The following is a 144,179-nucleotide window of genomic DNA, read 5'->3' on the forward strand; positions in this document are numbered from 1 at the left end:
AAACTCCTCTCCCATCCAGGCTGCCACATTACTTTGAGCAAATTCCCTGTGCTGTAGAGTTGGACCTTGTTGCTTATCCATTTTAAATATCACAGTGTGTACATATACAGCCCAAACTCCCTACCTAAAATTTTCAATGTATGATTATTCTCAAAATATTAGCTTTGATTTTAAAAGGGACTTGACTCAGTCACAGTAAGTAACCTTTTGAAAAAAGCGAAGCCATTAGTTGCTCAGTCATGTCTGACTCTTTGTGACTCTATGGAATGTAGTCTGCCAGGCTCCTCTGACCACGGAATTCTTCGGGCAAGAGTACTGGAGTGGATAGCCATTCCCTTCTCCAGGGGATCTTCTCAAGCCAGGGATCGAATTCAGGTCTCCCATATTGTGGCAGGTTCCTTATCGTCTGAGCCACCAGGGAAGCCCAAGTGACCCTTCAGCATGATCGAGAAAGCCTCTCCTCTTACAATACAGTTCAGATTGCCCCCAGGCTCCTGGCCCCACCCACTTCCGCACTGTCCACTTCTCCTGGACTTGACCTTCCCATTTGTTCTGCAGTTTAGATTGTCAACTCCAGCCCAGAGTGGCTTTGTCTCTGCAGAAGATCCTGTGAATACACTTTCCAGCTCTCCCATGGGGAGGCCTATAGTTATTTTTTTTCCTCCCAGAGCCCTGACTGAGAGGAGAATTTTCTCTGCTTTTGGGTAGGTTTTTCTATCCCTCCTCCTTACTAGGAAGGTGACACTTCGAGAGTCAGGTGAAGACAAGGCGGAATCAGTCTAATTTCCTACTCTGAGTTTCACTCAAAGCCCTTTTCTGTGTGAGTGGACACCTCTCCCAGCATTCTACTTTGCATCTTTTGTCAAGAAGGGTCGTGCAACACCCCATGGGTATTTTGGGTCCTGGAAAAGACTCCTCTATTAATTAAATAAAGAGAAGGCAACGTTTTGTCGTAAAATTTGAAATTATGTGTGAGATATTAAAGGAAATCGACTACAATTTCTGCAATTGACATGTTCACTGAAAACTATGGACATTTTGAAATTACCTGACAATATTATTGTGCTAGCAGCAACTGAGAATGGATCTTCCTCTGTTCTGATTGAACATCTAGGTATCAAAAGTTGTCATTGTTGTTTGGACTTCCTTGGTGGTCCAGGGGTTAAGATTCAGCCTTCCAATGCAGGGGATGTAGGTTCAAACCCCAGTCAGAGAGCTAAGATCCCACATGCCTCACAGCCAAAAATTCAAAACATTAAACAGAAGCTATGTTGCATGAGATCGGTGCAACAGTAATCACGGTTTTGCCTTGTTGAGCTTTGCCATTTGATATTGGAATACTTTCTTAAATAAGCGCAGTTATACTTCATTTGAATGCACACATCTCACTTTGTCTTTTTTTCTTTTTTGCCAATGACCTATTACTTGTTGCTTATTTTATATTTATTTTAGACTATAAAAATGATGTTAGACAAAAAGCAAAGTCAAGCAATTTTCTTATTCAAGTTCAAAATGGGTCATAAAGCAGCAGAGACAACTCGCATCATCAGCAACACATTTGGCCCAGAACTGCAAAGGAACGGACAGTGCAGTGGTGGCTCAAGGAGTTTTGCAAAAGAGATGAGAGCCTTGAAGATGAGGATCGTAGCGACTGGCCATCGGAAGTTGATAGTGACCAACGGAGAGGATCATCGAAGCTGATCCTCTTACAACCATATGAGAAGTTGCCCAAGAACTCAGCATTGACCATTCTACGGTCATTCAGCATTTGGAGCAAATAGGAAAGGTGCAAAAGCTCGTTAAGTGGGTGTCTCAAGAGCTGACCACAAATCAGAAAAATTGTCATTTTGAAGTGTCATCTTCTCTTATTCTACACAACAGTGAACCATTTCTTGATCGGATGTGAGACCAAAAGTGGGATTTATATGAGATCATGGTCATTCTTTGGTGGTCTGCTCCCAGTCTGATCCACCAGTTTTCCGAATCCTGGGAAAACCATTACAGCTAAGGAGGATGCTCACCAAACACATGAAATGCACTGAAAACTGCCACGCCTGCAGCCAGCATTGGTCAACAGAAAGGGCCCAATTCTCCCCAACAACGCCCAACTGCACGTCACACAACCAATGCTTCAGAAGTTGAACGAATTGGACTAAGATGCTTTGCCTCTTTCACCATATACACCTGACCTCTCGCAGACCACCAGTTCTTCAAACATCTCAAAAACTTTTTGCAGGGAAAATGGCTTCCACAACCAGCAGGAGGCAGAAAATGCTTTCCAAGAGGCTGTTGAATCCCAAAGCATGGATTTTTATGCTACAGGAATAAACAAACTTCTCATTGGCAAAAATGTGTTGATTGTAATAGTTCCTATTTTGATTGATAAAGATGCATTTGAACTTAGTTATAATGATTTAAAATTCATGGTCTGAAACCATGATTACATCTGTACCAACCTAATAACAAATTCAGTGAAGACTTTAAAAATGGTCCACATCAAAAGAAAAAAAGAAATCTTAAAGAAAAAGAAGTTGTCATTACTACAAAATGCAGTTGCCATATGATCCAGCAATCCCACTCCTGGACATATATCCAGACAAAACTATAATTCAAAAGGTACATTCACTCCTATGTTTACAGAAGCACTATGTACAATGTCCAAGACCTAAAAGTAACCTAAATCCATCAACAGAGGGATGAATAAAAATGATGCGGTACATATATACAATGGAATATTACTTAGCCACAATGAAGAATGAAATAATGCCATTTGCAGCAACATGAATAGACCTAGAGACGATCACACTAAGTAAGTCAGAAAGAGAAAGACAAATACCATGTGTTATCACTTACACGTGGAATCTAAAATATGACACAGTGAACTTATCTATGAAATAGAAACAGACATAGGGAACAGATCTGTGGTTGCTGGGGATTGAGGGAAAGGAGGATGAATTTGTCCCAAGCAGATAATTGAATCATTAGAAACAAATAAGGGGAAAGACCTAAAACTAGAACCACAGGGACAAAGAACAAAGAAAAATCTTGTTTTAAGTTAGAAGAAAAATGCCATAAATAAGTCAATATTCCTTGGAAGGAGAGGGACGCTGATCTCCCTACAGATATTTTATTCATTCTTTGGAAGCGAACACAGCACCCCTTGAAAGTGTTCTTAATTCACAGAAATGAGCTAAAGTTGACAAAACTATGTTCTCAGCTTCTTTAACTTGTTTTTCTGGATTCCACCCTTGGACTCTCCTTGGAGTCCAGTAGCCCACACCTCAGGCCACTTTGGAAGCAGCAGCTGTGCTTGAAACTCACTGTTGACACAACAGTGTGAGCTCTGAGGTGGTTTCTCTAAGTACAAACAGAGCCATCCCTCCCCAGAGTCGCCGAAGCCACCTGACCTAGAGCCGCTGCCATGACCAGCCAGTCACAGGGGATCCACCAGCTCCTCCAGACAGAGAAGAGGGCCAAGGACAAACTCGAGGAAGCCAAGAAGAGTAAGTCTCTTCTATCCCTTCTGATGTCTGGGGCAAAAGACACAGGTTCGATCCCTGGGTCGGGAAGATCCCTGGGAGTAAGATACAGCAACCTACTCCAGTATTCTCGGCTGGAGAATCCATGGACAGAGGAGCCTGGTGGGCTACAATCCACGGGGTCGCAGAGAGTCAGACACGACTGAGCACGTGCCTTCTCTGTCACAAAATGGGTTGAGGGGAGTGCAGCAGGGTGCACACAGATCTCGGGGGTGGGGGGAGATGCCGATGAAATCCTGGTCCCACCACGCTCCCTGGGAGAGGCTGGCCAGTTCCCAGAAACTCTCCACTGGTCTGTGTCCCATCACTGTAGTAGGGGTGGGGTTCTTGGCTCAGATCTTTAGGACCAGTCACGAGCTAAGGGAGATGGTTAAGGGCACTGAAGTCATGGAGGCTTAAGCTTTGCCTCTGAACTTCCTCCACGGCGCTACAACTCAGAGTCTCAACACTGTGCCATGGTTCCGAGATGGACAACCGGGAACTCCCTGGCTGTCCCGGGGCTCAGCCCTTGGTTGGGGAACTAAGATCTCATGAGTTCTGGGGCATGGCCAAGAAGGAAAAAGGAAACAAGAATGAGTTCCAGACTGAATCTACTTAATAGGGATCTACTTTCCGCAAGTGACTTATCCTCTGTAAGCTTCGGTTTCTGTTCCTGTAAAATTGTGATCGTAACAGCTCATGGCTCATTCTCCTCCCTCTCTGGATGGCTTTTCACTTCCAATGTTCAAAAATTTTTGTTTGTTGTTTAGTCGCTTCAGTCATATCTGACTCTTTGTGACCGCATGGACCGTAACCCGCCAGGCTCCTCTGTCCATGGGATTCTCCAGGCCAGATCACGGCAGTGGGTTGCCATTTCTTTCTCCAGGGGATCTTCCTGACCCAGGGATCAAACCTGCACTGGGTCTCTGGGTCTTTTGCACCTCCTGCATTGTCAGGTGGAGTCTTTACCAGTGAGGCATCTTTCAAAATATTTCCATTTAATTCTCATTGGCTAATGTTCTTGCTATTTAGTCTTGCATCTACTTAATTACACGTAGGATATCCTCATTAAACCTCTATCTCCTTCCTCTTCTCTTTGCGACTCACAACAACCATATGAATTAGGTGTTACTATTATTTCCATTTCATGTATGTGGAAACTGAGAGCCCATAGTTTGCCATAATATTTTTTAAAAATAGAAAAATTCATCCAGGTACCGTGATCAAAGCATGTCTTGTTTACTCCTCACACCAACCTGTTTTGCAAAAAGAGGCACATGACCCTTAGAGAAATCTCTCTGGTTGCCCAAGGTCGCACAGAGGATAAATCGTAGAGACAGACTTGGATGGGGTCTGAGTCCCCAGCCACAATCTGCCCTGTACAAATGTACTTGATTTTTATAATGAATGAACTAACATTGAAGATCTCTGGCCCAACTCAGGTTTCCTGAGCCAAGATCTCTTTTTCGCACTCCTCCATTTCCTATCACATCACCACTTAATCCGTCACAGAGAGGGTCATTACCTTCCTCCTAATTACATGCGCTGTCCCTGCGGCAATTAGAGTCTAAGCCCTGCAGATTAGGATAGTGTCTTAAAACCACTGCTCATACGTGAAGTGATAGGAAGAGGGTGGGTCCTGCTTCAATATGCTGAATGAAAGGCAGGCACAGGACACCGCAATCCGGAGAGAGACAGAGCGACAGAGAGGGAGGGAGGCGGAGATGGAGGGACAGAGGGACGGAGGGACAGAGGGACAGAGGGACGAGACGGAGAGGGAGGGAGGGGGGGCGGAGGGACGGAGGGACGGAGACAGAGAGGGAGGGACAGAGGGACGGAGGGACAGAGGGACAGAGGGACGAGACGGAGAGGGAGGGAGGGGGGCGAGGGAGGCAGGGTCAGGCACCTCTCAGTCCCCGGGGGTTTCCACCACAGGTAAAATCATTTTCCTTCCTTAAGATAAATTGACTCCCTGAGCCCTCAGCCGTGTGGGCACCAACAGCAAACAGAGACAGAGCCCCCGGGGAGGCGCTGGAGGAGGAAAGGCGGGTCAGAGCGAGGAGGTCGGCCGACCCACCTCTCCACTGGGTTTCTGCAGGAGACGAGCCAGGACTGGCCTGCTGGTGTGTGACTAGGATGCCGCACTTCCAATGCAGGGGCTGTGGGTTCCATCCTTGGTCAGGGAACTAAAAATAAAATTCTTTAAAACAAATTTTGATTAAAAATAAAGTTTTAAAAAACATGGCCAAGGAGAGCAAAATGGTATAAATGCAGAGCAACTGTATAGAAAATAAAGTCGCCCAGGACCTGCTGGCTGAAACAGTGTAGAAAATCTGCTTACCTTTTATTTAAATTTCTTTACCACATTTAAACTTTCCAGAGCAGAAGACCAGTTTATTTAAGCCTTGATAATTGTTACCTTTGCTTTCCCTTATAGAAGAAACAAAACAATAATAAAATACACAAACAATATTATCAATAAACAATAAGGTCCTACAGTGGAGCACAGAAAATTATATTCAGTATCCTATAATAAACTACAATGGAAAAGAATATTTTTAAAAAGAATGTATGTGTGTGTATAACTGAATCACTTTCCTGTACAGCAGAAATTAATACAACATTGTAAATAAACTATACTTCATTTAAAAAAAATAAATGACAAATCAAAAAAACTTAAAAAAAAGAATATCATCATAGGATCCAAATGTTTTTTACCAATTATTTCTCATTTTTCAATGTCATTAGAGAAGCTTAATGCGTCATGCACGTCGTTTGGAGGTGGGAGCCACTCTAACGGCTCTAACCTCAGACTCCATAGTAAAGATAAAAGCCAGACCTCTTTTACTTTCCCCTAGTGAACACGCTGCCTTTGGGCAGTCATCCTTCAAAGGCAGCACTGGAAAACCCACACCCTATTTTTCTTATGCAAAACGTTGATTTTGTTTACCAGTCACTTAAAGTATCTGTGTACTTTTTTTCTTAGTCTTTGTTCAGAAGTAGTCAAGCAACTATCAGTCAGTAAATACTCCGACCTTAAAAACCATTTTGGAAAATATGTTTGTGGATGTTATTTCAACCAATAACCTCTGCACTCTGCACACACACAATTTTTTTTAATTTACTTATTTTTTAATTGAAGGATAACTGCTCTACAGAATTTTGCTGTTTTCTGTCAAACCTCAGCACAAATCAGCCACAGGTGTCCATGTGTCCCTCCCTTTGAACCTCCCTCCCGTCTCCCTCCCCACCCCACCCCCTAGGCTGATACAGAGGCCCTGTTTGTGCACTCAGTTTTTTGAGCAAATATTTGTTTGTTTGTTTGGCTGCAGCAGGGGTTGGCCGTGGCACGTGGGACTGCCCACGTTCATGGCAGCATGCCAGCTCTAGCGCCCTGACCAGGGATCGAAGCTGGGCCCCTGCATTGACAGCACAGAATCTTAGCCCCTGGACCACCAGGGAAGTCCCTGCTCTCAACTTTATAGAGGGTGTCTGTCTTCTTTCTCAGAGAGCATGGGCCCTGAGGACCGTTTTCACTGGATAAGCCCGGTTTTCTTCCTCCGCTATAACTGAGCACCGTACTCCCTTCACAAGCACCCAAGGTACCCTGAGTACTTCTCTTATATTTCACTGTTCTTTTATTTCATTAGTTTGTTTATTCAATTCAGTTGCATCTTTGATCAGAATTAAAATAAAAAATTCACGGTACTATTATCAACAGGAAGAATAAGGACTTGTGTCTTTGGAAATAAGATTTTTTACTTTAACCTTGACATTTTATAAGAGCACTATTTATCTCACTTACACGCGTTGCAGACTCGCAGATGGAGATGCCTATAAGGATGGTAACCAGACAGTGCGGGCCAAGCCTTGGGCTGGCGGGATGGTGGTGGGCAGCTCCGTGTTCCACGAAGTCCCACTGAATTACACTTCCCGAGTATGTGATTGCCCAGTCATGTCTAACTCTTAGAGACCCCATAAACTGTAGCCTGCCAGGCTCTTCCGTCCCTGGGATTCTCCAGACAAGAATACTGGAGTGGGTTGTGATGCCCTCCTCCAGGGGAATGATACTTTTGCAAAATAAATAATTTAAATATTTCTACTTCTTACTTAGATAACACATCAGTGAGTACAATAATATAGACTTGTTCTGATGGCTTGCCATAAGTTTTTTGTAATTGTATACTGGCTTTCCCAGTATACAGATATGCCAAATTTATTTCAACAGGCATCTTGACTTAATCATTTTTTTCATGATGCAAGTGATTCAGGGAGACATGAATTCTGCTTAACTAATAAAACAAAAAAATGTTGCAGTAGAAATTCATGGCCCTGTTTTGCATGTTTTGTAAGCTTGTAAATGCTTCCTTTTACTTTATAGCCCACAGACTAATGGGGTATTTGTAGGTATATTGGACTTGGATATCTTCGAGTAGGTCGTGTTAAAATAATAACCATACAACATTTTCGTTTATTAAAAACATTTGGTTATATTCAATCTAGGATCTACATGAAACTACATATAATATAAATGTATATATATGCATATATTTTAACAAGGAAAGAGCGAGTAAAAGGAAAAGTAAAGGAATTACAAGCAGGCAGCAGAATAAAAGGAGACGTGAGGACGGACAGGGAAGCAGCTCTCTAGCAGTCTCGGGCCCCAGTAGAGAAACGCTGCTTTGTTTTCCGGGTTACTTACTACTGTTTGTGGTAGGTGAGCAGAATGAGGTCGTTCTTTGAACCAGCATGCTTGTATCATAATATTAACAACCCTCTCAAAGCCAGAAGAGCTTTTTTTTTCCCCTCTCCTATGTGGTAGAGCTTCCCAGGTGGCACAGTGGTAAAGAATCTGCCAGCCAGTGCAGGTTTGATCCCTGAGAGAAGGAAATGGAAACCCAGCCCAGTATTCTTGCCTGGAAAAGCCCATGGACAGAGGAACCTGGTGGGCTACAGTCCGTGGGGTCACAAATAATTGTCTCTCTCTCACATACACACACACCCATGGTAGAACAGAATAAAAATATTATTAGTAACAGATAGAAATCTCCAAACAATCCCAAAATGCCCTTTCTGTTTATACCAAATCAAGGTGACCCTTGCTCTGTTTATGCCTATTTTTTTTTTCATTTGGATACTTACTCTTTCTACCACATTCAACTACCTGACTCTGCTTCCACTGCTCAGCAAACATTGTTTCTCTGAGCCTTAGCTTCCAAGGACTCCTGTAACCAGTCACCCCACACAGGGTGGCTGACAGCAATAGAAATGTGTTAACCTCCAGGTTTGGCGGCCAGAGTCCAGACGCAAGCTCCTGGGGGTGGGGGCGATCATTTCTCAGTGGTCTCGGGGAGGACCTGTGCCCTGCCTGTCTCCCAGCTTCTGCTGATGGTCAGCAACCCTTGCCTCCCCTTGGCTGGGAGCCGCATCCTTCTAATATGCCTCTGCAATCAGGCAGCCATCGCTGTGTGTCTGCTCTGTGGCCCTACGCCTCTGCGTTCAAACTCCCTCTCCATTTTTGTTTTCAAGGTTTTGTTTTTGATGTGATCCCTTTTAAAGTCATTACTAAGTTTGTTACAATATGATTTCTGTTGTTTTTTGGGGGGGATGGGTGCGGCATGAGGCAAGTGGGATCTGAGCTCCCCAACTAAGGATTGAATCTGCACGCCCTGCATTGGAAGGCACAGTCCTAACCACTGGACCACCAGGGAAGTCTCTCCCTCTCCTTGTAAGGGTGCCAGTCCTCAGATAGAGGGCCCATCTTAATCCAGCAGGACCTCATCTCAACGTGATTACATCGACAAAACCCTTCTTTCCAAGAGAGGGCACATTCGCAGGTACCAAACGCAAACAGACTTTCGGGGTGTGTAAACACAGTCCAACATCCGTGGTGTCACTTCCACTTGACAGTCCTGAATCCTTATCTTCTCTGTCTGTTTCTGTATGCCTTGAGTCTACATTTTAAAAATCCCTTTTGCTCCGGAAACTCTAATCAGAAATTTGTCCCTCCAGCTCCGTCAAAGTCCTCTCTTGTCAAGACCAGCAAAGTTGCTAAACCCAACTAACGAACAATCTCAGTCACAACTGAATTCCTTTTTCATCTCTGAACCCCTCCCTTTACTGGCCTTTGCAACCCTGCTCTCAGGCTTGAATCTCTGTCACATTGCCAGTCTCTAGAGTGCGGGCCCCACCTGGGACTTGTCCTCTTCCATATCCACAGATGCTTCCTAAGAGACTGCATCCAATTCTGTGACTTTAAATCTTGGCTCCGTGTTGATAATGCTCAAACTTTATGTCTCCAGTCTGACCTGCTCCCCTGATCCCCAGATTTATAGAAACATCAGCCTTCTCCCGATCTCTGCTAGATGTTTAATGGGCGTCACAATTAAACTGCCCTCTTGACTTTGCCCTAGAATAAAATGTTGGAGCCAGCATGGGTTCACGTGTCCCTCCCATTTATCCCTCAACTCTGTTCAAAGGATATGTAACTCCTTGCTAATTAATTCCATGGCTGCTTTGCTATTTCCGCTCATCATAAACATTTGTCTGAACTATTGCAGGAAGTTTCAGACCCATCTTCCTGCTTCTGCCTTGCCCCTACAATCTGTTTTCGTCATACCAGCTAAAGAAATTCATGTAAACCAGAAGTAGTAGAACGCCATATCTTGGCTAAAACCCCTTCACGGCCTTAGCATCTCAAGGACCCAAATCTTTAGCATCCTTGTGAGCTCTCTGTGCCCTGGCTTTGCGGCTACCTCTCTGATGTCATCTAACACTCAACCATTCTGCTCTCTCTGACCTGGGCCCCACCATGAGGATGCCTTTACTGTTCCTTCAACAGGTCAAGTAGCATTCCTGCTCAAGGCCTTGTGTCTACTGTTCCCTCTGCCTGGAATGCTCTTCCCGTTCAGGTATTTGCATGGCCAACTGTCTTATTTCTTGAGGCCTCTGCTCATGTCTCTCGTCCGCCGAGAGGCTGGCCCTGTCTGGGTTAGCACCCACCCCTCTCTCTGATCCTTAGGTGCCTTTGTTCTCCTGCACAGCCCTCCTCATCTTTGCCGTATTATAGCCTCTGTCTCTTTTCTATTTCTGCCTCCCCCATTACATTACACAGATCTGCTTGTGGGTTTTGCTGCTGTATCAACAAGATCCAGAAGAGTGGGCGACATAGTATACAGACAGCAGTCCTGGTGGGCTAGATGTCTCTTATTTCCACTCCAGGGAACGTGTGTTGGCCACCTTGTTGGGTTTTTTTTTATTATTTTATATTGGAGTATAGTTGATTAACAATGCTGTGCTAACTTCAGGTATAAACAGCAAAGCGATTCGATTATACCTATACAAGCATCCATTCTTTTCAAATTCTTTTCCAAATTCTTTTCCCATTTAGATTATTACAGAATACTTGGTTTTTAGCTTTTTAATTCCCTTCAGTTCAGCCAACTCTTTGCGACCCCATGAATCACAGCACACCAGGCCTCCCTGTCCATCACCAACTCCCAGAGTTTACCCAAATCCATGTCCATTGAGTCGGTGATGCCATCCAGCCATCTCATCCTCTGTCGTCCCCTTCTCCTCCTGCCCCCAATCCCTCCCAACATCAGGGTCTCTTCCAATGAGTCAACTGTTCGCATGAGGTGGCCAAAGTATTGGGGTTTAGCAAATTAACAACGCGATAGTTTCAAGTGAACAGGGAAGAGACTCAGCCATCCATATACATGTATCCATGCTCCCCCAAACTCCCCTCCCATGCAGGCTGCCACGTAACATCGGCCAGAGCTCCCTGTGCTGGACAGTGGGTCCTTGTTGAGTATCACTTCAAGTGTAGCAGTGTGGACATGTCCACCCCACTTTCCCAATCTATTCCTCCAGCCCTTTGCTCCAGGTATAATCCTAACTTAGTTCTCTAAGTCTATGAGTGTTCCTGTTTTGTAAATAAGTTCACTAGTATATTTTTAGATTCTGCATTTAAGTGATATCTTCGGCTATTTGTCTTTCTGAAGGTGGTGTAGTTTTAAAATTGGGACACCTCCTGCACAGAGACCCCAGCAAGAGGTTAACAGGAGCAGATCTGAGGCACTCATTTTGCTTCGCCTCCGATGAGACAGCCGGCCTGAGGCGCCCCGCTTCTTGCCCTGGATGCAATCAGGCGGAACATATGCCGGCTCTCACGGGCAGCAACTGCCCAGCCCTTCCAGAAAACTGCTGTGCAAGCAGCCATCTCCCCGCGGCTCTGCTCTTTAATTGAATGAGAACCAGCAGGTGACCGGTGCCACGCGGGGGAATCAGACACACTCTGGGCTTGTCGCTGTGGGATGGAGCCAGTGTGCGGCCTCTTAGTGGAGTCCTGGATGCTTCTGGGGGCAGGCCGCTTGGAGAGCTTCTTACTAGGACTATTTCTATGTGCTAGAGTCATGACTCTGAGGCCAGGATTTTTACCTAAGATGCAATCAACATGGAGAGTCATGACGTTTCATATGCTCGACTGGGTAAAACCGGATCCTGCAACCCATCATTATGTAGCCTACAATCCATTCTAAGAAAATGTTGCTGCATCTTAAATGCATTTTTCTCCTAATGTCAGTCATGAGCAGTGACGAGAAAGTGGGCTGGGGCTCCCAGAAGAGCATACCTTGCCTGCATATCATCTATTTGTTCTGTGGATGATCCATGTCCAGTTGCCACCAAACGGCTAGAACCATAGAGAATTGAAAAAGTCTGTAGATGCAAAATGGGGAGGAGTGTTAATTAAGTAGGAAAAAGGTGAGCATTGCTGTGAATGTTCCACTAAGTCTCAAGCCTTAGAAGAGCAGTCATGTTCACGAGACCTTGGCTTTTACAGAGAATTTAGAGGAAAGTAGCTGTTCTGAAGGAGGTCTGCTTCAATCTGACACATTTCAATTTATATCTCAGAGACTCTTTATTCCATCTGTATACAGTGACTACCAAAGCAGCTTCTATATCATGGGAAGAGAAATTTACCAACCATTTACACTCAAGTACAGCAAAGGTACATAAAGCCAAGTAAAGCATGTACCTGAGAGATAAGAGTTTACATTAAGATTTTCTTTTAACAAAACGTTTGAAAAACAAAATAAATAACATACAAATTATTTTATGCCACTTAATGAGAACATGCTTATTAACTAACTTCTGTTGAAGTATCATTGACTTACAATGTTGTGTTAGTTTCAGTATATACATATATGTGCATACATATATATATACAGACAGACACACACATATATGGGCTTCCCTTGTACACATGGTCTTCCCCTGTGGCTCAGCTGGTAAAGAATCCTCCTGCAAAGCGGGAGACCTGGGTTCGATCCCTGGGTTGGGAAAGGCTACCCACTCCAGGATTCTGGCCTGGAGAATTCCAGGGACTGTATAGTCCATGGGGTTGAAAAGAATCAGACATGACTGAGCGACTTTGACAAACAATCAAAATATATACACAAACATATATATCTGTGTAAACACAGATCTATATTCATATGTAATTTCTTTTTCAGATGATTTTAGAAAATATTGAATATAGTTTCTTATGCTATACAGCACTTGTTGTTTATATTAATATATTTAAATATGTTGTATATTTATATTTGTTGTTGTTTAGTTTCTAACTTGGGTCTGACTCTGTGACCCCGTGGACTGTAGCTGCCAGGCTCTGCTGTCCATAGGATTTCCAGGCAAGAACACTGGAGTGGGTTGCCATTTCCTTCTCCAGGGGATCTTCCCCACCCAGCGATCACACCCGTGTCTCCTGCACTGCAGGTGGATTCTTTACCACTGAGCCACCTGGGAAGCCCATATTTACATTTAGTAGTGCACATACCTTAGTCCCAAACTCCTAACTTATCCCTCTCCCCCACTGTCCCCTTTGGTAACCATAAGTTTGCTTTCTATGTCTGAGAATACACTTATTTAGTTCAAAGTCTACACCGTATAGGGCTTCCCAGGTGGCATGAGTGGTAAAGAACTGGCCAATGCAGGAGGTGTAAGAGGCACGGGTTCCATCCCTGAGTGCGGAAGATCCCCTGGAGGAGGGCATGATGACCGACCCCAGTGTCCTTGCCTGGAAAAATCCATGGCCAGAGGATCCTGGCGGGCTTACAGTCCACAGGATCACAAAGAGTCAGATACGACTGAAGCGACTTCGCTGGCACGCACCACACCGTAAAACAAACCCTTGACAAAAACCATCAACGAAAGCTTAAGAGACGTTACCAGAGAAAAGGAAACATGTTGTTAGATGGGCAAAAGGATAAAGGTATGTAACTAAAATAGACAACAGATTTGGGGAAAATTAATTATAACACAGTCCAGGATTTCTTCAAAGTTTTAAAGCTCACGGAGTATGAGGATCTGAAGGCGGTGGGTGGGGAGTGACTAGCGGAGATAACAGTTTCTCTGTAATCCCCAAACTTCCTCTGGCTGTCAAATAAAGTCACGGGCTTACCTAATGATCTCCACAGCTCCGCGCTTGTCTGAAACTTTGATCTTCATTGCTGTCTGCTGGCTTAAGGCTTACACCTTTGCTCTTAATAAAAGAAAAGAGAGCTACTTAACTAAATCTCCTCACCATTAAAAACAATTGGTTTTACAATCACTTTCAAGTCCCCCTCAGAGAAAGCTGCTACAAAAAATATCTACTTTGATGTGTTGTGGGGCTTAATCAGACTTTCTAGAGTCAACAAACGGGAAGAGAAAAACCCAATAAAATACTTTAAAAAAATTGTGAGTCGGTTTGATAGAGTCTGAGTAGCATGTTTGTGCACTTGGAGATCTGCCAGTATTAAATAGAATCCAGTTGGTATAGACTGAAGGATTCCTGGCAGCAAATCAGGACAGAAAATCTGACCAAATAATGTCTGCTCGAGTCAGTGACAACTAAAATCTGTTCCCTGGCTGGTACTGCTGTGAGTAAATGGGCAGGTATTTTATTGAAACATGGATGTGTGAAAGAACGTTGTCATGTCCATGTTCTAAAGAAACCAATTGAAAAAAATCAGGGATTTTTCAATATCTGTCATTTTTTTAACAAAGGGTGTCATCCTAGAAAGAAGAAAGAAAAAAAAAAGCTTAAAGAAAATGTAAGACCACATCCACACTTTTAAAAGTCAAGTTGAAAATTCCAGATGTGTTGAAAAGAAGTATCACTCCTTCTGTGTCCCTGTTAATTTTTAGGAAAAGTCAAGCGATTGCGCCAAGCCAAGGAGGAAGCGATGGCAGAAACTAATCAGTACAGAATACAGCGAGATGAGGAATTTCGACAGAAACAGGCTAAGGTGAGTAAGACAGTCAGCACCGTCTTTTTTGCAGCGTAGACTCTAAGGCATGAATATATTCATTAATCATAAGATGTTGATTCTCCTAAGTGTCACCCACAACGTTGTTGTCATTTAGTTTAGTTGCTAAGCCATGTCTCACTCTTTTGCCACCCTATGGACTGTAGCCCTCCAGGCTCCTCTCTCCATGGGATTTCCCAGGCAAGAATACTGGAGTGGCAGGTCATTTCGTCCTCCAGGGGATCCTCCCCACCCAGCGATCGAATCTGCGTCTCCTGCGTTGGCCAGTGGATTTGTCACTGCAGAGCCACCAGGGAAATCCATCATGCATGATACCAGGAGAGAAAAATACATGGGACACAGCAGAGTTCAACCAAGGCTAAATATGGGGCTTCCCTGGTAACTCAGCTGGGAAAGAATCTGCCTGCAATGCAGGAAAACCTGGTTTGATTACCAGGTCAGGAAGATCTGCTGGAGAAGGGATAGGCTACCCACTCCAGTCTTCTTGGACTTTCCTGGTGGCTCAGCTGATAAAGAATCTGCCTGCATTGCAGGAGACCTGGGTTGGAAAGATGCCCTGGAGAAGGGAAAGGCCACCCACTCCGGTATTCTGGCCTGGAGAATCCCATGGACATGGGATGAGTCGCAAAGAGTTGGACACAACTGATCAACTTTCACTTCACTTCAAGGCTGAATCAAATAAAATCACCTTTTTTTATTTTAGACTTTTTGATATGGATGGACCATTTTTAAAGTCTTTATTGAATTTGTTACAATATTGCTTCTGTTTTATGTTTTGGGGTTTTGGCCCTGAGGCACGTAGGGTCTTAGCTCCCCAACCCATACCCCCCGCCCCCGCACTGGATGACAGAATCCGAATCACTTGATCACCAGGAAAGTCCCTCAAACAAATGTTACAAAATTATTGATTTTACATTTTCACTTCCGAGGCCTTTTGATTTATCAGAGAAAGTATCAATCAGTAGTTATTATCTAACACAGTATAGGTTAAAAATCATGTTCTCAAATATACAAGTGAATGGAATTGGTTAAAGTATTATTCCTGCTATAGATTATCAACTAACACATTTAAGTAAGGAAAAAAATCAGAGAATATTTTTTTTTCTTGTTGCTGTCTATTAACATTTACTAGTAGAATCAATAAAAAGTGTTGCATGGTGTTATACAATGAGCTTGTTAGGCCAAATTTCCTTTGGTGAACTCAAGATTTACAAATGATCCATGTAGATGTTGTTGTATATTGCTGAAAAGTCTTCTGGTTTTTCCTTATGATTTCCTTTTCAATTGGCTGACTTCATTCAACAAATCTTTTATTAAAATATTAAGAAGTGCTTTTTCCTACACGAGTATTTTTTAAATATCTGCAGTTTACAGTAGAAAATATGTGCATGAATTTTCCTGAGCCAACTGCAGCACAGACTAAAAGAAACGATTAAGTTCCATGTGCCATAACTAAAGCTTGTATGTTTTCTTTTTGCCTCAGCAAAATTACAAGTAAAGCTCTGTGTAGAAGCTGGACATTGCAAGATGAAATATAAGCAGTTTGTAAATCTCTCTGTTTACAACTTTGATTTTAGTGGCAATTGGTATAAAACTCATGTAGGATTAGGTACATTAGATCCTACGGTAGGAAAAACTTTTCCAAGGGGCTATTTCTTAAAATAAAATGTCCTTTCTAGAATAAAGTGGGCAACTTAGCAAAAGCAACTCCTTATCAACATTTGGAAAAAGAACTCATAAGATTCCAAGAACACACATGCATACATGCCCTCCATGCCTGGCCCCTGGGAATCTTCCCAAACTGTCAGCTCTGAAAATGGCATGCACTTACCTTTTACTCTGAACTGCAGATATTCGTCAAATGCTAGGGTAGGAAACAGCATTGCTTTATATTTTCATGAAGGATTTATGGAGTGAAGCCTACTAGTTGAAAAGGAAATCATAAGGAAATACCAGAAGGCTTAGGAATAGACATCAATATCTACTTTGGCCATTTGTAACTTTTTTTGTCTCTACTTACCCTGTTCTAGCCATATGTCTCCTCATTTTTCCCCAGAAGAACTAAGTAGGCAGCTGCCACTGGGCCTTTGCACATGCTGTGTCTGCTCCGTGGATCTTCTTTAACATACACTCACCGCTCCTTGATCTCTGTTTAGGTGTTAGCTCTTCATACTGATCACTGTGTCTAAAATAATGTCTCTGGTAATGATGGTTCTTTGCTTTGTTCTCTGTTGCTTTCCTTGATATTGGAATAGTGTCTGCTCCTCCGTAAGTATCCAATAAGTATTCATTGTACAAATGAATAACTAAGGATCTCTTCCATGACTTTTTCTTTTTGAGTTTTGTCATGTGTCTGTATATTCGCAATCATATCTGACTCTCTGAGCCTTCATGAACTGTAGCCCACCAGGCTCCTCTGTCAATGGAACGTTCTCAGCAAGAATAATGCTGTGGGTTGCCATTTCCTTCTCCAAGGGATCTTCCTGACCCAGAGATCAAATCTGCACCTCCTGCATTGGCAGGCAGATTCTTTACCTCTGTGCCACCTGGGAAGCCCATGACATATTCAGTTCAGTTCAGTTCAGTTCAGTTCAGTCACTTAGTCGTGTCTAACTCTTTGCGACCCCATGAACCACAGCACACCAGGCCTCCCTGTCCATCATCAACTCCCGGAGTTCACTCAAACTCATGTCCATCGAGTCGGTGATACCATCCAGCCATCTCATTCTCTGTCATCCCCGTTTCCTCCTACCCACCATCCCTCCTAGCATCAGACTCTTTTCCACCTCGTCGCATGAGGTGGCCAAAGTATTGGAGTTTCAGCTTTAGCATCAGTCCTTCCAATGAACACCCAGGATTGATCTCCTTTAGAATGGACTGGTTGGATTTCCTTGCAGTCCAAGGGACTCTCAAGAGTCTTCTCCAGCACCACAGTTCAAAAGCATCAATTCGTCAGCGATCAGCTTTCTTCACAGTCCAACTCTCACATCCATACATGACCACTGGAAAAACCATAGCCTTGACTAGACGGACCTTTGTTGGCAAAGTAATGTCTCTGCTTTTTAATATGCTATTTAGGCTGGTCATAACTTTCCTTCCAAGGAGTAAGCGTCTTTTAATTTCATGGCTGCAATCAGCATCCGCAGTGATTTTGGAGCCCAAAAAATAAAGTCTGACACTGTTCCCACTGTTTCCCCATCTATTTCCCATGAAGTGATGGGACCAGATGCCATGACTTCGTTTTCTGAATGTTGAGCTTCAAGCCAACGTTTTCACTCTCCTCTTTCACTTTCAAGAGGCTTTTGAGTTCCTCTTCACTTTCTGCCATAAGCGTGGTGTCATCTGCATATGTGAGGTTATTGATATTTCTCCCGGCAATCTTGATTCCAGCTTGTGCTTCTTCCAGCCCAGCGTTCCTCATGATGTACTCTGCATATAAGTTAAATAAGCAAGGTGACAATATACAGCCTTGACGCACTCCTTTTCCTATTTGGAACCAGTCTGTTGTTCCACGTACAGTTCTGACTGTTGCTTCCTGACCTGCATACAGGTTTCTCAAGAGGCAGGTCAGGTGGTCTGGGATTCCCATCTCTTTCAGAATGTTCCACAGTTTATTGTGATCCACACAGTCAAAGGCTTTGGCATAGTCAATGAAGCAGAAAGAGATGTTTTTCTGGAACTCTCTTGCTTTCTCCATGATCCAGCGGATGTTGGCAATTTGATCTCTAGTTCCTCTGCCTTTTCTAAAACCTGCTTGAACATCTGGAAGTTCACGGTTCACATATTGCTGAAGGCTGGCTTGGAGAATTTTGAGCATGACTTTACTAGCGTGTGAGATGAGTGCAATTGTGTGGTAGTTTGAGCATTCTTTGGCATTCCCTTTCTTTGGGATTGGAATGAAAACTGACCTTTTCCAGTCCTGTGGCCACTGCTGAGTTTTCCAAATTTGCTGGCATATTGAGTGCAGCACTTTCACAGCATCATCTTTCAGGATTTGAAATAGCTCAACTGGAATTCCATCACCTCTACTAGCTTTGTTCGTCGTTGCTCTCTAAGGCCCACTTGACTTCACATTCCAAGATGTCTGGTTCCAGGTGAGTGATCACACCATCATGATTATCTTTGTCATGAAGATCTTTTTTGTACAGTTCTTCTGTGTATTCTTGCCACCTCTTCTTAATATCTTCTGCTTCTGTTAGGTCCATATCATTTCTGTCCTTTATCGAGCCCATCTTTGCATGAAATGTTCCCTTGGAATCTCTAATTTTCTTGAAGAGATCTCTTGTTTTTCCTATTCTGTTGTTTTCCTCTATTTCTTTGCATTGATCACTGAGGAAGGCTTTCTTATCTCTCCTTGCTATTCTTTGGAACTCTGCATTCAGATGCTTATATCTTTCCTTTCCTCCTTTGCTTTTCACTTTTCTTCTTTTCACAGCTATTTGTAAGGCCTCCTCAGACAGCCATTTTGCTTTTTTGCATTTCTTTTCCATGGGGATGGTCTTGGTCCCTGTCTCCTGTACAATGTCACGAACCTCCATTAAGAGTTCATCAGGCACTCTATCTATCAGATCTAGTCCCTTAAATCTATTTCTCACTTCCACTGTATAATCATAAGGGATTTGATTTAGGTCATATCTGAATGGTCTAATGGTTTTCCCTACTTTCTTCAATTTAAGTCTGAATTTGGCAATAAGGAGTTCATGATCTGAGCCACAGTCAGCTCCTGGTCTTGTTTTTGCTAACTGTATACAGCTTCTCCATCTTTGGCTGCAAAGAATATAATCAATCTGATTTTGGTGTTGACCACCTGGTGATGTCCATGTGTAGAGTCTTCTCTTGTGTTGTTGGAAGAGGGTGTTTGCTATGACCAGTGCATTCTCTTGGCAAAACTCTATTAGCCTTTGCCTATTAGGACCCCCCCATAAAAAAAAAAAACATTCTTGATGCCAATCAGCTTTTCTGATCCTGTATGGGACATATCTAACATACGCATTAGTATTTTTTTAAGTAATTACACAACTGACCACCATTTTAGAAAGTAGCTAGGTTTACTCCCTTGAAACATTATTTCTCCAGAAGAATCTCCTACAGTGTAAATCTGGCTCGGGATATTTATTCTCTGCATCAGAGAGTCATTAAAACTCCTCATGCCTCTCATAATTAGAGCTCTAAGCCAGTTTTACAGCTAGTTGATCAAAAGCTCACATAGAAAGGTCAGCATGTTTAGACCTCTGTTACCTCAAGTTTATTGCCAACCACAAGCACGGATCTTCTCTCCTGGCATGACCCCCATATGTCAGACAGAGAGCTAGTCCACTAAAACTCATCATCATTAAGCCGGGGCACGTAGGAGATCTGGGAGGAGACCCAAGAAACCAGCTCTCTGCATGCCGCTGGGGTTGCACCTTGCTGCTCCTTTTTGGGGTTGCTTTTTAGCTCTTGTTAATGTATCTTCCAATTCCCCGACTCATCAAGAGGAACAAGTACCCCAGTGTGGGCTGTGAATCAACGAATATCTTTATAACAAAGATTTACTGGTCCCTTGCTATTTTCTTATTCCTTATTTGACTATATCGCTTGCTAAAATTTCATACCACTCAGCAAGGAAAAAGACCAAACTAGTAAAACATGCAACAGCTTGGATGATTCTAGAAAGATGCTTCGTTGAGTGAGAGAAGTGAAAGTGAAAGCCTCTCAGTCGTGTCCGTCTCTTTGTGTCGTGTGGACTGTGGCCCACCACGCTCCTCTCCTCTCCAGGCCAGAATGTTGGAGTGAGCAGCCATTCCTGTCTCCAGGGGATCTTACCAATCCAGGGACTGAACCCAGGTCTCCTGCATTGCAGGTGGATTCTTTACCATCTGAGCCACCAGGGAAGCCCTCTGAGCTACAAAGGAGTGAGAGAAGGCCATCATTTATACTTTATGATTCCATTTATATGGACACAAAGTATATACACATTCCATTTACACAATATACACAAAAGACAAATCTCTGGAGATACAGTTACCTCAACCATCCTCCAGGACCTTGGAAAAGTTCTACAAAATAGCATGTTCTAATGAGGAAAACAGTACATTGCTACCATGGAAATATTAAATATTGTTAATGCCAATAAAAGGTGGACTGACCATGCATCTAAACAAAAGACCTAAAAATGATTGCCCTGGTCATATTGAAGATGTTTATATCTTTAATATTCCTAAATGCATTTCATGAAAGTATTTTTGTTTCCCTGAAGCAGCTACAAATTGAGAATGCAAACTGTGTGCAGGGACTGAACCTCCTTACCCTGAAACTGAAACGCAACTTACAAAGAAACGTGCTTAACGTTGAAAGAGTTCACCCACACTGTTGGTCATTAAGTTGTAAAGCTACACACATCAGTCTCACCACTGAAGGTCTGCAAATTCCCACGGAGAAGTCCTTCGATGGTAGCCTTGGACCCAAAGCACCGCGACGTATCACATAGTGATCCACTTCTGTTTTATACCGTGTCCCAACTACTCAGACAGCAGGCTTTGACCAACAAGAGCAACAGGTCACAGGTAGTAGGTTTCCTGTGACACTTGGCGATCCACTCACTGCCTCTGTCCAATGTGCGTGTCGAGCATCTGTTAGGTACCTGACAGCGTTTGAGGCGCTTTAACACATCAGCGGCCGAGATAACCCTCACCCTGGTCCCTGTAGAGCTTGCATTCATTCATGTAACTCCTGTGTGGCTTAAATCAGCACTGTCTTCAGATACAAATGGAATTCTTCCCAAGGAAGACCATTTAAAACGTATATGGGAACTTCCCTGGTGGCCCAGTGGTTGAGACTTCACCTGCCAATGCAGGGGGATCAGGTACAATCTCTGGTCGGGGATCTAAGATCCCACATGTCTCACGGCAAAAAAACAAAAAATAAAAAACATAAAACAGGAGCAATACTGTAACAAGTCAATAAAGACTTTTAAAATTGTCCACATTAAATTCATGTTGATGTATGGCAGAAACCATCACGATACTGTAATTATCCTTCAATTAATAATAAAATTTTTTAAACTATAAAAAATATTTTAAAAAATAAAATAAAGTGGTCTGTAGTGAGTCAAGGTATCATATTGTCCAGGAAATACTGCAGAAACTCAAATTATTGTGGATCAAATAAACTCAGAAATAATATGCTTATTTATACAGGATGAAATACAGCAGTTTGGGTTATTAAAAGGGTATTCCAACATTTCTGAAAGTTTAAGATGGATTATACAAATTTTAAAGTGCAAGCAACACAGTGATAAATCATAATAATTATTACTAACGTTTACTGTCCATCCTAAAGGAAGTCAGTCCTGGGTGTTCATTGGAAGGACTGATGTTGAAGCTGAAACCCCAATACTTTGGCCACCTCATGTGAAGAGCTGAGTCATTTGAAAAGACCCTGATGCTGGGAAAGATTGAAGGCAGGAGGAGAAGGGGACGACAGAGGATGAGATGGTTAGATGGCATCACCAACTCAATGTACATGGGTTTCAGTGGACTCCGGGAGTTGGTGATGGACAGGAAGGCCTGGTGTGCTGCGATTCATGGGGTCGCAAAGAGCTGGACACAACTGAGCAACTGAACTGACTGACTGATTACTTGCTCAGTGCTAAGCTTTTGTGCTAAACACCACCTTCATAATAAACCTCTTCAGAAAATTATCACGTTGTCTTAACAAAGCACATTAAGAACACACCTAATGCTGGTAGCTGTCATCTGTCGTCCTGTACCTGCGGCTAAGTCACTTCAGTCGTGTCCGACTCTGTGTGACCCCATAGACGGCGCCCATCGGGCTGCCCCATCCCTGGGGCTCTCCAGGCAAGAACACTGGAGTGGGTGGCCATACCTACACTGTCAAAAACGATGGTCATTCTCATGCAGCTACCAAGCACTTCAGTGCAACTAGTCCGAATGAAGATACTCTGTAAGTAAAATACAGGCCAGGTTACGGGAACTTGTTCTGCAGGCATTCAGTCGTGTCCAGCTCTCTGCGACCTCATGGACTGCAGCGCCTCAGGCTTCCCTGCCCTTCACGATCTCCCAGAGTTTGCTGAAATCCGTGTCCATGGAGTCAGTGATGCCATCTCTCTCATCCTCTCTCGTCCCCTTCTCCTCCTGCCTTCAATCTTTCCCAGCAGCAGGGTCTTTTCCAATGAGTTGGCTTTTCGCTTCAGGTGGCCAAAGGATTGGAGCTGCAGCTTCAGCATCAGTCCTTCTAATGAATATTCAGGACTGATTCCTCTAGGATTAACTGGTTGGATCTCCCTGCTGTCCAACAAACTCTCAAGAGTCTTCTCCAGCCCCACAATTCGAAAGCACGGATTCTTTGGCACTCGGCCTTCTTTATGGTCCAACTCTCACATCCATGCATGACTACTGGAAAAACCATAGATTTGACTAGATGGACCTTTTTCGGCAAAGCGATGGCTTTGCTTTTTAATATATTGCCTAGGTTTGTCATGACAAACAATAATGCAATAATTTTACATTTTACATTAAAATAATAGCATGGTTATATTGGGATAAATACAAATATTGTTCAAGCTAATTTTTTCAATTTGTTAAATACAAGTCTAGAAAATTTTAAATTACATTTATGGCTCACTTTGAGGCTATTACAATTTTGCATGCTTTGCACTGGTAAATCTGGTTGACTTTTTACAACAAACCCATCAAATAGGTGATGTTACCCTCATTTAAAAAATAAAGATCCTAAGGCTGAGATGAAAATTTCCAAAGTCCACTGGGACAGCTGCAGTAATCCAGTTATTATTAAATAACCATTTTTAATACTTCTCCAAAGAAAAGTAGGTAATATTATAGTTTCTTAACAGTGTGTCTTTTAAATTTTTTGTTTCTTAAGACATTGAATTTAGTATGGTAATTTTGAGTTTGGTATAAAGTCCAATATTGGATGTAGAGGAAATTTTTAATTTTGGTAGAACTACTTTGGTAAGTAGTTTTCTATTATTTTTCAACATCTTTGTAGCAAGGAAAACTTCATCCACGTCTGTGCTTCTTGTGTACTCGCTTATCAAAATGTTATTTTATAAAAGCTGTTTGATGTCTTAGAAGCTGTATCACTTCAAAATGATTTTGTTTGAACTAGAAAGACCCAGTTGCCTGAACCATAAACAGAAAAGAACTTGAACCTGAGGCCTCAGTGACATTTGATTTCAAGTTTGGGACCAGAAAGATCATTCGGATTCTAGAATTTAGAACAGTCTAACAACCTTGAAGTAAAAGTCAATCATTAGTGGAGTCTCCTGGACTAAATTAAATGCATGCTTTCCCCAAACACTCAGGAAAGAGAAAAACAAACAAACAAAAACCAGCTGTATTGCCCTCACAATTCCCTGTTCAAGAAAGGCTGAGTTTACAGAGGAGACCAATTAGGAGTTGATTGTTTGCTTTAGCAAAGGATAGCCTTACAAAAGGTTTCACCACAGAATCTCTTTAAATTGGCAACTCCTCTGTTAAAATTATATTTTTGCTTTTTACATACTGTTCATAGAAATTATATTTCAATCATATCATTACTTGACAGAGAAGCTAAGAGAGAGAGGAGATGATAGGAAATACTGGTGATCACTGTTAATGAAAAAACAGTCAGAAAGATAAGTGACACAGTCTAAACCTGTAATGGGACTGAATCAATAAGTACAGGTCTTCTTCAGCTTACACTCGGGTTGATTTCTGGTAAACCCGTGGCAGGCTGAAACCATCGAAGTAAAAAATGCATTGAATATACCTAACCTACCCATGGGCTTCCCAGGTGGCTCACTGTTAAAAAAAATCTGATGTCAATGCAGGAGACATGGGTTCAGTCTCTGCATCGGGAAGATCTCCTGGAGGAGGAAAAGGCAACCAACTCCAGTATCCTTGTTGGGAGAATCCCATGGACTGAGGAATCTCATAGGCTATGATCCATAGCGTCGCAGAGAGTTGGACACAACTGAGTATCTGAACACATACAATAAATGATATATCTGGGCTTGTGAAGGTATCTTACGGGGCATATTGTGGCTGTATATTCCTAAAAAGACAGATTTAAAGAGTTCAGATAATTTATTTTAAAAATTCACAAACCAGTTATTTGCTCTTTAAAGACCAGCAATAATGGGTTTAATGATGTCTTTCAACTTTATTTGCCAGACTTTTAATTCAGAAAATAAGACACAGGAACTCAGTGGAAACTATCGTAAATTCATGAAAAAAACTTCTGAGCATGGTATTAATATAATGATTGTGAACTTGCCCTCAATTTGTACTGTGTGAAGGTCAACTTAGAAGCCACCTGCTGTGGCCAGCTTCCTTTTTTTTTTAATAGTTGATTTACAATATAGCTTCAGTTGTGCAGCATAGTGATTCAGCTTTGCCTTTTTTTGTGGATTATATTTTTTTTAGAAAAGTTTATCCATCCCACTCACAGCATTAATGACCTTCTCTATTCTCTAAAACAAAACCTGGAAAAATAATGCATAATGCAAATGATAATCCAAACTGAATTTAACTTACAAAACAAGTAAATTTTAATATGATGTACAGAGTGGTGAGTTCTGTTTTATTTTGTTAGATAATGGGCTCTCAGAGTAATGTCTTAGAAGAAATAGAACTGCAAACCCTAGGGAAGATAAAAGAACTGAACGCAAGCTACAGCCAGTCCATGGAAAGCGTCATCAATGAGCTCTTGAGCATCGTCTGTGACGTGAAGCCAGAAATCCATGTGAACTACAGAATCACCAGCTAAACGTGCATCTGATTGTTCAATAAACAGTGTCTTCATGTTTATGGTTGTTTATGGCTTCACGTTTGTATTAAGAGATTTGAAATGGACATCTTAAATTTACTACACATGTACAGATTTTCAAGTGACGTAGTTCATACATGAACATGAATACTGAATTTAAAAGCAAACCAACAAAAAAGTTGTCATAGCTTTCCTGGCAAGAGGTGTGACCTTCTCTTCTAATTTGGAGTAAGCCAAGAATGCAGAGTTAACATATTTTTGACACATGAGCAAAAACATGGATTTGGCCATTTTTAGTGGGTGTGGGTTTGTTTGTCTTTTTCCTAATTTCTTCTCCTGTTTATCAGTTTAGAAAATGTGTTCTTAGTTGTGGTTGTTAAAAGGTCATTTTTAAGGGAGATAGAATCATGACTCTGATATTGGTATAAAATTATTATATGTTAAGGATTTTATTTAACTCATTAATCAGTGAGGAAACCAGTAAGATGTTATCACTAGTTCAAAGATAAGACCTTCCTAGATAGAAAGAGAGATGACAGATAGACAGACACACACACATACATGTATGCATACATAAAGACAAACGGGCTATATAACTATCCCCTCTGCCTCATCTCAACTAGGCAAATATTCTCTTTCAAGCAGAAAATTTTAAAAAAAATAAAATGACAGATGAGTTGCTAGCACACAAGTTTAGGCTGAAAAAACAAAAAAATCAAACACCAGAACAACAGCAACAATAAAACCTTAAAGGAGAAATAGATTAGGCTGAATGATGACTGAACGTTTGTATTCCCCACCCCCAAATCCATATGCAGAAATCTCATCCCCATTGTCATGGTGTTTGGAGGTAGAACCTTGGGAGATGATCAAGTCATGAGGGTGGCACTCTTGTGAAAGGAATTAGTGGCCTTATTAAAAGAGAGCAGGATTTCCTTGGTGGTTCAGTGGGTGAGAATCCTCCGGCCAATTCAGGGAACAAGGTTCGGTTCCTGGTCCGGGAAGATTCCAAATGCAGCAGACCAACTAAGCCTGTTAGCTGTAACTCCTGACCCTGTGAACCCAAACACCTGTGCTCCACAAGAGAAGCCGCCACGATGAGAAGCACTTGCACCACAGCTAGAGAAAGCCCGCACAGCAACAAAGACGCAGCTCAGCCAAAACCAATGAAATCGAGGAGGCCAGGAGGCTGTCACCCACTGTCTGCAGCCTGGAAGAGGACCCTCGCTGGACCTGCTCATGCTGCCCGCTTCCTCTGAGACTTCCAGTCTCCAGGACTGTGGAAAGTAAGTTTCTGTTGTCCATAAGCCACCCGGACTCTGGCACTTTGTTATAGGAGCCCCCACTCCCACCCTCAAGGGACTGAGTGTGCCATTTAGCCCAGTTCCCCAGAGAGTCATAGATAACTTAAGTTGTTGATGTTGTTCAGTCACTAAGTCATGTCCGACTCTTTGCAGCCCCGTGAATTGCAGCATGTCAGGCTCCCCTGTCCTCCACTATCTCCCAGCCGCTGCTGCTGCTAATTCACTTCAGTCGTGTCCGACTCTGTGTGACCCCATAGACGGCAGCCCACCAGGCTCCCCCGTCCCTGGGATTCTCCAGGCAAGAACACTGGAGTGGGTTGCCATTTCCTTCTCCAATGCATGAAGGTGAACAGTGGAAGTGAAGTCGCTCAGTCGTGTCTGACCCTCAGCAACCGCACGGACTGCAGTCTACCAGGCTCCTCCGTCCGTGGGATTTTCCAGGAAAGAGTACTGGAGTGGGGTGCCATTGCCTTCTCCGACTATCTCCTGGAGTTAGCTCAAATTCATGTCATCGAGTCACTGATGCCATCCAACCCTCTCATCCTCTGTCACCCTCTTCTCCTGCCCTCAATCTTTCCCAGCATCAGCGTCTTTCTACTGAGCTTTCTCTTCACATCAGGTGGCCAAAATATTGGAGTTTCAGCATCAGTCCTGCCAATGAATATTCAAGGTTGGTTTCCTTTAGAATTGACTGGTTTGATCTCCTAGTTAAGGGACTCCCTAAGTCTAAAGGATTCTCAAGAGCCTTAAGAACCAGGTACTTTAAGTGCCATGTATAAATTATCTTGATTCTGCTGTGGTGTGTATTATTGCCATCCCCCCTGAACATGATAGGAAATAAGATTAAGAAATTTGCCTAGAGTTGCTTGACAACTATGGACAATTCAAGGCTTCAGTCTAGAAATATGACTCCAATGTCTTCATGCTTCCGTACTTACTCTGCTGGCTCCCTGAAAAGTTTCTCTATTCATACCAGTAAGGTCCGAGGCATTCTGATTCTCCAATAATTTATGTTGTTGTTGTGGTTTAGTCGCAAAGTCACGTCCAAATCTTTGAAACCCCATGGACTATGGCACGCCACACCTCCCTGTCCCTCACCATCTCCTGGAGTTTGCCTAAGTTCAGGTCCATTGGATTGGTGATGCCATTTATATAAGGACAAATTTTAATTCCAATTCAAACAAAATTTAATCAGAAAATTTTCATTTTTACCAAACTATGCATATACTCAATTCCAAACACAAACTGAAATGATTCTAACTGATCATTGTTTTTAGACTCCCTCATAGAATGCTGGTAAAGAATCTGCCTGCAATGCAGGAGACCCTGATTCGATTCCTGGGTTAGGAAGATCCCCTGAAGAAAGGATATGCTACCCACTCCCGTATTCTTGGACTTCCCTGGTGGCTCAGCTGGTAAAGAATCTGCCTGCAATGTGGGAGACCTGGGTTCAGTCCTTGCATTGAGAATATCCCTTGGAGAAGGGAAGAGCTACCCACTCCAGTATTCCAGCCTGGAGAATTCCATGGAAAGTATAGTCCATGGGGTCACAAAGAGTCAGACACGACTGAGGGACTTTCAGTTAGATTACCAGCACCGCTGTCTCCTTTTAGCAGACAAAGTTAAAATTTGACCACAGTTTTAGATCTCAGAAATACAATTTTACATTCACATTAGGTAAACAGAAGAAACTTTCAATTCCATTTGTTTCTCTATTTTCCCAACTTTGGAAGCAATGAAAACAAAACAGATTTGTTTGCTGGTTTTATGTTGTAGATTTCTCCATTTACCAGAAAGACAACTGATTCCCCAATTAATGATCGGAAAGGTATCAAGTTTCCTAGGACACTGTCCCTCATTTTTTCAGAGGGAGGACAGGGTTGTAGGAGAAGCTGAAGACATCAAACAAAGGCATCTCCAAACGAGGGCAGGATTTCCATCTCAACACAGATTTGGAGAATTCATTACTCTCTCCTACAGCTCAAGACATGTCAAACAATGTGGAAAACAGCACACATGAAAAGTCATCGTGTGAGAAGATCACTTGGAAAAACACAGCCTTGTGATTTGCCTTGAGGATCTCATCTCATGAAAAATATCTTAAATAACTTATCCCATGAAAAACATCAAGCTGTCAATTTTCTGGATGTAAAAAGCTCAGATAGAGTGTCCAGAACACCCAACCTGGTAAATTTCTGAGCTTGCAGAAGAGATAGGATAATTATGTTCAGCCTTAAGCACTGTGGAAGCACACTAAAATCAGCACAGGGCTTTTTCTCGGCAGGAACCCGCTCCCACGTCCAGAAGGCAGCCGTGGAGACTGTCTGGTCCCAGCATTCAAGCTCTCTGTGTCCTGCTGGCAACTCAGTCTCTCTGGGCCTCAGATTCTTTTTTTAATTATTATTTTGTATTGAAGCCAGTTAACAATGTTGTGGTAGTTTCAGGCGGACAGAAAGAGCACTCAGCCATACATATGCATGCATCCATTCACCTCCCCAAACTCCCCTCCCATGCAGGCTGCCATATAACACTGAGCAGAGTTTCCTGTGCTGTTCAGTAGGTCCTTGTTGGTTATCCGTTTTATACCAAGCAGTGTGTACATGTCCATCCCAAACTCCCTCACTATCCCTTCCCCCCATCCTTCCGCCTGGCAAGCATAAGTGCATCCTCAAGTTGAATTCTTTCTTTAATGGCTTAATAGACAAAATGGTGTTGAACTAAAAGATCCTTACAGGTCTTCACTCCTTCACGGGTCACAGCCTTGATGTGGCAGAGAGGCTTGCATGACTCAATGAGCCTATGAGCTTTGCCCTGCAGGGCCACCCAAGACAGACGAGTCACAGTGCAGAGACCTGACAAAACATGGTCCACTGGAGGAGGGGATGGCAGACCACTCTGGCATTCTCGCTGTGATGCCCCGTGAACGGTATGAAGAGGCAAAAAGATGTGACACCAGAAGATGAGACTCCCAGGTCAGAAGGTGTCCAGTATGCTAGTGGGGAAGAGCAGAGGGCGGCTACTAACAGCTCCAGAAAGAATGAAGCCGCTGGACCACAGTGGAAAGGATGCTCAGATGTGGATGTGTCTGGGGATGAACATAAAGTGTGAAGATGATAAAGCTCCAATACTTTAGCCACCTGATGCAAAGAGCTGACTCACTGGAAAAGATTCTGATGCTGGGAAAGATTGAAGGCAAAAGGAGAAAGGGGTGGCAGAGGATGTAATGGTTAGATAGCATCACTGAACCAATGGACATGAATTGAGCAAACTCCTGGAGATAGTGAAGGACAGGGAAGCATGGTGTGTTGCAGTCCATGGGGTGGCAAAGAGTCAGATTCAACTTAGCTACTGAACAACAACAACAGCAGGTCTTCCACATTTAGTCCCACCAACTAAATCAAGTCAATTTCCAAGAGTGGTTCCCACTATGAGCCATTTTGTCATCCACTTATGCAGTGTCTCTTAATTTTTCCATGACCCCACAACTACCCTAAACACTGTGTAAGCAGGAGTATGTGCTAGCACCCAGCATTCTAGATTCTCTGTAACTCACATAGCTTTGCTATTCAAATTTGGTTTCATGTCTTTGCTTAACTGAATGACTCATTTTCCAAGAACTCTTACACTCTCACAGACGGCAGAGTCACCAGAGTCTACCCTATTTACATACGAGGAGGTTTGACATGTTTCAGAGATAACTCACTTATTTCTGCCAGCTTCCCCAGTCACAAAAAAAGGTGACCTTTCCACACATGTCCTCATCCTGCAGGCTTCATCTGTCCCCACAGGTCTTCACACAGAAGGGTGCTTAGAATCCTCTATTTTTATTTTCATTCTTTCTAACATGAACAATGACTCTATTAAGTTCTTAACCATTTCCCCAATCTGTCTGAAAACAAAACCATGCCATTGGCAGAAATGGAGAGGGAGAAAAAGAGTTCAGACTTCTTTGCCTCTATCGGTCAGTTCAGTCACTCAGTCGTGTCCGACTCTTTGCGACCCCATGAATCACAGCACGCCAGGCCTCCCTGTCCATCACCAGCTCCCGGAGTGTGCATACACACACACAAACACACTCAGTAACTGTCACCAGAAAATCAACCCTATTAACCTTCCAAATAGACTGACCTGGAATAGAGCTGGCCAGAGTGTGCCAAAACACCAAAGTTGAAGTATTGCAGCTAAAGCTATTCTAGAACCAAGGTTGTCACAGCGTGTAAGAACCCAGCCTAGATCAGCAGAACCACATTACTTGCAGGTGTCCATCACACTTGAGTGAGAAAAGAAGAGGCCATATAAACCACCCACCCCTCATGGATCACAGCCGTGTCCTGGTGAAGGGGCTTGCAGAACTCAGTGAAGCTATGAGCCACGGCATTGAGAGCCACCAAAGATGGACGTGGTCCACTGGAGGAGGGAATGGCAAACGACTTCAATATCCTTGTCCCGAGAACCCCATGAACAGTATGAAAAGGCAAAAAGATGTGACACCGGGAGATGAGCCCCCAGGTCAGAAGGTGTCTGATATGCTACTAGGGAAGAGCAGAAGGCAATTACTGAGAGTTCCATAAAGGACGAAGCAACGGGGCCAAAGTGGAAATGACGCTCAGTTGTAGATGTGTCTGGTGGGGAAAGTAAAGTCTGATGCTGAAAAGAACAGTGTTGCATGGGAACCTGGAATGTTAGGTCCACGAATCAAGGGAATTTAGATGTGGTCAAACAGAAGATGGCAAGAGTGAACATGGACATCTTAGGAATCAGTGAACTAAAATGGACAGGAATAGGTGAATTTAATTCAGATGACCACTGTACCTACCACTGTGGACAAGAATCCCATGGAAGAAATGGAGGAGCCTTGATGGTCAACGAAAGAGTACAGGATGCAGTGCTTGGGTGCAATGTCAAAACGACAGAATGACCTGAGTTCGTTTCCACAGCAAACAATTCAGCATCAGAGTGATCCAAGTCTATGCACCAAGCACTGAGGCCAAAGAAGATGGAGTCGACCAGTTCTATGAAGACCTACAAGATCTTCTAGAATTAACACCAATAAAAGATGTCTTTTACATAACAGGGGATTGGAATGCAAAAGTAGGAGGTCAAGAGATACTTGGAGCAACAGGCAAGTGTGGCCTTGGAGTACAAAATGAAGCAGGGCAGAAGGCTGACAAAAGTTTTGTCATGAGAACACAGTAGTCATAGCAAACACCCTTTTCCAACAACATAAAAGATGACTTTACACATGGACATCACCAAAAGGTCAAGAGTGAAACCAGATTGACTATAGTCTTTGCAGCTGAAGATGGAGAAGCTCTATACAGTCAGCAAAAACAAGACCCGGAGCTGACTATGGCTCAGATCATCCATTAGCTCCTTATTGTAAACTTCAGGCTTAAATTAAAGAAAGTAGCAAAAACCACTAGGCCATCCAAGTATGACCTAAATCAAATCCCTTTTGATTATACAATGGAGGGGACAAATAGATTCAAGGAATTAGATCTGGTAAACAGAATGCCTGAAGAACTATGGACAGAGGTTTCTAACACTGAACAGGAGGCAGTGATCAAAACCATTCCCAAGAAAAAGAAATGCAAGAAAGTAAAATGGTTGTCTGAAGAGGCTCTAAAAATAGCTGACAAAAGAAGAGAAGAGAAAAGCAAGGGAGAAAGGGAAAGGTACCAACTGAATGCAGAGCTCCAGAGAACATCAGGGAGAGATAAGAAAGCCTTCTTAAATGAACAGGAGTAGAGGAAAACCATAGAAAGGGAACGACTAGAGATCTCTTCAAGAAAATTGGAGACATCAAGGGAACAGTTCATACAAAGATGGGCACAATAAAGGTCAGAAATGGTAAGGACCTGACAGAAGCAGAAGAGATTAAAACGAGGTGGTAAAAATACACAGAACTATACAAAAAAGTCTTAATGACTGGGATAACCACGATGGTGTGATCACTCACCTACAGCCAGACATCGTGGAGGGTGAAGGAAATCAAGAAGGCCTCAGGAAACATCACTACAAACAAAGCTAGTGGAGGTGATGGAATTCCAGCTGAGTTATTTCAAATCCTAAAAGATGATGCTGTTAAGTATGGCACTCAATATGTGAGCAAATTTGGAAAACTCAGCAGTGGCCACAGGACTGGAAAAAGTCAGTTTTCATTCCAATGCCAAAGAATGTTCAAACTACCATACAGTTTCACTAATCTTGGATGCTAGTAAGGTTATGCTCAAAATCCTTCAATCTAGGCTTCAGCAGTATGTCAACCAAGAACTTTCAGATATATAAGCTGGGTTTAGAAAAGGCAGAGGAAGCAGAGACCAAATTGCCAACATTATTGGATCATAGAGAAATAAACATAATTCCAGAAAAACATCTACTTCTGCTTCATGAACTACACTAAAGCATTTGACTGTGTGGATCACAAGAAACTGTGGAAAATTCTTGAAGAGATGGAAATACCAGACCACCTTAACTGTCTCCTGAGAAACCTGTATGCAAGTCAAGAAGCAACAGCTAGAACCTTACATGGAACAATGGGCGGGTTCAAAACTGGGAAAAGCCTATGGCAAGGTTATTTACTGTCACCTTGTTTAATTTAACTTATATGCAGAGCACATCATGCAAAATGTTGGGCTGGATGAATCACAAGCTAAAATCAAGATTGTAGGGAGAAATATCAACAGCCTCAGATATGCAGATGGTACCATTCTAATGGCAGAAAGTGAAGAGGAACTAGAGAGCCTCTTGATAAGGGTGGAAAAGGAGAGTAAAAGAGCTGTCTTAAAACTCACATTATAAAAACCAAGATCATGGCATCCAGTCCCATCACTTCATGGCAAACAGATAGGGAAATAGTGGAAGCAGTGACAGATTGTATTTTCTTGGGCTCCACAATCATGGCTGCAGCTACAAAATTAAAAGACATTTGCTTCTTGGAAGAAAAGCTATGGCAGACCTAGACAGTGTATAAAGAAGCAGAGATATTACTTTGCCAACAAAGATCTGTATAGTCAAAGCCACACAATCAAAGCTATACAATGGTTTTTGCAGTAGTCATGTATGGATGTGAGAGTTGGACCCTAAGGGAGGTTGAAGGCTGAAAAATGGATGCTTTTGAACTGTGGTGTTGGAGAAGACTCTTGAGAGTCCCTTGGACTGCAAGGAGATCCAGCCAGTCCATCCTAAAGAACAACAACTGAGATTCCACTAAAGAAGCAAAGGTTGCCAAGCAGGGTGGAAGAAAACTGCTGCAGAAGCCACATCCCCACGGGGAAAAGAAGCACAGGATTCTCATTAAATCAGGAGTCGACCTGCGATAAAGGCAGGGCCTCTTGTATGAACTGGAAGTTAACAGTGGAATCAATGTGCAAGCGGGTAGGTAGATTTAGGGCTCAGAAGATGACCACTTTCATGTCCCATTTGCTGCTGCTGCTGTTTGAGGCTTAATGAATAGGAGGAAAATGATTAGCTGAGTGAGAAGTTTCAGGAGACTTATCAAGACAAAACAAGGGGAGAAATGGTCATTTTAGGAAGTAAGAAGGTGGCTCTGTTAGGGACGTGTAATAGGACTACCAAGCAGTGTCGAGTGTCGAACCGAGATGCACTGTCATCCTTTTAGAAGGAGATGATGCCAGTTGTGTGCTGGTGATGGTGGGATTCAGGACTGGGCAGGGGGTGGGCAGGCAGTCTGGTTCTACCTCAAGACTCATCATTCAAGACCTGAGATCTGCTCTCCTGTCCTGCTTCCTTCGGCTCAACGTGCCCTGAGATACTTCTCCTCAAAATGGCCATCATGGCCCTGAAAGGGAAAGTGAGACTCGCTCAGTCGTGTCTGGCTCTCTGAGACCCCGTGGACCGTACAGTCCATGGAACTCTCCAGGCCGGAATGCTGGACTGGGTAGGCTCTCCCTTCTCCAGGGGATCTTCCCAACCCGGGGATCGAACCCAGGTCTCCCCCATGGCAGGTGGATTCTTTACCAGCTGAGCCACAAGGAAGTCCAAGAATACTGGAGTGGGTAGCCTATCCCTTCTCCAACAGATCTTCCCAATCCAGGAATCAAACTGGGGTCTCCTGCATTGCAGGCGGATTCTTTACCAACTGAGCTATGAGGGAAGCCCTACACTTCGAGAAAACAACATTACAGGAAGAAAAGTACTAAAAATAAAGATAGAACTCTATCTATCTATCTATATTTTTTAGCCATGCCATATGACTTGCAGGATCTTAGTTCCCCAACCAGGGATTGAACCCAGGCCACTACAGTGAAAGCATCAAGTCCTAACCACTGGACCACCAGTGACGTGAAAGTCACTCAGTCATGTCCGACTGTTTGCAACCCCATAGACTATCCAGTCCATAGAATTCTCCAGGCCAGAATACTGGAGTGGAGAATACTTCCCTTCTCCAGGGGATCTTCCCAACCCAGGGATCAAACTCAGGTCTCCCACCTTGCAGGCAGATTCTTTACCAGCTGAGCCACCAGGGAAGCCCAAGAATACTGGAGTGAGTAGCCTATCCCTTCTCCAGCGGATCTTCCCAACCCAAGAATCAAATTGGGGTCTCCTGCATTGCAGGTGGATTCTTTACCAACTGAGTCTTCAGGGAAGCCCCGACTGGACCACCAGGAAATTCTCTAAAGATAGGAATCCAGAGGTCGTTGCAAACAGTATGGCTCTGTTTTATCAGTGAGAGAACGAGAGGGGACATCACAGCTTCTGTTTCTAATGGTGGTCCTGCTTCCTGCTCTCCATCCTCCCAGGTCCGTGTGCTGCTGGCCTCTCGAGGCCTCACGGGCATGGAGAGTCGCTTCACGGACCTTCCAGAGCGGCCTGAAGGAGCCGCTCGCCAGAGACATAGCCGCAGGCCTCACCTCCTGGGTAGCAGCCATCATTCATTGGTTCATTCAGGCACCATCGCTGGGTCCTGTGGGATCACACATTCGAGATGGGAAATTCAGACACAGTCACGACGGCAACTGCCACGCCCATGTCCCTGCTCCTCCTGCCCCCGGTGTAAGGGGATGTGTGGAAGGCATGGGGTTCTCTGTGCCCTGAAATCAATTAAACTCCTGTTATGACTCTGGGAAGAGAAGCAGGTGGACGATCACCCTGGCTAAAGAGTTCATGTCACACCAGCCCTGCAATTAGACAGTCTGGACTCACGGCCAGCACCGTCAGTGACTGACCGTGACTTTGAACGTGTTACTAAGCTCTCTGCGCCATAGCTCCCTCATTCCTAGAACAAGCGTGATGGTGTCACTACAAAGAGTTATGATGAATGTTAAATAACTACACTCCCAGAAAACTCTCGGGATGTTACCAGGCACAGTATGTGTGACACATGAACTTCTAAAAATAATGACAATTATTATCACTATTATAGCTAAAAAAGAACTAAGGCAAAAACACTGATTTAAGAGATGCATAAGTGTGGTAGGGGATGGTGAGGTGGGGAATGGCAGAAAACCAGTGTGATTTATATTTGCAGCCAGTTTAAACAGACCATGATGAAATTACCTCATTTTTAAAGTAAACTGTTTATGTTTGGAGAAGTAAAATTCAATAGAACAAAAGTTTAACAGGGCCTTTTTTATCATGCTAGCACTTCCACCGAAAAGCATCTACCAGTGTTAACTTGTTATCATTCTTACTAATATGCCATCAATTAATAAGAACACATGTGTTCCACAGACCAACCCCAGAGATATTTAAATAGAGCTTACAGTGAATATGACAACCTTGCCAATATTCCAAAGACCTGTTTCCTAGTGAATTCACAGTTTACAGTCACAGTTCAGACAGATTCTTTCCTACACAAAAATGTAAATATGCCCAAACACCCTGGATAAAACCACCAGCCCCAAATGTAATGTACGTATGTCTGCACAAGAGGCAAGAGGTCCCCCTGGTGACTACTGGCGTCAGCAACGTTTGAAAGGGCTGTAATGTTGCTGATGGAGCGTTGGACAGCCCACCAGTCTTGAAAGGACTTTCAAAATTGCCGTGACCACACTGAAGGGAAGGAGAAACTCTCAGGCAACAAATATCCACCAACACAATATCCGTCCCCACCCCAGCTGTGAAATGAGTAATTGACTCAAAACAACTGATGGGGCTTCCCAGGTGGCTCAGCAGTAAAGAATCCATCTGCCAATACAGCAGATGCCAGAGACACAGGTTCGATCCTCTGGGGAAGGGAATGACAACCCGCTCCAGTATTCTCACCTGGGAAATCCCATGGACAGAGGAACCTGGTGGGCTACAGTTCACGGGGTCGCAAAAGGTTGGACAGGACTGAGTATGCACACACATGGTACATAAAATAACCAATACCACTCTCTTTCACCAAAGTTACGGACTTGCTAATGGCAAGAAAGTCACAACAACAATCTTAGAAGTAGTATTAGCAAGTGAAAAATATTAAGGTCAGTTATAATAACTTGACTTTCTCTTTGCCTACAGTTTCTGTATCTGGGAAATTTTACTGGTTCTTCAAGGTAGAGATGCTGAAAGCTGGGCCTCTCCAAACTGGTGTAGAATCAAATCTCAGAGACAGACTTTTGGGTGAAGAGGAAAAGAGCAACAGTTCAAGGTCGGGCTTGCTGAGAAGATTAGGGTGTGTGCAGAGCCTGCGTGTGTGCTAAGTGGCTTCACTCATGTCCGACTCCAGCAGGCTCCTCAGTCCATGGGATTCTCCAGGCAAAAGTTATTGGAGTGGGTTGTCATGCCCTGCTCCAGTGGCTTTTCCCAACTCAGGGATCAAACCAGCATCTCTTAATGTCTTCTGCATTGGCAGGTGGGTTCTTTACAATAGCAACACCTGGGAAGCTCCTAGTTCCCTAAACAGGAATTGAACCCAGGTCCCTGGCATAGGAGCACAGAGCTTTAGCCCCTGGACCACCAGGGAAGTCCCTCAGTTAACCTTGTTGGTGCACGTCTCTGATACTTTAAATCTGGCCTCTGGTGGTCTCTTGGCTGCCCCTCTCTTGATTAGCAACTGTTTGGGCTCAGGGAAGGTCTTGGAGGCTGGGGGCCATTCCCTATAACAAGAAAAAGGGGGACAGAAAGGCCTCTGTGCCCAGGAGCCCCACAAGGTTCTGGTCTGTTCACTGGGGTTAAAGTTTATCTCATTTGTGAAGTCTTACCTGGGCTTCCCCGGTGGCTGAGATGGCAAAGAATCCACTTGCAATGCAGGAGACCTAGGTTCTATCCCTGGGTTTGGAAGATCCCTTGGAGGAGGGCAAGGCAACCCACTCTAGTATTCTTACCTGGAGAATCCCCATGGACAGAGCAGCCTGGCGGACTACAGTCCATGGGGTCGCAAAGTGTCAGATACAACTGAGGGACTAAAGCACAGCACCCAACTCCCCTAGGAAAGCAGGCCATCACCCCATGGTGATTTTAAAGCTTGATTATAGCACTTACCATGTTCAACAGTATGTGAACGTGAACTGTGAAATTCCAGATGTTCCAGCTGGATTTAGGAAAGACAGAGGAACCAGAGATCAAATTGCCAACATCCGCTGAGTCACAGAAAAAGCAAGAGGATTCCAGAAAAAAAATCTACTTCTGCTTTATTGACTATGCCAAAGCCTTTGACTGTGTGGATCACAACAAACTGTAGAAAATTCCTCAAGAGATGGGAATGCCAGACCACCTGACCTGCCTCTTGAGAAACCTGTATGCAGGTCAGGAAGCAACAGTTAGAACTGGACATGGAACAACAGACTGGTTGCAAATTGGGAAAGGAGTACATCAAGGCTGTATATTGTCACCCTGCTTACCTAACTTATTCGCAGAGTACATCATGAGAAATGCTGGGCTGGAATAAGCACAAGCTGGAATCAAGATTGCTGGGAGAAATATCAATAACCTCAGATATGCTGATGACACCACCCTTATGGCAGAAAGCAAAGAAGAACTAAAGAGCCTCTTGATGAAAGTGGAGAGTGAAAAAGTTGGCTTAAAACTCAACATTCAGAAAACTAAGATCATGGCATCCGGTCCCATCACTTCATGGCAAATAGATGGGGAAACAGTGGTTGACTTTATTTGGGGGGGCTCCAAAATCACTGCAGATGGTGACTACAGCCATTAAATTAAAAGATGCTTGCTCCTTAGAAGAAAAGCTATGACCAACCTAGACAGCATATTAAAAAGCAGAGACATTTTGCCCGACAAAGGTCCATCTAGTCAAAGCTATGGTTTTTCCAGCAGTCATGGATGTGAGAGTTAGACTGTAAAGAAAGCTTAGTGCAGAAGAATTGATGCTTTTGAACTGTGGTGCCGGAGAAGACTCTTGAGAGTTCCTTGGACTGCAAGGACATCAAACCAGTCCATCCTAAAGGAAATCAGTCCTGAACATTCATTGGAAGGACCGATGTTGAAGCTGAAACTCCAATCATTTGGCCACCTGATGCGAAGAGCTGACTCGTTGGAAAAGACCCTGATGCTGGGAAAGATTGAAGGTGGGAGGAGAAGGGGACGACAGAGGATGAGATGGTTGGATGGCATCACTGACTCAATGGACATGAGTTTGAGCAAGCTCCAGGAGTTTGTGGTGGACAGGGAAGCCCAGCGTGTCCATGGGGTCACAAAGAGTCAGACACGACTGAGCGACTGAACTGAGCTGAAATTTGCATATGGCATTGTGTATTGGCACCTCCTACCCACCCACCCCCAACCGTGATTCCTCTAGGGCAAAAGCTGTGTCTTGCAAATCTTCATCTCCTAAGGCCAAACTCAGAGAATAGCTTCCCATGAACACTGCCACAGGAATTTCACATAATTAGAATTTAGAACTTTTCTTAGAATTTCCTATTGTTCTGCCAGAAAGACGAAAGGAAGGCCAAGCACACGGTTGCTGAGGAGGTAGCCTGGTGAGGGTGGGAGACTGGGGGGTGGTGCAGCTGAGAGAGGGGCACACTCGAAGGGTGAGGCGTGGGGGTCTGCAGGACTGCGTCTTGAGGAGAGGGCCGCAGCTGCTGCTGGAGAGGCTGGCAGGGCCGCTTGCGAAGGGCCTCTTAAAGCACGGGAAGCAGGCCGCTCCCTGCCCGAAGCGGATCAGGAGCCTCTGGGGAGCCATGCGCAGTAGAGTACAGTAACGAGACTTGCACAGGCACTGACCAGCGTGCCTCCAGCGGGCCAGAGAGCGGGCCCCAACTGGGGACCCAGGCATCTGTCGGGAAGCTGTTGCTGGAATCCAAGTGGGCGATAAGCAGGTCCTCTTCTATGGCAGGCGCAGCGAGAGATGATAAAGAGGCAGAACCGACCTGCGAGCTGGATGGATATTGGAAAGAAAACATGATGGGGTGCTAAAAATAAATAAACAAATAAGGAGAAATGCAAGAGATAACAAAGGCTGTGGACTCCGGGAAGAAACGTGCTTGGGGACAGGGAAGACCAGATGCTAACAGTCTTGCCCAAGGAGGCTTAGCACACGTCCGTAAGTCTATTATTCATTTGTATGTGGGGGTATGAGTGTATTTTTTTTTCCATTTCTCTTTTTAAATGAAATGTTTAATTAGTTTTTTTGGCTGCACCAGGTCCTCATCGCTGCGCGGGCTCTCTCTAGTTGCGGGGGGTGGGCTTGTCTGTGCGGAGGCTTCTCTTGTTATGAGCGTGGGCTCTAGGACGCCCAGGCTTCATCATTGCAGCCTGGGGCTTAGCTGCCCCGAGGCATGTGGAATCTCCCTGGGTCACGGATTGAACCTGGGCCCCCTGCGTTGGCAGGCAGAGTCTTAACCACTGGACCCCCAGGGAAGTCCTGTCATTTCTTTATTCCTAAAATTCCTGGTCTTCCTCATGTCCCTCCTTTACTGATCCTTTACCTCCTTTCCTTGTGATACATTTGTCCAGTTTTTTGATCATTCTCAGTGGCTCCAGACACCTTTGCTATGGTCTCTAACAAGGCATGACCGAGGCCCAGACAGCAAAGTAGACACTCAAGTTAGACACCTCTTAATTGAAACCCAGCTGTGTCCCGCCAGGTTAGCCCACTGCAAGTTCTCCAAGACCCAGCTGGCTCAAGTTGGCTCATCTTCAGAAAAGAATATGAGACTTCCCTGGTGGTCTAGTGGCTAAGACGACATGCTTTCAGCCCAGGGGGTCCAGGTTCAATCCCTGGTCAGGGAACTAAATCCCACATACTGCAACAAAGAGTTGGACACTGTAACTAAGACCCAGCACAGTCAAATAAATAAATTAATTTAAAAAAATTTTAGAGAGGAAAATGCCTTAAAAAAAAAAGTCACATATGCCTAACTCACAAATTTGCTGTAAACAGAGATGAAAGGGAATAAACAGCCTCATGAAGAGCCTGGTTCACAGTAAAGCTCCAGGGAGAGATGACTTCCATTTGTCTCCCCTTTATTTGTGGGGGGCGGGGGGTGGTTGACCGTCCCTGCCCTACCTCGGCTCTCTGCTGGTTCTAACCAGCAGTTGGTGACGGACATCCCACGTGACATTTCTGCCTTCTCCGAGTTCTATTTCTGAAAACCTTTCAGAGCTCTTCTAAGCATTCTCACCCTCAAGCCCTTACCTGCATCTTGTTTTGACAGCATCACGTTCCTTGACGGTCCTCCGTAGCAAGCCAGGTCTTCCTTTTCCAGGTTGTCGACGTTTACCCTCCACGCTGCCATCTGCTTTGCTATGTCCTTTTCCTGGGTCGGCAAGTGCCCTTTTCTTTTCAAAAACTTCCTTTCTTCTGAGCAGGGTCAGATTATGTAGAAAATGGAATGCAAAACTTGACCCTGGGTAGTTGGGATCTGCTGTTTTCTTAGAGATGAATCCCATTCTACTGAAAAGCGATTGTCTATTAGTCACGCTCGGCATCCCTACCACGTGTGTGCCCTGTTGGGCCACGAAAATGTCCCCAAAATTACACCATATGGAACAATAGCAGAAGCCAGCTACAAAGAAATGTGCCAGGAAATTTACTTTAAAAAAAAAGAGAGAGTGCACATGTTACGTTTTCTAAGGATAAACAAAATTCTCTGTTGTTTGGTTCATCTTCTTTTCTTTTTATTTCTCCCTTTTCTTCTACTGTATTCATCTGATATTTTTCTTAAATCTTTGTTACAGAAGTAATATATTCTTCCCTTATTTTAATTTTCTAATTTCCTTTTGCACCTATTATTCTCTAATTTGAACAGTCTCACTAAAAGCTTCCATTGATAAACCCAGTAGCATCCTACTTCTATTTCTACTCATTTTGCTGGCTGTAATAATGTACTAGATAACTGTAATAAACAAGCATAACTTTAGTTTTTCATTTTTCATCATTCATGTCAGTTTTATACTTTTATTAAGTTTTTATTCCCTTTGACAGTTTTACATGTTTGTTCCTCATCTCCTGTTTTTGTGGAAGAAATGCTATCTTTAATCCAAAAAGTTATTATTCTATTTTACAGGTGAAAAAAATTGAGGCTCAGAAAGTTTAAATATCCCGCACAAGGTTACATAATTGTTCAATTTGCAGAGCAGGAACTTAAACACATGTCTATTGGTTTCATAACCCAGCGCCGCTGAGGCAGATGCTTCAGACCCGGAGCTCTGGCTGCGCTGAGCCTGGGCACAGCAAAGAGGAAGCTGATCCCAGGAGCCCTCCTAAGGAGTCTGCGGCCCGAGGAGGTGTGTCCTTCACCTTATCCTAGATGTCATCCATCTACCCAGTTCAGACCAATGGTCAGGTTACTTTTCTTTTTGTTTTCAAGCAATATATTCCTTTTTTAAAAATTGAAGTATAGTTGATGTGGGCTTTCCAGGTGGTGCTAGTGGTAAAGAACCCATCTGCCAGTACAGGAGATGCAAAGAGATGCAGGTTTGATCCCTGGGTCAGGAAGATCACCTGGAGGAGGGCATGGAAACCCACTCCAATATTCTTGCCTGCCTGGAGAATCCCATGGACAGAGGAGTCTGGCCAGCTACAGTCCATTAGGTCACAAAGATTTTGGACACGACTGAAGAGACTTAGCTCACAAGCCCATAGTTGAATTATAGCATCAGGTTAGCTTCAGATTACAGTACAGTGATTCAGATATTCTTTTCTTTTTCTTTTCGCTTGCAGGTTATTATAAAATATCAAATATAGTTCCCTGTGCTATACAGAAGGTCCTTGTTAGTTATTTATTTTATATATAAGGGTGTGCATATTTTAATCCCAAACTCCTAATTTATCCCTCCTCTTCCCCATTCCCCTTTGGTAACCTTAAGTTTGTTTTCTATGTCTGTGAATCTCTTTCTGTTTTGGAAATAGGTCCATTATCTTTTTTTTGTCTGGCTTACTTCGCAGGGTGTGGAGAAAAACGAACCCTTCTATACTGTTGGTGGGAGTATAAATTGGTACAGCCTCAATGGAGAATGGTATGGAGCATCCTTTAAAAAATAAAAACAGTTACCATATGATCCTGCAATTCCACTCCTGGGCATATATCCAGAGACAACCATAATCGAAAATATACAAGCACCCCAATGTTCATTGCATCACTATTCACAATAGCCAAGAAAGCAACCTAAACGTCCATTGACAGATGAATGGCTCTAGAGAACTTCCCCATTATCCACAATTTATCTTTCTTAATCTGTCAGCTTTAATGCCATAAACTGATCAGTCCAAATACTCCCGGGTACCTGGAGGTTGTGCCTTTACTACCCCTGCTTAGACTCTTTATCTCCGTCTGTGACCTTAACCTTGTCCTACAGGTGCTTATCCCATTTTGCTATCTCTGATGCAATTTACCCATGCTGTTGCTGCTGCTGTCGTTCAGTCGCTACCCCGTCAGACTCTGAGACCCCATGGACTGCAGCACACCAGGCTTCTCTGGCCTTCACTATCTCCCAGAGTTTACTCAAACTCATGCCCATTGAGTCAGTGATGCCATCCAACCATCTCATCCTCTGTCGTCCCCTTCTCCTCCTGCCCTCAGTCTTTCCCAGCATCAGGGTCTTTTCCAATGAGTCAGTCCTTCACATCAGGTGGCCAAAGTACTGGAGATTCAGCTTCAGCATCAGTCCTTCCAATGAATATTCAGGGTTTATTTTCTTTAGGATTGACTGGTTTGATCTTCCTGCTGTCCAAGGGACTCTCAAGAGTCTTCTCCAACACCACAATTTGGAAACAACAGTTCTTTGGCACTTGGCCTTCTTCATGGTCCAACTCTCATATCCATACATGACTACTGGAAAAACCATAGCTTTGACTATATGGGCCTTTGTCGGTATATGCATGGAATGAGTTTAAACCAGTGCCTTCTATAGTCCCTTCAGTAACTATTCATGTCTACTTGGCTCTTTAATAATTAACTTCCATCTTTTCTAGAACGCACTCTACGTTCCTATTTTACAGCATAGAATTGTGTGTGACTCCTCCCTGCTATTCTAGGAAGACGTCTCATCTCAGAATCATTCATTCCTGATCTCTTCCCCTTTTAACCGTTTCTTCATCTTGCACAGATGTCTGCCAGGATTTCAACCTTTTGAAAGGTTAATTTTAGGAGAGAAAGACTGTTCCACTATTGTGAACGATCAGTTCCATGAGCCCCTTTCTCTTTGGTAAGAAGAATCAGTTGCAGCCTTGCCTTGTAAAACTCATGGCCAGTATCTCCTCCGGATAGGTGTCGTGTGGAGTCTTCCCTTAATCCGAACATGTCACTTTAATGTTTTATTCAAAATGCTCCGAAATATTGCTTCATTGTTGCGCAATGGTTCAACCTAAACATTCCTTAAGATCTGTCTTTTGGCCGCTTAGAAATCCCTAATCGAGACCTCAGTTTCGCATAAATCTTACTGCTTGTAGCAGCCTTTTGACAGACACTCTGTTAAGATCCCCGTTTTCTGCTTTCGGAATTCCAGCGGCTGTGTCGCTGGTCGCCGTCTTCCCAAGTGTCTGCGACTCTCCTCCTTCCAGCTGTAGGCGTGAGGTCCAGATCTTGGAGGCCGCGGGGCCCCGCTTCTCAGGCAGGCCGCGCTCGGGCTCCGGGCGCCCCGCGGTCCCGCGGCTTCGCTCCGGCCTTCAGCCCGGGAGGCCGCCGCCGCGCCCGCCGCCCTGCCCCGACACACGGCCGCCCCTCGTCGGCTCTCGGAGCCGCTCTTCGCTACCCGCGGCGGGGCCGCGTCTCCCTGCCCGCCCCAGCCGGGGCTCGGCGGCGCTCCAACCCCGCACAGTCCAGCCCGCGCTGCGGCCCCGCCGCGGGTAGGCGCGCTCCGGGGCTCCGTCTCCCAGGCCCTTTCATCCCGGAGCCCCCGAGGGCGCCGCTGCTTCGCAGTCCCTTTGTGCTAAGGCGCCCCGGGAAATGCCTCCTCCTCCACCGTCCGGGTGACGGGTGGCGCCGACCCCCGGCTCTGTGGCGCCTGGCCGGCGGCGGTGTCCCTCGGTCGCGTCTGACCCTCTGCGACCCCCTGGACTGCCGCCCCCCAGGCTCCTCTGTCCCTGGGATTTTTCCAGGCGAGGGTACTGAAGTGGGTTGCCATGCCCTCCTCCAGGGGGTCTTCCCAACCCCGGGGTCAAACCCACGTGTCCCGCATTGCAGGCGGATTTTCTTTTTACCGACTGAGTTCCCAGGGAAACCCTGTGATGTCTGCGCACCACCCCCAAACGTTCAGGTCCGCACAGCAACCTGCCCCTCTCACAGTCACGGCAGAGCCTTGCTTTTTCTCCTGGAGGCTTGCATACAATCAGCTACTGGGCTCTGCAACAGTTCCTCCCCTGGGCCTTTGCGCCTTCCTCCTCTCTTTTTTCCACGGAGGCTTTTGGGATCTTAGTGTCCCCGCCGGGACTGAACTCAGCCCTCGGCAGTGGAAGCACAGAGCCGAACCACTGGACCCCTCAGGGAATTATTCCAGATCCTTCCCCTCTTTTCCAGACCTCCTTCCCCTCAATACTTTCGCTTCCGGGTCCCCATGTGTGCCAGACAGTGATCAGTTTTCTACATTCTCAGACCTGCACCCCAGCTGCCAAATGTCCATCCACATCCTTACCTTATAACTGATAATAGCTGTGTGTGAGTGGGTTTTAGGGTTTCCCCGATGGCTCAGGGGTAAAGAATCCGCCTGCAATACAGGAGACACAGGTTCAGTCCCTGAGTCAGAACGACCCCCTGGAGGAGGAAATGGCACCCCACTCCAGTATCCTTGCCTGGAGAAGCCCACGGACAGGGGAGCCTGGCGGGCTACAGTCCACGGGGTTGCAAAGAGTCGGACACGACTGATTGACTACACCACCACCACCGCCGCTGGATTGTATCAGTCTTGGGCTTTTGCAGTCTAAAAGAGGAGCTGGCTGGCCACCTGGGCTCTGCAGTCCAGAATAAGGGCTGTTGAAATGCTCCTCCATGCTTAGAGACCCTGCTTTCCTGCTTGGGCCTTGGTCTCAGCAGAGCTCTGTCTGCCCAAGAGGCTGCACCATCCACAGGCTCTTTCCTCCTTCCTATCACTCACCCCATATCCCTCAGGACTCGGCTGGCACAGAAAGGAGGAAGAACCAAGAAAATCTGAACCAAGATTCATGACTCATCAACATAGAAACTCTGGAACTGTCCTAATGAAAGAAAGAAAAACAAAAAGGAGAAAAGATAACAGTATCTCGAGGGTAAAAGATGGAAACTGAACTTTTTCCAGTTAAAAGTGGTATTTACTATTTTCAAGAGAATTTCTTTTCTAATAAGGTCATTTTAGAGTAAAAAATCCTCGGTTTTCTATCTCACCCCAAATATTTCTTGATACTGTGTCGAATTGCAAAGATGCAAATAAACATGCTCCCCCAAAACCAATATTATTCTGTGACAATTATAAGTGATAATATTGTAATTTTTGCTAAGCTAATCTTTTTAAAAGACAACATAGTGCTGCTGCTGCTGCTGCTGCTGCTGCTGCTAAGTCGCTTCAGTCGTGTCCGACTCTGTGTGACCCCATAGACGGCAGCCCACCAGGCTCTGCCGTCCCTGGGATTCTCCAGGCAATAACACTGGAGTGGGTTGCCATTTCCTTCTCCAAAAGACAACATAACAGAATACAAAAATTGTACATGAAAAACTTTCTAGTGTTTATCATTTGATAATAGTTTCTTTGAATTTGGCAACAAGCAGTAAAGCTAAAATAAAACACTGGAGCAGGAATTCAAAGATATTAAAGTTGCACAAAGTCGAAACTGTTTCTAATTTGTACCATAATTTTGACAATTATTTTATGTGTGCTTTGTGGGATTTTGTCACTTTCTATTGTTTCTAATTTGTACCATAATTTTGACAATTATTTTATGTGTGCTTTGTGGGATTTTGTCACTTTCTATTGTTATTTAGTGGAAAGATAATATGAATAAAAATAGTATTTAAGAAATATTTATCTTCAGATGTCTGAACTCTAAATACAGAGTGGAGAAATTTTTTACATTCAGGTTAATACTTGTCTTAATACTCTTAGTATGCAAAATTGTGAATCAGAACTAGGCTGGGTTTTGGGGGCAAATTGAGGAATTTTGAATAATATTGCATGGCTTTAATAGGCCATTAGTCATGATACAGATAAGTTAAAGATCATCTGAAACCAATACATTGTTGGAAATCAACTATACCTCTATTTAGGGATATTCTTGATGGGTTGGTGGTTTAACTCTCCAAGCTTCCACTGCAGAGAACACAGGTTCAATCCCTGGCCAGGGAACTCAGATCCCACAAGCCACAAAACAAACACAAAAGCTATAACTCAAAAAAAAAAAAAAAAAAATACACGGATTACCATGTGGGCATCAACAGGTATCAATGCTGAGAACATCAAGGAAATACACAAGGAAGGCTTAATATCAAACAAAGTTTTTAGCTTTGTTGGTAGTGTTGTTTAGTCGTTTAGTCATGTCTGACTCTTTTGCGATCCCATGGAGTGTATCCCGCCAGGCTCATCTCTCCATGGGATTTCCCAGGCAAGAATACTGGAGTGGGTTGCCATTCCCTTCTCCAGGGGATCTTCCCAACCCAGAGATGGTACCCGGGTTTCCCGCTTGGCAGATAGATTCTTTACCATTGAACCACCTGGGAAGCCCGCAAACAAAGTAGCACAGTTAAATAAAGCACTGCAAACAAACAAACAGAAAAAGAAGTTAAAGATGACTAAAAAGCAGCTTGAATAAGAAAATAGTGTAGTGATCAGTGAAAGGGGAATTTTAAAATAGAACTTTTGAGGAAGATAAACAGTTTTATTTTACGCATATCGAGAGTGAAATATCTCAAAATAAGTAGGTGAAAATATCCAACAAGAAATGAACGAACAAGACTCAAAATTGGAGAGTGAGATTGGAAATCACGCTAATGGATCTTATTTTTCGTTAGCTCTTAGCCTGTGCTGAGAACTGTTGAAGTACTTTCCAGAGATTACCTATACAGTAAGTCCCCTACACACAAACCTTTAAGAGGCCAGCTCTCAAAATGCCAGCTGCATTCCGTCGATGTCAGGCACGCGTGGCATCGCAGCCTGCCGTCCGTGTCCGATCGCCAGCGGCCCTTCAGCTCCCCCATCTCCCTCCTCTCCCTTAGGAGCTCTTCGCGTCCGTCCGCTCGATGCCAGCCTCTGTGCCAGCCGTTGTTCTGTGCCGCTGTGCCCTTCAAGGTCCTGTACTGTACGCTGCAAAGTGTTTTTTGATTTTCTGTGTTTGATTTTCATGCACTGTTTATGTGAAAAGTGCTATAAACCTTTCACAGTTCAGTGCCACATAGTTGATCGTGTAAGCTGGGTACCTAGGGAACTTTGTTGGACTGACGAGCACAGTGGACTTACAAACGTGCTCTTGGAGCAGAACTCGTTTGTATACAGGGGACTTACTGCACACTGCACACCGTTACAACTTCAGAAGAAAAACAGCTACAGTGCAGCCCACCGACCGGAATAGAAGACCACGAGATGGGGCGGCTCAGGCCTGACGTCAGGAAAAAACGAAACAGCCCCTTTCGGACTCCGGGATGAATGGGTATCGATCATTTTGTGCCCAGATATCAAGCATTCAAGGTTAAAAAGTCAGGAGTTCCCCCAAGGAAGGTCAAGGTTAAGAAGTTAGAGGCATGAAGGTCGGGCACGGAAACAACAGACCTCACGGCACAGGGCAACGCTCCAGCTCAGATCTGGACCAGTGAATCTGCACATCACAGGTTTCAGATGCAGGCACTCGTACTGGTCTCCTGAGGCAGCCACAAATCGCAGGTGGATTCTTGACACAAATGGCCACAAACCGACGCGAACAGAAGCATTCTGTCACAGCTCTGGACCCCAGACGGCTGAGATCCGGGTTTCAGCTGGGCTGGGGGCAGCGGGAGAAAACGCTCCTGACCGGGGACGGCCTCTGGGGTGCAGCAGCCTCCTCGACTTGTGGCCGCCTTCTGCCTCTGCCTCCTGCTTCGCATCCCTCTCCCCTCTTCTGTATCTCTCAGCACTTGTCATTGGATTTCGGGCCCCGTCCAGAAGGATCTTATCTCAGAGTCCTCAATCAAATGGCACCCATAAGGATCCATTTTCAGCTTCAGTTAACATTCATTGCTTCCGGAGACTAGGGTGTGGAATTATCTTTTAGGAGACCCTCATTCATCCCACTGCAGTAGTATAATACAAGCATCTCCATTCTGCAGAACGAAACCTCACCCGGACAGACCTAGCAACCTGTCCACAGATTCGCAGCTAAGAAGTGAGTTTGGAGGCCTGTTCAAAGCCCGGTTGCCCAGCTCCAGTGTCCCTGGTCTAAACCATGACACTGTACTGTGATCCATGGGGTGTAGGAGGTGAAATAGTCTGGAATGAGAATCCCAATCAGAGATCTAAAAGGAAGTTCTTATACTATTATTAGGGCAGAGAAAGTGTCCCTGAACCAGAGCTGTATACATTTATTTGTTGGGTACATTTGTTTGTTGTATACACTTATTTGTTGTCTAAATTAGCTGTTCGATAAACTCTATAAATTTGAGTTCACAATGTGGGACTCCTAACTAATCTTTTGGATTGTCTTTACATTAAGTCCTCCATCTAAAGATCAATGCCTGAAATTGAGAGGCTTCCCCGGTGACTCAGCAGTAAATAATCCACCTGCAGACACAGGAGATGAGGGTTTGATCCCTGAGTCGGGAAGATCGCTGGAGAAGGGCATGGCAACCCACTCCTGTTTTCTTGTTTGGAGAATCCCACGGATAGAGGAGCGTGGTGGGCTGCAGCCCACAGGGTCTCAATGAGTCAGACACAACTGAGCATGCATGCATACCCAAAATACTCGGGCCTCACCCGTTACAATTTTAGCCAAGAGTCTAGTCCACAGAGCAGGGAAACCAGGAAAGGGACGCTCCACCAGAATGGTGCTTTGACCACATGAATTCATGTCAATATGAATCCATGTCTGAGTAAATCAAGTGCTATATGCATACGTGTCCTGGAGTCATGTTGGCAATTTATTAAACTATATGCCATTAAATTGCAAGGGTGTGTGCACACATGTATGTTCAATCCTCCAATTAGATTGTAAGGTGTTTTTTTTTTTTTTCTTTTTTTGCCCACACCATATGGCTTGCAGGATCTTAGTTCCCTGGCTAGGCATTGAACCCATGCCCTCGGCAGTGAGAGCAGGGAGTCCTAACCACTGGACCACCTGGGGAGTCCCGATTCAAATTCTTACATACAATTAAAGCCCTGGGTTAATTCAGACTCAGAGTAGAAATAGTCTACACCTTGGGAAATATGGGAAAGATTTATACAAGACAGGGATCGCTACAAGTGACTCAAATTACACTATAAATTTAAGTTTTATCTCTGGGAGGGTTTTTTTCTATAAGTCAGCTCATTCACTGGAAATATCTAGGTCCTTTGAATATTTCAGAAGGTACCAATGTACATTTTAATATTTAAAGAGAGTAATTTTTAATCACATTATCATCATGTTCTATTGAAAGTTACACAGATGTAAGAGACATCATTTCATGTAACATCTTCAAATTCATACTGAGAATAATTTGTGTTTAACCAAAAGCAATTAGAGATGAGCATGTCATCTGACATGACCTCAACCTCTGCAAACCAATGAGGGTCCTTCTCCTCCTCCAACCCCCTCCCCCACCCGCCACTTCAAGCTCAGTCCCCAGTCCAGGTCACTTGTGCTTCTGAGCTGCTCACTGTGGACTGGAGAGCCCTGCCTCCCTCTCCTTGGGTTGCATTAATCTGCTATAGCAGGTCATGGCACTCAGAAAGGCAATTTCTTCACTAGATTCAGATTATTATAAAAGGATATAGCTCAGGAAGAGCTCAGTGCAGATGGTAACTGCAGCCACAAAATTAAAAGATGCTTGTTGCTTGGAAGAAAAGCTATGATAAACCTAGACAGCATATTAAAAAACAGAGACTTTACCAACAGAGGTCCATCTAGTCAAAGCTGTGGTTTTTCCAGTAGTCATGTATGGATGTGAGAGTTGGACTGTAAAGAAAGCTGAGTGCCCAAGAATTGATGCTTTTGAACTGTGGTGTTGGAGAAGACTCTTGAGAGACCCTTGGACTGAAAAGATATCCAACCAGTCAATACTAAAGCAAATCAACCCTGAGTATTCATTGGAAGGACTGATGCTGATGCTGAAGCTCTAACACTTTGGACACTGGTGCGAAGAGCTGGCTTGTAGGAAAAGACCCTAGTGCTGGGAAAGATTGAGGGCAAGAGGAGAAGGGGACAACAGAGGACGAGATGGTTGGATGGCATCACCGACTCAATGGACATGGGTTTGAGCAAGCTCTAGGAGAAGGTGAGGGACAGGAAGCCTGGTGTGCCGCCATCCATGGGGTTGGAAAGAGTCGAACTCAACTTAGCAATTGAACAGCAACAAGAAGAACTAGGAAGCAGAGATGCCCAGGGCGAGGTGTGGGGACAGGGCGTAGGGCTTCCATGCTGTCCTCACGCTTCACCCTCCCAGCACCTCCATGTGTGCAGCACCCAGGAAGCTCTCAGAATCTGTTCTCTGTGTGGGGGGTATGGGGTGTCATTACATAGGAGTGATTGATTCAATCACTGGTCATTTGATCCAATCTCCAGCCTCTTTCCCCTCCCCAGAAGTGGGGGTAAGAGGTGAAGACTGAAGTTTCCAGCCCTCTAATCACAGGGTTAGCTCCCCTGGTGATCAGACCCCATCCTTAAAGATGCAGGGCGGTTCCACAAGTTACTTCATTACCATAACAAAACAGCCTTATTATCCTTCAGTTCAGTTCAGTCACTCAGTCGTGTCCGACTATTTGTGACCCCATGAATCACAGCATGCCAGGCCTCCCTGTCCATCACCAACTCCCGGAGTTCAGTCAAATTCACCTTCCATCGAGTCGGTGATGCCATCCAGCCATCTCATTCTCTGTCGTCCCCTTCTCCTCTTGCCCCGAATCCCTCCCAGCATCAGAGTCTTTTCCAGTGAGTCAACTCTTCGCATGAGGTGGCCGAAGTATTGGAGTTTCAGCTTTAGCATCAGTCCTTCCAATGAACACCCAGGACTGATCTCCTTCAGAATGGACTGGTTGGATCTCTTTGCAATCCAAGGGACTCTCAAGAGTCTTCTCCAACACCACAGTTCAAAAGCATCAATTATTCGGCGATCAGCTTTCTTCACAGTCCAACTCTCACATCCATACATGACCACTGGAAAAACCATAGCCTTGACTAGACGGACCTTGGTTGGCAAAGTAAAGTCTCTGCTTTTTAATATGCTGTCTAGGCTGGTCATAACTTTCCTTCCAAGGAGTAACCTCTTTTAATTTCATGGCTGCCTTTATCCCTCAGGAAATTCTAAGAGTCTTAGGAGCTCTGTGCTGGAACCATGATGAAAACCATCTACATATATATTCACTAATTCTCTCCTGAATCTGCATACTTGGTTGCAATTTTTTTTATACCCAGGGTAATTCACCATTTACAAGGATTCCCTAATCCTTCCCTAGCTATCATATTCCCTAAACTCTCCTATCAGAGCTGATCTAAAGTGCTTCTTTATTTTTGTAACAGAGAATGTCCACACACAAAGTTCAGAATCCACACTCTTGCTTGTTTTTTTCTCCCTACCAGTTGTTGGATTTCAATGAATAATGAATGGTATTCATACAATTGACTAGGCTCAGAGAGTCAACAAAATATCATGCAGTGGGGTGATTTTGCAAGAAAGGAACTAGTATTGACCCGGAACTTTCTATCGGACACCAGTTCCAGACCACTACATCATACACTTCCTAATTTAATTTTGAAACCAGATTACAGGATTCCTCATTTTATGGAAGAGAAAACTGAGGACCCGTATCATGGCTTCACAATTAGCGGGGAATACGTTGTTGTCCCAACTCACATCTTTCTACCATCAAAGCTGGCGTTCCTCCTCCTTCTCTGAAAGACTGAATGTCTGTGGAAAAAATAGTAAGGTGGCTAAGAGTGGCCCTGGCATGACAGAGAGAAGAGATACTCCATAAAGTCATCACTTGTATGTGGGATGCAGAAAGTGACGTGAATACACAGCTCTGTGCGTGATGGAACAGATGCAGTCTCACAGACAGGAAGAACAGACCCGTGGTGGCTGTGAGGAAGGGGTGTAGGGAAGGGAGGGGGGTCGGGGTGAGCAGATGCAAGCTGCTGCACGAGAATGGAGAAGCAACAGGGCCCTGCTGTACAGCACAGGGAGCCACGGTCAGTATCTTGTGATAAATCATAATGGAAAACAGTGTGAAAGAAGACTGCATATATATGTGAAACCGAATCGCTGTGCTGCGCAGCAGAAATTGACGCAGCACTGTGAATCAACGATCCTTAAATAATCTTTTGTTAAAAAATATGGATGCTATGAAAGAACGGGAGAAAGGAAAGGAAGTATAAAGCGGATGCCGGGCAACACAGCTCCTCAAACTTTGAGTAATTTGCCTCGTATTGGTAATACATGAACGATGAGAAAGACCAGTCGAGGCAGGGCAAGGGTTGGAAACAGAAGATAACGACGGACAGAGAAGGCGAGTGTAGACAAGAGGGAGGCAGAAAGAAGGCAAAGACGGAAGAAATGGCAGTGGGGGCTTCGCTGGTGGTCCAGTGGTTAAGAATGGGCCTCCAATGCAGGGCCACAGGGTCAGTCCCTGGTTAGTGAATTAGGAACTCAGACCCCACGTGCGATGGAACAAGTAAGCCCAAGTACAGAAACTAGGGAGCCCACCTACTGCAATGAAGACGCAGTGAAGCCAAAATGGAAAGAAAGAAAGGCCAACGATGGGCATCAAGGCAGACACTGCGCTGCAAGGGCCGCTGTGGAACCACGGGGTGGCGCTGGTTCACTGGCTTCCCTTGTGGATTATAAGAATTTCGTCTTAAATTATCAGTTGGGTCCGACAGGGATGCGAGCCCTTTCTGAACATTATACCTAGCCTCTAAGTTTTTGTGGTCTGATAAATTTAAAAACTTTATAACGGTTTTGTCTAGAACAACTTAATTCACAGAGTAAGATGTTTGCTACATGGCAGCCTAAGTATATGTTTGCATGCCGACTAAAAAGTAATTTTTCTAAAGAACTGTTCAGATACCAGTTCTTTGTAGTGTTCATCTTAGACACCCCATCCTTCCTCAGCGAAGTGAAGCGCTTCTTGGCCAGATGTACTTAAGAAAATGTTTCGGTCTCCTGCCCACTTCCTCTGTCACCTGTGTGTGCGTGTGTGTGTGAGCACACGTGTTCCGTTCTTCCGTGTTTTGTGCTAAACACTTGCTTCCTGTCAGTGGGACACTCTGCCTTCTCTGCTTAGATGCATCCATTACACAATGCTGTCAGTCTTACAGTCGGCAGTTAGCGATGCTCTTCAACCATGGTATTTCCATAACTTGAGCTTTTCGGTTTTGCTTTTCTAGGTACTGCTGCATAGATCTGTGCATTTGTGAGAACCTGGAAATACAGCCCAGTCTTACAAACAGACATTTAGAATTATTTGTCACATTCTACTATCTAAACAGGATTTTATATACAGCCACGAATTTTGATAGGAAACCCAGCTTCTGGGTTAATGCTTTCCCCATAAATCTCTTAGTACAAAACTAGAGAGAGAAATTAGAAAGGAAGGAGGGAGGTTAAGGAAGGGGTAAAAAACCATTTCCTGTTTTATGTCATTCAATGATTCTTATACCTACAGCAGCTATAATTAAAGCAGCTTGTATTAATTCACTTGAATTTGCTGTTTAATCAATACACAACAATTTATTGATAAGCAACACAAGCTCACACACAATTTTCTTGAATATAGTTAGGTCAGAATGAATGCTAATTTTCTATTTATTTTGAAAAAAAATTTATCTATTTTAGAAATAGATTTTCATTCTATAGAAAGGAAACAATAAAAAAACTATTTTTAAAGCATAGAGAGTTGGCCATTTTGGATGGTTTACAGAAAAACTAAACCATGGCTAAGGAAGAAGAGAGAGCCTGACAGGAAATAAAACTGTGTTGGGCATTCATGTTAATTCTTCCACAAATCATAGATATACCTATGTATACTCTGACAAATCAAAAATATATCTGATCAGTATATAACATGATCCTTCACTGTCTTCACCTCCATTTAATTTCAGGTAGTCTCTTCATGATATCTCTAGGGTATTTTGTAAATTTACTCATTCAACAAAGAACTATTCAGTAGACATTGCATGTGAGAATCTGTGCTCTCCTCTAGCTGATAAGAAGAAGCATTTCCAGAATCTACCAACAGAGGCCAAAAGGACAAAAATATAATCCAGTTTATAGTTTTCAGTGCCACAGGGAACTCCAGTTGGTTCTGTGGTGACCTAAATGGGAAGGAAATCCAAAAAAGAGGGCATATATATATATACATACATATATATTTGATCGATTCACTTTGCTGTACAGCAGAAACTGATGCAACAGTGTAAAGCAACTATCAGTTCAGCTCAGTTCAATCGCTCAGTTGGGTCTGATTCTTTGTGACCCCATAGACTGCAGCACGCCAGGCCTCCCTGTCCATCACTGACTCTGGGAGCTTGCTCATGTCTATTGAGTCAGTGATGCCATCCAACCATCTATACTCCAGTAACTATACTCCAATTTAAAAAAGTAATTGAATCAAATTAATTTAAAAATTAATTGAATTAAATTTAAAAAGTTTTTAAGTGTTCAGTGCCAGTGCTGGCTTTTCATAAAGCACCAGTGAAAGCTTAGACAAGGCAGAAGGCTGATATTTTTAGGAAAGCAGGAAAATACAACTTAAAATGACTCAGCTTTTTTCTCCACCAGAGGCATACAGAAGTTATTCTTTTGTTCATTCTTTCTGAATTGCAAGTTCTAATTTTTTGTGGTTGGAACTACTCGGAATCGACTCACGTTTTCTGCCGGCACAGCCAAAGCACTGAGGCCCAGGCTAGTAAAGGTGAGTTTGCACCACAGCCAAGGTCAAGGTCATGGCCAAGGCCACGCTCTGGGCAGAAGGGCCGGGTGGACAGCCTCAGTTTGTGAAAGCAAACACAACAGCGCAGTCAAAGGATGGTTTTTGGTGAGAATGAGAAAAAGTCAACCCAGCCCCACAGCGAGTCCTCCGCACGGCCCCAGTGAATGTCTCTCCTTTCAGAGCCGATTCCCAAAGCCTTTTTCCTTTGTCCACTGTGTGTGGGATAAATCAATTGTTGATTTGTTGTTGGTTATTTTAAAAAAAAAGGTAAAACAAAAAAACCCTCTTTCCCCAGTCTTCCTCCAAATGCCTACGGGACCACCCCCCAGCCTCCCAGAGAGAATGCCCTGGAACCAGACACTTTCCTTCAGGCCAGGGAGGCGGACAGAGCTCGCAGTCGTGCCCACAGCTACCTGGATCTCGGGCCTGCAGAGAAATGTGCAGACTGGCACACTGGGTGCATTTCGCTGCTTTGCAAAAATATGTTTCCTTGTTCCCTGGCGCCGTTCTTTGCCGAGGGCGAGGAGCACTGAAGTTGCTAGTGGAGGCCGGGCCAGCTGTTAGCCTGGCTCCTGCCGCTTCCAGCCTGGGGCAGGGCGAGTCCTCACTGTGAGCGGGGATGCGCCGGTAATGCGGCGTGCCAAAGCCATCAATATTTCAGTAGGAAGCCTCTTCTCCGTCCACAGGGACAGTCCTGCAGGGGGCGTGGGTTTTCTCCTTAATGGGGAGTTTGGGGGGTGGAGACTGGGGGGGGCAACAATTGGAGCACTCCTGAAACTAAGAAAACTCCTTTTTTAAAAAGCTTTTCTTCCTTTTTTTAATTGAAGTCCAATTGCTTGGCAGTGTGCGTTAGTTTCTGCTGCACTGCAGTGAGCGTCAGCTACATGCACACGCCCATCCCCTTCCCCGTGGGCCCCCCTCCATCCACACCACCCTCTCGTCCCCCCAGAGCACCAGCTGAGCTCCTGTGCTCTGCCCCGCTGGCTGTCTCTCTTACACGCGGCGTATGTGTGGGGCCCGATCTCCCAGCTCCCCCCACCCCGGCCACGGGTCCAGTTTCTGCCTCTGTGCCTCCATTCCTGCGCTGCAAACCAGGGCTCACCGGTACCGTTCCTCCACATTGCACAAAGATGCTTTAATAGACATGTGTTTTTCTCTTTCTGAGGTGCTTCACGCTGTATGACAGACGGTAGGTCCAGGAAGCACGGCTGAAAACAAAGCTTTATCATCACGTTTCAAAAATTAACAGTTTTAAGCATTTTCAACTGCAAATTATTTGCAAAAGACAACCTTGCTGCTCTAGCAATGTTAACACTCCAAAGTGAATGATACAAAATGAATCAGAATGGATACGAACAAGCAAAAAAAAAAAAAAAAAAAAACGTTGGTTGTGTGTAAGTAGCTGGCACGGGCAGGATGACAGTCACTGTGCTGAGCAAACTCCTGAGTGAAGTTTCATCCATTCTTTACATCAGCAATTTTCATTAAGCGTGTGGTCATGAATTAAACGTCTACGTGGGAATGTGTCATCACAGTGGGAGGTGCTTACAATACTTATAACTATTTTCCCATTCTTTAAAAGGTGCAACTTGATTAAATTGGGAGATTTGGATGATCTGTGTGTGTGTGTATATGTATATATAGTTATTGTGCTCAGTCGCTAAGTTGTGTCCGGTTCTTGCAACCCTGTAGACTGTAGCCCGCCAAGCTTCTCTGTCCATGGAATTCTCCAGGCAAGAATACTGGAGTGGGCTTCCATTTCCTTCTCCAGGGGATCTTCCCAATCCAGGAATTGAACCTGGGTCTCCTGCACTGCAGGCAGACGCTTTACCCACTGAGCTATGAAGGAGGCCCCCACTGTGTAGCTCAGGAAAGTCTGCTCAGTGCTATGTGGTCACCTAAGTGGGAAGGAATCGAAAACTGAGGGGTCATGTGTCTACATACAGCTAGCTCACTTTACTGTACAGCAGAAGCTAACACAACATTGTAAGGCAGCTGCATGCTAATAAAAATTAATAAAAAACAAAAATGCATACAATAATTTTAATGTAAATTAAAGTCACTCAGTCGAGATTGACTCTTTGTGACCCCAGGGACTATACAGCCCATGGAATTCTCCAGGCCAGAATACTGGAGTGGGTAGCCATTACCTTCTCCAGGGGATCTTCCCGACCCAGGGATCGAACCCAGGTCTCCCACATTGCAGGTGGCTTCTTTACCAGCTGAGCTACCAGGGGTAACCCTATACGAAAAGTTCACTGATGTATTTTCAAATTCCACATTGCAACAAACCTTTAAGAAAGGACTATTTATTGAGTTTGGGTACTGCATCAAAGAATAGCCACAGTTATTTGAAAAGGCTCTTAAATACTCTCTTTTCCCCTGAACTACAGAAAAAGAAAAGTATAACTTCATGGGTTATAAAGCTTTGTCTACAGTACTGCTTGACCTTGCCCAGCCTGCATCTCTCGCCTGCAGTCTCCCTGGAGAAGGAAATGGTAACCCATCCAGTGTTCTTGCCTGGGAATTCCATGGGCAGAGGCGCCTGGTGGGGTACATCGTGTGGGGTCTCAGAGACAGACATGACTTAGCGACTAAACGACAGCAGGTCCAGCGCCCTTGATTCTTCCTTCCTTTTCTTAGTTTCATCCCGTTTCAGACCCCACTAAGGTGCGAGCAGCCGCAGGAGTCGGGATGCAGGGCTTTGCTCGCCAGCCCCGTGGGTCACACAGCACGGAGCTGCTCAACAGGCAGTAGCACGCCCAGGTGCCTCCAGAACCATCACGTGCAGAAAAACAAGAAATATTATGTGCAAATAGGGCACGTTTGTGCCTTGATCAGAAATGATTCAAAGTGTCTTCAAAACTCACTGCTTTCTGTAGGAAGGGAGGGAGCGCAGGCAGAAATCATTTGCTGAGTAGAGGTTTACCGGGTTCCTTGAAGCCGAGAAAAGTAATTTGCTTCTCCTCTCTAGTGAATATCTCCCTCTCTGTGTTTTAGCGCCAATCGCATTCAGAGAATATATAGTGTCAGAAGTGTATGGAATAAAATGACACCTGTCCCCAGATCCGTCTATTTTAATTCACTCTGTTGGGGGACAGGGGAGAAGGCTTAATTTAAGGTTGCAATTTTCATCATGTGTCTGGTGTGCTACTGCCGGGTTTGACTTGTGGGTTCATCTCATGCTTGTGTGTGTGTGTGTATTAGTCACTCAGTCATATCCGATTCTTTGTGACCCCATGAACTGTAGCCCATGAGGCTCCTCTGTCAATGGGATTCTCCAGGCAAGAATACTGGAGTGGGTTGCCATTCCCTTCTCCAGAGGATTTTCCCACCCGGGAATTAAACACAGGTCTCCTGCATTGCAGGTAAATTCTTTACCACCTGAGCCACGTGGGAAGCCCATCTCATGCCTTAATATTCAGGAAAGAAAAGGGACCTAGGTCTCTGGTTATGTATCAGTTCAGTTCAGTCACTCAGTCATGTCCGACTCTTTGTGACCCCATGGACTGCAGCACGCCAGGCCTCTCTATCCATCACCAACTCCCAGAGCTTACCCAAACTCATGTTCATTGAGTCGGCGAGGCCATCTAACCATCTCATCCTCTGTCTTCCCCTTCTCCTGCCCTCAATCTTTCCCAGCATAAGGGTCTTTTCAAATGAGTCAGTTCTTCTAATCAGGTGGCCAAAGGACTGGAGTTTCAGCTTCAGCATCAGTCCTTCAGGACTGATTTCCTTTAGGATTGACTGCTTGGATATGTTTGCAGTCCAAGGGACTCTCAAGAGTCTTCTCCAACACCACAGTTCAAAAGCATCAATTCTTCGGCACTCAGCCCTCTTCACAGTCCAACTCTTACATCCATACATCTACTGAAAAAACCATAGATTTGACTAGACGGACCTTGGCTGGCAAAGTAATGTCTCTGCATTTTAATGTGCTATCTAGGTTGGTCGTGACTTTCCTTCCAGGGAGCAAGCATCTTTTAATTTCATGGCTGCAGTCACCATCTGCAGATTTTGGATCACTGGTTGTGTTTGGTTATTTATGGGAGATTCTTTTCAAGCTGAACCTTAATCACTGATTACTCGCTAGAAACTGTGATAAAATGTCAATACCCAGTCAGTTGTGAATAATTATCCTAAAACTGGAGAACGGTAGTCTGAATCAGGCAAGCGGTTTTGAGGATGATGTGTTTACAGCTAAGGCAAACACCAGATTTAAATTCTCTCCACCGCTGTGCCGACATTCCGTTTTGAAGCACTAGATGGCGCTGTGAACTCACTTAACTTGGAACCAAACTCCCTCTTAATTTCAAAGAGAAAAAAAGATGAGAATTTTCCTTAACTGATTTGATAGTCTGACACATATTCTGGAGGAAATGAATTCATATGATGTAACAGTTATTTCATTAAGTTTCAGTGGGGGAAAAAAAAGCATCCTCTTTTGGCAAGGAAAATGTGACTGTTTTTTTACATAGACCAGTGAAATCCATAAAGTCTAGTCAGAGGGGGGAAAAAAGTCAGACGTGCTTTTTTGGCAATCTCGACTGCTTCCTGACTGACTTAAATATTGTCTCGACTGCCTGACAGTCACAACAGTGGAGCCGGCTTGTGTGCGTGCAGACGGGCCGGCTCTAGGCGCGCGGCGGGTCCGCGTCTGCAGGTGGCTCAGCGCGGGGCCACGGCGTCCGCCCTCGCGGGGTCCGGGCCGCTCCCGGGCCAAGCATCCGGCCCCCGGCTCTGGGCAGCCGCCTCACCGGTGCCTGAGCCTCACAGAGCATGCCGAAATCGAGCCGGTCAGAATGAAAACACCGTTACAGGCAGGGGATGCTTTCCCTAAGAGCCCAGATCTGCGGCGCCGCGTTTCTCCAGAACGGACTCGGCGCTTCCAGGATCTCCATCAGCTCGCTCCGCGGCCTTCCTTGTCTGCGTGCTCAGTCGCTCGGGCGTGTCCGTGCGCCCCCGGGGCTGCAGCCCGCCAGGCTCCTCCGTCCGTGGGATTTTCCAGGCCAGAACGCTGGAGCGAGGAGCCATTTCCTTCTCCAGGGCTCTTCCCATCCCAGGGACCAGACCCGCGTCTCCTGCGTCTCGCGCGTTGGCAGGCGGACTCTTTACCGCTGAGCCTCCGGGGAAGCCCGTTCCCTGTCTTTCAGCTGTGTTGTTAAGAACCTCCTCTCTGCCAGGCAGAGACCGGGTGCCCCAGGGTGGAGAAGAGAGGAAGAACAGCCGGTGTCACAGTGGCCTCGAAACCTCACCAGGGAGATAAACAGGCAAACAGATATCGGATGACATGACAAACACCAGCATAGGCGCAAAAAACTTCCAAGAAAGCAGAGAGCAACGCTCAATGTCCAGGCAATCGTGTGAGCTACATCTTAATACCTGAGCTGGGGGGCTTCCCTGGGGCTCCCACGGCAGGGGGCCCAGGGTTCGATTCCTGGTTAGGGAACTAAATCTCACATGCCACAATTAAGAGTTTGCGTGCTACAGCTAAAGATCGAGCTTGCAACAACTAAGATCTGGTAAGGTGCAGCCAAATAAACAATAACTATTACATAAAGAAAGTTACTTTTAAAAAGGCTGACCTGCGTTCCACTATGAAATGTGGACAGGGACCTTCAGGTGAGGAAACAGCTGTGTGAGGGGCAGAGAGGTGTGAGGACACACAGGGGTCCCTGTGACTACAGTTCTGTGGGATGGCATCGTAGGAGTTGAGCTGGTAAGATGGGGCTCGAATTACACCAGATGAATTTGCCCAAACTAAAATTCTGTGATGCCCCAAGCATTAGATAAATATCCATGAGTCCTCATTCACATGAATAAACAATTGAATAAATAGGTAAGTGGGGGAGGTTAGACAGATCTTCTGTCCGAGTGGTTTATGCAGAAACTCCCCACCTTCAGGAGGCAGAGGTAAACTGCCTACCTCACAAGGAGGTCTGAGCAAGGCCCCTTCCAACAGCACAGAGCAGAAACCAGGGAAGAAGAGGAACTTCACTTCAGAGAAGCCTGCAGACGCACCCCGGCTAGGTGACCCAGGTCAACAGTCTAAGCCACGTGGATGCCATTTTATCGCTTGGGCCTTCCTCCCCAGAACCCGTAACTCTTCTCATCATGCTATCAGACAAATCCCAAGTGAAGAGCATCATACAAAAGATCCGACCAACCAGGATGCCTCAAAATTGTCACGGTCCTCAGGAACAAGGACACTGCCCTGGCCCACAGGACCCTCAGGAGACACGGCAGCTAAGAGTGACGTGCCGTCCTAGGTGGGACACTGGAGCGCGGAAAGGACGGGAGGGTAAAGTCAAGGAATGCGAGTCGAGTGTGGGCCTCCCTGAACAGGGCAGCGTGGTTCACTGCCTGTGATCAGTGTGTCCCACTATACAGGATGTGAAGAATAGGAGGGGGCTCAGTCGCTAAAGAATCTGCCTGCAATGCAGGAGACCTGGGTTCAATCCCTGGATCAGAAAGATCCCCTGGAGGAGGGCATGGCAACCCACCCCATTGTTCTGACCTGGAGCATCCCTGTGGACAGAGGGGCCTGGTGGGCCACAGGGCATGGAGTCACAAAGAGTCAGACACAACTGAGAGTCTAAACATGGCACACAATAAGAGGAACGGGGTGTGGGATGTTTAAGAACTCTATGTACTATTTTTGCAATTTTTCTGTAAATATAGAACTACTCTAAAAAGAGAAGTTTAAAAATCGGAGTCACACATTGTCGTTTTGAATTTTTAAAATGCCTTATCTTTTCAAAAGCTATTTGTAAACATGGTAACATTCTCTCCCTCTACCTACCCTCTAAAAGGAATTTTTTAAAAAATGGACGGAAGGAAAGAAGGAAGAAGAGAAGGGAGAGAGGGAGGGACGAAATGAAGCGGGGGAAATGGACCTGGACTCTAGCTTCAAAACTCCATACGTATGTAAATCAGCTGGACTTAATTTTTTAAAGAAAATACCTACGCATTGTGAGCTATGTGCTGTGTCCACAAGGCATACTAAAGTGGAGATTAAATAACTGATGGAAAAGAGCCACTGTCCATCCACGAGCAGTGGACACAGGCAAGAACTAGATACACGTCATGTCGCTCAGAGATGTGGCCCGTGGTCCTCCTGCTTGCCTTGGCGGCGTGGTTCACGGCACACCAGTGGAATGCACAGGAGGTGTGTACGTTCTCCAAAATCTTCACAGAACATGAACAACCAAGGATACCACCCTAAGTCCTTACCACACACACAGAGCGCTCCTTTAGGGAGCTAGAGGGCAGGTAGAATTGAGCAGGTAACCAGAGGGATTCCTTCTTCTTCAGAAGCTGACATAGCCCATTACTAAGAATAGTCACCGTGAACAGGATGCCCACTCCTCTCCCAGGCGAGAAAGTGAAGCCTCAGGACCCTTGCAGGCGTGACAGAAGACAGGAGCCTCAAGTCTGTGTTGCTAGATGTATTCTCTGTACAGCACGGTCCAGGTCAGTAGCCTCCGGGAGATACCCAGCCTGGTGGACCTGCAGAAGTTGCACCAAACCCAGGTCTTCTGAGCTCTGTTCTGCGCCCTTGTTCCTCCCGAGGGACAACTGAATCGGGACTGTTCACCTAGAGGCACTGTTATTACTGCAGAAAACAATTGGTTTGCTCTAAATTCTTTTTGCTCACCCCGCAGCTTGCGTTGGCAATGAGAAGCACCACAAGCGCGCCAATCCAGGGGCAGAAATGTGACATGTGCCTGAGTCAGCAGTTGAGGAAAAGAGCATTTATTTCCAGCGATGCCTAATAGGCGATGCTCAGTACAAGTTCACTAACCCTGGGAAACGAGTTCAACTGCAGCTTTTGTACATTTGTGATGTTAGGTTTGTCTACACACGTCATAGTTACACACTTGCTTAGATACTGGGAAGTTTCATCTAAGGTGGCTTAATAGAAATGTTTGATCACATTTCCCGTCAGTGGTTTTGAATTATTTTGACCGGGGGCGATAGTGTGAAACATTCTGTATAGTGATCCACTCTCGCACACAGGCTCACCCATTCATGTAACTGAAGCAGAAATTTCCCAAAACGATATATGTGCTTCCTGTGTGCGATCACTCATCTGTTATTTCCTATGCAATTCTCATTCATTAACTAAATTCTGAGACTCGCTAATTTCACATCATGATTTATAGTTTAAAGAATATTGATTTGAATATTAATTCACAGAATACATTTATATGGAAACCGGCAACAAAATGAAAAGGCAACCTACAGAATGGGGGAAAATATTTGCAAATCATATATCTGATAAATCTCTGTGTGTTCCAGACCCAAACCAAGGAGGAGGGTGTCCATGCCCAGCTGACAGCTGTCAACAGGAGACTGGTTACACAAAAGAACTTAATTAGATGACCAAACATATTCAGAGTAAAGGGGATGATGTCGGGGAAGTTAGAAATAGGGAAAAGGAAAATAAAGGAATACAGAATGTGGTGTCAAATTGAAACTGGAAACACTCGTGTGAACTCATGGGTGTTTAGGATATGCAGCTGGATAGAAATACTCATGCAGATATGAACATGTGAAGATGCACAGATGTCTGCACGTATTCCTGCATACAGGTATCCCCTCGCTGTGTCCACCAAGATGGCAGTGGAAGCAGTGGTGTCCCTACAGCAACGAGCACGGCTGACACCCTGATCTTGGTTTACAAATGCCACTCTCCTCCCAGACTCTCCACAGAAACAGCTTATCCCCGGGTTGGGGCAAGAAAGTCACAGATGAGGATGAACCTCTGGTTTGGCCAGAAAGTAAGCAAATACTCATAGAATGATGGAGATGATGCTCTAAGAACACAGGGATCCACTCCAAGAGACTCTCACTGGGAAAAAAATCAGAGACAATCTGATCATAAGGACATGATTATTTCAGTTTAGCCACTCAGTCGTGTCCGACTCTGCAACCCCATGGACTACAGCACGCCAGGCCTCCCTGTCCATCAAAAACTCCCAGAGCTTACCCAAACCCATGTCCATTGAGTCAGTGAAGCCATCCAACCCATCTCATCCTCTATCATCCCCTTCTGCTCCTGCCCTCAATCTTTCCCAACATAAGGGTCTTTTCAAATGAGTCAGTTCTTTGCATCAGGTAGCCAAAGGATTGGAGTTTCAGCTTCAGCATCAGTCCATCCAATGAATATTCAGGACTGATTTCCTTTAGGATTGACTGGTTGGATCTCCTTGTAGTCCAAGGGACTAAGCGTCTTCATCATAGTTCAAAAGCATCAATTCTTCAGCTCTCAGCCTTTTTTTATGATCCACTCTCATATCCATACATGACCACTGGGAAAACCATAGATTTGACTAGACGGACCTTTGTTGACAAAGTAATGTCTCTGCTTTTTAATATGCTGTCTAGATTGGTCAGAGCTTTTCTTCCAAGGAGCAAGTGTCTTTTAATTTCATGGTTGCAGTCACCGTCTGCAGTGATTTTGGAGCCCAAGAGAATAAATTCTGTCACTGTTTCCGTTGTTTCCCCATCTGTTTGCCATGAAGTGATGGGACTGGATACAATGGTCTCAGTTTTTTTAATGTTGAGTTTCAAGCCAGCTTTTTTACTCTCCTCTTTCACTTTCATCAACAAGCTTTTCAGTTCCTCTTCACTTTTTGCCATAATGATGGTGTCATCTGCATATCTGAGGTTATTGAAGGACATGATGATAACAGATAATTCAACCCATTGCACAAAATAGGGATTAATGAATTCACACTGGTATTGATTAATTAATATCAATATTGAGTTGATTAATTCATATCAATATTGGAAGATTGATTGATAAGGAAAAGCTTGATTGATAAAGAAAAACATATTTATAGAGTTTCAAAGTCAAAGGTATGGTTTTTCCAGTAGTCACACATGGATGTGAGAGTTGAACTATAAAGAAAGCTGAGCTCCAAAGAGTTGATGCTTTTGAACTGTGGTGTTGGAGAAGACTCTTGAGAGTCCCTTGGACTGCAAGGAGATCCAACCAGTCCATTCTAAAGGAAATCAGTCCTGAATATTCATTGGAAGGACTGATGCTGAAGCTGAAACTCCAATACTTTGGCCACCTCATGCGAAGAACTGACTCATTAGAAAATACCCTGATGCTGGGAAAGATTGAAGGTGGGAAGAGAAGGGGACGACAGACGATGAGATGGTTGTATGGCATAACTAACTCGATGGACGTGAGTTTGAGTAAACTCTGGGAGTTTTTGATGGACAGGGAGGCCTGGCGTGCTGCAGTCCATGAGGTCGCAAAGAATCGGACACGACTGAGCGACTGAACTGAACTGAATTCAAAGTATTGCCCCATGAATGCCTTGTTAGTTACAAAGAGGAGATTAAGCTTTACTGTGAAGAAGCCTGAAAGACTCACTTTAATCAAGTGATCAAAGTTAACATCACCATTAATGAAAGGAACTAAAGCTGTGAGCTCCCAGATGGAATGCAATGAGAACTCGACATCATTTCTGTTCCATTTCTGCCAAAGATGCAACATTGAATATAATTACCAGAAAGATCCAATATATTTACCTATTTGCTCAACCCCCTCTGTGCAAAACCGATTTCCTAGCCAAACCAAGCCACCTGCTTAGTCCCAGTCTGGTCTCACAGAACCCTTGTTTCTTCCAAGCAAAGGTGGATTCTCCCTCCACTATCTCATCTTATTACTAACTTGGGGAAAAAATTTTTGGCTGCATCATGTAGCTTGCGGGATCTTAGTTCCCCGACCAGGGACTGACGTGGGCACCTAGTGGTGAAAACACTGAGTCCTAACCACTGGACCCCAGGGGACTCCCAGCTTAGGAAATTTTTGTTTTAATTTTAGTTCTGTAAAATTTAACAGACAGATAAATGTTCATTGTAGAAACTTTGCAAAATTTGAAAAGGACCATCCAGGATGAATTGCTGCATTTTAGTATGTAATAAATACTTCCTTTTTTAAATATTATTCTTGAAAGGGGGAGACATGTTATGAATGGGGCTAAATGTCCACATTTCACTTTATTAATTAATATCTTATAATCATTTCCCCTTAGTAATACTTCCTAAATTCACTAATACTAATAAATATTCTTTTGTGGTATTATTTTGATGACTGCCTATGTATTAGTCCTGATTTTAGCTGTATATAATTGTGCTTGCTTAGTCACTCAGTCATGTCCGACTCCCTGTGACCCCATGGACTGTAGCCCACCAGGCTCCCCTGTCCATGGGGTTCTCCAAGCAAGAGTACTGGAGTGGGTTGCCATGCCCTCCCCCAGGGGATCTTCCCGACCTAGGGATCGAACCCAGGTCTCTCACATTGCAGGTGGATTCTTGATCATCTGAGCCACCAGGACTACTGTCATGTCCTATTTTATCAAGTACTTAATACAAGTAATCGCTGTAAAGTAGGCTCTATCCCATGTCTACCGACACAAACATTTTTAACTGAGTCGCTTTGCACTCATAAGCCAAAGCCTTATATCTGAGGATCATTTATTCAAGATTTTTGATACTAATCCATTCATCCATTCCTTTTTTTGAAGTGTTCATAGAGCGCCTACTACACATGAGCAAGCAAGTTTTAAATTTGGAGAGTCACTTTATCATGGTTTTTAATAAATGTGTGGAATGCTTTTGAATCTGTCTTAGTTCCTTGACATTAAGAAGCCAACCAAACAGGCAAAGTAGCCCCAGTGATCCAGTGATGCAAAACCAAATAGCAGCACAGAAGTGAAATAGTCACCACGGCAATTATGAAAGCTATGTGAGCAAAGAAAGATGATTAACTGCAAGTGTGATGCATAACCAAAATATTCTAAGACTTCAAGGTGGAGTCAGAATGACAATTTCCAGAGAACAAAGCCAACGTCATCCACCAGCATTTATACAATCTTTCCCCCATCCCATAGAAGTTATCTCCTCTCCTCACTTTTCCTTTGCTGCTCCTCCCCGCTGCCTTTTCCGTATGAGAACGCTGCAGTTCAAATGCCCCTGACGTCTGCCACATGCTGGGAAACATAAATGTCTACCTCGCTCTTTTCACTCTGCAGACCACACAACCGACGCCACCATCTTGGCTGAGTCAGCAGTTTCCTGCCTATTTACTCCGGTGGTTGAACTGCTTGCACCTGTCCCTACTCTGATGGGTACTCAGATGGGACCTCTGAATTTGGAGCCCACCTACGGGCCATGACCTCAACATCTTCTCAACTCTGCTGGCCCAGGCACAGATGCTGCTCAGCGTAGGAGGCTGAGTGGAGTCCTAGGTCTGTATGGCTGGCCACCAGGGCTGATGCTTAGTCCAAACCCACTCCTTCTCAACTTGAATCCACTCTTGACATTCATAATCATAACTATAACTGAACCAATTCCATGGCTAGGTTAATTTTGTACCAAAAAAATGATAATAGCATTGTGATTTGAGAAAGGAAAAATTGTAAATAATTCTTGGAATGATTGTCACATTAAGGTAAAATTATATCAGTTTTAAAATAGCATCATTGCAATTCAGAAGTAAGATTTGTTTTTTTCTTTTGAAAATCAATATTAATTATCTGTAATACATTAGCATAATTGTATACAATTTCTAAGATGAATAATAAAAATGGAGATTTTATTTTTATTTACTTCTGTATTTTGTTGCATATAAATGTGCATGTATCATGAGCCTTCTCCAGGAAAGTAAACGTTCCAGGATGAGCTGTATCGTTTAGAGACAGATGTGTGGACTGGAGTTGGGGAAGAGGAGAGGGTGGATGGATTGGGGGGTTGGGACTTACATACACACACTACCACGCGTAGCTCAGTTGGCTAAGAATCCCCCTGCAATACTCAGTTCAATGTTGGGACGATCCCATAGAGAAGGGATAGGCTACCACTCCAGTGATCTTGGGCTTCCCTGGTGGCTCAGACAGTAAAGAATTCTCCTGCAATGTGGGACACTTGGGTTTGATCCCTAGGTCGGGAAGACCCCCTGAAGAAGGGTATGGCAAACCACTCCAGTATTCTTGCCTGGAGAATACTATGGACAGAGGAGCCTGGTGGGCTACAGTCCATGGGGTCACAGAGTTGGACATGACTCATCGACTAAGCACAGCACAGCACTTGTGTAAAATAGATAGCTAATGGGAAGCTGCTGCATCGCACAGAGAGCTCAGCTCAGTGCTCTGTGAGGACCATCCCCCCTCTGTGGTGGGGGGGTGCAGCTGGGAGGAACATCCAAGAGGGAGACGACATATGTATGCATGTAGCTGATTCACGTTGTTGTATAGCAGAAACTAGCAACATTGTAAAGCCTCTATACTCCTCTGAAGTTCCTAGATCACATTTCAAAACTGAATACTAAATAAAGTCAATAATATTGTGCTGAGTGAAATAAAAATCCTAAACAATATTTCAAAAGCAAGGGTACTAAAGAGTTGGACAGGACTGAGTGACTGAACTGAACTGAAATAGTCGAAGTTGGTGGACATCATTCAATTATTAGATACAGTTACTAGAGAAATTATGTCTCAGTGTAGTTCAGTTCAGTTCAGTTGCTCAGTCACATCCAACTCTTTGCAACCCCATGGACTGCAGCACATCAGGCCTCCCTGTCAATCAACAACTCCCAGAGTTTACTCAAACTCATGTCCACTGAGTCAGTGATGCCATCCAACCATCTCATCCTCTGTTGTCCCCTTCTCCTCCCACCTTCAATTTTTCCCAGCATCAGGGTCTTTTCCAGTGAATCAGTTCTTCACATCATGTGGCCAAAGTATTGGAGTTTCAGCTTCAGCATCAGTCCTTTCAATGAATGTAGGCAAATGTTTAAAAGACAGTTTGCTTTCCATTTTTAAACAAACAAAGTCTTTCATCTATAAAGCAATGCCTTTATCATACAGGAAAGAATCTCATTAACTAAGCAGACTTTTCTTTCTCACCCTGTAACCAAAAGTGGGATCAGGCGACTCACTGCTCAAAAGCCAATAAAGAGGCCAGGTTGGTGAAAAGGGAAGTTGGCTTTATTTTGGATGCCAGCACCAGGTCGGGGGAGGATGGACATTTGCCCAAAGGCCAACTCCCATCACTGACAATCAGGGGGCAGGAGCTTTTATAAACACAGGAGGGGGGGGCTACATGCAAAAACAGCACAGTTAGCTCTGACCGTCATCCTGAGGCTGGTCATCGGTGTCTGACCAGCATCATCTTGATTGTTTCAGGGACAGTTAATCTTCAGTTCCAGGGTCCATTTTTCTCCATTTCCTTGAAGCCAGTCCTCAGAATTGTGGCAGCATAAGTCATGGCTACAATCTGGTCATCAGGTAGTTAACTTCTTCCACCTGATGGGAGATCCAGTATCTATAAGACAGCTCACAGGATGTGGCTCAGAATATTATCTGTAGCCCTTGAGGAGGAACTGAAGGCCCTTGGCTTTTCTTAATGACTGAACTATTGCTATTTGGCCTCCTTTGACTGTCTTCCTTTGCTTCTGCATGTTCTCACTTCTCTAATTAAACTTACTCTTTTGGCTAAAGTTTTTCCACAGACAGAAGACAGGCAGAGGACACGGGGAAGGACCATAGCGCCGTGCTCTGTCTGCACGGAGATGTGTTTAGTTCCGCCACGTTCTCCATGTGATACGGTGACGGGGAAGTTTCTTACAGAAAATCCTGTAGGAAAAAACAAAACAAAACAGGCTTTTGAGTATCCATTTCTTTACCTACTTAGCTGACATAATCTCTGTGGTTCCCATTCAGCAGGACACACATGACGTTGAATTCTGACTAAACATGTTATCAACTAATAAGATAATAATAAGGCGCCTTATTTCTAAAGTCTTTAGTGGTTTTTCCCCCAGAGATTTTTGTTTTTGTGGTATTTGAGAACTCACCACAGACCACGCCCATGTTTGAAGAAGAGCTTCTATTCCCTGAAGTGTAATTGTCGGCTTCGGTGGAGAGGTGGGGAAGATGGAAAAGCTGCTTCATCTCAATACACCAGGATGACAGAGTCCCCAGAACAGGAGCAGGAAGAGAGCAAATGCAGACCCCAAGTCACTACAATAAACGTGGAATGTCCAGCTTTTTGTTGTTGTTCTGAAATTGTCAAGTATTAAATGATGCTTCAGACAAATGCATCATGGATAAATATTGAAAACTTTATATACCAATTGTTAGAAGATATATATGTAGCTCCACATCACCCAGCTTTTAGAATCTTAGTTCCCGTACCAGGGATTGAACCCGGGCCGTTGGCAGTGAAAGCACAGAGTTTTAACCATTGGACCACCAGGGACTTCCCAATGGAATATTTTTAATAATTGGATATTAATTCAGTTAACTTCATACCTATTCTCTTAATTCCCTTTACAATTTCTCTGAACAATCAACCCTAAAGTGTTTCAAACTATTATTTTTGAATGAAAAGTGTTAGAATCCAATATACAAAGCTTAGATTCCTTAGAAATGGTTGAAAGAGACAACACTGACTCATTAACGCCATTTTGACTGTATTTTACGTGGTTTGTTGTCAGTAGGAAGTTCCTCAGGGAAATTCCAAATGTCAAATCTATCTGCTTTCAGAATAATTTACATGTGCCGTAACATCCTATAAAGTGAAGGCTCCTCTTCATTTTCCCTAACTCTGCTCTGCTTCCTTTCTAAGCCTTCCAACTCACAAACACATAGTATCTCAAACACTGATTTTGCAACATTATTTCAACTTCCAGAGATAAGATCTCAATTCCAAATTATATTTCTCAAATATGGATGTAACTTCTAATCCTTTGTTGGTTCAGTTAAGGGATAAGATGAAACCAGTTGCATTTTCTTCTCTTCTGGATGCCTGCAAGCACGCCGTATTATCACAAATCTGTCCAAGGGTCCAGAGTCCTCCAGTGCTTTGCTGCTGTTGCTCACTCATTAAGTCGTGTCCTGCTCTTTACAACTTCATGGACTGCAGCACGCCAGGACTGCCCTGTCTCCCAGAGTTTGCTCAAATTCGTGTCCATTGAGTCAGTGACGTGACCTAACTATTTCATCGTCTGCTGTCCCCTCACCTTTCCCCTTCAATCTTTCCCAGCATCAGAGTCTTTTCCTATGAGCTGGCTCATCTCATCAGGCGGCCAAAGTATTGGAGTTTCAGCTTCAGCATCAGTCCTTCCAATGAATATTCAAGGTTGATTTTCTTTAGGATTGACTGGTTTGATCTCCCTGCAGTCCAAGGGACTCTCAAGACTCTCTGCCTGCGTAGAGGCGCCCTAAGACAAACGTCTGAATAGGGGAACAGTAAAGCACACTCTGATACTGATCCATGGGTTTGGGAGACCAAGTGCATTTGCCAGAATTTTCCATAACACAAGTAGAGCCTTTGAAAAAAAAAAAGATTGCTAACTGCTCATGGAAAAGACGTTTGCCATACAAGATAATGATCTTCTTTGTCATTAAACGAAGTATATCAAATTGACTCAATTTTTTTGGTATATGAAAACCTTCCTTTATTTAAAAAATTTTAAAAACCTCTTTATTTTGTATGGGAATATAGCTGATTAACAACACTGTGATAATTTCTGGTGAACAGCAAAGGGACTCAGCCATACATTTACATGTATCCATTCTCCTCCAAACCCCGCTCCCATCCAGGCTGCCAGATAACAGTGAGCAGAGATCCCTGTGCTGCACGGTAGGATCTTGTTGGTTACCCACTTTAAACATAGCCATGTGTTCATGGCCATTCCAGGCTCCTGTCTGTCCCTTCTCCCCAGCAGCCACAGGCCTGTTTTCTAAGTCTGTGTGACATTGACTCAATTTCTTATAATAAATAGAATGTGGTTATTTGTTCTGTTAATAAATAGATTGATACTTCATAGTAAGAGCATGAATTTTGGACTAAGACAAACCTGGGTTTGCATCTTTGTACTGTCAGATATTCATTAAGTGTTTTGGGACAACGTACTTAAACTCTCTAAATCTGTTTCCTTTTTAAATCAATAGTCCTAACTATTTCATAGAATTACACTGAAGATCCAGTGAGATATACTGTACAAAGTGCTCAGCACATTTTTGTACCTGGATAAGTACTCAATAAATAACAGTCATAAGACTTCAACAGTGGCCCAGTGGTTAGGACTCCATGCCTCGAATGCAGGGGTCGCAGGCTCAGTCCCTGGTTGGGAAACTAGGATCCCACTTCCCATGTGGCGTGGCCAAAAAATTTTAAAAATAATAATAGCTACATTAAGAGACTTATGCCAGTCCCCCGGAAAGCCTTCTTTCACACAAAAATTCTTCTTGGAGTTCTTTGATTAGCATAGAGTTTAGCTTGAGTTTCTGCCATTATTGTTCTTGAATGATCCTTATCCACTATGATTTTCTGGCCAATATCTGAGAATTTCAATTAGCAGCTAAAACTAGTGAGTGCATTCCCAGAGTTACCTAAGATGTTCTATTTGTAAGCTCAATGTTTACCTAGAGCCTTTCAATTTTATGTGATTAAGCCTTTAGCACTTAATGCTTTCTAAGCAGTACCTTTTAAAGGTGTGAGCTATAAAGCAAGAAATCACACAGCTTCTCCGGGTAAGCCCAGTCCTTACGATCAGCTACTATCATAGGTGTCTCTTGTTTCATTAACCGAGCTGTTTCCGGTCCAGTGTTTCCTGGCTTCATCACTAAAGGGGTTGTTAAGGAACATCTGCCATGAAGCCCTCCCCAGAGATCCCATCAGAACAAAGCATAAGACACTGGGGAGATGACCCTCAGCATTCACAAATCTGAGATATGAGGTTTTACCCCTCAAGAAACCTCCAAAATGAATCTGAGTCGGTTGAACTGAGGTAGATGAACCTAGAGGCTGTCATACGGACTGAAGTGGTCAGAGAGAGGGAAACAAATATTGTATATTAACACATATATATGGAATCTGGAAAAATGGTGCAGACGAGTCTAGTTTCAGGGCAGGAATAGAGAGACACAGAGAATGGACCGGTGGACACAGCAGGGGAGGGAGTGGGTGGTGAGTGGAGAGAGTAGCGCTGGAACACGTGCCTTACCACGTGGAAGACGCATGGCTGGTGGGACGCTGCTGCAGGGCACAGGGAGCCCAGCTCAGTGCTCGGTGATGGCCCAGAGCCTGGGGTGGGCTTGGGGCGGGGCTGGCAGGGAGGCTGGAGAGAGAGGGGATATATGTATACTCAGAGCTGATCTATGCTGATGTACGGCAGAAACCAACGCAACTTTGTAAAGCAATTATCCCTCAATTAAACATAACTTTTTTAAAAAAGAGGAAGAAACCTCCACAGTCAGTGACATGAGGCAGCGTGTGTCTCTCCACGGCGCAGACCCGCTCTCTCCGTGCTGTCTGGGAATGACGCGTGGGAACGGGGCCCTTACTAGCCTGAGCACTTCCTGGCAACTCCCAGCTTCACTGCTCTCTCTGCACCCTCGTGGACACATCTATTCTCATTCGGGGTCCAAAAAGATGCCTTAATGTTTTTGACTATTCGTGTCGCATGCTTGTGTAGAAATTATATCCTTAAATCAGGAAATTCAGGAAGATCGGGGGCATACTCCTTAGCAATATCAAATGTGTGCTCTATGTCATCTTCCAAAAGGTGAGGAACTTATGAGGCACTACAAAGTCGCTATTTCAAAAACGCCTCTGATATCCGTATTGACTAATGTGGATGTCACACAGAACAACTTTTGTTTGGTTTTAATGTATTGATTTCAATATAGTTCTAATTCTATGATGCAGGATGTAAATTCAGCTAGATTCACGGGGTCGCAAAGAGTCGGACACGACCGAGGGACTGAACTGAACTGAACTGAAGATAGGAGAAGGCAATGGCACCCCACTCCAGTCCTCTTGCCTGGAAAATCCCATGGACAGAGGAGCCTGGTAGGCTGCAGTCCTTGGGATCGCTAAGAGTCGGACACGACTGAGCAACTTCTCTTTCACTTTTCACTTTCATGCATCGGAGAAGGAAATTGCAACCCACTACAGTATTCTTGCCTGGAGAATCGCAGTGATGGCAGAGCCTGCTGGGCTGCTGTCTATGGGGTCGCACAGAGTTGGACACGACTGAAGCGACTTAGCAGCAGCAGCAGCATAGCTAAGATAACGTATTTCTCATTCATCTAAATAGAAATGTATCTCTCATGAATAAGACAGTCAATGTAGCTTAAGCTGGAACCACTCATACAAATCAATAAGACTGAGTCTAATATTTTATCATTTGGTTTGGGGCTCCAAGATCACTGCAGATGGTGACTGCAGCCATGAAATTAAAAGATGCTTGCTCCTTGGAAGAAAAGCTATGACCAACCTAGACAGCATATTAAAAAGCAGAGACATTACTTTGTTGACAAATGTTCGTCTAGTCAAAGCTATGGTTTTTCCAGTAGTCATGTATGCATATGAGAGTCAAACCATAAAGAAAGCTGAGAGCCGAAGAATTGATGCTTTTGAATTGTGGTGTTGGAGAAGACTCTTGAGAGTCCTTTGGAATGCAAGGAGATCCAACCAGTCCATCCTAAAGGAAATCAGGCCTTGAATATATGTTGGAAGGACTGAAGTTAAAGCTCCAATCCTTTGACCACCTGATGCGAAGAACTGACTCATTGGAAAAGACCCTGATGCTGGGAAAGATTGAAGGGAGGAGGAGAAGGGGATGACAGAGGATGAGATGATTGGATAGCATCACTGACTTGATGGACATGAGTTTGAGTAAACTCCGGGAGTTGGTGATGGACAGGGAGGTCAGGCATACTGCAGTCCATGGGGTGGCAAAGAGTCAGACACTACTGAGCAACTGAACTGAATTGAACTGAATATTTTATAGTTTTCTAAAACTAATTTTCAAAATTGATTTGTCTAAATTTTACACTGTTTCAATAGGATATTTTGATATATATATATATATATATTTAATTTATTTTTACTTATAGTTGCTTTACAATGCTGTGATGGTTTCTGCTATACAGCAACGTGAATCAGCTACAAGTGTACATATATTCCCTCCCTCTTGAGCCTCCCTCCCACTGATATTATAGTTATAAGCCTGTGTTAGTTGGACTGTACGTTGATTGGTGTGTAACAAAGATGCTGGGTGGATTCTTTATTCCTCATTGGAATCTGAGTGGCTTCAGGTACGGTTCTGTCCCATTAAATCATTAGATGATCAGTTACTTTCCTCTCATGATGTTCTGCTGTCCCTGGGGTGTTGGCTCCATTCACGTGGTCCAAGATGGCCCACAACCAGGTCCACATCCCTGCCAGCAGGAGGGATGAAGAAGAACACTATGCCCACTCTTACACATCATGTCGGTCTGCATCTCTTTGACCAGAGCTTAGCCACATTGTCACTGGACTCATATGGGAAGCTGGAAGTGTAATCTTTCTATTACAACACAGGATTCTGGGGACAACCAGTGTCTGCCACTCAGCTTTCCTGCCATTTTCAATGTCAAAAGATAAATGGCAGGCAAAATCAATAAATTTCCAAATATCTTATTTGGTTAATTATTTACTATTTCTTTATTTCAAACATAATAGGGATGAAATGCATGGAGATAACAAGTGGTTAGATTGAACGTCGTTGATTTCAGAATTCGGAAATTGTTGCCCCATTTCTCTCAACAGCTTTGGGTTAGTTACTTAGTGCCCTGTGTGACTCTCAGCCTTTCCATCCATAAGAGTGTCTGTTCCTTCACCGGTTACCATTTCTTTATAATAGTGAAAAATCAGAGAAGAGTTCATGGGAATATGCTAGGGAAGGGATTCGACACATTCAACATAGAAATAAATAAAAGAAATGATGGAACGTCCACTGGGCAATCTTAAAGGTAGAACAATCTGACACTCTGTCCATACTCAGCCCTGAAGAAACGACCGATCCCTGAGGATCAGCATCACCCAGCCTGAAGTCTCATCTCAACACCAGAGTCATAAGAGAAGAGAAGGCAGGCACGCTCAGGTGGCACTTACTCATCTCCACTCTACCGGAGATAGCTCTTCCCACATCTCCTCATATATGTGCCCTGATACATTTCTGGATTTGAGGAGATTTGAGGAGGCTTGAAACAAACAGCTAAAATACATGTAAAGAATACTGACAGGCCAAGTATTAGAAAGGAAAAATGAATACAGTGGAAACTATGGATTTAAGTTTTAAAGGCAAGAGGAAAGAAAGAACAATGAGTTAGCTAAGGGGAATAAGTGTGGGTGACAGCTACACAATTCTCTGCAAAATATAAGGAGAGAATACTGTCACCCTGTATTTAACTTCTATGCAGAGTACATCATGCAAAATGCTGGGTGGATGAAGCACAGGCTGGAATCGAGATGAGGAGAGAAACGTCAGTGCTAACAAAACAGTCTCAATATGTAAACTCAACAGAGGACTTTTCACCAATTCTGGAATAAACTTCAAGTGCTGGTATGTTTGGCTATTAATCAATCATCATATGTGTTATGCCTGTGTTCAATAAAGAGGTTAACAATCCTGTGTTTAATAAAAATAATGGCAGCCATGACCAGAAGGCAAGAGAAATCTTCACACACACACACACACACACACAACACCCTCTCTCCCACGTGAATTTTAAACAGGAGGCAGAAACATCAAAGAACTACTTTCAAAAATCAGAGTATTTTTAATAATGATCATCTTTCAGGGTCTTGTGCTGAGACCAGTTTCTTTTTACCAAAAGTCAAATTTTATTTCTATGTATTTTCACTCTGGAGTGGAGTCTCCCCAGGCGTTAAGGGCGTGGGGAAGGGCGAGTCTCCCCACAGCATTCCAGGCACATGAGCTACCAGGTCTGACGAGATGTGCCTCCTTACGTACCAGGTGGGAAAAGGTACGATAAGAGGTTCATTTGACATGTTTTTAATTACGGTTTTTCTTTTTCTTTTGTTTGTTTAATTTCCACACATCCCCGCCCCCCACCCCATGCCTATCCAAGTGATCCTAAGAAGGAATTTCACGGCCATTTAACTTGTCTCTTTTCAAAATATATGTTGCTTCTTGAATGGTGTAATGATATATACCTTATCATTCATTATGACTCCGGGCTGTTTTTGTTTTTTTAAACTCTTCAGTCCAGTCGCTCAGTCGTGTCCGACTCTCCGCGACCCCATGAATCACAGCACGCCAGGCCTCCCTGTCCATCACCAACTCCCGGAGTTCACTCAGACTCATGTCCATAAGTCGGTGATGCCATCCAGCCATCTCATTCTCTGTCGTCCCCGTCTCCTCCCGCCCCCAATCCCTCCCAGGATCGCCACAAAAAATAAAAAGAATAGAATAAAATAGAGCAGAATAAGATAATAGAATAAAATGAAATGAGATGAAATAAATAGTAGCCTTGTTTCACATTAGGTCATGTCATTGCTCTGACGCAGGGAGGTATCCACTGAGTGTCCATAAATCAAGCAACCTAAGTCTCCAACCACCCTTTACTCTTTATTTAAAAAAGAAAAGTGTATTGAGACTATCGTATGCAAAAAGCACCACCAGTATGTCCCTCAAATTGGCCCTACCTCATTTCCACCAGGTCAGTACCACCCACCCAGCCGCCCTCGGGCTGAACGGACTTCCGGCGTGCCCCAGCCCACACGCCCACTTCCGGTCGCCTGACGTCAGCAGGGCCCGGCGGCCTGCGGCGTGTCTTCTGAGCCAGCTGACTCCCCGCAGGCTGTGGCTCGAGCTCTGTGCAGGTGTCTGGCGGGGTCTCCTTCTTCCTCCCTACGACCTATTATTTTTTTAATTAATTTAATGTTTATTGAAGGGTGATTGCTTTACGGAATTCCCTACAGCCTATTGGCCTCTCGGTGAGCTTTGTTGTTGCTGTTAGCTTTTTAAAAACTTCCTGGGGTACAGCTGATTAACAATGTTGTGATAGGGCCAAGTGAACAGCAAAGGGGCTCAGCCCTACATACACATGTATCTCCTCTAACTCCCCTCCCGCCCAGGCTGCCACAGAAGACTGATTAGAGTCCCCTGTGCTGGACTGAGTGGTTTAAAGCATCAGCGGTATCATAGCCCATCCCTGCTTACCTCTCTGTAGCTGCTGCCCACTACCACTGGAATAAAACCTTCATGCCTCACTCTGCCTACCAGATCCTACAAGGGCTGACCGGTTCCTACCTTCCTACCTCGTCTTCTCTCCCTCCTTTCTGCCATTCAGTTCACTCCAGGTACCTGGACCCTCCGTAAAGGTGTCACACACACCAAGCTTGTTTGTTTTTCATGGGGCTCTTGAATCTGTTCCTTCTACTTTAATCCAAGCTGGCAGCCTTCTTGACCCATTTTCTTTCTTTGGGTCTCAGCAATAAGGTCACCCCCATCAGGAAGTCTTCCTTGACTACATCAACCAAAGCAGAAGGGTCAAGCGTTGAGAGACTCGCCCTTATGTATAAGTTGTTCACACGGTGATACAAATTGTTGGAATTCCATCAGAATGCTGAAGAGAACTGATTTTTAAGCATGTGGATTTTCATGTTAAAGAGACTAGGAGATTGCGGTTAGAAGATGTGATGCACAATGTTAAGGAAAGATCAAATGCTGGTGTAAAACTGGGATTAAATCCTAGTTCTTTCACTTAGTGGCTTTAAACTTTGAGGAAATTATTTAACACATCCTGAAACTCAGTTTCCTCATCAATAAAATATGTATAGAATGTCCAAAGTATGGATTTGCTGTAAAAATTGCATAAACTTATGTATGCAGAATAGAGTATTACTTAGGCTAGTTTTTGTTTTTTTTTTAATTTTCAGGTTTTTTAAAAAAACCTCATACGTTGGGCTTTCTCTGAACATTGCATAAGTATATTGCCATTGCTTCTCTGGAAGTGAAAGTCGCTCAGTTGTGTCTGACTCTTTCTGACCCTGTAGACTGTATAGTCCATGGAATTCTCCAGGCCAGAACATTGGAATGGGTAGCCTTTCCCTTCTCCAGGGGATCTTCCCAACCCCGGGATCAAACCCAGGTCTCCTGCATCGCAGGCAGATTCTTTACCAGCTGAGCCACAAAGGAAGCCCTTGCTTCTCTGAAGTAAAAAGTAGCTCCTCCATCATACAGTAAGTTAGGACAACAGAGATTCCCTGTTATTAACATGTGCCAGTCACCACACCCAATGAAACCTTTAGACTAAGATAAGCTCAACATGAGAAAGAAAGAAAGAAAAAGGAGCAGAATTAACTTCTTAGGTGGTCCAGCATTTTAAATACTTGAAAGTCAGTTGAAATATTCAAATCATACAAGAATGCATCATTTATTCATTCAACAAACACCAGGAGGTCACCAGTGCTGCAGACCCTGGTGGTAGCAAAGGGCAGGACAGGGTCCTTTGACCTGTGGGTCGTGGACTGTGCAGCACCTACCTTAGAATCAGATAACACTTTATCTATTGCTTTGTAGGCTTTATTCTAGATGAGAACCTTGGGGTCCAGGGACTGAGGCTCTATTTCCAGCTTAGCCCATCCTTCACTGTGTGGTTTTGAAGCAAGACAGCTTCTCCCAAACTTTCCAAGCTGTGCATGCTCTACCCAAGGTCCCAGCAGCTCCAAACAGTATGATTCTATGATTAAACACTACCTTCAGTATTAAAAAATCTGAGGGTAGAAAGCTGGCCATTGGGACTTTCCTGGCAGTCCAGGGGGTAAGACTCGGAACTTCCAATGCCAGGGGTGCGGGTTCAATCCCTGGTTGGGGAACTAAGATCCCACAAGCTATACAGCCAAAATAACTTTTTTAAAAAATTCAGTGCTTGGTTTAAACTGGATAATTTTACAATAAAGGATTAAAAAAAAAAAAACAGCTTGCATTTAAGAACCATGTGACTCCTTAACATGAGTTTAGGGGTCTACTACATCAGGTGTGTTTTCTTTTTCCAATATTAACACTTTGAACCAAGTTGAAGAGAAAATGAAACCCCATTGAAACACAATTAAAGCACAGTCACCTTAGTGTTTTTCTTCTGTTAAAAATGATGGTCTAAGATTTTATCCACTGAATTTCTTACTCTCCTTTAAATTGTCTGAATGTCAATGTTCTTGTTTGTCTGCATCTGGGGAGAGGGCATTGCAGTGCCAAGAACTTTCTCTTTTATTCTGGAAAGAATAACCAAGAAGCTTTCCTGTGAGGTGGCTTGTCTGGGTTCAAATACCACCTTCATCTACATAAAAGACTGTTTCCCCCAAACATGCACCTGTTCCCACCATTATGATTATCCACAGCTCGGATGTGTCAGCCATTGCAGAGATCATCGTCTAGAGGATGCTGGGGCTCATTCTCTTCTGCCGAAAGACAACTTTTTTCTTTTTTAAAAAAAATATCGACATGGTATCCAGGCTACATCTTGAAAATCACTCTACAACTGGGAGTAACAAATGGCAGATGGAATGTTGCTGTCTCCGTTCGGCCCCCAGCTTCCATTGTTCCTCTCCTTGCGGACGGACTGCCCCCTCCATTCAGATGGCCAGGCTGTGCCGAGCGAAGGCCGACACGCACCTCTGGCAGCGTCTCTCCAGTTCAATTAGGAGCTTTACTGGGGCTAATTAGCATTCCTCGGAGCGGGAGCTCTTTGAGTGACAGGTAACCATGGAGAGTCACACTCCTGTAGGTGATCAGCGAGAGCCAAGCTTTTCTTTTTAATTAAAAATTAGAAAAGCCTTAAAGAAAAAGCATAGCGTTTCCTGATGTGTGCTGTGAGCCCAAGCTTTGCTATGCTGGAAAGAATAACAGTCGTGTCAGAAGAAAAACTGATGCCATTTCAAAAGGAACAGAGGAAAATACCAGGATAGTCAGAGACAGGAGAGAGATTTATTGTCTGCCCAAGAACAGAAATCCAAAGGGAAACACAAAGAACCCAAAAGATCACCTGAGATTTCCTGGGAGTCCATTTAGATAATAAATAACACTTTCCCTTTCAAAATCTGTGAAGTAACACTGTGTTCATTAACAATAGGGCCTTTTTAAAAATCATTTAGAAAATATTAAGAGTTAGGACTTTGGAATAACATATGAAGTTAGCACTAAATAATACCTATTTGTTGATTGCTGATGACGAGATACAATAAAATAAAATAAGGTATTAACAGCCTATTTCAATTCTAAGAAATATTGGAAAAAATCCTCCAAGTACACAATAAATTGGATCTGATCTTGGGAACCGGTGTCAGCAAGCACTGGTATATCTTTCCAACAGAGTGAGTGTTCTAAGTAGGGCAGAGTGGGGAATTCAATATTGTCACCTTAGTTTGGGAGCCTGGATTCAGAGCAAGACATGAAAAGAAGCTTTACAGTCTTTTAAGGGCATATCAGGTTACATTTTCTATTCAAAAATAGGCAAGTAAATAATTCGGATGATCAGATTCGATTTTAACTCTCCCCCAAACTGAAACGGTTCTGTTTTCTTTTGGTTATTCTCATCTTATAAAATATTTAATTTTAACATGCCTCTCCCTTTCCTGTTTTTACCCCAAAACAGGATTATTGTAAAAACACTCCATGCTGTTATTTCTGGCCAGCATAAAGCCAGGAAGTTCTCTGAGTCTTACGGGAGCTCCTAATCTCCTGAGCTAGCCAGTCTCCTTTCAGCCATCTCCAGAGCAGGATGTAAACCAAGCCACAGTGAATTCTTTAACTATTACTTCAGAATGATTTCTACTATGAGAAGAATTCACTGAAAAGACAGAGTGATAAAATCAGTTGTATTTTCTATAGTCACTCTTTCCTTTGGCCCAACTTCCAAATATGAGGAATTTCCCTCTAAGGTTTAAGTTGAGTGAAGAAACACATTTTAATTCCAAGAGACTGTCCCCCTTAATATGCAAGCACCAGTCATCATCCATAAAACCACTTTTAATTCTGTATTTATTTGAACATTCTTTCTTAATAACTCCTCAACTCCAAAATTTTCCACAAGAATTTTCCAGAAAACAGATTCCCTTCTCAAGTTTCATAAATCTGACTTCAGTAAATTTAACATGCTAATTAATATTGATTTTAGTTTAACTATAGAAAAGGTTATGTCCTAAGAACCTCAAACTTCATTTTATTTTTTAATTGAAGGATAATTGGTTTACAGAATTTTATTGTTTTCTGTCAAGCCTCAACTTGAATCAGCCATTTTTCTCTGAAATGTCTCTATACCTAATAGAAATTTGCTGCAGAAGTAAGAACGTTTCTCGTTTAATAGCAAGAAGGGTTCTAGTCTAAAATGTTGCATTTTTGAAGTCTGTGATATTTAAGGCACAATGGAGGGAACTAGCTGTTGGTCCATAGTCTCTTCCTTTTACATATATTCTTCCCAGGCATAATATGAATCAAATTTCTGATATCAATACCAAATCTGTAGAAATGCTGAATTGCACAGAAAAATATTTCGCATTTTAAAATAGGCACACTAAGAATCAACGTTCCATAAAAATTGTATGTTCTGTTCAGCTGCTCAGTCGTGTCCGACTCTTTGCGACCCCATGGACTGTAGCCTACCAGGCTTCTCCATCCATGGGATTCTCCAGGCAAGAATACTGGAGTGGGTTACCATTTCCTTCTCCAGGGGATCTTCCCGACCCAGGGAAGAACCTGGGTCTCCCGCATTGGAGGCAGACGCGTTAACCTCTGAGCCACCAGGGAAGCCCTAAAAATTGTATAGGTTTGAAATACTGACTGAGTTCATGGAAATTATGAACTGTTTTCTTTTTAAAATTATGAAAGTATGATAACACATTTACAGGTAACCTGGAAAATACAGAATAAGGTTACATATAGCTCCACCAAATGTTACAATTATTTTTTAAGTAGCTAAATTAAGATTTTTAGTTGGAGTTTCAATATCAAACTCTCAAAAATTAACAGAATGAATAGACAGAAAAGTAGAAGGATACAGTAGACCTGAGAAGCACTGTGAACCAATTTAACATAATTAAGATTTTAGAATTTTCACACAACAGTAGGATAAATATTCTATTCAAGTTCCTGTAGACTATAAACCAAGAGATACTGGAACATACCCAAGGACATAAAACAAGGTGCAAAAATCTCATGGTTTAAAGGTATTAAAATGCGAACTATTTTAAAAACAAACAGATTAAATGATTTGATATTTTAAATGACTTTCACCAATTTTCCATCATGAATATTCACAGGCAGATCCTTTTCAGTGCGCATCTACCTTTTTCTGCAGAAAGTGAAAGAGAAGAGAAATTCTGCAAGCATGGACCACTTTATGTAACAGATTTAAGATGGTGAGAAGGAGACAGAACAGGCCCTGTGCTCTGAGCGGCTGGCAGAGCTGACCTCTAATTGCCTTCGATCCTCTACTTCATGACTGGGTCCCTACTACATGAGAGAGCGAAGAAATCAGCCAGAAACAATGGTGATTAACACTTTTAGGATAACGTGATAGTCCCCAGAGGCTTGCTGCTATCCCATCACAGGTGTTCTGGTTTGGTTTTCCTGCTGCACATGGCCTTTCAGATTTTCCACAGTGAGTCCCAGACCCACAAAGGGCAGAAGCATAAGAGATCCATTTGGGGGAGTTTACTCTTCTCACCTGACAGAGAGAAGCAGGCAGAGAGGTGAACTGACCCTTCGATCTTTGGCTTCAGGGCTAGAACTGGGACTGAAGCTCCAGGCACAGCATCCTGTCATCAACAAACCCCTCCAAGGCTGAAGCCCTGTGCTGGCCCTTCTCCCTGGATTCCACACACACTTGTCATGAGCTGACTCAGAGGGCTGACTCACGAGTCAACAAATAGCATGAAAAGTCAGTGCCTTGCAGGCTCTGTCACCCACACCCTCTGACCGGTCCCCAGGCCTGGCCTCTGCCTCAACACCCACCTGAGAATGTGCAGGATCCTTAACCCGGGCTGTTATGGTGAGATGATGCTTCACCTTCGTGCAGATCATAGCACCTCGTGTTACTCACACATACTGTGCATCAGACACTATTTCACAGTAGAACACTGGTCTTTTGGGGGTGGGGGACACGGGAGCAATTCTGGACCCTCTAAGATGCTACTATTTTAGATGCCTCAGTGTCACTGAAAAAGGAAAAAAAAAAATTCACTACTCAAACTAAAATAGGCAAAGTGGCCCTTAAGAAAGGTAGATTTTTCATTACAAGCCAAAATAAAAATTGTGTATTTGAAAAATAATATCTTTAAATGCATGTTTTTCTTTTTGTCCTACTATGTTAGGAGAATTATTTGCTAGATTTTTATTCTCCATTCGGTCAGGAAAATTTCGTCAGAAAACCCACCACATCAAAATCAAAATCCTATCATTTTGGACTTCTCTGGTGGTAACAGTGGTTAAGACTCCGCCTTCCACAGCAGGGGTCACAGGTTCAATCCCTGATCCGGGAGGATTCCACATACCATGGAGAAACTAAGCCCATGTGCCACAACTCCTGAAACTGCATGCCCTAGAGCCTGAGCTCCTCAACAAGAGGAGCCCCTGCAATGAGCAGCCAATACCCCGCAACACAGAGTAGCCACTGCTCGCCAGAACTAGAGAGGCTCCTTGGCAGCAAGAAAGACCCAGTGCGGCCAATAAATAAACACATAAAATTTCAAAAGAAATCCTACCATTTCCATTCCGTGTAGAAAACAATATACTGTCATTTAACGTGTTTTTCTAATAAAATTCTCTTTTGTTCCATTTTTCTCAGCTATCATCATTTCTCCCATACATCTGTTAAGATTGGATCGCTCTCTTGTCTAGTGGTAGGGGCTGTGTGCCAAAAGCTACCTAATCTGAACATCTGAATCAATGCGTAGAGATCGACTCACATGTTCATAGCTTGATCACCATCAGATAAATTTACCATTTGGTTCCACTCTGGAAAAAAGAGTGGATATGTGTGTATGTATAACTGATTCACTTTGCTTCACATCTGAAACTAACACAACATTGTAAATCAACTACATTCCAAGAAAAATTTAATTTCAAAACTTAGCTATGAATCATATTACGATATAAATTTGTCTGTGTACTCCATAACAATTAGAATAAGTTGAATTTGCTTGCTCAAAAAGACCTACAAAATGATCCCACCAATGTTTGACTGTAGTACACTACCTGAAAGCCTAAAGCGGTCAAAGTCTAAAGAATATCACAGACTTCCTCCAATAAAGAAGGAAGAAAAGAAAGAAACAGAGAAGGAAACGGAGGAAGGGAAAGCAAAACGAGAGGAAAAAAGATTTAATGTCTAAACAACTGCTTTGCTTTTCAATATTTCCGATAGAATTAATATGCAGGATGATCAGATGTCATTGATTCAGGCCAGAGTTGTAAAATCAGAAGTGAAAGATGAGTTCACTGAGAAAGGAGCTTAGCCTCAAAAGATGGAGAGAAGGCAGAGAAAGCAGAGGGGAGAGATGGTGTGTCCGGGGAAACTGCCAATGAAGGGACTAGTGTGGTCACTCAAAGATGACATAGCGCTGTGAGCATTTGTCTCCAAGACTGGTGCGGAAACACCTCTTTCCAAAAATCAGCTCAAAGTGAAATCAACTGTTTAAAAAGTAAAATGGCAAATGCTGGGCTCTCTTTCACATTGCAATCCACAGAATTTACAGTATTGTTTGGTAAGGTGAAAACAGCTAAACAGATTGGATCATGTTTTTCTTCTGATAAAGTCTTCCAAAGATTCAGAGAATATGGTTATGATTATACAAAACTGCTGAAACCACAAGTGCCTCAATTACTGCACATGGTTAAACCCGGCCCAGACTTTTAACATATGCAATGCTTTTTACCAGAAGTTGAATAACGTCAGCGTCTAGGAAACTACTGAGTTCAGCTTCCTAAGCTTTCTGCTGCTGAACGACTCACTAAATCTGTCTGTTAAATTCACACGTGCCCTGGGTGCCGGCCGCCACCTCGCACATCCCAGAATGGATTTTCCACTGGACATTACTGCCAAAGAGTCTTCTCTCCTGGCACCAGGAGAGAGAGTGAAATACACCTATAGGCTCAAAAAATAAAATATAGGATGAACTTCAGTCATCTAAGACAATGTGGGCAACGTGTCATAAAATTTGAGATGGATAGACATTGGAGTAGATTGAATTTTATGAATTCATCCAGAAACCATCACGCTAGATTCATCACAATTTTCAAAGGTTGGGAAAGAGTTCCTGAAAGTCATTAAGTCAGTTGTAGACTTTTTCCACCACATCTGGCCAAATTCTCACCCAAGTTAACTTTTAAGGGTCTACGACTTGAAAAGGGGTTTATGAAGTTCCACAGTTTTGTTCTGACCACAACTCAGCGGTAACTTGAAATTGCTTTATTAATTGATTGATTTCACATGTCACATGTCCTTCTGAAAAACGTAAAACGATTCTTTTAAGTTGATGAGCTCCCAGAAAAAAAAAATCTGTCTACAGATAGTATTTGCCTATCCACTCTCTCGATGATATAGTACCCACCCTTTTCCTTTCTGTCAACTAGAGCACCAAGTCCTCCTAGAATAAATTAATAAAATATATAAGTAGGCAAGTCCTGTTGTCTGGGATCCTAAAATTTAGTAATGAGACTCACATATGTGCCCGCATACATTTATTATGTATTATGGGCATATGTGAATATATACACATATATATAATAATCAAAATTCAAGAGAAAAGTGAGAAGTGCTATGAGAAAGACAGGAAAAAGGAAGCTTTTAAAATCCTGACTGACTGGGAATCCCCAGGCTGTCCAGTGGTTAGGACTCCATGCTTTCACTGCTGACGGCTCAGGTTTGATCCCCGTTCGGGGACCCAAGATCCCACAAGCTTTGAGGCTTAGAAATTTTTAAATAAAAATAAAAAACCATGACGGAGAAAGACACTTTCCTTGGGAGCAAGACAGAGAAGCAGTTGGCATGAGCAAAACCTTTATGGAGACAGTGGCATTTGAGTTGTCATTAAAAGGGGTTATGACTCTGACAGCTGAAAGGGGAGGAGTGAATTCTAGGCAGAGGACCCAGCATGACAGACAAACAGCCCTGCTGGGACATGGAGGCTCCAGGAGTCCTGCCTGTCTGGAAGACACGGTGGAGGCGAGAAGAATTTAATCCCTTTCAGCTAAAGGATTAGACTTCGTTCTGTGCAAAGAAGGAGGCACCAATGAAGGCGTTTAGAAAAGAGTGATGCCAAACCATCAGGTAATTCAGACATGGATAGTCAACACAGCCCCTTTGTTATTAACGTTTGTTAAGAAAAGCAAAAACAAAAAACGGGTCACAGCGTGGCGGAGTGAGTCCCGCCTGCCGCAGCTCCAGCTTCAGCGGGTCTCAGGCTTCCGCTTCCACCACCCAGCGCTGTGGCTGGGACTTCAGAGGCTCTCAGAGCGTCTCAGGCCACTCTGCGACTCAGCTCCTCGTCTCTGTGATGCTCCTTCTCCCTGACAGCCCCGGCCTTCCCTTCTCCTCCAACTCCTTGCCCAGTGGACCCACGCGCCTCCTCCCATCTTCCTCCAGTTTGTTCCTCAAGCACCTGGAACCAAACCCTCGCCCTCTTTCATGGGACCACTCGGATTGCCTCTTGACTGTAACCGTACAATAGCACTCAGTAGGACTCTACTCAACATATCTTCATTCAACAAATGCATCCTGGAAAGATGGGCAGGGAGGGACAGTTAAGGAGTTTGGAAAGGACCTGTACACACTACTAATTTATTGTTTGCACAATTTGATCTATCTGTGTGGCTGTGCTGGGCTTTCGTGGCTATGGGCGGGCTCTCTCTAGCTGCGGCAAGCAGGGCCTGCTCTCCAGCTGTGGTTCAAGTTGCCGTGACTCTCTGTTTGCAGAGCACGGCTCTAGGGGACATGGCCCAGTAGCTGTGTTTCCTGGGCTCTAGAACACAGGCTGATGGCCCCAGCATGTGGGGCTTAGTGGCTCCACGGCAGGCGGGATCTTCCCCAGCCGGGGATCGATTCTGCATCTCCGGCACAGCACACCGTTAGATTTAAAATGGATCACCATTGAGGACCTCGTGTATGGCACAGGGAACTCAGCTCAGTGGTATATGGCAGCCTGGATGGGAGGGGAGCTCGGGGGAGGATGGGTATATGTGTGGCTCAGACCTTCCGCTGCTCACCTAAAACTAGGCCAACATTGTTAGTCAGCTCTACCCCAATACAAAAGAAAAAGATTTTTTAAAAACTGAAGAAAAACAAAAAAAACCCAAGTGTATTCTGGTTATATCCAATGTCCCAGTTCAATAGTAAGCACTGGGATTCTTTTTAAAATCCTAGATTTGAGTGTTCAATGAATTCATATAAACTAAAAGGCTTTGCGAGCAGACAAGACTAAATCTCTTTGTAAAACATTTAGGCATGCCTTCGAAAAAATAATAATGATTATTTTTATCTCATGAAAGTATCCAGCTATATCTAGGATGTTTGTCACATAAATTCTCATTCAATATAAAGTTTGTGAAATCAGTCATTATGCGTTGAAAATGTACTGTTTATGCTGAGTAATTGTTCTTTTGCATGAAGGAAGGGATCTACCTCATGGAAAAACTTTTCACTTTAGTTTGTTATTTCTAAGTGTCTTCATAATCCTCAAGTTCATACAAACAGCAAACGGCAAACTGAGCTAAGAAAATCATCTAGTCATTTCAGAGAAGACATGAGAGTCAGCTTAAATGATTCAAAACTAGTACTGGCTTCAAAAACAAGCCTGTCTTCAGTGGTCATTAAAATAAACACTCTCCTATGCTCACAAGAACTGAAAGACATCAAGGCAACCTAATGAATAGCAGTTTAAGAAGACCAGGCAGCAGCTCAAAAAATGTATGTAGAGGTCACCATCTCTCCTTCCCGTTCCCCTTTACATTAGGTATTTGTGAGAAAACACTGTCTACACAAAATTCTCTAGGGGGAAAAAGGAAACGTCAATTCTCAGGCACTCAGAGTTTCTCAAAAAGCATCCTGTTTCTGACCCAGTCTATTTCTATTCTCTAAAAAAAAACCCAATGAATTTGAAGTCTGTCCTTTGTTTTTCACCTCTGATCTTCCTACTTGATTGGAAACTGAACTTCTGCTAACAAAACTGATGACCATCTGAATGCAGTACTTGTACTAAGCAATTGTGCAGCTTCCACAACTATTCAAAGCTCAGAAAAGTGGGACCCTATAGAGCTATAAATCTGTGACAACTCTGCCATTGACTGCAAATGAGTTCCCTGATACACAGCATTGCTCTCTGCCTGCCCTAACCTCATCTCTTTAATCACTGCAGAGAGATTGGCCATCAACAAACTCCTATCTTCCATGTTGGCCCATGTGACTCTTCACCCTTTGGCTCCAGAGATGAATCTGTAACCCACGCCTAGTTGAAAAGAGCATTCTGTCCTGGCCACACTGGTTGGTTCATGGGTAAGCATGTGACTCAGAGCCTATGAATCAAAATCAATCCTAAGACTTCTGTTAATTATTTGGAAACTTAATAAAACTTCCTAACCAGATTGCCAGCCTTAAGATGACCCAACAATCCCACTAGTGGACACAGATCCTGAGAAAATCATCACTGAAAAAGATACATGGACCCCAATGTTCATCAAAGCACTATTTACAGTAGCTAGGACATCACTTCATGGGAAATAGATGGGGAAACAGTGAAAACATTGTCAGACTTTATTTTGGGGGGCTCCAAAATCACTGCAGATGCTGATTGCAGCCATGAAATTAAAAGACACTTACTCCTTGGAAGGAAAGTTATGACCAACCTCGATAGCATATTAAAAAGCAGAGACATTACTTTGCCAACAAAGGTCCGTCTAGCCAAGGCTATGGTTTTTCCCATGGTCATGTATGGATGTGAGAGTTGGACTGTGAAGAAAACTGATCGCCGAAGAATTGATGCTTTTGAACTGTGGTGCTGGAGAAGACTCTTGAGAGTCCCTTGGACTGCAAGGAGATCCAACCAGTCCATCCTAAAGGAGATCAATCCTGGGTGTTCATTGGAAGGACTGATGCTAAAGCTGAAACTGCAATACTTTGGCCACCTCATGCGACGAGTTGACTCACTGGAAAAGATTCTGATGCTGGGAAGGATTGGGGGCGGGAGGAGAAGGGGATGACAGAGAATGAGATGGCTGGATGGCATCGCCAACTCTGTGGACATGAGTTTGAGTGAACTCCGGGAGTTGGTGATGGACAGGGAGGCCTGGCGTGCTGTGGTTCATGGGGTCGCAAAGAGTCAGACACGACTGAGCGACTGAACTGAACTGAATTGAGGACACGGAAGCAACCTAAGTTTCCATCAACAAATGAATGGATAAAAAAGCCAAGGTACATATATATAATGGAATATTACTCAGTCATAAAAAGAGGTGCTTTTGAGTAAGTTCCAATGAAGTGGATGAAATGAAAGGCTATTATCCAGAGTGAAGTAAGTCAGAAAGAGAAAAAGAAATATCATATATTAATGCGTATATATGGCATTTAGAAAAATGGCACTGAGGAGCTTATTGCAGGGCAGCAGTGGAGATGCGGACATAGAGAACGGCCTCGTGGACACAGTGGGAAGGCGAAAAAGGGACAGATGGAGAAAGCAGCATGGAAACATGCAGACCACCATGTGTGAAACGGCCAGCCAGTGGGGACTTGCTGTGCTACCCAGGAAGCTCAGACCAGCGCTCTGTGACAACCTGGAGGGGTGGGACGCGGTGGGAGGGAGGAGGGAGGCTCGGGAGGGAGGGGCCACACGTGTGCCTGTGGCTGATTCACGGTGACGTATGGCAGAATCCAGCACCATATTATAAAGCAATTGTCCTCCCGTGAAAAATAATTTCATAAAAAAAGGTGACATAAGCCTAGACCTTTGAAACTCTTTCCTGCCACACACACAAGGAACCATGAATGAAGCCAAAGAGCATTTCTTTTCTTGAAACAGGCATTTATTTTTAACTCAAAATTACTTATTATTTAAATCACAGAATAGAGTACTATTGGATATTAATTTTTTTCATGATTAGGTTTCTTCACATAATAAATATTTGGCTTAAACACTTCCACCATTTAATTTTTTTATGGTGCTCCAACATAATTTTCTTAGAGTACTGAAAAAGAACCAACATATAAAAAATGGTCCAGTGAAACCAACAGTCACTGAATAAACACAGCAAGGCCATCTATGTTATATATTAGGTTGAAAGTTAAAAGAAATATAACTTGGAAAAAATATCTACTCTATTTTGCCCCATTGATGTTATAACAAAATTCCTGGAATGGGGACTGGTATAACTTTTGACCATTTCAAATGGCAATATGCAGGCAACCAGACCTGGATAATGCCAAAGAGAAGATTAAGGGAGCAAGAGCAAGACCAGAGAGAGATGGAAGAAGAAAAGAAAAGGTAAAGAGATTGTCATGCTGCTTGAGCTCCTGAATCAAACCACATCTGATGCTATCCCTGTACTTGGCAATTACAGGATGTGGTAAGTTACTATTTCTGCTAACAAATACCTGAACTCGTTTACTATCACTTGCAACTCAAACAGCCCTTTGAATGAAAGCTGGTGTTTATATTCAAAACACGGGGGGAGGAGGGAGAAGAAAAGACAAAATAACTCTGATAATTAGGTCAAAAATCAATGTAGACTTTTTCCAACAGATGCCTATATCTTCTGAACTTAAGGCATGGATAATCATAAAGACGTGAGTAGAATTTGGTAGATTTATGAAGATATTAGCCAATAAGAATTTTAAAGGACATACAAAAAATTGCGGGTTATTTGGGTTTTATTTGATAACTTGCCAAACTGGTATACATTATTTTAAATGTATGTATGCATGTGTTTATGTCAGTTTTGAGCTAGAAAATTCTTAAAAATATAAACTCAGTCAATGCAAAACACCAAAACCTTGTTATGAGTATCTGACCGTCTGAGCGACAACATCTCACACTAACATCTTTTTTATAATAAACAAGTTAGAGCATTTTCTCTACATTTGCATGATGTTAATTTGGTCCTCATCTGGCTGTGTACTATGCATATTAAAAAAAAGCACAGATAAGGTAAATTCAAAAACAGCTTGAGGAAGAGGAAGCAAGAGAAAGTGAACCCAAGGAAGTAGAACGATAGGCAGTGAATCTGTTGTAACTCGCGATTTTCTTCCTACGAGGACTTCGAATCTTATTATCCTGTTCTTTCACAGATATTTGGTATGAAATTTCACTTTGTAAAATTTAAAGTGAATTTTTAAGTGCTACCTTTCTAACATTCCAAGATCAGTGCTTTTTGACCATGGGAACAGTGAGATTCCATTCATTACACATCGTTTAATTCCCTGGTAGCTCTCAGTATAGGAAACATTGCTTTCAAACAAAGAATTGTATTGTTACATGGCACCAGTTTACTTTTAAATGGAACCCACAACAATAACAACAAAAAGATGACTTTACATATGCTATTATATTTCTGTTATAATATCAGGGTTTTTAATTGAGAAGAGTAAAACATCTGCCTGCAATGCAGGAGACACAGATTCAATCCCTGGGTCAGGGAGATCCCCTGGAGAAGGAAATGGCAACCCACTCCAGTTTTTTCTGCCTGGGAAATCCCAAGGACAGAGGAGCCTGGTGGGCTACAGTCTACGGGTTAATAAAGAGTGGGACAGGACTGAGCCTCTCACTTTCACTTTCATGTCTTTCAAAACATATAGAGAAGACAGGAAAGAGCTGATAAAAAATGTTGTCATATTTTTCCTCAGTCATTTGTGGTTGCTTTTCTATCCAGTGGGGAGGCAGAAAGAAAAAAATAAATAAATAAAGACAAAAAGCAGAAAATCCTTCCTCCCAGGAAATGGTCCATTTCAAATCCCCTTGCACAGAGAACTTGAGGAAGCCAGCCAGAAACAGAAATAAGGCTTCCCTGTGCTCAAGGATCAGAGATCATGTCTAGGTTTGGTCCTGGCTGGGTACACAGGGACTCCGTTCCAAAATTCCCATCCTGTTTAGCTGTCTTGTGAGTGAGTGGACCAGGAGCTGGCAATCAAAGGACAGGATATTTGACACTAGAAGTTTTGGAGGCGGAACAATTACTGATGACAAAGCCCCAAATCTGGGCTTGGAAGTTGGAAACTGAAGTGGAGATGAGAAAAAGAATTTTCAAGGTGAAATTAAGGAATTGAAAACGTAGATGAATGGATGACCTGTGTAGGGGCTGACATCTCTGAGAATGATGCCAGTAGCAGAACTGCAGAACAAGGCAATGAGGGAGAGCCTGACGTTGTTATGAGGAAGGAACAGTGGCCCATGGTTTGCAGCTGGAGACAAGGAGAAGAGGTGGGGGGGGAGCAGTGTGACCCTCAGAAGACTGGGGCTTCTTTTCTTGAGTGGAGGGGCCAGGAATGGCGACTTGATTCAGAAACCAGCAGACAGGGAAGGTGGTGGACAAGTGTCCCAAAGAACCGCCGTGCCCAGGGCTGAACGCTACATTCTTGTATAAGACTAAGAGGGCGGGGTGAGGAGGTAAAGTGGAAAAGGTAGTGAAAGTGAAGTCGCTCAGTCGTGTCAGACTCCTTGCGACTCTATGGACTGTAGCTCACCAGGCTCCTCCGTCCGTGGGATTCTCCAGGCAAGAATACTGGAGTGGATTGCTAAGCCATCATCCAGGGGATCTTCTTGACCCAGGGATCAAACCCATGTCTCCTGCATTGTAGGCAGATTCTTTACCTTCTGAGCCACCAGGGAAGCTCCCCTCCACCCCGCCCCCCAAAAAGGTGATAAGTTGTTGCAAATATTTCCAGGCTCTGGCCAGTCTCTAGAGGAGATGTGTTAATTTCTTCCTTCCTGCAGCCGTTCACAGGTGAGTCTGGTCAGGATATTTTCCGTAAGATACTAAAACAACAGGCAGAGTTCATCATCCTCTACTTTTCTCTGATGGTCTTGGAGGGTCTCTTGGGGAGGCGGGGGGTGGGGGTGGGGGCTGTGACTCTCTCTGGGGTCATAAAAGCTAGTGGCAGAAACATCAGGGAGAGTCTATGCACTTGAACTCTTGCTGGAGGCAGACGTCTTACTTGGGTAATTAGCATCAAGACCTCCAGCTAGGACTTCGAGAGGAAGGAGGTAGCTAGGAAACAACAATGGGAAACAAGGCCAGGGCCATCCCGCTGCCTGACCTTGAAATAAAGAGGCAGAAGAGGAAATTCAGCCTCTCCTTGAGAGATGTTCCAGGGAGGAGGGTGCTCAGAAGGCTGCCAAGTTTGGATAGCAAGTGGTGGAACTATTCCAGGAAGTAGTTGATGGGATAGGTGGAGTTGCTATTCATAGAGCTGGAGTTCCAGAAGATTTGGGGAGGAGGAAGGACAAGGGAGGGGATTGGTTAGATTGGGGAGGGGGCTTGATAGCTTGTGTTATAATGGATCAGTAGGTACCACTTTGGTCTGCATCCAGATGCAGAGAGCTGACTCATTGGAAAATATCCTGATGCTGGGAAAGACTGACGGCAGGAGAAGAAGCGGGTGACAGAGGATGAAATGGTTGGATGGCATCACCGATTCAATGGACATGAGTTTGAGCAAACTCTGGGAGATAGTGAAGGACAGGGGAGCCTGGCGTGCTGCAGTCCATGGGGTTGCAAAAAAGTCAGACATGACTGAGCCACTGAACAACAAGATACCGTTGAGCTTCTGAGCACCGAGACGCGAGGCCTGAGGCTCACCCAGGAGCAGGAGATGTTAGACTTGTGAGCTCTTGAAAACAAGAAGTCTAACCGAATCAACATCTGGCAGGTCATCATAACTTGGCTGCAGCTGACACGAGCTTCTGGCATCTTATAATGGCAATTTCTTCTTCATGTTCTTCAAATTCCCTGAATTCATAATATACTTTCTGTCCTGGTTTGTTCCGACTCAAGTTGATAGCATTGCATCACCAGTCATCCAATTTCCTCTGTCTCCTTTAAGGCATCTAGAGCTCCCAGAGAGCCTGGACTGCAGCAGCAGCATGAAAATCCTCCTTAGCTCTTTTCTGGGAGAAGAGCTTGATGACACGGCTAATGCATGGTTTTAATACTAAAGCCACAGAGAGAAGATTTCTACCAAAGGAATGGAGGGATATTTCATGACAGGACTAAAGAAACAAGAGCGAAACTAGATTTCCAGAGTTGGCACAAGCCCCCAGGTGATGAGGCAAGCAAAAATCTTTGCTCAAAAGGCAATGTATGACCCAGCCATCCAAGCTCGTCAGGGACAAAGACGAACATCAAGTACCCACCATAGCCTTTCAGCCACAGGAAACCGAGAAGCACCTGAACAAGGCGGGGATTCTGCTTTCAAGATCCACAGTCCACTCTTTTTAACTTTTTTTTTGCTTCCATTTACAGGAACAAAAAGCAATACCTTCCAGGACACACACATACAATGCCACCATTACTTCAAAGTTGTGTCATAAAGTTTTATTCTCAACTAGCTCTGTAATTTGCAGCTTTCCCCTGGGTCATGTATAAGATGGAAACCATGTCTGTGAATGAAGATGAGAATTTATGAGTTCATCTTCATTCATATGTTAAAAATTAGTTACAGAAGGGCAGTCCTAGAAATAAAGTCGTATTATTTCTAGAATATAGTTATTGTAGTGTGATGGTCATCATCTAGGAATAACTTGTATGAGTTGAAATGTAAAAAGATATTTTCAATCAACCTTTAAGACTTTTTTCATAGAACTTTATTTAAACATTACTTGAGTCCTGACCAAAATGTGGGCTTTTACTAATTCCTTTTCATTCTTCAGATGCAGTTTACAATAATGAATAGAAAGTAAAGGCTTGAAGTTAAAGGGCTTTTTTCACAAGGGGACAAGGCTTTTGTTTGTCTCATCTTTCGGCCATTTTATTCTTTTTGCTGCAAATCTAAGAAACTCAGTACATGAAGTCCAGTTTCAAAGGACAGTGTTTAGAAATTATAATACCTGATCTAGGGTTTGTACTTATCTTTGGTTTGATGTTCACAATCATCATAACAAAATTCTCTTTTATCGGATTATTATTGATTCTCCACATCAGTATCCTCCTGTAATTCATAAAGCAGCCTCCCAGGCTGGCAGGGCAGGGTTTATTATAATTTTGTTTTTTATGAGTGAGGAAATGATTGTTTTTTAATTCATAATAGACATAACTTCTTCAAAATGTCAAACTTGAAATTCAAGTTGTCTAAATTCAAACCTAGGGCTGTTTGTACTAAATCATGGACATTGTCATGAGTGTCTAATTCACTCTCCATTGCTCTTTTAGCTCAGTAAACACAGTATGTAAAAATATGTACTCACTGTATCCATTATTCTTAAAAACCTAGAACTTAGATGGATACTGTATTCATTTCTTGGGGTGGTGGTAACACATGACCTCAAACTTGGCTTAAAACTGCACCAGTTCATTCTCTCCCTCCTCTGGAGTCCAGAGTCGAGCTGTACCCCCTGAAGTCACCGAGGACAGCCCCTCTCACCCCTGCCCGCTTCTGGGGGCACCTGCCCTCCTCTGGCCGTCTCATTCCCAACTGGCTTCTCTTCACGCAGCTCTGCTCTGTGTGTCTGCCTCTCTTTTATAAGGACACCTGCTATGGGATTTGGTCCCATCATGGCCTCCTCAGCTCAAGAGCTTGAACTTAATTACCTCTGCAAAGAGAGTTGCTCCAAATGAGGTCACATCCACAGTTTTCAGGACAGGGACTTATCTTTGGGTAGAACCACCATCCAAGCCACTGCAGATGTTGATGCCTGAATATTTGTCAATGAAGATAGGACCTGAGTGCTCCTACAGCATGCCTGACTATTACAACTGGAAAACTATGAGTAAGTAGCATTTTACAGTGGCCATTTGGAAAGTAAGTTGGAATCTGAATAAGCAGAAGTTATAAGCCTTTGACAAAAGTTGCATTAAAACCTCTTAAATATTTTTAAAAGTTATTGATAATAAGTATACAAAGTTTGCCAGTTCAGGTTTTAACGGTGATTCTAAAATTGTACTAACAAAGTGCGTACAGTCCTAGGATCTCAGGAACCACTACTTAAACTCAAGGTCTCATTCATCGTCACAGACTCAGCCGGTTTGGTCGAGGTGCCCTCTGGCCCCTGGCACCGAGTTCTTCTGGTCTTCTGGAAGCAGAAGAGAAATATACATCCTCGTCTCCGAGAAGGTAAGAGTGGTAGAAATTCTACATACCATTTTCACGAAGAAGCATTCTGACTACTGTTGCTCAACTCTGCACCCCACTTTTCCCAGGCACGGCTACTGGAAAGCCACATTTCTGAGGAAGGAGAGTGCTGAGCTATCATGGAGAGACAGCTCAGAGGTCTTGAGAGTTCTTTGGGCTTCTGCTGGACTTTGCATGAGACAGAAATAAATCTTTGTGCTGCAAGCCACTGAAAACTGGGGTTGTTTGTTAGTCCAGCCTAACCTAATCCACACTGACTACAACAGCTATTTATATTGATGCTAGGATTACAGGTTGCCATGACAAAAACTCCAAAATATGTGGCAAGACACAGTGTTGATCTGACGGGGTGGCGGCTATGCATGGCTACCTCCCATGGAGGCAGAAAGGTGGCAATCAATCAAGGCAGGGGCAAATCATTTGGCAATATTACCACCTATGATAATTTATGAGATAGAAATAAACTTGTCACTCTAGAAGAAAGACTAACTAGAAAATCAGAGCGTCTGCAGGTTGATGTCAGCCACATTCGGAAAGGCAGCACGGAAAAGAAAGAGGTGAACTCAGGAAGGACAGAATGGTTTGCAATCAGGAATAACCCAAAACAAAAGAATACAGACATTTGGAGACCAGAAGGCTCACCAGTAAAAGAATCTGCCTCGATTCTTTTCTCGAACAAAAAGATCTGTTTGATCCCTGGGTGGGGAAGATCCCCTGAAGGAGGAAATGGCAACCTACTCCAGTATTCTTGCCTGGAGAATCCCATAGGCAGAGGAGCCTGGTGGGCTACAGTCCACGGGGTCACAAAAAGTCAGACATGACTTTTCAGTTCTGAGAGACAACTTTGTGCAAGACGGGAAAGTGAAATCTAAGCATTAAAGCAGGGATTGAATAAAAGGTATTGCTACCACACCACACTGAAATCTGGCAATGGATTAAGGTATCTCAGGATAAAGAGATAATTAAAAGTGAGACACCTCACTCATCCTTCAACTGGGCAAAAGTAGCAAAGAGATGGTGTGTGACTCTCACACATATCTCAATAGATTTAAGGGAAAAACAACTGCAAATATTGAAGGGAGGGTCTCTTAAAAAAGAAACAACAGTACACAAGAGTAATCTTTTTGAGTTTGTTTCTTTTTAAGGATGTCCATTCTTGGATCTTTAATATTATTAGAGAAGGAGATGAAGAGAAGGAGGAAAAGGGAGGAAGAGAGAGGAGAAAATAAGAAAGTAAATATTCCAAGAACCAAATCTAAGAAAATCTTGTGGGTGTGGAATCGGTCCGTGGGGCTGTACAGAACCATGTAGATAAGAAACCTGTGAAACTTTTGAGAGGATTTCATCCCCAGGGAAGCTTGAGCCTGGACTCAAAAAGCCTAGACCGGCTTCTGTGACTTAAAACCACCTTTGGAACACAACCCTTCTCAGGCAAGGAGTGGACTAAGAAATCTGCTTACACCTCAGGGAGAAGATTTCCCCAGCATGCATTCCAGATGTGACAAAGGAAAACAGAGGAATAATTCACCTTCCAGAGTCGGGAGCCAGGAGTCACCGAGAACAATAGCAGACAGGGCATCTCTGCCCAGGGAGCAGAAGTGGGGTTTCATCCGGAACATTCTGGGTAGTCCTCACAGCGACCGCGAGTTTCGGAACTGGCTTCATTTCTTTATAGTCTACGGATCATGGTGGCTGGGGAGAAAGTAACCTTTAAGTTCGTCTTTCTCTGTTAAATGGAGTAGAACCCTGTGGTCCCTACCCGACAGAGCCATGTCCCAGCCTGCCTTTCGCTGGGGGAAAAACTTTAACCAACGAATAAGTTTCATCAGAGAAGTGAGAAAACGCAAAAATGAAGGAAAACGGTCAAAGGAGACGGAATCGTAACAGTTTAGTCGTCAAGCACAGTCAGGGACACTTAGTGCCTCGTCAAGGGCTGTAGATGACACTCTGAGCCACGTCCTGTGAGCTGTCTTACAGATGCTGAAACCCCCACCAGGTGGAGAAGCTAACTACAGGATGAGCAGACTGTCGCCAAGATAGAAGCGGCTATGATTCCAAGGACTGGCCTTGGAGAAATGGGAACAAACCATACAGGGAACTGCAGCCTGACTGTACGTAAAACCCCCATGATGCTGGTCAGACCACCGACGACCAGCTTCAGGATGACTGTCAGAGCTGATTGCTGTTTCTGCACGAAGCCCCCTCCCTCAGCCTGTAAAAGCTCTAGCCCCTTGATTGTCAATAGTAGGCAGTAGCTCTTTGGACAGACACCCACCCTCCCCATCCAATCTGGCATCCAAAATAAAGCAAGCTTTCCTTTCCACCAACCTGGCTTCTGTTGGCTTCTGAGCAGTGAACAGCCAGACCCCACTTTCGGTTACATCTGTACCAAGAGGAGCCTCATTCTTATCTGAGATCCTGGACTTTGTGCTGGATGGGAGTTTGCGGGTTGTTTTCCTTGACTGTGGACTGAGGACGAGACGAAAGGATATTTGGTTATGGGAAGCGTGGTCTACGGCCAGATCCATGACTGTTAACTGATATCAATTCCTTCTCCTTTCAGATTCACAAACAACGGTGTTCGCCCTCCTGGGAGGTCGGGGGCAGCCCCGTGACCTGCTTTGGCTAGTTTGATGTGAACAGAAATGATGTCACTTCTGGGTAGATGCATTTCATGGCAGGCACGTCATGATCATTTTGGAAGCTCACGTTGGTAAAGAGGTGCCATTCACAAATCAAGTGGAGGAGCACTGTTCTGTTCTCTTCCCAGTCCTTGTACATGAGAAGCCGATTCCGTCTTAGGCCACTTAGATTTCTTTCTGTTACTACAGCATTACTTAGACCAACTTGACTAACGCAGGATCAGTACTAAAATCTGAATAATAAGTATGTTCATCAGTGTTTCTATCTCCTTGTGATGACTGAACTCATCTTCTACTGTTCTATTTTAGAAGAAGCTATCTAATAGAGAATCTAACAAATGATAGCTGCAAGCCCGTTCTCAATAATCTGCTGCGTTATTTTATGTCTGGTTAATCTTTCCTTCGAAACAAAAGAGTAATTTCAACTTTATTCAAATTTCAGTTTTTAAGAGCAGTCAAATATCAATAGTTTGAGTCAAAAAGTAAAACACATTCTAAATCTTTATGTTAAGTATAAGGTTCTTTCTCAAAAATAAAAACAGTAGATAAAAGTAATAATCTTTTTGAGTTATTCTTTTTTAAAAAGAATGCCCATGCTTGGAACTTCAATGTAATTATAGCCTACTCTTCAGCATGAATTCATCTACCTCAAATCCCAGGCATTTCGCTTGATCTGGTGAGTGAAAAAGTTCTGGAGACCAAGAAAATGACTTAGCAATAAAATATGTGAGAAACACTTTGACAGTTCTCCCAATCTTTTCCCCTGGCTATGAAGCGCATTTCTTCTCCTCCCCAACTCTGCTGTCACTTTGAAAACCATCCAATAAATTGGTCATACCTATCACAGTTAGCCGTAGGCAAGGAAGAGAGAAAAACCGAGACAGAGGGAGAGAAAGGGACATCGGCTCAAGAACTGAGATTAGGGCACCTTCGCCCAGATCTAATAAACTCTTTAAAGACACACATTAACACTCTCCAAGGCCAAACAGAAACACACAGTCATCTCCTTATGGGTGGAAATATTTCAAACAAGCCCCCTGCAAATTCATTACCATCAGAATGTCCTGTTGCCAGGAAGAGTAGATTCCACCGGGCCTTTGGCTGACAAAGGCCGGCTCTCAGCACTGTTGTTTGTTACAGAAGCCCATATGCCACTCTTCAGCTCAGACTGAGACACTGGGCAATTATCCTTCAGCTCATCATCTGAGGGCATCAGCAGTGCTACACGTTTTAGTTAGAGCTGCATTCGGGGCAATTTACCTGTCGGAGCCACCAGTCTCTACCTGCTAATAAAGGCTTTCCAGGTTCCCCAGCGGTACACCCGGAGAGCTCCCGGCAGAAGGGTGTTTACACCTTGGGGCACAGCCGGAACGTGAAGGCTCCCGGGCGGATCACGAATTGCCAGGCGTGCGTGCGTGTCCTGGGTACAGGGTGGACCCTACAGAATCGCGTCCCGGCCCTTTGATTATGTACTGTCTTGTCCCCGTCTGGAGGACTTTTCAGAGGCTGACAGAGCTTTTACAATTTAATTGGCGTTGACACCTTTTGAAGCCGTGCCTTGAGGGGTCGGGGTCACTGTGTGCTTTCTCCGCGTCTCTCTGGATGCCTCCTTTTGGGCGCCTGGCAGCCTGTGGCGCCTGCCTGGCCCCTGCGCTTCCTATTCACGCACTGACTTGTTCTGGGTCCTGTTACAAGAGCCCTTGTTAAATGCCCAGCAGGCAACAGTGAATGCAGGTTTTTGACTATGTGGGATTTGAGGCCTCTGGCAATAGTGGAGAATAAACTATAAATATAAAAGTGGCCCTGTTGCGGGCTGTGTTATTATCACCAAGGATTTACTCAGAGGCCCGGGAGCTCAGGCACCATCCGTGCCTGCTCGCGGCGGCAGGGCTGATGCTGAGCTTGGCACCCTCCTCTCCGGGACCGCTCGGACCAGAACTTCTCCTCCATCATTAGTTCCAATTTGGTATCTCCCTCCTCCTTCCAGCGACACTGTCTCATAACGGGTATCGTTAGGATGCTGACTTGCTCTCAGACCCTGTTATCTCAGAGTTTAAAAAAGAGACACACACAAAAAGAACGAATCCTGCACTGTTTTCTCGGGTTCAGTTCGGCATGAGTGTCTTTTTGCTCCTCAAGAGGCACGTTTAACAGAACCTGAGTTCTCAGTTGCCAACTGTGACAGGCTGTATTTAGAATATCAAGATTTCCAGTCACCATTATGAACTTCAGGCCATCAAGCAAATTTTCCTGTTCACAAACCCTGTTAAAATCCTTGTCTATGGAAGTGTTGAGATTTCTGGCAAAGTATTTGGTTCCCCTAACCATCAAATTTACTCATTCTAGAGTGAAAATAATAAATAAACAGATGCCTGAATTTTTTTAAAATAGATTTTTTTAAAAAGACTATCAATTCCATATTAGATGACTGTCCTAGAAGATAAAATATATCAGGGAAATATAGTACATTCTGACAAAAAAAAAAACTGAGTGGTTATAGGACACACTTAGATTACATAAAGCACTGCCTTGTAATTTTCAAAGAGGTATAAAACATACTCCAGTGTCACCATTTGAATAAAAATGGTGAATACAGGAACCTGTGCAATTAAAAAGAAGAATTTTTAAAGTTAAAAAAAGCACTGCCTTCAATGTTCATATGGTTACACACTCTAAATCAACTGAATTTTCAGGTCTTTATAAAAATCAAGTTTTAAATAAAAATATAAATGTCATCAGTCATAATTTTCCAGGGAACAGTATAAGTTCATTCCACCAAATTGGAACACATTGAGGACAATTCACAACCGCCATGGTTTCTGTTTGAAACCATGTTGCCAGCACAGGATTTAAGAGAGGGATCCTTTGTCTCAACAAGAAATAATTAACTTTCTTCAAAACAAAAGACACAGGTAAAAAAAGAACAAATAAACCAAAATATCAAGAAGGGATTCTTACCTGGATGAAGAGACATCTGGAGGACAAATTCATCTTCCACCCGTGAAAAGTTCTTAGAAATGAAAGCTCATCTGTTATTCTTTCAATATAGCAAAGCCAGGGGAAGATGAAACCTCTTCTGGTTACACTTAGCAACAGGAGCAAAATTAGAAGCAATCATGAACTTGTGAGTGATGAACGATATTGGATTCTTACAAGGTTGCAGGGAGGCTTCAGCCAGGCTTTTTCTTTCCCGCAGCACATCAGACACGAACAGGAAAGCATCGTCTGTTTGTCTGTGCCAGGGCCTGCTGTGCCCACCACCCTCTGTGTCGTTTGGAGTCCTGTGATTCGAGGAAGCTGCTTGATTTCTTTGAGGCTCAGCTTCTTCATCTGAGAAATGGGACTACCTATTTCCGTAGGTTGCTGTGAGTAATAAATCAGATAATACATGTGCCAGGGTCCATGACACAGCTGTGAAACAGTTAACGTTCATTAGGGTTTGGGGAAGAGCAAGGTTGGTTTTTGTGGGTTATTTTTTGGTTTTTGTTGCTGTTTTGAGACACCACATAATATTTTCTCTTTTGCACCACAGAAGCCATCATTCATTCATTCATTCTGGATGAAAACTGTAAAACCTTCTTCAGAAGGGGCACGCCCTTTGCGGAGTTCTGGAGCAAACATCAGAACCAGCGTCAGGAACCTGGGGTTCTCGAGGTTAGACACTGGCTGGTATCGTATCTGGGGTGGGGAGGATGTTTAGGAATTGCTTCAGAGGTGTCGCTATAAACCCTTTTCATGAGGGAACTTGTGTGCAAATGAACCTCCAGAGAAAAAAGAGAGTTCAAAAATTCCGGGTATGGAATTGTGAATCAGGAAATCCTTGTAGATGGACATTGAGAGAAGCCCACCGTATCCGGGATGATAGTATTGGGGATGAACAGAGCAAACCAGAAGGACTGTCCCGCAGCTAAGCTCCGACCCTGGTGGCAGCGTGATGTCCGTGTGATGTCGCTCACACATCCGCGCACTGCATTCCTCTGAGTGCCTATTTCCAGGCCCCATGCTGGGGATATTGAGAGGAATAAAATATAATTTACGTCCTTAAGCTCATACTCTAGAAAGCCCCTTCCTCCTGCCACCCCTACCAAGTCCTGTTGTTATCTATCAAAATAACAATACACTTTGTTGACTGTATTTGCTTACTGATCTGCCTCTTCACTTTAGCCTGTAACATCCAGGGAGAGCAGAAAGTGAAAGTGTTAGCCATTCAGTTGTGACCCTGTGGACTGCAGCCCGCCAGGCTCCTCTGTCCGTGGGATCCTCCAGGCAAGAATACTGGAGTGGGTTGCCATTCCCTTCTCCAGGGGATCTTCCCGACCCAGGGATGGAACCCAGGTCTCCTGCATTGCAAGCAGATTCTTTACCATCTGAGCTTCCAGAAAAGCCCAAGGGAGGGCACAGGGCGAGTTTCATTCGGCTCTGCATCTTCACAGCGCTTGGCTCTTTATTCAGTGGGCATCTAAGAAACGCTTACGGAACACGTGTCAATGTGCGAAATGAGGGAACAAATGCACAAACGCCAGTGTAAGGACGAGCTCCCGGGCCAGAGGACTGCTCAGGTCTGAGGGGCGTCCTCCGACGGCACCACAAGGGGCCTCCTGAGTACAGACCACGGTGTCCTACCATGACGTGCTCAGTCCTCGTCTGAAGACTACACACCGACAGAGACTCTGCCACTCCTGTTCTCCTCCCAGTCCTCAGCACCGGGCCAAGTGCCGATCATGTAGAAGGAGCCAAAGCAATACATGCTGAATGAATTAATGGATTGCCCATGACAGGAAACTAGGATCCGGGGGCACATTTCAGAGGAAGAATCAGAAACAGGTCAATGGGCACAGGCGGGGTGGGGGGAGATGTCGAATTTGAGATGAAAGCAGCACAACCAAGTGAAGTTACCTGGAAAGTTGCTGTAAGATTTGTCTGGAAACCAAAGCTGGTTCAGGTCAGAGCTGGTGTCTCAGATACAGACATGAGAATCACCCCCTCTCCTGGTTCAGGACCCAACTCAGAGCAGATGGTAAGTAAGTGATTGTTGAGAGGTTTCTGAAGGCAGAAGTTCTTGAACTAAAGATCAGGGGAGCAAGGGAAGGAAAATGTATTCTTCACTGGCACATTTTCTTTTATTACTCCTAAAAAATAAACAGAAGTCCAAACTCATAAAAAGACAGAAAAAGCTCAATAGAATATGGAGAAACAAAAGACCCTGTATAGCCAAAGCAGTCTTGAGAAAAGAATGGAGCTGGAGAAATCAACCGTCTTAACTTCAGACTATACTACAAAGCTACAGTCATCAAGACAGTATGGTACTGGCAGAAAAACAGAAATATAGACCAATGGAACAAGATAGAGAACCCAGAGATAAACCCACGCACCTGTGGGTAGCTTACTTTTGACAAAGGAGGCAAGAATTTTTAATGAGACAAAGACAGCCTCTTCAATAAATGGTGCTGGGAAAACTGGACAGCTACATGCAAAAGAATGAAATTAGATCACTACCTACTGCCCCACGTAAAGATAAACTCAAAATGGATTAAAGACCTAAATATAAGACCAGAAACTATAAAACTCTTAGAGGAAAACATAGTCAGAACACTCAGTGACATAAATCAAAGCAAGATCCTCATGACCCACCTCCTAGAGTAACGGAAATATAAACAAAAATAAACAAGTGGGACGTGATTAAACTTAAAAGCTTTTGCACAGCAAAAGAAACTATAAGCAAGGTGAAAAGACAATCCTTGGAATGGGAGAAAATAATAGCAAATGAAACAACTGACAAAGGTTTAATTTCTAAAATATACAAGCAACTCATATAACTCAATACCAGAAAAGCAAACAACCCAATCAAAAAGTAGGAAAGGGACCTGCAGAGACATTTCTCCAGAGATGACATACAGATGGCTAACAAACACATGAAAAGATGCTCAACATCACTCATTATTAGAGAAACGCAGATCAAAACTACAATGAGATACCACCTCACCCAGTCAGAATGACCATCATCAAAAAGTCTACAAACAATAAACGTTGGAGAGGGTGTGGAGAAAAGGGACTGCTCTTGCACTGCTGTGGGAGTGTAAACTGATAACAGCCACGATGGAAGAAGGTGTGGAGACTCCTTAAAAAGCTGGGAGTAAAACCAGCGTATGACCCAGCAGTCCCACCCCAGGCATATTCCCCGAGGAAATAAAACCCGAGGAAGACACATGTACCTCAAGCAGTATTCACAACAGCCAGGACATGGAAGCAACGCAGGTGTCCATCGACAGATGAATGGATAAAGAAGCCGTCATATACGCAATGGAGTATTCAGTTCAGTTCAGTTCAGTTCAGTCGCTCAGTCGTGTCCGACTCTTAGCGACCCCATGAACCACAGCACGCCAGGCCTCCCTGTCCATCACCAACTCCCGGAGTTCACTCAAACTCATGTCCACAGAGTCGGTGATGCCATCCAGCCACCTCATTCTTTGTCGTCCCCGTCTCCTCCCACCCCCAATTGCTCCCAGCATCAGAGTCTTTTCCAGTGAGTCAACTCGTCGCATGAGGTGGCCAAACTATTGGAGTTTCAGCTTTAGCATAAGTCCTTCCAATGAACACCCAGGATTGATCTCCTCTAGAATGGACCAGCTGGATCTCCTTGCAGTCCAAGGGACTCTCAAGAGTCTTCTCCAGCACCACAGTTCAAAAGCATCAATTCTTCGGCGATCAGCTTTCTTCACAGTCCAACTCTCACACCCATACATGACCATGGGAATAACCATAGCCTCGACTAGACGGACCTTGGTTGGCAAAGTAATGTCTCTGCTTTTTAATATACTATCAAGGTTGGTCATAACTTTCCTTCCAAAGAGTAAGCGTCTTTTAATTTCATGGCTGCAATCAGCATCTGCAGTGATTTTGGAGCCCAAAAAAATAAAGTCTGACACGGTTTCAACTGTTTCACCATCTATTTCCCAAGAAGTGATGGGACCAGATGCCATGATCTTCGTTTTCTGAATGTTGAGCTTCAAGCCAACCTTTTCACTCTCCTCTTTCACTTTCATCAAAAGGCCTTTGAGTTCCTCTTCACTTTCTGCCATAAGGGTGGTGTTATCTGCATATCTGAGGTTATTGATATTTCTCCCGGCAATCTTGATTCCAGCTTGTGCTTCTTCCAGCCCAGCGTTCCTCATGATGTACTCTGCATATAAGTTAAATAAGCAAGGTGGCAATATACAGCCTTGACGTACTCCTTTTCCTATTTGGAAACAGTCTGTTGTTCCATGTCCATTTCTAACTGTTGCTTCCTGACCTGCATACAGGTTTCTCAAGAGGCAGGTCAGGTGGTCTGGGATTCCCATCTCTTTCAGAATGTTCCACAGTTTATTGTGATCCACACAGTCAAAGGCTTTGGCATAGTCAATGAAGCAGAAAGAGATGTTTTTCTGGAACTCTCTTGCTTTCTCCATGATCCAGCAGATGTTGGCAATTTGATCTCTGGTGCCTCTTCCGTTTCTAAAACCTGCTTGAACATCTGGAAGTTCACGATTCACATATTACTCAGCCATAAAAAGGCGTGCATTTGGATCTGTTCTAATGAGGTGGACAGAACTAGAGCCTACTATACAGAGTGAAGTAAGTCTGAAAGAGAAAGATAAATACCGTGCACTGACACATCCATATGGAGTCGGAAGAGAGGGCACTGATGAGTTTATTCTCGGGGCAGCAGTGGAGAAACAGACGCAGAGAAAGACCTACGGACACAGAGGAAGGAGAGGGGGGTGCATGGAGAGAGGAACAGAGAGACTTGCACCACCACACGTGACACAGGTAGCCAGTGGGGGTCTGCTGTGTGACTCGGGGAACGCAAACAGGGGCTCTGTGGCAGGCTGGGGGTGGGGAGCACGATGGGAGGGAGGGGACCTGGGTGTGCCGATGGCTGATTCTTGGTGATGTACGACAGAAAACCACAAAGCTCTGTAAGGCAATCATCCTTCAGTTAAAAAAATAAGTAAATAAACAGAAGTCCAGACTCATAAAAAGACAGAAAAAGCTAAATAGAAAGCCGAAAGTTTGCCTTCCATAATAACCGAATCCAGCTATCTCTGTATATACAGTTCACGCAACCAACCTTTCATAAAAAAAAATTGTCAAACTACTGGTTGTTTTTAAGTAATCATTCTTTTTAATGAAAGCCTTAACTGAACTTATTAAAACCACCATTTACAATATTCAACCCTGTATTAATTAAAAGCTTTAAAACTCAAAGCACGTGGAAGGGATTTCCCTGGTGGTCCCGTAGTTAAGAATTCACCTTTCAGTGCAAAGGACGTGGGTTCAGTCCCTGGTCAAGGAACTAGACCCCACACACTGCGGGAAAACCAAGCCTGTGTGCCCCAATTGGAGAAGCCCACGCTCCACAACAAAAAGCCAGCACAGCAGAAGATAACAGTAATAATTGTCATAATAATAAAAACAAAGCATGTGGACTGACTTACATTATTCTGCCAGAGGAAGAACTTCATTCTTCCCTGTTCTGTGCCTTTACAGACAGTTACGTTAAGAAATGCCTTTTCATTTTACTTTTACCATGTTGTAGTTGAAGATTTTCAAGTAATAGAGCAAAAAGGAATCGAAGCGGTCACATGGGCCACTGTTTATATTTTACAGGAGGGACATTGAAGGCAAGGGAGGAAAAGAACCATTTGTACAAACTTTTCTGTGTACTTTTGTTCTGTTGTTCAAATATGAAAATCAAATGACCGTGGATTTTCCACTTTAGTTTGTAATAATCTTAGAGGGAAACTGTCCACACGTGGTTCTTACAAACCTCTAGGCATGTGCTTTCTCTCTGAGCTCTCTGTCTTATTTTTTAGTAAGAACATTCATCGTGAGTTGTGAACTAATCAATGAGCCACTTCTATCCATTTCGAAAGAAGGCGAGGTAGCCACAGTAGTAATTACTTGGAGAATGAAAATGTTACTCAAGGATGAATTATTATAACATGCTCAGCGAACGGGGCTCATACTCAGAAAAGAATATTTCTTCTCTCCAACAAAACCAGGAGGTATTCCAAAATGCATGTGCGTTTTAGAAAAACATCAAAAGTAATTGCACCTATCGAAATAAAGTTAAGACAGCAATCAGGGAAGGGCCGCGTTATTCTCCGTGTCGCAACTGGAAAAAGGCTGGCTTCACAGTGGCTGTAAGTACCGTGCGACCCTCTGTAATTGCTGTTGCCCAGTTGCTCAGTCATGTCCGACTCGTGAGTCTGTGGCTCCTCCGCCGTGGGATTTCCCAGGCAAGAATGCTGGAGTGGGCGTCTGTTAGAGAGGGAACAGGCACATTCTCTCTGAACAAATCAGCGTCATTTGACTTAGATCAAATATCCTGAAATGAATCAACAAGTCAGATGAGAATTCAGTGCCCAGCCTTAGCTCGTCTTACCTAAATTCTCCAGCCCCACTTCCTTATTTTTAAAATGAGGAGCAGGACAGTGGTCCTTGCGCCCCTCCCATGCCCTCTGCCTGCCTTTTGCCTGTGCAAAGCTTTAGTCAAAGAATAAATTTAATCAGAGAAGTGGTAAGTGCTGACACAGAGGAAAGCAGTCTGAGGAGAGTAAACAATAGTAATACAGGCCTCAAGCACAGTCAAGGACCGTTAGCTCTTTCTCAAGGGCTGGAGGTAATATTCTGAGGCATATCCTGTGAGCTGTCCTATAGACACCAAAACCCCAGGTGGAGGAGTTAGCTACACAATGACCAGACTGTACCCAGGACACGAGCTGCCACAGTTCCAAGAGCTGACTGCGAAGAAATGGGAATAAGTGCACCCTGGAAGTGAAGATTAACTGCACCTAAAGCAACCAAGATGATGCTAGTCAGTCCACTGATGACCAATTGAAGATGACTTAGAGATGGCTATGCTCTTTCTGCATGTAACCCCTCCCACTCTGTCCATAAAAGCTCACACTCCCTGCTTGGTTTTTTGTGTGTGGGGGCGGGGGAGGAGTCGGCCTTTGGACAGATGTCCACTGCCCTCCCCGCAAGTTACCGGCATGTGAAATAAAGCAAACTTCCCTTTCCACCAACCGGGCCTGTTTACTGGCTTTTGAGCGGTGAGCAGCCACACCCCCTATGCATATATTTCAGTAACAATAGAACTTATGTATAAAATAGTCATGAAAAGTTAATTTAAGTTAAAAGTTTAAACAGTGTGCGTAATGGCGCTTGTTATTACTAGTATTCTGTGTTAATCATCAACTATGCTATAGCCAGATTTAAGATTTAAGAACCAGAATAATACGAGACATGGTCCTTCACTTTAAAAAAAAACTAAATAAATAAACAGCACTGAAAATATGTGTACCGTTAGGTTTATCTAGCAAGATGAGACTTTAGATTATTTTTAAATTAACAAATTGAATTTAGTGACATGTTATCTCAAAGAAATTGAGCTTTAGAAATATAGATTTAGAAAAAATGCCTTATACTGTGCTGGAGTAGTTACAGAAGTTTCCTAAGAAAAAATGGAACTGAATATGAATGTGATAGATTACATCCAGTAATTATTTCACGATACATTCTATTTTCTGGTGGCCCTTTATTCTGAATGTTCAAGACACTTATTTACACTAAGGTAATACTATTAATACTAAGGCAAACAAATTAATACTATCAATACTAAGTAAATTAAGACTTAGTATTAAGTATTAATACTTAGGACTATTAATACCAAGGTAAATAAATGTTGTCCAGTGGTTAAGAATCTGCCGGTCAAGCAGGAGACCTGGGTTTGATCCCTGAGTTGGGAAGATTCCCCTGGAAAAGGAAACAGCAACCCGCTCCAGTATTCTTGTCTGGAGAAGCCCGTGAACAAAGGAGTGTGGTGGGCGACAGTTGACGGGGTTGCAAGAGTCAGACACGAATTAGCGACTAAACCATAACAGAAACAAACAAGTGTTACTTTCTTTCCCTTAGTAGACACAGAATAAAAAACATTCTATCCTGTAATAGCAGGTTGCAGTCTTTGAAGTTTCACAGTTAAAGATATGATCCTATTCCACATTTCGGGTTTTTCATTTTAGTTTTTCATGTTAAATAGCAAACACTTCTGAAAGTATTTTTCCCTCATTAAAGAGGGTCACCCTCTGTAATTTCACACCTCCCCTGATAAAGCTCCAGTAATCCGTGGCACTAGGGCAGGTGGGGGCCCGCGGCTTGCCCATTGAAACTACCTCCAGAAAAGCAGGTCAGACAGTATCCGTGGCGTTACTGAAATCTGCCACATTATTTAATTTAACAAATAGTTATTGAGGCCCCGGTGTGCCAGGACATAGCTATAAATAAAACTAAAAACCTGATCTCACGGGATTACATTCCAGTAGAGACCAACATCAGGGCTTCCCTGGTGGCTCAGCTGGTAAAGAATCTGCCTGCAATGCGGGAGACCTGACCCCTGGGTTGGGAAGGTTCCTTGGAGAAGGGACCACTTACCCACTCTGGTATCGTGGCCTGGAGAATTCCATGGACTGCATAGTTCATGGGGTCGCAGAGAGTCTGACACGACTGAGCGACTTTCACTTTCGCTTCAGAGAGCAACATCAAACAAACCAACACAAACAACTGCCATGTTAGGGTGGAGGTAACTTCTTTTCCTTTCACCTGACTGGGCATTGAACCCCGTCCCTGGCTATGAGAGCACAGAGTCCTAACCACTGGACCACCAAGGAGGTCCTCTTCACTATTTTTGAATTACTTATAAGCAGAGTAAGTTTTGCGTTACCGACAGAGACGCACATCTCTGGCCTGTCAGATAGTGACTCAATCGACCTGCCTTCTCTAGCTCTGGGAGGCCAGTTTTCTCTGTTTTGCACTCATTTCAACATGCCTTTACTCCAGATAAGTTTGTGTTTCTTGCCTTCTTTTTGGAGTCAGTTCTAACATCTGTCTGATTCCCCCATGAGTTAAATAAATCCTTAACATGTTCTCACTTTTATACCTGTATCAGAGTCATGATTTTACCCTTCTTGGAGAATTAGCTTTAAACTCTTCGGCTTAAACAGTGTCCCTAGGGCCTGTGGATCAGGTTCAGACTCCTTCCTGTGATATCCCCGGCTCCTGCCAGGCTGCTTCCTAACTCAACCCCGTGCTCCCAGCCTCCCCACTCCAGACAGCCTGGACTCCAGTTGAACCACCGGCTGAGATTTGCACAAAGGATGCTGTTTTCTTTTTAACCAGCGTGTACTTGCTTTACAATGTTGTGCTAATTTCCGCTCGACACCAACGCGAATCAGCTGTGTGTATGCATGCATTGCCTCTCTCTTGAGCCTCCCACCTGCCTCCCCAAACTCCACCCCCCAGGTCATCACAGCACCGAGCTGCGCTCCCTGTTACACAGCAGCTTCCCACGAGCTGCCTGTTTTACACGTGGTCGTGTACATGCATCAACGCTACTGTCTCAGCTCATCGCGCCCTTCCCTGCCCTACGTGTGTCTTTCAGTCCGTTCTCTACATCGGCATCTCTATTCCACCCTGCAAAGTGATGCGTTTTTAACACTATGCCTCTCCCTATGGTGTTTCTCTGATTCTTGGTCTGGAAGATCCTGTAGGAGAAGAAAACATTTTCCCTGATTCTCCTACAGTCCCTGGCTAAGCCTGATAATTAAACTGACAAAGACAGGTTGAGAGGAGAAAAGTGTACAAATTTGAATGGATTTTTACTGTGGTGTAGCTTTCACCACTGGAGAAGGCAATGGCACCCCACTCCAGTACTCTTGCCTGGAGAATCCCATGGACGGAGGAGCCTGGTGGGCTGCAGTCCATGGGGTCACTAAGAGTTGGACGAGACTGAGAGACTTCACTTTCATTTTTCACTTTCCTGCATTGGAGAAGGAAATGGCAACCCACTCCGGTGTTCTTGCCTGGAGAATCCCAGGGACAGCAGAGCCTGATGGGCTGTCGTCTATGGGGTTGCCCAGAGTCGGACACGACTGAAGCGACTTAAGCAGCAGCAGCAAGCAGCTGCTTTCACCACAGAATAAAGACCCCAAGAAATGACCTGAGCAGGAAGACAAACAGACAAGAAATTTGTGAAGAACTGTTAAGTAGGCAAGGGGATCGGGCAAAGGGGAGTGAATGGTGGAGGAGTAATGGGGGAGATGAGGGTGAGTCTAATGAGGTCTATTGACACCGATTTCTCAGCCCCCAAACTCCCCGGCTCTGCAGGTAAGACTGTGTCCCCTCCTGGTGCTTCTTCCAAGTTGGAAGTATCTTCCAAGTGGGAGTCTCATGACCTTTCTCAGGGAAGAAGGGGAGGGCGAGGCCGGTCAGAACACCCTTCCTGCTCCTGCTGCTTCCTACACGCCCTCAACTTAGGATGTCCAAAACGCCAGGGTGCCAGATCTTGGGGGAGGCTGTGCTGAACCCCAGCCACGCCTTTTGCCACATCAAGCCCTTCCCATCTCGAATCAGACCCATCCGCTTCCTATTACCTGCATCGTGCGTTCATCCTTCTCATATCACCCTATGACTTCACATCACAATATGACATCGCCCTTTACAAATGTCTCCATAAAATACTTCGATTCAGAAGGATTATGCTCAGTTTACCATGATAACCGCAGCGTATGTCACACTTTCAGTCAACCGAGGACCATTTATTGGACACCTGAGAAATAGTTTGGCCTGCGCAGGATATGATCAGACCGCAATGAACGAGATACAGCCTTCGTCCCCAAGGAACTCACGTTTAACTGAAGGCAAGACCCAAATCTTGCATTTTTAGTGAAACGAGTATCGATGACTATCAAACGTAAAAATGTGCCCGACTTAGTCTTTTTTTCTTTTTAATTTCCCATTATCATCTCATGATCTTTCTGGCCTACACTAAGTAATCATTTGCAATTGTTTCCCCAGGTGAGAAAGTCATCCCTTTGGCCCAAAGTTGAACATAAATATAAGCTCCAAGCAATTATCTACAACTGGGTTTAGCTGCATAAGCTTTTGGCAAATGATAAGGTGAGATGGCTTGTTTGAGGAGCTGAGGGCCTGAATTAGCTTGTCTTCTCCCTTTGTTCACGTCTTGTTCCAGAGAAACACAGTTTGCTCAAATTATTAAGCAAATTAGTTAATTATTGGATGGATGATCGATGGATAGATCGGTGGGTGAATGCATGGATGCATGAATTAATGTGAGCTAGACTCAGTGTCAAGAACTGGGCTGTTAATTTGGTTGCTCTAAAATATAACTCATTGCTGCTGCTGCTAAGTCGCTACAGTCATGTCCGACTCTGTGCGACCCCATAGATGGAGGCCCACCAGGCTCTCCTGTCCCTGGGATTCTCCAGGCAAGAACACTGGAGTGGGTTGCCATTTCCTTCTCCAATGCATGAAAGTGAAAAGTGAAAGTGAAGTCGCTTAGTCGTGTCCGACTCTTAGCGACCCCATGGATTGCAGCCTACCAGGCCCCTCCATCCATGGGATTTCATTAGCCCCACCCAAAATGCACCAGGTCTCTCTGGAGCCACCATGCTGACCTGCCTTTCTGATGCAAGTCAAATGAAGCAGCAGGATGTTGACATGGGTTCCCCCTCTGCAACCTGGACGAGTGAGTTCAGCATTCAGTCAACTTCCTTCTGTACTTGGGTGGCTTACTTCGCTTTATGTTTGACTGGTTAAATTTCACTTTAAAGACTAAGAATGTTTTAAAATATCTCCATTCCTTCCTTTACTATGTCTTGGGAAGTTGAACCTGAGAATGAAGACTATCTACACGAATTACCATTGATGGGGGCAAGACATAAGGTATCCTGCATCATCCTAATTTTAAATCTCCAGGGAGCTCTTACTCAGAAAGGTAAGTTGCAAATAACTTCACTGCCCATTCCACAAGCTTCCTAAGGATTCATCAACTTTTCCATAGAAAAGATCCAATGACAGTTTATATCCCCAAACTCTTCTTTTAACTCTGTAATGACTTTACCTTTTTTATTGGTATAGTCAGTTGACAGTGTTGTGTCAGTTTTGGGTGTACAGCAAAGGGATTCGGTTATGAAAGTATATATGTGTGTGTATACGTATTTCTTCTTCAGATTCTTTTCCCTCGTAGGTTATTACAAAATATCGAGTATATTTCCCTGTGCTCTACAGTGGGTTTCTTATCTATTTTGTATACAGCAGTGTGTACATGTTAATCCCCCCCTCCTAATTTACTCCCCTTTGGTAACCATATGTTTGCTTTCTATGTCTGTCCCCAAACTCTTTAAACCCCCCCTCAAAGTCCTCCTCTAGCTACACCCACCAGTCATAAGCTACTGTGTTACGGTCCCTCCATAGTCCTAGCTCAGCCTCTACGTAGAAAGACGGACCTCACACCAGGCTTCGGCACCTGATAAGCGTCCAGATCCCCCGCTGCTGTCTGACAGCACTGAAGCTGTCTGCCCTGGTAGCGTTCTCTTCTCCTATGGTAAAAGCAAACCCTGCTGAGCCTTATTGCAGATTGGTGGTGGTTTAGTCGCTAAGTCGTGTCTTACTCTTGCGACCCCAAGGACTGTAGCCTGCCTGCAGATTGCTTTGGTGCTATTTTGCAGAACTAGGCTTACACACTTTGATCATGCATGTGGCTTCTAGAGACACATGTGGAGTCAGGAGATAAAGAAACCATTCCGTGGGCAGATGGCCAGGTGAGCTGTCTCTGAGAGTCAGGGAGGAAGTGAGTGTCAGTCACGCAGTGTGTCCTACTCTTTGCGACGTCGTGGACCATAGCACTCCAGGCTCCTCCGTCCATGGGGTTCTCCAGGCAAGAATACTGGAGTGTGTAGCCATTCCCTTCTCCAGGAGACCTTCCAGTGGGCTGATCCGGGTCTCCTGCGTTGCAGGCAGATTCTCTAGCATCTAAGCCCTCAGGGAGGAAAGCCCCCAGCGAGCTGGCTGAGCCCCAACGCCCACGGAGCAGCAGCACCTCCTCCTTCTCACGGTGGAGAACCCTGGTTCCACAGGACGCCTCATTCCTTAGTGGTTAACAGCGTCTACAGATGGGTAGAATTTATCTGTAACTGGACAGAATAATAACCTCTAAAATTAACATCCACCCCTCAGGGCCCAATGAGGACTAAATGAGTTAAAAGATATCAACTCGAGACAGTCACACACAGTGAAGGACGACAGGAAGAGAAGAACACATACCGAGCATTACTGCTCCCGGGGGGTCCGGAAACGGCGCAGGCGGCCTCAGCGGCGGAGCGGAAACAGAGACGCGGACGCCAGAGGGGGCAGGGGGCGGTGGCGGGAGGACCCGGAGATCGGGGCTGACACGCACGCGCCACCGATGCGGTGCCGAACACGGATGACTAACGGGGACCTGCTGAGCAGCACGCGCGGCCTGCATGGGGAGGCGACCCAAAGAGGGGACACGTGCACGCAGAGCTGATTCACTTTGCTGTGTGGCGGAAACCAACACAGCCCTGTAGAGCAACCAGACTCCGATAAACATGAATTTAAAAATGAAATATCTAGACCAAAAAGAAGATGTCAAGATTCAGAGCAGAGCCCACATCTGTCCTCACTCAAGTCATTAATAACAAGAATGACTAAATGTGTGCCGAGTTTCAATGCTGTTAGGAAAGACTCTCCAGTGAATAGAAATCTGGTCATCAGCAATCTTTTTAGTACAGGGTTCAACAAATAGTGAATTTAAGTGACTCCATAATCATTTAGTCTATATTTCTCCAGTTTATCTACCCAAATATCTAAACATATTTATCTAAACATGGAAACAGAACATCTAAAGTGTTTTCCTGTTCTTAAGTATAATAATTCTACCCAAATATCTAAACATGCAAACATAATGTCTGAAGTGTTTTCCTATTCTTAAGTATGATAATTCTATCAAAAAAGGAAGGTTTCTGAAGCAGGATTTGTTCTCACTGACTTATTTTTAGGTTAACCTGCACCCTGGAAAAATTCCAAGAAGCCTGGTAAGTACTGTTTGCAAAAAGAAGAATTCAGGCAGTGGGTGAGGGGGTAGGCAGGGCAGGAAGTCGGGGGCACTAAGCCAGGAGCGGGGAGGGGGTCTCCATGGGTGGGGGCTTCCTGCGGGAGTGAGCAGTCACCAAGTCAAACCTTTACCTGCTTAATTTCTTTGCAAACACTGGAGATCACATTTATTGATACTAAGTCTTTTTTCCTTTTAGAAATTTGGAGTTGGGAGACAGACCCTGGATCAGTGTTGCTCTGGGTCCTTGGGTTTCTAAATTTGTCTGAAGGCCCAAAGACAAGAGATCCCCAGTCAGACCCTCAGATTCGTGAGTCTCACCTCACCGTCTTGTGGCTGAGATTTCAGAGCGGGTTTGCTTCTCTTCTGGCCCTAGGGACATTCACACAGTCAATCTTGAAAATTTCCTTCCTTCAGGCTTCATTTCCAAAACGGATGCTGAACGAAAAATGCCTGTGAAAATACATGCAAAAAAGTCCCGGGAAGTTCAGAGTGCCTGCAGGAGGCAGTGATTTAGGCATGCGAACCCAGCGGCTTTGCTGTGCATCTCAACAAAACGTGGTGATGTTCCTAGTGGGATGTTACCACCAAGATGACCTGCTCGCTTCCTTTTCATTATTCAGGCCTCAGCCAGAGCATAATCCAAATTTAATGTTGTTTCTAGGCCTTAAGGAAAAGCAACAATTTTCTTTCTACAGAAATCTCTCTCTAGAGAAGATGTATGAATTATGTGTTGTCTTTTCATAAACCTTTTCAAAAATACTGTAAGTATGAGGGTGACACATTCAACCCAAGAGAACTTTCTGACCCCCCAAAAGGGAAAATGTTTCTTAAGAATATTGTGGGTGCTAGAAATACTTATTTCTAATTCTATAGCCCTCAAAAATTAGGAAAAAGAGTCCTTTTTTGAAATCTCCTCAAAGCTTTAAATTTCAAGCACAAAACAAGATGATGGATTCAATTTTTTATTTACCCAAAGCAGAATGAAATTCTCTTGTCTGAAACGTAAAGAAAACTTTTTTTCTTTGCCTTTTTAAAGTTGCTTAATGAACAGACTAACTTGTCTCCTGATGCCACAGAGAAAAGTGTAAGGTAAGGAAGAGAAAGAAGAAAAAACAGAGTGTGGAGAAAAAGATTCAAAATCCAGCTGTAATAAAGAGACTTTAACATGGCCACAACATAGAATTTAAATCACAATACAGAATAAAGCTCCCTGTTTATGCCACTGTAGGCTGAGGGTGGTGAGAATTCTCTTAACGATGCCACCGAGCAGCATCGTTACTTCTTATTGCAATTTGGGAAATAAATGCAATATAGCTTTCTCCTCTCTGCCTCATTTCTAAAATAAAACTCTAGTAAGAGAATAATCGAATCTGAGGGCCAGAATGCCAGATAAAAAATACAGAATACTGGACACATGTAATGAATAATCCCCCCTTAAGATAAGCAAATTTTCTTTAAAAAAATGACATTGCTTGTAATCGTGCATTACAGAATGTTTGAAAAGATATAAACAAAATGAAAAATAAAATTCCCCTGGCAACAAATGCATTTATTCCAAAAGAAAAAAGAATGACTCACACTATAGTATTAAATTTTGAGTGCATAAACAGGAGAGACTCATTTGATGTTAACATTTTAACTTTAAAAAAAAGGAAATAGCTTGTTTAAGCTGATTTGTCTTTAAAATTAAATAAGCTCTGTCATCTTATTTAAACCACAGGTTAATTTATTAAACCTATGCAGGCAGAGGAGAAGTCCACTTGAGTCTGGTGCATTTGAGACACTGCAGATTTTACACGGATGGAATTTGATTCAGCGAAGTGCTGTTCCATCCCTGTGTGGAACTAAATGGAGCTAACAAAATAAACACTGGTAAAAGTTTGTATTAGCATTTAGTCAGACAGTGGGCAAGCATGAACTTTTTTAAGACTTATATTTCCCAATTGCTTTCCAGAAATGTTTGCTTGTCACAATTAAATTTAAGCTTATACCAGCAGCAAAAGAAAATAGGCTCACTTTGCAACATACTCACCAACCTTGGGTATCATTGCTTTATTAACTCTTACCAGTTTAAACCCCTCAAGGATGTTATTGTTCTTTAATTTATAATTGTTAAATAGGTAAGTAGAAACGTACATAGATAGACACTATCTTCTGTTTATTCTCAGACTTTTATTATGGCAAATTTAAAACACACAAAATTAGAGATCACAGTATATTGAATTTCCAAATGCCCACCACTTTTAATTAATTTTTATTGGAGTATAGCTGCTTTACAAGGTTCTGTTGTTTTCTACCCCATCGTTCATTAAGCCAGGTTGCCAGGAATTTCTGCTAAAGAGCCTTGATATGCAGAAATGGAAAACTCTTCCAAAGCATTGATTCCCAAGAATCAACATTTAATGGGGTATAGATTTTATTATTGATCCTGTTTGCTGTCTAACTAGAAGATAACTACCTGAGCACAGGGCATTCATCTGCTTTGTTCACTGCTCTGTTTTCAGACTCTGGAAATGAGCTTGGCATACACAAGGTGCTCAGTAATTTGCTAAATGAATGAACAAAATCTTGCAAAGGGCTGCTTACCAATGTCTGGGAGCCTGGCAGATGCCCTGGGCCTGTCCTGTCCACACTGGGCCTCTAGGGACAGCACGCTGACCTCCAGCAGCTGGAGCAGATTTGGGTAAGGAAGCCACATGGAGAGGGTTCACCACGGTGGTCATAGGAGGACACTTTTCTATCTTTCCTCTCTGAACCTGAATTTTAAAGTATGACTAATAGACTTACTAAGTCACCAACAACCTTTTGAGGTTGTGTCTATTTAACCAGAAATATAAAAGAAAATTGAGGTTAGTTGAATACATCAAGGCCTTCCAAGCCCCAATTTTGTTGTCATTTCAAGTTATGTTTAACCTCTGCCACTGATGTCTGTTCTTTACTGCTGGTTACACTTACCAGATAATTATTATCTTTCAGTCATATTGTCTCAGAGAGCATGGCCTCCAGGGATGAAATTTTTTTAACACCATTTGTTTCAAAACAGATTGTGATTAGGGATACAATATGAGGCAGGAAACAAGTCAAGATTCCCTGAGGCCGGGGTTTCCCTGATGGGCCAGTAGCTAGTGTGAGAGCTGGACTATAAAGAAAACTGTGGTGTTGGAGAAGACTCTTGAGAGTCCTTTGGACTGCAAGGAGAGACAACCAGTCCATCCTAAAGGAGATCAGTCCTGAATATTCATTGGAAGGACTGACACTGGAGCTGAAACTCCGATACTTTGGCCACCTGATGCAAAGAACTGACTCATTGGAAAAGACCCTGATGCTGGGAAAGATTGAAGGAGGGAGGAGAAGGGGACGACAGAGGATGAGATGGTTGGATGGCATCACTGACTCAATGGACATGAGTTTGCGTGAACCCTGGGAGTTGGTGATGGACAGGGAAGCCTGGCATGCTGTGGTCCATGGGGTCACAAAGAGTCGGACACGACTGAGCGACTGAACTGAACTAAACTAAAACGTAAGCTCTGCGAGGGCTCTGCCCTTCTTTTGCTCACTATGGTAAACCAGGTGCATAGCACTGTGCTGGGTGTATAGCAGATGTTCAGGAGGGAGGGAGGGAAGGAAGGTGAGAAGGAGGAAGGGGGGGGGCTCAGCAGAGAGGGAGGGAGAAAAGCAGGGCGGGCACGAATCACGCTCGTTGCTTCTGGTCTGGACAACTGTTGCTGATTTTTTTAAAATCCCAGAGATCTGCTCTAGTGATTCTTTCTCTGGTATCAGCCTCCTCCCCATGGCAGAACCTGGCTTAGAACAGTTGTGTATTTGCCTAAAACTCCTTTCTCCACATCCTACCACATTCGACTTTCTTTATATCCAAGTATCCCAGCCTGGGATTCCAGGCAAAGATGGAGAAAAAGGCCCTCTGCTCTATAAATTGAAACTTCATAGCCTTTAACGTTCCTGATTGACATAAATGCTGCAGTGAATAGACAAGGAATGTGGAAACACGGTTCGATTTCCTTCGCCGTCAGCAGCCGGGCCCTGCGATACTGCGCTTCCAGAAGTGCTCTTTGATGAATGGTACCCCAGTGATGCAAGCAGCCGATGGTACCCAGAGCTGCTGAGGCGGTTGCCTGGCCTCCTAACTGGTTGATGGATCTGCAGAGCCTGAGCGAGAGGGACCCAGAATGGTAACGGTGGCCATCTTTCTCTTTTATGATTTCTCTTTATTTTCATTAGGTTTGACATCTTGGAGATTGAGCTTTGTAGCTAACTATTAGCCCAAGGCAAGGACTGGGAAAATGAGACTATTCTGAGAAAGTGACCCCCACCCCCGAACACAAAGTGTGAACAACTGTGCTTAGGACCTGCCATGAAGGGAACTTGGGTGTGGATTTATGTTCAGACATTGCAGTTGATTTGATGAAGGAAAATGAACCCAGCCCCCTCTACACCTGCAAGCAGGGCTGGGGACTTTGAAAAAGAAATATTTCTATTCGTTCTGTCTCTCTGTGTTGTGGGATTTGAAATGAAAGTCTGGGTCCACTCAGTACCCACAGAAGATGAACTTCTGCCATCAGGGATGAGCTGGGAGAGGCAGGTTGTAATAAACAAGACAAGAAGAGGAAGCACAGCAAACCAAAGGTGTCTTGTGAGGACCCAGCACATTTCAGCCCTTTATCCAGGGTGAGGGCCTTCTAATGCACCGTCTGTCTGGGGCAGATGTCCAGAAAGCCACCCACTGACCGCCCCAGTGTGTGTTAGTCTGTCTGGTTGGGATCCTCATGTGTGATTGTTAAAGACTGAGTTCTGCAGAAGTCCAACCAATGCTGCCTTGGATTTTTAGCTTCAGCTCAAAGGTTTTCTTTCCAGACTGCAGCAATGCCCTCAGCACAGGGACAAGCCCTGGGCAGAAAGACCACGCGCTTCTCTCTAGAAAATTCCCAATAAAAACTTTTCCTCAAACGCTTTTAGCCATTACTTCCACAACAGGAGAAATTTATTTTTTTCCTACTGACATTCTGAAGGGATAGAATTTCCCCACATAAGATATGTTTCCCCCGCACTCAGAAAAAAAGGCCAAAGAAGCTGCTGTGAGGCCAGAAAATCTCAAGGAAACAGTTGAAAACAAAAATTAAAAAAAAAAAGAATTCCAGAGGGCCTGGGGCCCCAACTGAAAGAGAATGCAGTTTTCCTGATTAAAATAAATTAATTAGCCTAGTAAATGGGGGAGACGGTGGAATGAGACAGAGAATGGCCCTTGCTTAATGTGTTTATTCAGGCCCTGAGGGGCCAGAGGGGCTATAAAAATCCTGAAGGGAATTAAAACACATGTGTACCAGCAATGTGTCGTCTCCGTGCTCCACCAAAGGGCCAGAAGCCTCCAGAATTCTGTACCAAACATTTACCTGCAGAGCATCTATCAGAAGCAATCAGTGATTTCTCCACTGGAGTGTCTGATTGGTTACCTAACTTGTTTTTAGCAGTAAAATAACTTTGTCAAGAAGACTCCCTTACATACACACCAGGTATAAAATAGATAACTAAAGAGAACCTTCTGTACAGCACGGGGAACCCTACTCAATGTGGAATCCTACACTGGAAGGAAATTCAGAAAAGAGGGAATATATTGTATGCATATAGCTGATTCACTTTGTTATACGGCAGAAACTAACACAACATTGTAAAGCAACTAGAATTTGATAAAAAATAATTTTTAAAAGTTTAAAGACAAAAACTTTGAAAGCAAAGAATACTCCTTTATGCTTTCAATAGTATCTCTTCTCTCCAGAGCACTCAAGGTTTTGTCTTTTTTTTGTTGTTATAAAAATAAAACAACAAGCGGAAATAAAAGTCTTAGATGAAAATCTATGAAAATGGTCAAGGACTCATGAGTATTAAGACTGAGATTTGAATATGCTTAAAAATATTTTTAACTGAATGCATTAATATCTCAGCTGATTGGGATACTGGGAGAAGATATGAAATAGATTGCTTATTCTCAAATTTATTATCAATTATTTTGATAAGCAGTTGATGATACACTTTTAAGATGAAAAAATATATAAAATACTTTCAGTAACCGATGACCACAGTCAGATTTACTGAATGCTTACAATTCACAAACTCTTTTTAAAGTACTTAACTTACTTGGCTGCCTCCAGCCTTAGCTGTAGCTTCATTGCATTGTGTGGGATCTTTTGTCAAGGGGCACAGGACTCTAGTTGCAGTCCCTGGGCTCCAGCACACACGGGCTCATCAGTTTCAGCACATATGGGTCCTTAGTTCCCTGACCAGGGGTGGAACTCATGTCCCCTGCACTGCAAGGCAGATTCTTAACCACCGCACCACCAGGGATGTCCCGGCAATTCACGAACTCCTAACTGAGCTTTGAGGATGCCCAAAGAGGAATAGTCCTCACCTTTGACAAGTGTGTGACCTAGTTGGTGGTTTAAAACTCGAACACATAGAAAAGTGACTCACCTTTGTAGGTCATAATGTCCAATAAAGCTTCTTCAAGGCGAGTCTCAGAGCTGGCTGGCACAAACCTTACCCTGACCACATCTGGTGGTCAAAGAAAGTCACAAGGCCGTTCCAGACTCAGAGAGGAAATAAATCCCACATCTTCCTTATCAGAGCAGAGCAAAGGAAGCAATAGTGGCTTTTTTTTTTTTTTTTTTGAGATCATCCTAATCAGAGAGAGGCAATAAGATTATAGATCCTTCCTTGCCTGTGAGTATAAAAACCAACTTTCACTTGTAAGAGGTTTCCTATGTGCCCAGTAACTAACCACAGGGGGAAAAAAGAAATATATTTCTTGCTGCCAGGGTTCAGAGCTTTCAACCAGTTTGTTGGGTTTTGTGGTCCTGGAGTATTTTTCACATAGATTCTTACGTCCCAATAAAATACAGTATAAAAACGATCAAAAATAAGCCTTTACTCAAGTAGAATCAAGAATTTAACAGAAATCATGTCTGACGCACGAGGATTATAAGCAAGTAGAAAAAACAATGGCCTGCAGAAAGCTACCTGGAGGATTGCAGATAGACTTTAGTATTTAGCTGCGAACTTTTTACTCTTAAGTTGCTTTCCTGGTGAGTTTGTTACCCCAATTTAAGTAACATTTAAATCCAAATGCACACGTCTACTAGTTATCTGAAAGATACGTCTTCAGCGGTAACTCATCAACTAAATAGACAGAATTATACCCCTGGGGCGCTGCCCTATTCCCTGTAAATGGCCATGCACTATACAGATGCTGTTGGGATATTGAGAACAACCAATAAATAACACTACTGTTTTCACCATTTGAATTCTAAGCCCAACAGTAAACAAAAAGTAATGCACAAAAGAAATTAATATCAGCTTTATTATAGATGGAAATTTGAGTTTGAAGATGTTGCTTAGTTCTGCCATCAAGGGCTTCCCAGGACAGAACCTACTTATACCCGGGTTCAGACCTCTCTTAGGCGCTTGACTTGCCCCCTGCAAACTCTTCTGCATGGAAGACCTGATCAGTCAGCAGCTCGCTGAGAAAGGTAGGCTCCTGGAAGGAGAGAACACAGGACTGAGGGTCACATGCCTGCCTCCTCCTCCCAAATCAACAGTCAATTCACTCTGCCTTCTCCAGGGAGAAGTCAATGACAGGGTAGGGCAAAAAGTCAAGGATGTTTAGAAAAATTCCCACCTTAAGGAAATCTGATGAGTGGAGACGAATTGTCTCCATGAACAACTCCTTTTAAATATACATACTTAATTAAATATTAAGATAAAATATATTAGTATTGGTTGGTTTAGTCACTGAGTTGTGTCTGACTCTTGACCCCATGGACTGTTGCCCAGCAGGCTCCTCTGTCCATGGGATTTCCCAAGCAAGAATACTGGAGTGGGTTGCCATTTCCTCCTTCAGGGGATCTTCCCGACCCAGGGGTCAAACCTGGGTCTGCTCTATTGCAGGTGACCTCCTACATTGCAGGCCGATTCTTCACTGACTGAGCCATGAGGGACGCCTCTGTTATTATTAGAAATATAGTACAGATGCATCCTGACCAACTGGAAATGAACAGTTTCTTCCTAGAACTCTACCCTCTTTGCTACATCTCACTTTCTTGCATCCAATTTCTAAGTCCAAAAAAATCTCCAGAAGGTTGAAAATCAAGACAGCTAAACACACACACACACATCATGTGAAAATTATAAGAAAAACTGTGAATCAAGAAAATCTTCATAGTGGTCAGCACTCTTGATATAAAGAGCCAAGGGAAAACGCTAACAACTGTACCTACATGTGATTGGATTTGCAACAGTTAAGAGGAAGATAAATGTGCTTTTAAGAAAGTAGGTCCCATGGGGAACTCTAGTCAATGTTTTGTAATAACTTATAAGGGAAAAATTTTGAAAAAGAAAAATTATATATGTATATATATAGAGAGAGAGAGCTGAATCACTGTGTTGGATACCTGAAACTAACATGATATTGTAAGTCAAGTATACTTCAACTTAAAAATTTTAAATTTTTTATTGTGATAAAAGTCACATAATATGAAATATACTATTTTAACTATATTTAAGCGTACAGTTCAGTGGCATTAAGTACCTTCACATGGTACAACTCTCACCATTATCCATCTCCTGAATTTTTCACCTTTCTAAACCGAAACTCTGCCTTCATTAAACACTCAAAAAATTATTTAAAAAAAAAAAAAAAGTAGGTTCAGTTTGGACAAAAGCTAATAGCTTTCCCTGCACTTTCCTGTGACAGCAAAGATGACTTCGAAAACTAACCCAATATTCCAAAGTGTCTGCCCTTTATGAAGACTGCAATTCATGTTCTTCAAAATCTTATTATTAATGTTTATAAGCCAGTTCACCAGATCTTAAAAATCATCATCACTCAGGCCTTGGGGGTGCCGGCAAGGATAGAGTCTACAGAGCTAAGGACCCCGCTCCTTCAAGCCCTGTGGACACAATCCCAAATCTACCCCAGCTCCATGGTGGGGTCTGGGCCGGTGGCTTCTCTGCATTTCTTCCCAGCCATAGGCTCCTGCTCCCCGCTCTGAATTAACCCGTTCCTGCCCGCGCCCTGGCCTGTTTCTGCCTTTTCCAGCCTGACAGATACTCATCTCTGCCCCCGGCTTGCAAGTGGGGGCCTCAGCCGACGGGCCTTGATGTCAGGAAATCAGCAGCGGCTCGTATATCAGCCTGGTCATTAGCGGCGGATGGCGGTGGACCTTTGCCCAGCGCACCTTGCCGAGGCAGGAGGAGGGCTATAAAACCCCGGGCCCTGTCAGCCGTTGTCACTTAGGTGAGAATTTATCAGGTCTCCGGGTGCCCTCTGACTGGATTATTATGAATAATGAATGAGGCTTTATGCTACACTGAAGCATTAATAAGATGGGGGTGACTGGGAGACATTCCGGGCACCGCAAACACCCCGGCCCCCCGGGTGGGAGGCCCCCCAGCCGGTGGCCCCGCCGGATCCAGGGGTCTGGGAGTGGGGTCTGGTCCCCAGCACTGACAGAGCCCAGCTCGGCGTCTGTGGTCCAGCCCGTGGGTGGCAATAAAGGACCGGGAGGGCACTGTGTGTCCACCCTGCTTGGGCAGACGCGGTGAATTCCAGAGCCCCTTATAAATAAAGATCTGAAGGTGTAATGCCAATCATCCCGTTTACTATCACTCCAGTGCCAGAGTCCAGCGTTGAAACAGAAGTCTTATAAGAAACTTCTAGGATATAAATGCAAGGGGTTTTCATGACTCAGATATTTGGTGTTTGGAGAGGGGAATTTTGCCTTTTTTTTTTCTTCTTTTCCTTCCCAAACAGAGGACCCTGTGGGCTACATTTCATAGGGTTGCAGAGTCGAATAGGACTCAAGTGGCTTAGCACGCACTCATGCATATCTGTATCTATCTATATTCATATATATATAGAGAGAGATGCTATGGAATGAAATTCTTGGCCAACCCAACATGATTTTTCCCTATTCTTTTCCACTATGGTTTATCACAGGATATTGAATAGAGTAAGTTTTGCCACTTTTAATTCGATTTTATTGAAGTATAGTTGATTTACAATGTTCTATTAATTTCTGCTATATAGCAAAGTGGTTCATATTTTTTTTCTTTCCATATATATGTGTATATATATTCTTTTCCACTATGGTTTATCACAGGATATTAAATACAATTAGTTTTTACCACTTTTCTAAGCATGGCTGGTCCTGAGTGAGTCTCGGAAATTTTACCTGACCCGAAGGGAAAGAAGGCTTAGGAAACAGAAAGGAGAGAGCCCCGGATCAGGAGAACAGCTGTCTCCGATCCATCTGGGTGGAAATCATTTTCTCAGATCGAGGGAGGGCTACCACAGAGAACAGCTGCCCCCTCCAGAACATCTCCGAACATGCCAGCCACCTTCTTCCAGGGTTCCTAAGAGTTACTGAAACAAGGCCAGCTGAATATCCTTCTCAGGAAAACGTTGTTCAGTGGAACAAAGTGAAGAACAATCTGTGTTCTTCTGATTTTCCACCTAAACCTCCTTCCACATTTCAAAGGCCAACGATGAACATGTTGGTTCGTCTTCTATGATAGACTTGCTGGCCAGATCCCACTCAACCCAATTTCATCCAGCCAACATTCTCTGAGCCTTTAAAACTTTCATGACGGTGGGAAATAAAAAAATAAAATAAAAAAAACTACCTCTCCCTAAGTGAGTTGATAGTCAAGAATAATACATGGGAAAGGAATCCTTTTCCAAATGCACCAGTGGTAACCCAGACATGAAGAGCCCAGCTAGGAAACACTGCCATGTGGTTCCTCTTCCTGGTGATAAGGCGTGGATCTATTCCCGATCCTTCAGGTAAACAGAAGTTATCAAGTGCAGTCACCCAACATCGATTTGACAGCTGTGCTTCTCAATGATTTTACGCTTCTCTTTCCACCTAGGTAGAGGCCCTCCTTCCCTCTTCTGTACCTAGTTTTGTGGTCTAGAATGAAAGACTTTTCAGCACTGGAGCGGCATTTTGAGTAGGTCAAGTTCAATTTCCTGCCATGTCCTTTCTCTGAAAGTGTTCTTTCTCTGAAAGACAGTCTAGTCACTCCCAAGCAGTCTCTGTCTCCACCTACTCTACTGTTGCATTTATTAGGTGCTTAAAAATGGTAGGATTTCATTGTTTTCTGTAGCTTAATAACCTCCCATTTGTATATACACGCATGTGACATCTTTTTAATGCATCCACCCATCAACGAACACGAGGCTGTTTCTGTGTCTTGGCTGTTGTGAATGATGCAGCAATGAGCAAGGGATGCTGATGGGGTTTTGTGTGTCTTTGCTTCCTTTGGATAAATACCCAAAACGGAATTGCATGATCGTACGTTACTTCCGGTTTTAACTTTCTGAGGCTCTTCCATACTGTGGTCCTCAATGGCTGCACCAGAAACTGACTCTTTTCTTGCCCTCGTCACCACGCTCTCGGTGTCCTGAGGGGCATGGAGGAGGAGAAACGGTCAAGTGTTCTAGAGACCTCTTTGCTCTTTCCTGAAAGAGTCTGGTCAGGATAAGAGCTGCTACCATGAAAAGAACTGGAACCAGCTAGTGGATTGAAATTCTGCTCACACTGCAGTGCCGTGAGCTCCCAAAGGCTGGCAGCGTCCACAGCATCAGTGGGGGCTTCGTGGGGGGAGAGGGGCCGCAGGCATCAGGCAGGCGTTAACGAGGGCGACCCCTCAGCCTCTCTGCCGCCTGGGATTCCAGGCTCGAAGTGAGCTCGTGTCCTGGCCAGTGCTTTTCATGCTGAGGTCTCAGTGAATGTCTGCCCAACTCGGTGAGTATTTGTAAACGCTCAGCGAAGCAAAAGATCCTCTTATTCACTCACTCAAGCCTCAACATCACACCGAATTACACCTAAGTGAGCAGAGTTTTCTGATCATCGTGAGCAAATTGTGCAGAGAAGAAGCCGTGTGTGTATGTACCCAAGTCCATGCATTCAGGCACACATGCTCTGCTAAAATATGTTGTCTGCTGGAGAGGGGGCTCCCCCCACTGAGCCAACACAAGTCTGTTATGCAAAACATTGGCACTGGCAGAGTTTCTCACCACCACTAAGCCGTAATCTGCTTGGCAGGCATGAGGAATGCCACAGAATCCCAAGGTTAATTGGGAACAAGGCAGTAAACACTAGCCTCTCCCGGGGCACCCTTGGTACTTGGAAGCTTCATCCGAGGACAAGGTCTGTCTCATCATTAGTGGACAGAACTTCAATCTCCCTGTGAATGGTAAAGAAAAGCAGTGACACAAGTGTAACAAGATTTTAAGAAAATCACACACTCTTACTTTTAGAATGCTGAAAAGATCATAAGGAGTTAGATGATACATCGCCTGGGTCCCAAGCACAAGGAACACGTCTGGTCACAGAGCCACACACAGGCATGTCAGGCCACCCGGAGTCATGTCATATTTGGATATTTATGGGGTCTCCGTGTACCTGAGGCTAGTTTCACTCTTAATATGCGAACTTATGTGGCTCTCTTGGGAGCTGAATCAATGCTTCCCACTGCATTAGGGGGGTGATTCATGGAGAAGGCAATGGCACCCCACTCCAGTACTCTTGCCTGGAAAATCCCATGGATGGAGAAGCGTGGTGGGCTACAGTCCGTGGGGTCACAAAGAGTCGGACACGGCTGAGTGACTTCACTTTCACTCTCCTGAGCAGGACCTGACATGAAGAAGGAGGCGTGTACACTGCAGAGGTCTTCTCCAGACAACGCCAGATGGAAAATACGAGGAAGGGGTGCGTGAGGAGAGGCAGGCGTGGGCAGGGCGCAGAAAAGCGGAAACGGAAGGAGTCTGGCAACAAACACAGCAGAGGATGACGACTGAGGGAAAGCGGTGAAGACCTTGCTACTCGGAATGAAGATCTACTCCGGACCAAAAGGGAAACGTTTGCAGGGAAGAAAATGAGCAGCAACGATGAAAACGGCAAGATGAAAAGCAGCAGAGCCAGGAAAAGATAAAGGATGGGACCCCCCAGTGAAAGGAAGGAGGTTGAAAAAGGGCTAAACAGGAAAGAACAGTATTATTTTAAACAGTAAAAAGAAGCATAAAATCTTTTCTAATCAGTGGTTGCTGTCTTGGCCTTAAGAGCTCAAACAAAGGAAGACAAGATGCCCCAAATGATTATTTATTCATTCCCCTTGCTTCGGTGGGGTTCTCCTGGCAAAATTCCAGCAGCTTTGCCATTTTCAAGAAGGGGGATTTTAGAGCGTGGCTGCTCTGTGGGTTTGGTCCTGTAATCTCCTTTTAATGTTTCTGCTGCAGTAAAAGGTCACTCTCAATTCAGCTGTTCATAAAATTGACATGAGTCTGGGGTCCCTTGGAGATCCAAAGCCAGGGCAGGCAGGGGGGTGGCTGTGATGAGGATCATGTCTCGAACAGAAAGGACCCCTCAGGGTTCTGTCATCTCCAAGGGTTTAATCATCACTTTGCCACTCCAAGCCTGCACCTTCCTTCTGACTAATGTATGCATATATCCCACCACAAACCAACATTTCAAGAGGAGGTCATAATGACTGATTTAAACAAAGTAGCCCTCCACGGGACATGGCGAGGGAGAAGGGGGCAGAGGTATCAGGGCTGAGCGGGGACCCGAGGTGCGTTTTTAATAATTACACACTAACTGGATATTTCTCTGTCTCACACCTCATGGCCCTGGGAAATTTCCCACTGATTGAGCCTCTTTGAGGTTCCAGTCCTTTATATTAATCCATATGGTCTCTGATAGTTTTCCCAGCCCTGTGAGTTGATATCAACATTCCCCACCTTGTGTCAGAAAAGACCGAGTCTCTGAGAGTTTGAGTGGGGACACACACCTAGGAAGTGTTGCAGGTGGGCTCTGAATCCAAGTCTTAGTGAAGGCCAACCAGAGGTGTTTTCAACTTTCCCACCTCAGCCAGATCTGCTCTAGACGAGGGGAGACGGTGTCCATGAGTCCAGCGGGTGTCATCACACGCCGTGTGTGTTAGGCTCAGAGGCAGAGACAGAGAGGAGAGCGGGGCCGTTTCTCCCTTTCAGACGCGGACCGTGAAGTGACGCGCAGACGAGTGAGCACTCCTAAGGGTCCCAGTCCACCGGGCGTCTCCCGGAAAGGATTTCACGAAAGTCGCAGTCGCTCAGTCTGTGCTTGACTTTTTGCGACCCCAGGGATTTAGCCCACCAGGCTTCTCAGTCCGTGGGATTCTTCAGGCAAGAATACTGCAGTGGGTTGCCATTTCCTTCTCCAGGGGATCTTCCAGGAATTGAACGCAGGTCTCCTGTGTTGTAAGCAGATTCTTTATCATCAAAGCCACCAGGGAAGCCCATGAAAAACCAATAAAACCATATATGTTTGTTTTGATTTTTTTTAAATCTTCTTTATCTTCTTTTTCAAGGACATATGAAGGCTAAGGTCATCTACCTAGCAGTAAGTAAGTTGAGTAAGTGAAAGTTGCTCAGTCCTGTCCGACTCTTTGCGACTCCATGGATTATACAGTCCATGGAATTCTCCAGGCCAGAATGCTGGAGTGGACAGCCTTTCCCTTCTCCAACAATAAACCCATCTCAAATACCAAGCTGACTCTGCAAACCCTTTTCCCAGGGCCACTGACCACAGTTCATGTGGTTAACTAGACTAGTGAGCTTCATACCTTGACAGCCCCCATTTCAGGGATAACAGCTATGGATGCTATCTTCTTTCCTACTGAGGCAGGCCAGGACAAGGCCACGGCATGGGGTCTGTTTGTCCAAGTGGCTGGGATTTCAATGCCACCCAAAAGGTCTTTATATGTGTTCTATGTATGTCGTAGAGCTAACTATACAAAGCCATCTTCCTTGCCTTGTCTTCCATTTAATAGAGACATTCTCACAAGATAGTGAAGTGGACAGAAAGAGAGTTAGACTGGAGGGGTTAGAAATTCATTGTCACAGGAGGAGAAAGTTCCAGAATAGTCGTCTCCACCTTAATGGAAGCTCTTAGCAGAAGGCTGACCCAATGAGACTTCCTTCCTTTCCTCTCCCTCTGCTCAACCTTCTGAAAGGGCCTCTGTGAGAAACGCCACCAACCTCGAGGGCACTGCCATGCTGTGTGCTCGGCCCGCCCAGCCACCCCTCTTCCGTGCTTCCCGCACAGGGAGGGCCAGTCCCCTTGCCGCTTCTGTCCCTTTGCACACAGCGTGCCCTTGGCCAGGAGCACTCATCCACAGCCCATCATCGCCTCCTGGGGCCAAGGACGCTCATCCCTCGGATCTGACCGTCTGGGCCAGGCTTCTGGGCTGCTCTCCCGGCCGCACCCCTACACTGTCGCCTGGCCAGTCAGTTCTTCCCACCAAATGCTGTCAGAGCCCTGCACCTTCTACCCCAATGCAGATTAAATAGCTGCTAAGTGGCTTCAGTCGTGTCCGACTCTGTGTGACCCCATAGACAGCAGCCCACCAGGCTCCCCCGTCCCTGGGATTCTCCAGGCAAGAACACTGGAGTGGATTGCCATTTCCTTCTCCAGTGAAATAGCTATTTGATGACTACTTTTGTCTACGTCTGGATGAAAGAACTGTAACAGAGGTAGGGTGTCTGCCCAGAGCACGAGGGTACTAACAGCACGGCACAGTGCCTAGGCGGTCCAGGCAAATATTGCAAAATGAGCAATGGATGGATCGAGGGGTGAACACAGAGCTAAAAGCCGTCCCCGGAAGAGATAGTAAGGAGGACTCCCCTGGTGGTGCAGCGGATAAGACAACACCTGCCAGTGCAGAGGACATGGGTTCAGTCCCTGGTCCATGGAAGATTCCACGCACCACAGAGCAACTAGGCCCATGCACCACAAGCAGAGCCCATGCTCTAGAACCCAAGGGCCGCAACTACTAAGCCTGAGCACTGTGGCTACTGAAGCCCAAGCGCCCAGCGCTGGTGCTCTGCAACAACAGAAGCCACCAGAGCGCGAAGCCCGAGCACTGCAAGGAACTGGAGCCACCACTCACCGCAGCTAGAGGAGGCCCGCACGCAGCAGCGAAAACTGAGCACGACTAAAAGAGTTAAACAAATGAGTAAAGTATTTTAAAGAGAGAGATGAGGAGCTGTGCCAAAGAAAGCTGACTAATCCCTAACCCAAAAAATCAGTTTCTACATATTGTCTTGCAGTAGTTTGGTGAAAATTTATGCGTAAGAACATTCAGAAGTCACCATGAGATAAACGAATCTCCCTGGTAATAAGAAAATTCTGCTTGTATAGACACATAAAATATTTTAAAAACTAACTATGTCATAATTCAGACATGTGTTGATCAAAAAGTATAAATACACTTAAATATAAACATATTTGATAAAACATGAAAACTATAGCCAAAGAGGTTTTGTTCTTCAATGGAATTCATGACTAAAACTGAAGAATTAGTTTCATGACAATGAAGAATTGAAAATATTTTTGGAATTGTAATGTATTAGAGCAACAAAACTTTCAAATGGATTAAATCATGGTCTTCTATTTATAAGAGAATTAATTTTAACTTTTCTGGAATGATGCAATCTTTATTTGAAACTGTCAATCAAATAAATTATTAAATAAAATTTAATAATGATTCAAGTTAAGATTATCATCAATTTACAAAAATCATTTTATCTAAAATGCTCAAACATATTACTGGAAATCAAATAATGCTTCTCTGAGGAATGTGTAATTAGCCCTTCCATCTTTCTTAAACATATATACTATATTCACTGCAGATGCTGATTGCAGCCATGAAATTAAAAGATGCTTACTCCTTGGAAGGAAAGTTATGACCAACTTTGATAGGATATTAAAAAGCAGAGACATTACTTTGCCAAGAAAGGTCCGTCTAGTCAAGGCTATGGTTTTTCCCGTGGTCATGTATGGATGTGAGAGTTGGACTGTGAAGAAAGCTGATCGCCGAAGAATTGATGCTTTTGAACTGTGGTGTTGGAGAAGATTCTTGAGAGTCCCTTGGACTGCAAGGAGATCCAACCAGTCCATTCTGAAGGAGATCAATCCTGGGTGTTCATTGGAAGGACTGATGCTAAAGCTGAAACTCCAATACTTTGGCCATCTTATGCGACGAGTTGACTCACTGGAAAAGACTCTGATGCTGGGAAAGGTTGGGGGCGGGAGGAGAAGGGGACGACCGAGAATGAGATGGCTGGATGGCATCACCGCCTCTGTGGACATGAGTTTGAGTGAACTCCGGGAGTTGGTGATGGACAGGGAGGCCTGGCGTGCTGTGATTCATGGGGTCGCGGAGAGTCGGACACGACTGAGCGACTGAACTGAACTGAACTTGTCTGAGAGTTTTCAATGACTCAAAACTCTCCATGTAATTACATAATTAGGTGATTTCTTTAAATGAAGACCATGTACTCAAATTAAATATATCTGTTTTATCATGTCAATATATTATCAAACTGTAGACATTTCAATAAAATTCTAGCCAAAGCTCGTATTAAACATACAGAAGATGCCATTTAGGTTTTAGGCTAATGAGAATTTTGTAAACATTACATCAACTAATTTTACTAGCAAAAAAGACTCCCCTAATATTGTATAAATCATAAGGATTATATACGTGGGGATGAAATAAAAATAAACCTCTTCTCAAAAGCATTAAAAAATCAGACCAACCTAAAATTTATTATAGAGCTGCATCTAGTTTCTGGAATTATATTCTAATCAACATTATAGTAGTCAATCACTCTCTTTATCTCAGTGTACAAGTACAGAATTTCTTCTAAGCATCCAAGGATTAAATTATCCATAATATTTTTATAAAAGTAGATTTTATAGTATCTCCAGCCAAGAATATATCTGTGGATAACTAATTCTCTTAACCTACCGTAGGTGGTCCCTTCCCAAAACCTTCACCTTTTAACTCAGAATTACAGATGGATACTAGTTTGATTAATTTTCCAAGAACTACATCAAAAAATAATTCAGAGCCATTATATTTATCTTTTTAAAAATCAGTTTGAAAGTTTATTTTTACTAGCTGCTAAAAGAATGATTGAATCCCTCAAGATTTAAAATCTATTAGCTGTGTCCTGTTGAGAAATCTGTCTGTTGTTTTCATAAAGAGTCAAAACAAAACACCAAGCTAACAACAGATATTTCCTATACTAAACGACAGTTTGTGTGCTACTTTCTTCCCAGCTTAAATACGTTCCGTGCTCTTTTCACCCTAAACTCATTTGACTTGAGTTGTTGATCAAAGAAAGTTATGCATGAGAGACCATTCTGTTCAGGAATGAGGGTCTGTCATGCCCTGAAACACCCTTGTGATTTATAATATATGAACTTTCTGTGTGAAGAGGGGTAAATAAATTAAAGCAATTTGAAAACAGCTGGAAAACATGCTGTGTATACAATTTATCGGTCACACAGCCATGGACATAATATCTGATCCAATTTTAATTTCTAAAAATGTTTGGATGACACGGGCAGAAACCGTCCTAAATATATTTTAAGAACACACACACACACATACATGTCAAATACAAAAGAATCACACTGGAGAAATAAATTTTCTGCTTATGTGACTTTTAAATGTGAATTTGATGCTTCCAAGTTCTTACTGGTGTAATTAAGTAACTTGTCTATTGCTAATCCTTTTCACTTTTAATTTCGATTTCTGCAAGTAATTTGCAGTTCATCAGTTACTCAAAGCCAATATATTCTCTCTGCTAAACTAGGAAAAGTTTAAGCCACAGCAGTAACAAGCAGAGAGCAAAAAAGCAACATCAGTTCAGTTCAGGTTATTCTTTAGCATCAAATTGAAAGACTGGGCAAGTCCCTGCCTTGTAGGAAAGCAAAAGGGAGTTGATAAGGCAAGGTAATAGAAATTACAGGAATAAATTTGCAAGTCCTCCTAAGTCAGGGTTGTATCTTGACTTAAAGGTTGCTTTCTGAAAATGTTTGAATGAGAACTCAGATGAACTCATAAGTGAATGCACAGCTTATTTCAGATAAGGGCACAGGCCACATCTTCTTAATTGCAGCCTTGGGAAAGACCTTGAAAATAAGACCTCAGCTAATATACATGTGGACTTCTAACTGGAGGGAATGATAAGGCCACAAACATTCTTTAAGTCACTAGGTCTTAGAGTAAATGACGAGCCCATCAGGATGAGGACTGGACCCCAGTGTTTTTCTGCTTCACACACACAACTCTGCTGGTGGTGTTTTTATAACTATCGTTCAAGAACTACTTTCCTCACAACTTCCATTTTTCTGCATTTATTTTAAAACTCCCTCTTTACGAAGTAAGTCTGTGTTTTATTAGCAAGAGAGTTTTTCCCTTCCTTTTACTTCTGGTGGCAGAGTTCAGGACAGGTCCTGTATGCTCACTTACAGACAATGTAAATAAGCACAGTCAGCCAAAGTGTGTTTCCAGGGGCTGTTCTGTTAAAGTCGTGGCAGATGTATCTGCTCTTAGAACTCCACAAAGACTCAAATGAGCTGAAATACAAGAAATAAGTCTCGTCCAAGGGGTACCCGTCTACCTCCCCATTTTCCATAGAAGCTGTGCTGTTCCCATGTTTTATCCAGGCCTTCTACTTAGTCTGGTGGTTTGAGGCTTCCAGGTAGGGACTTCTTTTTTTAAGCTATTTTTTTCATTTATTTGGCTGCACTGGGTCTTAGCTGTCATGTGTGAGATCTATTTCCCTGAGCAGGGATTGAACCTGGGTTCCCTGCATTGACAGTGCAGTCTTAGCCACTGGACTACCAAGGAAGTCCTTTCGAGGTAGGGACTCTGTGTCTCCTTTCATAGATTGGTGTATATATAACCTTGGGTGAGTCACTTTAACTTTGCTGAATTAAGGTTACCCTTGCTGAAATTCTTTTCTCCTTCACATGAGTAAAAATAATACACCTTGTAAGAGAACTTAGAAATCTTGGGAGATATTATTATTGAAGAGCATTTTATCCAACAGTCACACTGTTGATTACATGATGCCATGTTTGTACAGAAAATGTGTGTTCATGAAGAGTTACTTTCACGGCGACATATGTGCGTTCACTCTCAGTGAAGGCCGCCTCTTTGGGAAACCAAGGATCGTAGCCCGCCAGGCTTCTCTGTCCATGAGAGTTCCCAGGCAAGAATATCAGAGTGGGCTGCCATTTCCTCCTCCAGGGGATCTTTCCAATCCAGGAATCAAACCCACGTCTCTTAGGTCTCCTGCATTGGCAGGTTCTTTATCAGCTGAGTCACCAGGGAAGCCCCTCATGGTGATAGTCATATTCAAAATCAACAACTCTGACTACATTTTTTGAAAAGAAGACAAATTTCTTTTGGCTATGTGCGCTGAATCCTATTTGCCACATTATGACACAAAATGCATAAAAGCACACCCTATATCCAGCGATAATATACCAATAGAGTAAGTACATCAATTTGTAAGATGTGTGATCATGATAGATTTTTGACCAAGCTTAGCTCAGGAAAAAAAAATGTCAGTATATCATTTTAGTATCACTAAGCAATAGTTGGTTTAAAAAGATCCTTATTGTTCAAACAATTCCAAAGTGTCCTATTCCATGTATTTATCATTTTTTAAAATCAAAGATATGGGGAATAAATGAAATCTTATTGTTGTGAAAAACTGTAAGACTAGATTTTAATCAGATCGCAAATGCTCTGAACTAGCAATTCTTAAAAAAAAAAAAAAGACCCCACTGGTTGACACAAACAGCGCGTTGAATGACAGTCTATCTGATTCTGTGGAATGGAATCTCAGAATCACAGCAGAGAAGCTGGAATCAAGACTGCCAAGAGAAATGTCGACAAGCTCAGATGTGCAGACAACGCCACCCTCACGGCAGAAAAGGAGAGGAACTAAAGAGCCTCGTGATGAAGGTGACAGAGGAGAGTGAGAAAGCTGGCTTAAAACTCAACATTCAAAAAACGAAGACCATGGCGTCCAGTCCCATCACTTCAAGGCAAATAGATGGGGAAACAATGGAAACAGTGAGAGGTTTTATTTTCTTGGGCTCCAAAATCACTGCAGATGGTGACTGTAGCCATGAAATTAAAAGACACTTGCTCTCCCTGGTTGAAAAGCTATGACCAATGGAGACAGCACATTAAAAACAGAGACATTACTTTCCTGACAAAGGTCTGTCTACTCAAACTATGATTTTTCCAGTAATCACGTATGGATGTAAAAGTTAGACCATAAAGAAAGCTGAGTGCCAAAGAATTGATGCTTTTGAATTGTGGTGTTGGAGAAGATTCTTGAGAGTCCCTTGGACTGCAAGGAGATCCAACCAGTCCATCCTAAAGGAAGCCAGTTCTGAATATTCATTGGAAGGACTGATGCTGAAGTTGAAACTCCAATTCCTTGACCACCTGATTCGAAGAACTGACTCATTGGAAAAGACCCTGATGCTGGGAAAGATTGAAGATGGGAGAAGGGGATAACAGAGGATGAGATGGTTGGATGGCATCACCGACTTGATGGACATGAGTTTGAGCACACTCCAGGAGACGGAGATGGACAGGGAAGACTGGCGTGCTGCAGTCCATGGGGTCACAAAGAGTCAGACACGACTGAGCAACTGAACTGAACTGAATCACAGTGCAACTTTGTTTCCCAGTGTGTATGCTTAGTTGCTCAGTCGTGTCTGACGGGGACCCCACAGATTGTAGCCTATCGGGCTCCTCTGTCATTTCCCTGGTCCCCTTTAAATTGTATTCTGTGCAAATCTTCTTGTCTCTGACTTACTCTCCTGACTTGACTGGTCCAAACTTGGATAAGACAGCATCATATCGTGACTGTAAGTTGAAAGAAAGCACAGTCTGAAATCAGGCAAAAGTGTCCAGGCTCAGGTCATAATCAAAACTTCACACCTGATTTAAAGGGAAATTTCCCTTTCCACTGGGTCCTGCTGTGGGCTTGCCATGACCATGGGGAAGGCAGGGCCCTCTTTCTTCCAGGATCATCCCTGGTCAAAGATGTTTCTGATCCAGCCGGGGGCAGAGAAGAGGGGAGGAGAAGAAGAGGGGACGTAGGAAGCTCTGACCTGACTGGGGCTGTCAGAAACCACCCCTGATGCTCTCGGGGTGACAGGAGGTGACTGTCTCGAGGCCCCTCCTTCCCTGGAGCACCAGCCCTGGGGCAGAGAGAGCGCAGGGACTCCTTTGATTGGCTGCTTCTGCCATCTGCTCTGCTCCACCCCTGGACATTCTGGCGCCAGGACATCCCTTCGGGGGCAGAACCCCTTCCACAGGGACAGATGGCCAGGTTAAGGGTGACCCATCTGTATATTTGACCTCTGCGTCTGTGTCTCTATTTCCACTTTGCAAATAGGTGCATCTGTGCCATTTTTCCAGATAACACATAAATATGTTAATATATGATATATGTTTTTCTCCTTCTGACTTACTTCACTCTGCATGACCATCTTTAGGTGCATGCACATCTCTGTAAATGGTGACTTAAATGGAAAGAACATCCAGAGAGAAAGAGGAGATATAGTCTATGCATATATCTGATATACTTTGCTATACAGTAGAAATTAACACATTATAAAGCAACTATACTCTGATACCCTGAAGAAGGAAATGGCAACCCACTCCCGTATTCTTGCCTAGGAAATCCCATGGACAGAGGAGCCTGGCAGGCCACAATCCATGGGGTCACAAAGAGTTGGATAGGACTTAGCAACTAGACAGCAATAACAAATTGCATTTTATAGTTATTTTTTTCACACCAAGTATTTTTTTAAAAACAAAACGTCTTACTATTAAAATAAAAAATTTTGTATAAAGGAAAAAAAAACCTATATTCCAATTTAAGATTTTTTGTTTAAATTTGTACACAGAAAACAGACAGAAGAGTTTTAGAGTTCCTCGTCTAGCCCTTGATATTCTACTGCATTTAGCTTCCATGCTGTGCTGCCTCGTGCAGCCCTCAGCCCGTGGTCACAGGTCCTTGACAGAAGTCACGTGCCCCGTGCCCCATGAGCGCAGGGCACACGTGCTCCAAGGGGTCCACCAGGCCCCCTTGTGAAGCTTGGTGGACAAGCAAAGTGTTTCCTGCTCATCCCACCGTCTCCTTTGCCAGAGACCTCACAGCTCACTTCCCTCCGAACAAGTTCCCTTTATAAAATATTTTCATCCATCCCCCAGAGCCTTTTTACTCCCCTGGCAAGGATATGAGCCGAGAGTTGTGAAGCCTTTTTTTTTCTTAATTTTTTTTAAATTTTCTTTTTTTTAATTGGAGTATAAATGCTTTACAACGTTGTGCTAGTTTCTGCTGGGCAGTGACGTGAATCAGCTATATGCAAACATACAGGCCTCTTAGCCTTTCTTCCGCCCTGCATGGCACCCTCCAGGTCATCAGAGCACCGCGCTGAGCTCCCTGGGCAGTACAGCAGTTTCCCTCTAGTTGCCCAGTTTACACACACAGTGTACATATTGAGCTACCCGCTCAATTCGTCCCACCCTCTCCCTCCTCGCTGTGTCCGCAAGTCCGTTCTCCATGTGTATGTCTCTGTTCTTGCCCTGAAAGTAGGTTAATCTGGATCGTTTCTCTAGATTTCATACATATGCGTTAATACATGATATTTGTTTCTATGAAGCCATGTTTTTAAACCCAGTTCTTTAGAAGGATGCTGTATTCTTCCTTTGGAGAATCTTATCAATTTCAACTTCTCCGTCACCAAAATTTCCAACTTAACATACCTGAAACATCGTGGAAAAGTCGAGTAGCATATGGACATTGCTACTGCTGCTACTGCTAAGTCACTTCAGTCGTGTCTGACTCTGTGTGACCCCATAGATGGCAGCCCACCAGGCTCCCCCGTCCCTGGGATTCTCCAGGCAAGAACACTGGAGTGGGTTGCCATCTCCTTCTCCAATGCAGGAAAGTGAAAAGTGAAAGTGAAGTCGCTCAGTCATGTCTGACTCATAGCGACCCCATGGACTGCAGCCTACCAGGCTCCTCCGTCTGTGGGATTTTCTAGGCAAGAGTACTGGAGTGGCTTGCCATTGCTCTATGAAACCCAGTTGTTCCCACGAGTTGTCAGACGCTGCTCTTCTCAGAACATATACATTGAAAATGACAGAAGGTTGTGCCTGCTCTTTGGAGCCGATTACAAGATAAACATAAAAAAGCCCCTTTCTGACACCTTAGATACCAGGGATCAGCCGAGGTCAAAGTCTTATGGCTGTAAATTCCAGAAAAAAGTATTCCTCTTGAAGCACAAGATGTAGCTTAAAAGGGAGCCGGTGAGCAGAGTGCTGAAAGGATAAAGAACGCATCCACAGGCAGGCAAGAGTGAGCTATGAGTCTGCTTGGATGCTCAGTCGTGTCCAACTCTGTGACCCCATGGACAGCAGCCCGCCAGGCTCCTCTGTCCATGGGGATTCTCCAGGCAAGAACACTGGAGAGGGTAGCTAGCTAGGTAGCCATCCCTTCTCCAGGGGATCTTCCCAACGCAGGAATCAAAGCGGGGTCTCCTGCATCGCAGGCAGATTCTTTATCAGCTGAGCCACCAGGGAAGCTCAAGAGAGCAGTTTGAAGAGAGATGAATGTGTCTAAGCAAAGGTTTCTGAAAACTGTAATCAATGCTTTACATGTGTCACGCCCTAGCAGACTCATTGCTGAAGAATGTGTCATTTGGGGCATCATTTTAAGGTTGATTTAATGAATCACAAACGGCCTCTTGCAAGTTCCCATGAGCTGCTGCTGTGAAACAAACCACCTTCAGACTCAGCGGTTCAAACCACACCCGTTTGTTGCTGTTGCTCAGTCACTCAGTCGTGTCCGACTCTTTGCCACCCCACAGACTGCAGCCCACCACGCTCCTCTGTCCATGAAATTCTCCAGGCAAGAATACTGGAGTGAGTTGCTACTTCCTCCTCCAAGGGGTCTTCCCCACCCAAGGCTCAAATCTGTGTCTCTTACAACTCCCAGGAAGCCCAGCGGATGAAGAATCTGCCTATAATGCAGGAGCCTCAAGAGATGCAGGTTCAATCCCTCGGTTGGGAAGATCCCATGGAGAAGGAAATGGCAACACACTCCAGTATTCTTGCCTAGGAGATCTCACGGATAAAGGAGCCTGGGGGGCTAGTTCTTTACCACTAGCACCACCTGGGAAGGCTGGAAATACATCATGGGAAGCAGCTGATGCTGGAGGAGGTAACAGCGCTCCCCTACCACCCCAATCTCTGCTTTTTCTATAAATCATCATCATCCTCATCATCAACTTCTCTGAGCTCGCTCACCCTAGGAGCAATCGCCAGCTACAGCTTTAATCTCTCATCCATCCAGTCAGCCATGAATTCAACACACATTCTAAGTACCTTTTACATGACCCAGGCTGTGCCCCACCCAAGTAATGTAGAAATGAGCAACACTTGGTCCTTTCCTTCGAGGGGCTCGTGGTTCTATAGTTACAACACGAGTTCAGGGGCGATGCAGCAGAGACCAGGAGAGCTGCTGCCTCCTCCACCTCTGCAGGGCCTTGGTGTCGGATCAAATTCTGAGAGAGGACATGAGCCAGTCTTCTGAGGGATGAGCAGGAGTTTGCTGGGTACACGGAACTCACACAACATCGCAGGGAAAGAGGAATCTTAAACTCGAATGCTTGGAAAGTTGAAAGTAGTTCAGTATGGACAAAGAACGGAGGAGTCTAGGAAATAAATGAGGGCTTTCCTGTGGCTCAGAAGGTAAAGAATCCGCCTGCAATGCAGGAGACCTGGGTTCAATCTCTGGGTTGGGAAGATCCCGTGGAGAAGGGAATGGTTACCCAGTATTCTTGCCTGGAGAAGGAAATGGCAACCCACTCCAGTGTTCTTGCCTGGAGAATCCTAGGGACAGGGGGGCCTGGTGGGCTTCTGTCTATGGGGTCACACAGAGTCGGACACGACTGAAGTGACTTAGCAGTAGCAGCATTCTTGCCTAGAGAATCCCATGGCAGGCTACAGTCCATGGGGTCCCAAAGAGTTGGACACGACTAGACAAACAACAGTTTTACTTTTCAGGAAATCAACGGATGTCAAGGCTAGAGACAAAGCAGGACTTCGTACATCATTTTAGGATATTGCATTTTATAATTTTATTTTTTGAAGCGGACCATTTTAAAA

The 144,179-nt window shown here is 43.9% G+C and overlaps 1 protein-coding gene across 3 annotated transcripts; it reads left to right on the top strand.

The window, feature by feature from the left end:
- Positions 1–3,322: 3,322 nt before the first annotated feature.
- ATP6V1G3 (ATPase H+ transporting V1 subunit G3) lies at positions 3,323–68,911 on the top strand. Of its 3 annotated transcripts, XM_088845219.1 has the most exons (4): positions 3,323–3,503; positions 14,709–14,809; positions 56,154–56,286; positions 68,358–68,911. In XM_088845219.1, exons 1-4 carry the CDS (start codon positions 3,422–3,424, stop codon positions 68,498–68,500), a joined length of 459 nt encoding a protein of 152 aa, XP_088701345.1. In that variant the 5' UTR covers positions 3,323–3,421; the 3' UTR covers positions 68,501–68,911. The 3 variants fall into 3 exon arrangements, with proteins under 3 accessions (XP_088701345.1, XP_055274940.2, XP_055274941.1); XM_055418965.2 differs by lacking the exons at positions 56,154–56,286; positions 68,358–68,911 and adding an exon at positions 35,667–39,815; XM_055418966.2 differs by lacking the exons at positions 56,154–56,286; positions 68,358–68,911 and adding an exon at positions 25,427–25,637 and having other exon boundaries at positions 3,348–3,503.
- Positions 68,912–144,179: the final 75,268 nt, after the last annotated feature.

Source organism: Moschus berezovskii, chromosome 17, assembly GCF_049115385.1.
Source record: "Moschus berezovskii isolate FMDL1 chromosome 17, NW_MosBer_1.0, whole genome shotgun sequence".
NCBI classification, from domain to species: Eukaryota; Metazoa; Chordata; class Mammalia; order Artiodactyla; family Moschidae; genus Moschus; species Moschus berezovskii.

Coding starts and splice junctions, on each gene's coding strand:
- ATP6V1G3 (XM_055418965.2), top strand. CDS start 3,422: ATGACCAGCCAGTCACAGGGGATCCACCAGCTCCTCCAGACAGAGAAG. Junction 3,504..14,708: donor ACTCGAGGAAGCCAAGAAGA/GTAAGTCTCTTC, acceptor GTTAATTTTTAG/GAAAAGTCAAGCGATTGCGC. Junction 14,810..35,666: donor TTCGACAGAAACAGGCTAAG/GTGAGTAAGACA, acceptor CCATCCTCCCAG/GTCCGTGTGCTGCTGGCCTC.